This window comes from Urocampus carinirostris, chromosome 20 (assembly GCF_059441175.1).
Source record: "Urocampus carinirostris isolate Australia breed hairy pipefish chromosome 20, RoL_Ucar_1.0, whole genome shotgun sequence".
Classification (NCBI taxonomy): Eukaryota; Metazoa; Chordata; class Actinopteri; order Syngnathiformes; family Syngnathidae; genus Urocampus; species Urocampus carinirostris.
Genome location: NC_142368.1, coordinates 24810099 through 24954277, shown reverse-complemented (window position 1 = coordinate 24954277; position 144179 = coordinate 24810099). Strand labels below are relative to the sequence as shown.

At 39.9% G+C, this 144179-nt stretch overlaps 4 protein-coding genes, 1 long non-coding RNA gene and 3 pseudogenes across 13 annotated transcripts; 3 read left to right on the top strand and 5 right to left on the bottom strand.

The window, feature by feature from the left end:
• Nucleotides 1-48930: 48930 nt before the first annotated feature.
• Nucleotides 48931-52755, bottom strand: LOC148346701 (uncharacterized; annotated as a pseudogene).
• Nucleotides 52722-55226, top strand: fam110c (family with sequence similarity 110 member C). Its single transcript, XM_088325013.1, has one exon. It carries the CDS (start codon nt 52853-52855, stop codon nt 53753-53755), a length of 903 nt encoding a protein of 300 aa, XP_088181139.1. The 5' UTR covers nt 52722-52852; the 3' UTR covers nt 53756-55226.
• A 1625-nt stretch (nt 55227-56851) lies between these two features.
• fbxo25 (F-box protein 25) lies at nt 56852-105325 on the top strand. 6 transcript variants are annotated; one of them, XM_088324558.1, is made up of 11 exons: nt 56926-56965; nt 57333-57456; nt 76687-76790; nt 80871-80920; nt 80997-81089; nt 81158-81251; nt 82777-82961; nt 86046-86228; nt 102273-102419; nt 102613-102639; nt 104854-105325. In XM_088324558.1, exons 2-11 carry the CDS (start codon nt 57338-57340, stop codon nt 104941-104943), a joined length of 1092 nt encoding a protein of 363 aa, XP_088180684.1. In that variant the 5' UTR covers nt 56926-56965; nt 57333-57337; the 3' UTR covers nt 104944-105325. The 6 variants fall into 6 exon arrangements, with proteins under 6 accessions (XP_088180681.1, XP_088180684.1, XP_088180683.1 ...); XM_088324555.1 differs by lacking the exon at nt 102613-102639 and having other exon boundaries at nt 56852-56965; XM_088324557.1 differs by lacking the exons at nt 56926-56965; nt 57333-57456 and adding an exon at nt 59056-59148 and having other exon boundaries at nt 86046-86232.
• On the top strand, nt 86834-86985 carry LOC148346699 (U2 spliceosomal RNA; annotated as a pseudogene).
• On the bottom strand, nt 90464-91121 carry LOC148346698 (trafficking protein particle complex subunit 1 pseudogene; annotated as a pseudogene).
• LOC148346697 (retrovirus-related Pol polyprotein from transposon 17.6) lies at nt 94246-98071 on the bottom strand. The gene is made up of 4 exons (XM_088325638.1): nt 97931-98071; nt 96067-97156; nt 95521-95946; nt 94246-94250 (listed from the first exon to the last, which is right to left on the bottom strand). The coding sequence occupies exons 1-4, from the start codon at nt 98069-98071 to the stop codon at nt 94246-94248; spliced, it is 1662 nt and encodes a 553-aa protein (XP_088181764.1).
• A 186-nt stretch (nt 105326-105511) lies between the features above and the next one.
• Nucleotides 105512-130959, bottom strand: LOC148346695 (uncharacterized). Of its 4 annotated transcripts, none has more exons than XM_088324559.1 (5): nt 130578-130959; nt 119827-119880; nt 118087-118143; nt 108548-108663; nt 105512-106955 (listed from the first exon to the last, which is right to left on the bottom strand). In XM_088324559.1, exons 1-5 carry the CDS (start codon nt 130662-130664, stop codon nt 106568-106570), a joined length of 702 nt encoding a protein of 233 aa, XP_088180685.1. In that variant the 5' UTR covers nt 130665-130959; the 3' UTR covers nt 105512-106567. The 4 variants fall into 4 exon arrangements, with proteins under 4 accessions (XP_088180685.1, XP_088180688.1, XP_088180686.1 ...); XM_088324562.1 differs by lacking the exon at nt 118087-118143 and adding an exon at nt 112522-112614 and having other exon boundaries at nt 130578-130670; XM_088324560.1 differs by lacking the exon at nt 118087-118143 and having other exon boundaries at nt 130578-130939.
• A 5168-nt stretch (nt 130960-136127) lies between these two features.
• Nucleotides 136128-139736, bottom strand: LOC148346694 (uncharacterized). Its single transcript, XR_015848231.1, has 3 exons — nt 139722-139736; nt 138292-138680; nt 136128-138220 (listed from the first exon to the last, which is right to left on the bottom strand). It is a non-coding gene; the product is annotated as an uncharacterized LOC148346694 (long non-coding RNA).
• Nucleotides 139737-144179: the final 4443 nt, after the last annotated feature.

Genomic DNA, 144179 nt, shown 5'->3' with positions numbered 1-144179 from the left:
AAGAACTAAAATAAGCATTCCACAAGGCGGCTAGTCCTGATAGCAGGTATTGGGCTGATACCAGCCTCTGTTTAAAGGTACAGACTTGCGATGACTAACAACATTGTTGTCTTGTGGCCGTTATAAGAACAGGAACTTAAATGAGCATTCTACATAGGGAAAGTCCTAATACTAAGTATTTGGTCAATACCAGCAATTGTTTAAATGTAGTTGCGAAAGTGGGGAAAAATAATTGTGTCTGTTGTCTCGTGACCATTATAAGAGTAGAAACTTAGATAAAAATTATTTGGAGGCAAATGAACTATACCAAGTACTGTGCAGATACAAGCCCTTGTGTATAGGTGCAGTACTTGCAACGGAGACAAATAATTATATTTCATATGGTCTCGTGGTTGTTATTAAGAACAGAAACTAAAATAAGTATTCCGCAAAGGGTAGTCCCAGAACCAAGTATTGGACTGATACAAGCCCCTGCTTAAAGGTACTATAGAAATTATATTATTTTCTAAAGTCTCTTGCCCATTTTAAGAACAGGAACTAACCGAGAAAAACTGAAAAGCACGATTTATTTGAAGTAAAACTCAAGGATTTCAAAGTATTAAAACTAATGTTGACATTGGTAGCATCCAACAGTTGAATATTGGTCTGGGAAAATTTTCATTATTAACTAATTCCATCATGCTTTTGACCAATGGCCATGCCTTTGAGATTACACAAGATTATCACGCTCATTCCGGAAGTGGTGAGTCATCATTACACGGTGATGAAAGGGTGAATCATGCTCGGACGATGATGAGCCATCAGCAGGACGCATTAAGCATCCTCGCCAACGGACCACGTTTTGAATCAACATCTGCTGATAGAAAATATGTCAGCTCATTGCCAGACCTGAAAAATGCTTTGCAAAATAAGATCTTAACTTGAGCGCATCAGGATCTCCTTTCTCATGCACAGAATTTTCTTAGGGGCGCTAGTCGCTGGTTTTCTCCCTCACAGGCTCATACGTTGAAAAACATTTTTAATGGGCATATTTCAAAAAACAACACAGTGGAAAGCATTGAGATGATTTACCCCAAAAAAAAGCCCGCGAACGAGGAGACTTTTAGTCTGCATGCTTACGCACAAGAGTAGAGTTCAGGGATTGATTTTAGTGTTCGCCATTAATTTAATGATTTGATCTCATTTGCTTGGGTCAGACGGAGGACATTGTTGATCTTGACAATAAGATTGCCAATCACTTCCATTCCAAACGCCAACTTGACTCAAAACGTGAACGTCAGTGCAAAGAAACATATTAAGCCCCATTAAGGGATTATTTTGCTTTCACTTGTAAAAATTTTTTTTTTTTTTCCTCTGGGTATATCGCTGGTAAAATGGGAAAAAAAATAGTCCTTAAAATCAAAAAAACGATCTGAAGATTTTATTATTTTAATTTTAAAAAATAAATAAATAAATTATATATATATATATATATATATATATATTTTTTTTTTTTTTTTTTTTATAGCTTGCCACTCCTTGCACATTGCTCTCTGCACTATTGTAATCACAGCGTTATTGTTACAGTGTTAATGTTACTGTGTACCTGACTTGTTAACCTGACTGCCCATTTTGCGCATCTGGTTAGCTACTCTTCTTGCACTATCGGCACTATGGTAAAATACTATACGTAGCCAAAATACAATACAACATTATTTATATCTGTACATTCAAGGAAACTGTGGGGGTCAGATGCATCGACATTTCGTTCTGTATACACGTGTACTAGAATGACAATAAAGTAGATCTGAATCTGAATATATATATATATATATATATATATATATATAAAATCAAACAACATTTTTAAAAAAGTATACCTAATACTGTATGATCTAGTGCAGGGGTGGCGAACAAGTTTGACACAAATAGCCGGAATTTTTAACTGTGAGAGTCAAAGAGCCACTCGACGCACTGGCCTGCCATGACAGACAGACACAAACACACACAATTAAAAACATATTATTTCCCATAACACACTCCTCTCTTAACAATACAACAATGAAAGTGTCCACCCTCAATACACACAAATAAAAAACTAAACATGAAACAAGGCAAAGAGCCGCAGTATGTAGAAAATATCATGAGGCAAAGAGCCGCATTCTTATTGGCAAAGAGCCGCATGCGGCTCTCGAGCCACTTGTTCACCACCCCTGATCTAGTGTTTCCATACCACAGTGATTGGCACATTCGTCCTTGGGGCACTGGGGTCCTTCCTTCCTTTTGCGTAGGAGTCGGATTTGGGCACAACACCGGCTCGGGAGCTTTTATACCCGTGGTCCACACGAGAAAATGACGCAGAAATGACGCGATGAGGAAGCGGAACAGTCGCCGGCGTCTGTTTTGCGGGCATACCACCGATGAACAGCGGGTTGGCCAATTTTGCGCATTTTCCATCGCGAGCAACCACGGGCAAAAAACCCCACAAAATTTTACCCGTGATACAGACGCAAACGGCTGTGTGACCGGGCCCTAACCGACCCCTGCACTAGTATGTTAATGGGACGCAAAGTCAACCAAAAATTGTGCACAGAAGTGAACTCTGAACTTTCACACTGCTTTGGGCATAGGGCCTTTCCGTCCGAGCACATGAGTTCACCACGCTGGGCTCGCGCTACTACCGTAACCATGCCAAGAAGCTCTTCAGAACCTCTGATGTCATTCCCCCGAGGAGACATTAATATCAGCATGCTCACAAGACTGCATGAGAGAGAGAGAAAAAAAAATCAAGTTTGAGTGAGGGCATTATAAGCCAGAGTCCCTTGGGAGAATCCTGGCTACATGTTTCAATACGTTGGAAAGTATGCTGACTGTCCAAAAGTAATGCACAGTATGGAGATCGGGAAAGAGACTGGACATGACGTGCAGCATCTCTAACAGGCTGTTTGATTTGGTAGAAGAAAACAAGCAGGTAGCACACACCCAAAAAAAATGCAGGGTTCAAAATCACCATTCCACCCTAAAGACTAGCTGTGAACCAATCAGGACAAAAAAATATATACTATTTAAAAGTATCAAATGAAAGGATCGTGCAGTTTAAGGCAGAGATATTCATATAAATTCCCCTTAAAAATATATACAATTTGCATTTAAACCTATGTCACATGTAGTCAACCCCCTAAAATTGTTCTAAAATAACCACATAGTAAAATAAGTTCTTACCTAAAATATAAAAAAAATTGTGGACCTTAACAACAATAATTACTTGATGATAAAGATAAAGATCCTTATACTGGTAAACCATTTCCTGTACCTCCAAGCAGTGTTCCAAAGGCAGACTGTCATTTTGAGCTCTTCTGTCATTGACATTTTCATATCCACATTCATGACGAGTTAGTTTGTTTCAGGTTTCTTGTTTTGTTGGTTGCTTTGTGCCCACTTGTTGGTTTGGTACTTTAGTCTTAGTTCTGGAAAATATACTATCCTTGTTTTGTGAACCCGTGTTGGCAGTTTCTGCCTCCCCCACATGTGTCTCTTTCGCCAAAATCTTTACAGAAAGACCCGACCGCATGTAATGTTCAAAATGTCCTTTGAAAAGGTTCTAGATAATTGGGTGCAGGTGTATGATAATTGGCTACACCTGTGTCCAGTTGAAACCCCGGTTTGGGTCCTCAGGTTATAGGAGTCAGACCCGAACACAGACACTCACACAATACTGTCGTATTTGGCAATATTTTCCTACGACTAGATCCTTGTTGTCACTGTTTTCTACTTTTTCTTCCCCTTTTTAAACTTTAAATTTTAGTAGATACTCAAAAAAGGAGAAAAGTCATCAAAGGATTTTGAACTTGCAAAGAGGCCTGGGAGAGGGGTCTTCAGATAAGAGAATTCTATCCTTTCCTCAAGCCCTCCTCTGAGCCTCCATTGTTCTATTAAATCTACAAGTTTGCGAAAAACAGGTCAGCTCTAAGGGGCATGAAAATCAAGGAACATGCATGTCAGGTTAATTGGCGGTGCAAATTGTCCCTAGGTGTGAATGAGTGAGCGAATTGTCTGTCCCTGTGTGCCCTGCCACCGGCTGGCAACCAGTTCGGGGTGTCCCCTGCCCACTGCCCGAAGACAGCTGGGATGGGCTCCAGCACCCCGCGACCCTACAGAGGCTAAGGGGCCGGTCACACAGACATTTGCGGCTGAATCACGGCCAGAAATTTCTGCCTTTGAGGCGGACGCTATTGGACGCATTGAGATCGCCATTCAGACGAGATACAGCGGTGCTTAACACAAGGTCGGAAATTCGCGCGCGGGTGGCAGCGCGACAAAGTTTTGCGCTGCTCAATTCTTCAGAGCGAGGGTACACAGCCTTTCACGAGCGTATTGAGGCTGAATCACGGCCAGAAATTTCTGGCCGTGAAGCAGATGCTGTTGGGCGCTGTTGGACGTTTTGAGACCGCCATATAGACGAGATAGAGCAGTGCTTTACTCGCGGTCGGAAATTTTCACGTGGTTGGCCGCGCTCAAAACTTTTGAGCTGCTCAAAAGTTTGAGCACGTGTTAAACCGCGTGCCGCACACGTGGTCAACACGAGGTAATGACGCGGAAATGACGCGGAACGACGTGCTCTGGCCGCGGCCAGGGCGTGGTTACACATGTTTACGACGGGAAATTTCAGCGGGTGATCGTGGGTGGAGCATGGTAATAGCATGTTCTGCGCCTGTATCGCGGTGTTATTACGTGAAATTAGCATTTTACGCGTGTGACGGTCAAACGCCTTTCTCCGCGTATAAACAGCGCGAATGCCGAGCACACGTCAGTTGTGCTCGAGACGTCAAGGGGGTGAACATGGATCCCCGTCAGCGTAGTGACCTCGTCTTAATCCATTTTTATTTCTTGACATTTCTTTTCAAGATAATAAAATAAAAATGATGCCATAGCTTGAAATCTTGATCTTCAGGGGACTGTGTCTTGTGCGGTTATGATTTCTACAGCCCGGTGCCGAGATTTGCATCCCCTCGCTACTACAACCACTTTTACCTCGTTTTATCTCACTTTTAGGGAATGTAATGGCGAACATATAACCAAAACCACTTCGTCTTGCATTTGTTGGAAATGTAATACAACTTAAACCATTCCGTCTTTGTTTTTGTTGTGAACGTAATCGAACGGTAAATCCTCCCCCCCTCGCGTGAACGCGCATTCTGCTGCGCTTCCAACGAAAGCGATCGTATTCTATATAAAACGCTTATTAAAACTATAAAGCGAGCTAATTATAACAATTGGGAGATCCTCTATATAACGCGTTTATTTAAACAATAAAGTGCGATCGTATTCTACAAAATGCGTTTGTTAACGCGGATGAAAAAGTCACCAACGTCAATGCACGCTTACAACAAAAGCGATCGCAGCAGAATGCGCGTTCACGCGAGGGGGTGGGGGTGTTGCGTAGGAGTCGGATTTGGGCACAACACCGGCTCGGGAGCATTTTTACCCGTGGTCCACACGAGAAAATGACGCAGAAATGACGCGATGAGGAAGCGGAATATTCGCCGGCGTCTGTTTTGCGGGCATACCACCGATGAACAGCGGGTTGGCCAATTTTGCGCATTTTCCATCCCGGGCAACCACGGGCAAAAAAAACCCGCAAAATTTTAGCCGTGATTCAGCCGCAAACGGCTGTGTGACCGGCCCCTAAGTGGTGCAGAAAATGGATGGATGTTTATCCTAGAGTGCAGGCGTGTCAAACTCATTTTAGCTGGTGGGCAGATGCGAGAAATAAAATCTCACAGGGCCAGACTAGTAGATTAAATAAATAGAAAGAAAGAAAAAGAGGGAAAATGAGAAAGAGAAAAGGAAGAGAGAGAGAAAGAAAGAGAGAAAGGTGAAAAAGTGAGAGTGAAAGTGCAAAATAGAGAGTGAAATGGAGAAAAGGGAGGGTAAGAGAATGAAAGAAAAATAAAGAAAGAGAGATAGAACAAAATATAAGGAAATAGTGATAAAAGAGAGAGAGAACAACAGAGACATAGAAAAAAGGCAGAATTGAAGTGAAGGAAAAGGGGGAAGGAATGAAAGAAATCGGGAAAGCACAATAAAGAGGGAAAGGGAGAAAAAAAGGAGATAAAAAGAGAAGAAAGAGACAACAAAGTAAAAGAGAAAGGAAAAAGAGTTAAAGACAGTGTGAAAGAGGGAGAGAAAAAGAAAGAAAAAGAGTGGGCTCGAGAAAGAAAAAGAGAGAGAAAGGGAGTCAGGAAAGTGAGAGAAATTGAGAAAAAAAGAAAGAGTGAAAGAAAGAAAGAAAGAAAGATAGTTAGAGAGAGAAAAAAATGGAAAAAAGGAGAGAAAAGGGAGATATAGAGCGAGAACAAAACAGAGAAAATAAGGAGAGAAAGACGGATAGAAATTGAAAGAAAGAATGAGCAATAAGAGAGAGAGAGAAAGTGAGAAAAAAAGGCAGGAGAGGGAGTGAAAAAGAGGGAAAAAGAAAAGAGAGAAAGAGAGAGAGAGAGAGAGAGAGATAAAGAGATAAAACTCCTGTTGCTTTGGTGACATCAAGTGGAGATGTCACCAAAATGCAGCTCATTTTTCTCTCATGCTTCTCTCGTTATTGTCTCGTGAGCTGAATGTTTGACACCTGTGCTACAATGCACATTGTAATCAATAACAACAAAATTGTATTCAATCTGCTCATACTCTTCCAGTACCTAATTTCCATCTCAAAGCCCACTCAAGCGTCTTGCTTGCTTTAGAGAGTAGCTGACAAGGCTAACGAGATATGCGCGGTCATTCCGAGGAAAAGCTGCTCTGGGAAGCGGCATTCCAGAGGAAACGGCAACCGCTGCCGTGAAAGACCGCTCGGCCACTCGCTCGGGTTACATCAGCTGAGCTCTCTGGAAGCACCGCAGCGCTTCCGATACCCCCCTTGCTTCATCAGCTAACTGCACCCTCAAGTTCATCTCTTGGCTAAAACCACCAATACCCACAAAAAGCATCTTTTTGCAACTGTCTTACAGTGCCTTGCAAAAGTATAGGCTCCCGAAGTACCTTTGGTCATATTTCAGGCTTCAAACCTATAGATAAAAAAAAAAAAATATGTTCCAAGAACAACTGTTAAAAGAAATCAAATTTGTTTAAGTCAATTCAAGTCATGTATATTTGTATAGCCCTTAATCACAATAAGTCTCAAAGGGATGCACAGACAATAGACTACTATTACACGACCACCTGATGTAAAACCTACACGGAAAAACTCAAATATTGTTATACAATAAAGTGCATTTGCACCTCTATTTTATTAGGGGGCAGTAGCGCTTTTATTTGATCTTGTGTTAACATATAAAAATTTAAAAGTAGCTGTTTGTCATGATTTGCGAATTGCCCTCACCTGCGCTCACTCGTTCAGCCCCAGCTGCCACTCATTCCCTAATTAGTCCTCCTCCTATTTAAATACGTCATTCTCGTTTACCCCTGGTCAGTACGTCTGCGAAACTCAGCGCATGCAAGGCAAGCACTTTTGACTCAGGGTCCTGTTTTGATCCCGACCTGTTTCTTGTATCGATCCCCGATTCAAGCTCCGTTCTCCTGTCCCGGCTACCCGTTTCCTGATTCTGTTTCCTGTATCGATCCCCGACCCAAGCTCTGTTCTTCTGTCCTGGCTACCTGTATCCTGATTCTGTTTCCTGTATCGATACCCGATTTTTGACTTCCCGCTCATCCCGGCTACCCGACTTGTTCCGATCTCTGATCATGCTCCGTCTCCCGTCCCGGCTGCCTGACTTGTTCTGCTTTCTGACCACGTTTCTCGCGATGGCTTCCCGCTCCTTATAGCCACAAGTCTTTTGGATATGTCTCTATAAGTTTTGTACATCTTCAAACAGAAATATTGGTCCATTGTTCCTTACAAAACAACTCAAGTACCCTAAGGTCTAATGGTGATCGTTTGTGCACAGTATATTTTTCAAATCTCTCCAGAATTACTTTATCGGATTGAAGTCTGGACTTTGGCTTGGCCAATTTAACGTATTTAACATTGTTAATTTTAAACTATTCCATTGTAGATTTAGTTTCATATTTAGGGTTGTTATCCTGTTGTAAAGTGAACCTGCGCCACATTCTCAGGTCTCTTGCTGACTCCAAAAGACTTTCTACCATAATCAACCTTGCATTTGTCACCATCAATCTTATAATAATAATAATAATAATAATACATTGTATTTCAAAGCGCCTTTAAGGACACCCAAGGTTGCTGTATTTGAGTAGGACACAAAAATAAACGAAAAGTAAAATGAGAGTAAAACAAGCAAGTAATAAGTAGCCAATAAAACACATTATAGTTAAAAGGGGTGGTGTGTGAGCCATATAGTCAAGAATAAGCAAGTCTGAAGAGGTGAGTTTTGAGTCCGGTTTTGAAGGTGGGAAGGTCGCAGAATTTTGGAGGTCAGGCGGCAATGAGTTCCAAAGCTGGGGGTCAGAGCGGCTGAAAGCTCTGCTCACCATGGAGCTGAGGCGGGCAGGGGGTATAGTGAGATGGAGAGAGGAAGATGATCTGAGGGTACGGGATGGCATGGCAATGTGAAGTAGGTCTTGCCTTGTTGTTCTTTTGTCTTCATATCTCTTTCCGTTCTCTCTGAGCCCATTAGATGCATTTAAATTGAGACTTGATGAGACACATGTTTTCTCTGTTTGTTATTATTAGTGATTATTAGGTCTACATTGGAGAATTCGGAAGTCACCAGGGAACTTTTGGAGTCAGTTGGCTGAGTTGATTAAACAGGGGGACAGCTATCTTTATGTTTTTTCGTTGTAAATATAAAATGTTGAAATAATTTGGTTTGACCTCGTGATTGTGTCTCACATGTTCTTGATCCTTGATTAAAAAAAAAAAAAAAAAAAACATTTTTTAGACCAAAATGTGGTAAAATGACGAAAAGAGGCAATACTTTCGCGAGGCAATGTATGTCCATTCTTGCTTACTTTGTATAGCAAGTTTTTACAAAGTATGTAATGAGTCTGGTAATACTCTACAAATGTGTCGCCTCACAGGGTTTATAGAAGTAAGCTGCAGCGTAGCGTTGTGTGACTGGTACAGAGGTCAACGGTTCAATTCCAAATTCCATCCTTCCTCAGTGGGGTTTTTGTTGTAGTTATTTCAACATATTTCGAAGCGTTAACACTAAGACAAAACAAACAAGTGTTATTTTAGGCCCTTGGGATTTCCTAGTTACACTTTAGTCTCTTTGACATTAAATGTGTGTCGCTTTAAAAAAGTTGGAGTTTGTGTTAATTTTATTTGCCAATTTTAAATGTTGTTTGAGTCGAATATGAGTCACAACCTTTTTGGTTTTATAGGATTTAAATCAACTTCAACCCATTCTTATTTTGTAGATTTAGTCAACTATAAGTCAAGGATCTTTATTCTTTGTTAGGTTTAATCATATTAATCTATATTTAGTCTAAAAATTCACCATTAGATAGATAGATAGATAGATAGATAGATACTTTATTCATCCCCTAAGGGAAATTCACATTTCCAGCAGCTTCCCTGAGCTGAGAACAGTACAATAATAAAGCCAAAAGAATACAATATACAAATACCCAGTGTGACGTGCAAATGCCCACTGTAGCGTGTTATATAGAGTAACTAAATAGTGCTACACAGAATACATATTGCAGTAAGATTCGGTAATATCCAATGTAGGTGGTGTGGTTTAATGTGGGCCTTTACTCTGCCGGACGGAGTTAAAGAGCCTCATGGCATGAGGAAGAAAAGATCTCTTCAGTCTGTCCGTAGTACAAGACAGTGACAGCAGTCTGTCGCTGAAACTGCTCTTCTGTCTGGAGATAATGCTGTGTAGTGGATGCGATGGATTGTCCATTATCGAAGATGTGTCTAATCCAACCATTATTTCTTCATCGATCTTGCGGGTCAACCGACGCCTGAAGCCCAACGCACCCGAACGGCGACATCTTGTGACGATCTCGACAAAGACTACAGCTAAGTTAAGTGATTCAGCAAAGCTAAAATTTGGTCTTCTGAATGTTAGATCGCTTGCTCCTAAAGCTTTACTTGTTGACAATATTATTTGCGACTATAAACTTAACTGTATCAGTCTCTGTGAAACTTGGTCACGCCCGGATGAGTTTTTACCGCTAAATAATGCTTCTCCTCAAGACTATGTGAGCAGCCATGTAGCACTTCCTTTGAAGAAGGGTGGCGGTGTCGCGCTCATTTCTGAAAAAACGCTCAAATTTACTCCTCGTACCTCTAATAATTACAAGGCGTTCGAGGCTCTTGTTATGCGGTCCTCTCTATCGTCAATTTATGTAGTAACTATTTATCGCGCACCAGGGCCATACACAGCTTTTTTGGACGAATTCGCTGAACTTGTGTCTGAACTAGTAACCTATGCAGACAAAATTATAATTATGGGGGACTTTAACATTCATATGAACTCCCCACTCAATTCACTCACTGTTGCGTTTCGGTCTCTAATTGATACATTTGGTTTTAACCAACTCGTTGATTTGCCAACTCATAAAGATGGAAACACGCTAGATTTGGTTCTGACTTGAGGAGTTTCAACCTCAAACATGACGGTGTTACCGTGTACTACAGTTATCTCGGATCATTATTTAGTTACATTCGAGGTGCTAGCTAAATGTAGTACTAAAAAAGCTGAAGGGTTTAGTGGACGCAATATAAGCACTGGCACATTTTCTGAGCTCTCCAATCTTCTTCCAGGAGCAGTTGCGTCCTTTCCTTCATACAAAGGCTCTATCGACTCACTCATGAATGAGTTTAATGCTACCCTGGCTAGTGTCCTGGATTCAGTAGCGCCCATACTGCTTAAATCACGACCTAAAAGACGCACACCTTGGTTTAATGATGAAACTAGATCGCTTAAACAAGAATGCAGGAAATCTTAAAGAAAATGGCGCGCTACCAAGGTTGAGGTTTTCCACCAAACCTGGTGTGACAGTCTGTTGAAGTATAAAACGGCCCTTGCCTCTGCAAAATCAGCCTACCTTTTGATGGTGATTGCGTCACAAAAGAACAATCCCAAAGTCCTTTTCGACACTGTAGAATCGCTTACAAGGCAACAGACTATCCCAGATAGTTCCACCCATTCAGCCCATGACTTAATGGTCTTCTTTACTAAGAAGATTCAATGCATACAGGAGGAAATTGCTAAAGACAGTATTGATACAACACATACTAAAGCGCTGAAATCTATAGATGCATGACATGGTGGCTGTCCAGGGAATTTGTCCCGTTTTAGTGAACTGTCACTCAATAATCTTAAACAGACGGTGAATACGGCCAAACCGACGACTTGCCAGTTCGACCCGCTTCCAGGTTCACTTATTAAAGGTCTTTTTGGCGTCCTTGCACCTTCAGTTCTAAATATTATAAACATATCACTTTCCTCAGGTGTAGTTCCAGCGGCTTTTAAGTCTGCCGTCATTAAACCCACAATGAAACGACCCAACCTTGATCCAGAAAGCTTATGTAATTATAGACCTGTGTCAAACCTACAGTTTCTTTCTAAAGTACTTGAAAAAGTAGTGGCACAGCAGCTGAATGATTTCATATCCGAGAACAATCTTTTTGAATCAATGCAATCAGGATTCAGGGCTAACCACTCTACTGAGACAGCTCTGATTAAGGTAACCAATGATCTCCTACGGGCAATGGACTCTGGCGCTTCATCACTTTTGCTGCTGCTGGACCTTAGTGCTGCTTTTGACACAGTGGACCATAATATCTTACTAGAACGGTTGGAAAAATGGATTGGTCTCTCGGGAAACGTCCTCTTATGGTTCAGATCCTACCTCTCAGATAGGACGCACTGTGTTAAATATGGCGAAATGACATCTGAGCCCTTTGGTGTTACCTATGGTGTTCCGCAGGGTTCAGTGCTTGGCCCCCTTCTCTTCAGCATTTACATGCTTCCATTAGGTGATATTATTCGCAAGTATAATATCAGTTTCCATTGCTACGCAGATGACACTCAACTATATCTCCCGATGGAGTAATCTGCCACACTAAACTGTGCAAATTTGGAGGCCTGCCTCACTGAGATAAAAGAGTGGATGTCACTCAATTTCTTGCCTCTTAACTCTGAAAAGACCGAAATGTTAGTAATTGGTCCATCTAAATGCCGCGACTTATTCTCTAAAACTGCTGTGAACGATGACAAATGTCACATCACACAGAGTGACTCACTTAAAAATGTAGGTATCACATTTGACCCCGATCTGTCCTTTTAGACACATGTGAAGAAAATTACTAGAACCGCTTTCTTCCGTCTTCGCAACATCGCTAAAATTCGTCCTACACTGTCTCTGTCGGATGCGGAGATTATAATTCACGCGTTTGTTACCTCCCGTCTCGATTACTGTAATGCACTACTCTCCAGTCTCCCGATGACCAGACTCAAGAGTCTTCAGCTGGTTCAAAATGCCGCAGCGAGGCTTTTACCTAGGACCAATGTTCTCTTATTATTATACAAAATCATACATGGACTTTCCCCCTCATATCTTTCAGATCTGATCTCCCCCTATGTTCCGGCCCGAAGCCTTCGCTCTGAAAGCGCCGGTCTTCTGGTGATCCCAAGAGCCAAGAAGTGTTCCGCTGATTCGAGAGCATTCTCCATCCGGGCACCGGGGTCGTGGAATGCTCTTCTCCCTGAGATCCGATCTGCAACCTCAGTGGAAACGTTTAAATCTAAGCTTAAAACTCACTTCTACTCTATAGCATATGAATAACCTAAACTGCTCATGTGTAATAACCTGTGAAGCCCTTTGAGACTCTTTGTGATTAAGGGCTATACAAATAAAAATGACTTGACTTGACTTGACTACATGGTTTGTCAGACAAATAGTATTGGACATGATATGAAATAATAACCAAATTTTCCTTGTTTGAAAGTAAAACATTTTTCAAAGAACTGTGTGTTCTATTTGACCACTAGATGACATTCTTTTGTGTCTTGCAACCAACACAGAGTGCTAAACAGCCCAGGGAACAAACCGCACCATTTTTCTCATTTATTTGCTCAGCCTTTTTGATCTTTTCAGTTACGCGTGGCAGCAAGATGCCTTACAATGATGTCAGGTCCTTATAGGTTTCACTTATGTTATGTCAAATAAAAAATTAAAATCAATTTCTCAATTCATGGGTTTTTAGAAATGCACGTTTATATGACAGTATATCCCGTATTTATGATAATTTTAAAATGAATATTGTTGTCTTAAAGGGTGAAGTATTTTTTTTTCCACTAGGAGGCCTTGAATAATACACACTGTTACTGTAATGAATCATTACAGAAATGGCTAATTTGGCTGGTGCATTTGAAGACATGAAGTAGAAAGGATTTTAACACAAAACCAACTATATTTTTTCATCTTTATTCAGAACATTTGAAGATTTTTTTGCATTGAACTACATTTTTGTCTTCATTAGTCAACAAAATTAGCTCTGATTCATCATGAGATTGGTTGTGGTTACGGTTTGTTAAAAGTGGATTTCATGTAGATTAGTACTGTATTGATATCTGATGACGTTCTGATATCAGCCCCTCAAACATGATCACATATTATTTACTTCACTTCCAGAGTCTTGCACAAAAGGAAACATGTTAAACTTAAAAAGTATGAAATTAAGTTCAATAGACCTGACACAATATTAGTTCTGATATCACTACAACATTTTTGGGATGGACCCATGTGAAGGGATGCAGGAACTGAGGCAGTGGTACTCAAAATATGGTATTTCTGAATAAAACCAGCAACAAAGTAACAAAGAAGTGGTCTCAAAACAACAAAATGTCCAAACCAAATCAAACCTTACAATATCCAAACCTCCAACAAAGACCGAAATGGAACTGCAATGAACAGAGTAAAAAACAAACCATGGGTCACGAAACAACAAAATGTCCAAATAAAACCAAAGCCGATATCATCAAATTCAGAAACAAAGACCAAACCAGAAATAGCGATACAAGGAACAAAGTAACAAACAAGGGGTCACTGTTAGAACCAGAACGGGAGGAGGACCCAGATGCATAGCGTTTACTCACAAGTTTATTGAGATATAGAGGAACACAAATGCCAGCGATCCGGTGCTCGCTGGACGAGGGAAGCAAGCCGCTCATGGGATCGGAGCGTGATCGTAATGCGGAAGAGGATCTCCCGGAGCGGGAGATCGTAGCGTGGTCAAACGGCCAAAACGCGTTGATAGCCGGAGCGGGAGATTAGAGCGTGGTTGGTGGTGAAAAACGTGTCGTTGGCCGGAGCGGGAGATCAGAGCGTGTTCGGTGGTCATAAACGGGTCGTAGCCGGAGTCAAATGGGGAATCAGGAACAGACGAGTGGTAAACGGGTGAAAACGGGACCGGCGGGAGCCAGAGTCAAAGTGCTTGCCTTGCGTATGCAGAGGTTCGCTGACGGACTGACAAGGAGTGACCGGCGCACTGGGTATAAATAGGAGTAGAATTAATCAGGCAACTAGCAACAGCTAGCACCAAATGAGCGGGTGCAGGTGAGTGCAATGAGTAATCATGACAGTCACAAAACTCTTATAGAGATAGATAGATAGATAGATAGGTACTTTATTCATCCCCGAAGGGAAATTCACATTTCCAGCAGCATCCCTGAGCTGAGAACAATGCAATAATAAAGCAAAAAGAATACAATATACAAATACCCAGTGTGACGTGCAAATGCCCACTGTAGCGTGTTATATAGAATATCTAAATAGCGCTACACAGAATACATATTGCAATAAAATTCGGTAATATGCAATGTAGGTGGTGTGGTTTAATGTGGGCTTTTACTCTGCCGAGTAGAGTTAAAGAGCCTCATGGCATGAGGAAGAAATTGTTCATATTGTCTAAACAAGATCAAACCTGAGAAAATCCAAACCAGAAACAAAAACTGAAACCGAAGATGAAAAATGCAAGGCACAAAGCAACAAACTAACTAAGTGGGTACTTAACTACTCATGTCCCCCAAAAAAACTAAACCAACTAAATCAGAGGTTGAAATTACAGTGGAAAAGAAAATGACGCGCTTACGTGTGCTGCCATGACAAAGGGTCAGGGTAATAAGGGACAGGTGTATAGTGATTGGATGCAACTGTGCCCAGTCCCATACCTTGTTGGTGCCTTCTTTTGGTAAGGAACATACCAGACCATAAGGCAGAGGTGGCTAACGCCAATTTTCAGCTTGTTAACAGGCTTTGTGAGAGCTTGATAACAATGCAGGTGATTGGAATCACCTGTATTGGAGCCTAAAAAAACCCAAAACATGCAGGACATGCGACTCTCCATGACCGGGTTAGCCACCCTGCCCTAACGCATATATTGGACAGGCAGTTCAGTTCCAAAATACACCTGCTTTTTTTCCAGCAACATCAGAATAAGACTATGTGATGAAAGCCAGTTCGTGTGTAAGAATTAGTATTTTGCATTGATCATGGATTACCTGCATTTGAGAGAAGCAGCATTAAAAATATGTTTCCTAATGTTACAGTTGATTCAACTGTACAAACCAGAGTACACAAAATGAAAAGTGTGTTTTGCTCGAAAGTTTGATCACATTTTGGCTGACCTGCATTGGCTTAGCCATAGTTTAAGATGTGACTTTAAGGTTCTGTTTGTATTATACAACATTTTTCATGGACTTACCCCCTTATACCTTTCAGATTTTATTCCCCCTATATTCTTGCTCAGAGCCTTTGGAAAATGCTGGTCTACTAGTGATTCTAGGAGCCACGAAGGAATCTGCAGGTTCGAGAGCGTTCTCAATTCAGGCCCCAGTGCTGTAGAATGCTCTGCCCTCTGATATTGGATTTGCAACCTTAGTGGAACTGTTTTAATCCAGGCTTAAAACACCCTTGTATACTATAGCTTATGAATAACGTATATATCATATTGATGATGTCTGTCTATTGTGTGTTGATGCCCTTGCAACATCCATTGCAGCCTGGTCATCCTGTAAGGGCAGTGACCTCATGTGCGCCTCCTTCTCAAGGTTTTTAATTTTCTCATGCTGAGGTTTTGAGGTTTTCCTTGCCCACTTGTAGATTGAAGATCAGGAGATGGTGTAATAATAGTTCGTAGTCTGTCCAGTCCTCAAAGACTTATTGCTCTTAAGAGTTATACAAGTACACATGAATTGACTTGACTTGACAATTCAAATAAAGGAAATACTACAAGCATCTACAAACATCTATTCAGATTCAGATTCAGATTCAGATTCAGATCTACTTTATTGTCATTCTAGTACACGTGTATACAGAACGAAATGTCGATGCATCTGACCCCCACAGTTTCCTTGAATGTACAGATATAAATAATGTTGTATTGTATTTTGGCTACGTATAGTATTTTACCATAGTGCCGATAGTGCAAGAAGAGTAGCTAACCAGATGTGCAAAATGGGCAGTCAGGTTAACAAGTCAGGTACACAGTAACAATAACGCTGTAATTACAAGAGTGCAGATATGTAGATATTGTATTAAAGTTGGATGGAAAAATATTGGTATTAGTCAATACTTTGGCTTACAATATTGTTATCTTATTGAAAGGCGTGTTGGCGAAAATGTATATGTTTTTTTTTTTAAACGATTAAATTAACAGTAAATCCAATCTCTAAAAAAAACGTAATCATAGGACACACGAGAAGCCACTCTTCAAATGACAGCAACACAGACTTACTTTTGACCGCTGACTCACAAAGTCCTGATTCCCGCCTGTCTCCAGGTCATTGCATTGCCTACTCCAGGGTCCGATTTCTCGTCACGTTGATAACATGAGCCGGGACTTCGCAAACTAAAACGCCTTCCAATAAAGAGTTCCTTAATCGTCACAATGCAAGCCTGATTTTTCCCAGCAGAGTGATGTCAGCATTTCCAAGCACGTCAACCCCTTCTCTTATATTTTCAAATCCAATCAAAATGTATTTCTGTAGTGTTTTCAGCCAATTAATTGCCATATGAAAATATTTAGTGTACAATAAGAAAATAAAATCCCCTCCTTTTTCCTCACCCAACAACCAAACACCATTTCTCATTCAACATTTTTTGTGTTGCTGTCATTTGAAGAGTGGCTTCTCGTGTGTCCTATGATTACGTTTTTTTTTAGAGATTGGATTTACTGTTAATTTAATCGTTTAAAAAAAAAAATACACCAAATACACGGACACAAAGAAAAATTAATACAAATAATAATATAAAACAAATACAATGATTGGCGATTGGCTGGCAACCAGTTTAGGGTGTCCTCTGCCCACTGCCCGATGATTGCTGGGATGGGCTCCAGCAACCCCGCGACCCTACTGAGGATAAGCAGTGCAGCTGATGAGATGAGATGAGATGAAATACAATGATGGCAGGGCACAGACTGTGAGGAAAGTGAAGGTCATTCACACTGGTACGGACGGCAGCAGATGGACTCAGGAAAAGATTTTCAGCCATTGAAAGACACCTTACCAGTGTGGGGACGCACTGGATAAGTGCTAGGTTTGATGAGTGGTAAAGTTAATAAACAGAAAAAACAGAGGTAAAATAAATTTGAACAAAATCAGGCAATTTAATAACCAATGGATAAGAACATAGACAACATTTTGTTAGGGTCTGGCGTGCTTCCATGACGCCTTAGTTTGTAATTGGGACAGGTGTGTCCAATGTCCCCACACCGGTCCCTAATTACCCAGTACTTCATAAGGATATTTTGGACAGCATTCAGTGTCGGGTAATTTTCATTTACCATCTTCGTGTTCCACCATCACCTTTTTCCTGCCCACCCTTGTTTTCTGAGGTTTGTTTTTTTGTTTTGTGTTTCAGCAGTTTTATCATGGTTTTTGACAATTTGTTTGGTACTTTGTGGGTGATTTTGTTATGAAACTCCCCCTGAATTTTAGAAAGTTGCCCTTTTCCGGCATCCTGCGCTTGGGTCTATCGAAAACCACAACACAAGTTACAGAAAAAGAACACTCTTATTTGGTTAAAAATGTTGAATGAGAAATCTTACTTTTGGTTGATATTGATTTACTAACCCTGTTTAATTTTTTATTTTAGTTGTTAACTTATTATAAGTCACAAAATATGCATTGATGCGCACTGATAGGGTTTTAGAATAAACATAAATTGTTTGATGTCAAAATTTGAAGACGTGCATTTCAATTCAATTGAATGACAAGAATGTTTATCAAACAAGCAAAAAACAACAAAACTATTCTGATGTTTTTCAATTTAAGGAATCCCAAATCCATGGGTCTTGCTGGTTTCTCAATGTTGAGTCCATGGTCAAGATCAAAGGAATAATCCAATTCCTACTGTGACTTTGATACAAAACTCTATGATAATTCAGATGAATCGTCTAAGAAATCAAGAAATGTTCCTGAGTGGGAATAAAACCTTTCCAAAACTCGTCTAGATCAGGTTTATTGTCTTTTGTGAATCACAATGCCATTTGTCGAGTCATCAAAGAAATGGAGGGATTTGGTTTTCCTATTCCAAGCAATGTTGTGCTAATGGTTACTATCATAATCACAAGTTCTGTCTGTGGACTACTCTGAGACACATGTACTGCCCTCAGTAAACGATGACAAAAAAATGGCTAACGGCACTCGCCATGATGTCTATTATGTCTTTTATTTATTTCTAGCTTGTTTTTTAACCCCTTAACCTTCCGACATCCTGCCCACCGTTGAAAGAAAAAGACGTGCCTTCACGAGGTCACCAGTCACTGAAATACATCATGCTACATATCATTGGAAAGCTAAAACTATTTGGAATTAAGAAATGATGACCATTTCAAAACATACTTCTCGCAAAAACAGCACGATCAGTCTGAAACGATACACCCGAAAAAGACATCTGACCTCTGCAATTACTCACGGTTTAGTTTTAGCAAGATTTTGTGTATTTCCAGTATCAGGTCATGGTGGTGTCAGCATTTTTCTGTAGCTATTGACTATTTGGTCCAGTGATGTGCAGTCAGGGGGGGAGGTGAGGCTGTGCCTCACCCATCATTATGGAAATCCAAAATAAAAAATACAATGAATGGTCCTATGTATTTAATGTTATTGTTCTTTCTTATTTTAGACCAGACCTGGGCACTCCGGTCCTGGAGGGCCATACGTCCTGCCAGATTTTGAAGTTTGCTCTTCTTTATCACTCAGGTGATACAAATTATAACCTCGTTAGCAAGCTAGCAAGTGCTCGTTAACGATACTGGTGATTGGAATCACCTGTATTGGATCAGAGAAACCTCAAAAATCATGCAGAACATACGGCCCTCCAGGACCGGAGTGCCCAGGTCTGTTTTAGACCAAGGTCAGGATGTCAGGATCTGGCATGCCGCTTCACCAGGAGGGTACAAACCTCGGGGTGTGAAACCGGGCTCGCCTGCTCCCAATCTCCCCACAACTGACGGTTAATACCCTGACCCTTTATGACTGTTTGGACAGCACATGGGGTTGAATCATTGCCATTTTCATGCCACTTCGTGTTTTTTAAATGGCAAGTGATGCTTAATATTTACATCTCTCTGTCCCAGGTTGCTGTGTGTATTGTGGGTAGACCTAAGACCTGCTCTGAAAGGCCCTGGTAAAACCCCCGTTTTGATTGTTCCATTATGTTGCCATAAAAGTAAATCGGTGAATTATTAAAAAAGACAATGATACTAAATATTTTTAGTTCAAACAAATATAAATCTTATTAAAGTGTTCATATTTTAAGACTTTCGCAAATAGGATTCAAGACATTCTAATGCCAATAAAAGCCTTATTTTTGGAATAAGGAATTGCATGCATTTTAAGAATTTTCAAGGATTCGTGGGAAGCCTGATATGATAAATAATACTTGAAATAGGCAAACACTTGTGCAATGAGGTTTATTTATTCATTTACTTTTCACCATTTTCCGTTTGTTGCAGATTTTGTTTCTTGCCTCGGTTTCGGAAACATTTCTCACCACTTACTTTATATGAAACCCCTTTACGTACGCTTTTCGAGACTTGTGCTTTGGAAATAATCCCATGAACTTTCTCTTGACCAAAGTAAGCTCTCGGTGGACAAAAAGCAATAAAGCATAAAAATATGCATAAAATAACAAATGGGAAAAGGGGAAAAAAAACCTTCCTGAAATCAAGAATTGGTAAGAATAACAAGAAAGGAATGGCAAGTGAGCGTGTGTGTTGGCCGGACGGTGGGAATTTGACAAAGAGCTTTCAGCGCTGCCGCTTTTTGGAAACTACGTTCCTCACTGGGGATGTTCAGATAACAGCTGACAAAGCGAGGACGTGATTTACATCCGGATTTGATGCACTATACACTCGGATGTATATGTATTTATTCGAGTGAAATCATGTAGCAGGAAAAGGGGTAGAGGGAATTGTGTGCTGCGGCACGTAAATAAATACAAAGTCTGTCACGAAGCAGCACCAATAAAAAAAATTATCGCCCTAATAAATGTAACCGGGGCTTTGGCGAGATGGAATTTATAACGGGGAAATCCTATTACTTTTTGAATGCAGTTCTGATACGAAAATTGACACACACAGAGGAAATTTGTAGAAAACAACATACCACCTGTAAATAAACCATGTTTTCATGCTGAATTATTTTCTTCCACCCCCTCGGAAGAAGTAATCCTCTCGCGCTGCCAAGATCAATTTTTTTTAATCGATCACATTTTATTGGTGGGACAAAACAAAGATCGCTTGATATTCATGGTATCACGTCACCTCCGTCCAAGCCAAATCAACACCGTTCGGCACATTTTTGCTGAAGAGAAACCCAAGCGTCTTGTCCCTCATTGGATTTTAATGTCTTTAGGTGAAAGCTAATCTATTTGGCTTCGTGCTGTTTGCTGCCGATATTTTTAACATAGCAAGCACAACGGTTTTTGCTCGTCTGCCTTCAGATCGCAGTGAAGTGCTATGGGAGGAGACTTGTTTGACACCTTACCTTGTCTTTCTTCGCCTGTCTCTGGATCCATGTTAAAAACATTTTTCATGTGGTCACTTGAGTGCCGGCTACACCCTGTGTCTTCACTTTATACTCTATGCTTATACTCTGTGATTAATGCGCTGCATGGAGGCTAAATGTACACAAAACACGCTGCTACTGAGAATGCCACTGCCCTCTGGTGAAATGGTGGTGCAATTGCACTTTACTTTGAGAAAGTTAAGGAAGTACTGAAGTTAGTCGGGGCCCGAAGCCTCGCGCTCCCCCAGGGGGGCCCGCCCCACTATTTGAGAACCACTGGTTTATGCTGCTCCAGGTGGTTATGTCTGCCATATCCCCACTCTGACACACAATCTTTTAAAGAAGCAATTTACTGTATATTGTTTAGCGCCTTGTAATGGTTGTATGCATTAAGAAAAGTAATATTTATTCAAATGTTAAGTATCACAGGGGCTGCTGCCTGTCAATGTCAAGGTGGTATTGTTGGCTTAACATTTTTCACAGAAACACATTCCACTCTCCCAGGCCAGAACGACATGGAAGATCAGCACCATTTTTACAGGCAGTATGTAGGTTAATCAATATGTGAAAACCGCCGAAAAAAGCAGATTAGGAATTTCTGGTAGGTAACTCTATATTAAAGGTAAGATCAGGCCTAAAAAATTCAGCCCGACCCAAACCGAGTCGCGGGTATATAGACCCAAACCGTCCAAACCCAACGGATTAACTTGATTTGATAACTGAGCCCGAAATAAACCTGAAGCTTTAATTCACCACAAAAGTAAACACCAAGCGTTCCTCGGTGCTGAACTGTGCGTTTCGGCTGAACTACTCAGCTTTGGGTTTACTTGGGGAGTGCTCCCTCAAATCAAGTGTACACTGCAAGTGCAGCGCAGAAATTCGGGCCAAGTTCGGATCAGGTTTGGGCCCAGTCCCATGATCTTGCCTCGATTCTATATGTGAAAATTTGAATAGAAATGGTGATGTTTAGTTACTTTGAGTATCCATAGATATATTCTTCTGTACATATTGGATATATTCTTCCTTGTGCTTTTAAGCACTCGTCGTTTTTCTCACTGCACAATACAGTGAGAACTATCCCTTCCAATCTTTAGAAAGCTATGTTATTGTGAATTCAAGCATAGTATAATTTAATATTTGATTTCATCAATGGGAGGAAACTAGTACTTAAGATGTACAGTCCACGTATTAAGGGGCAGGGCCAGAACACAAGATCCTCGTTTTCATTTATTTCTATTGGTAAAGAACTAGCACAAAATAATGATAAAATAATTTACCTTCAACTAGATTATATTTACTAAGGTCAACAACGATAAGAAAACTCACATCAAACCGATTAGAGTTACTATTTAGCAAGTGCAGTATTTACAGTATATAGGACCTTCACAATAACGACCACTTAGATTTACCAACACAGTCAATTTCCATTAAACAATCTGAAATTCACAGTGCAGTTCTGGTAGTTTTTTTACCCAATGGTTTGTTTATTTTTCTACCTAGAACTGTCAGAGCCAGAACAAATGGTAGAGCCAAAAGCATAACGTTTACTCAAAAGTTTATTGAGGAAACAAACGCCAGGTGCTCGCTGGACGAGGGAAGCAAGCCGCTCACGGGATCGGAGCGTTATCGGAATGCAGAAATGGATTTCCCGGGGCGGGAGATCGGAGCGTGGTCAAATGGGCAAAACGGGTCGATAGCCAGAGCCGGGGATCAGAGCGTGGTCGGTGGTCAAAAATCTGTCGTTAGTCAGAGCGGGAGATCAGAGCATGGTCAAAAAGACAAAACGGGTCGATAGCCGGAGACAAATGGGGAATCAGGAACAGACGAGTGGTATACGGATGAAAAGGGGACTGACGGGAGCCAGAGTCAAAGTGCTTGCCTTGCGTATACAGAGGTTCGCTGACGCACTGACAAGGAGCGACCGGAGTACTGGGAATAAATAGGAGGGGAATCAATCAGGCAACTAGGAGCAGCTGGCGCCAAACGAGCGGGCAGGTGAGTGCAATGAGTAATCATGACAAGAACATACAATAAAATGCATGTGAAATTACAAATCTAGTATTGATAGCCATTTTGAACACTGACACTTGAGTTAAGCACGTTAGCTGAGATTTTTACTCAATAAGAACAGAATGTTCCAGGCAATTTGAGGTACATAACAAGGCTGTTGGTTTCACAAATGTATGATCGAAATGGCTCACAATCACTTACCATAAATTCGGAACAATGAACCACCACTTTGTCACACAATTTTAACTCTGCTGCTTATACAGAGATGCGGCTTATGCATGTATTTTTTCTAACCCTACCATGGGTGCTCGAGCAGAAAGGGTAAGAATAAGATGGACAGGTAGTCTATGATGCACTTTATACACTGGAGATCGAAATTAGAGAACAATTTATAAAAATTGAATGATTTTGAAACAATACCATCTTGATTGTTTCAAAGTTAAATGACATTTTACTGTGTCTATATATATCACAATTCTACAACTTTTCTTCACAAAATGACTAAAGACATTTCACCCCCAAAAATATTTTACAGAAAACACACTGATCCAAATTAAAGAACACGCTGATCAAAATTAGAGAAAAAAAAATCATAGATCGCAAAATTCTGAAGGTTGCAGCAGTCAGCAATTAGTAAGAAGATGTGCTGCTGTGAATTACATCAGCATATCAAGGGCCTCAGGGTAGCACTAGTCTCTCACACTGCTTTGGTGTGGTTTTGGTCCATTCCTCTTCCAGCCTCCTCCACAGTTTGGTAAATGTGGTGGGTTTCTTGACCATAACTCTGTCACCAAGGATTTTCCAGAGTTTCGCTATTAGGTTGTGATCAGGACTCTGGCAGGCCATGCCCTTAATTCAATGTTCTTACCTTCAAGAAAATTATTTACCCGTTTTGCTGTGTGCTAGGAGCATTGTACAATATGAAGACTGCAGGCTGATTGGGCAATAAATGCACGTAAGGAACCATGTGCTGTTGAAGAAGGTTCTGACACACATTTGCAGTCAGTCGGGCATTTAGCTGTATGAAAGGCTACACTCCTGCTGCAGAAAACATGCCCCAAACCATGACACTTTCTCCTCCACTTTACACTAAATTTTTTACACACATTGGGTATAGTCTTTCTCCATTTGTCACCAAACATAACGCTTCCCATCAGACCCAAATAAATTAAATTTGCTTTCATCGCTTAAGTGCACTCTCAACCAGTTCTCTTCTGTCTTCACAACATGCTCCGTATCAAAGCTCAGTCTGGCTTTTTCTTGTTTTATTTTTATTTTTTGCTAATGAGAGGTTTAGTCACTGCAGAGTGGGCCTTCGGTCCAAAGAGACTGAACCCCTAACGTCGCTATTGGTGTGTGAGTGTGTGTGTGAATGAGTAAGTGTGAGGCACATTGTAGAGCGCTTCCGGAGGGCTTGAGTGAACCTTTATAAATACAGACCATTTACCATTTAAAAAGTTGTAAAAAGTAAGTTTCAGGGGCAACTAAAGCAAATGGCACGAACTGGAATTTATTCTTGAAGGCTGATTGAACCCACAGAGAGCAGATAAGGTGTTTCCACTGTGCACATGGGCACGCACATATGGTTTATCGTCAGTTGTGGCTTATGTATGTCCAGAATGTTTTTTGTATTGAGGAATATATTAGGTGCGGTTTAAAGTCAGGTGCAGGTATGGTAGGTGGTTGGCAGGTTATTACAAAAACTTTCTACTTCACACCAATTTTTAATCTAGAATAGGTCTGGCTGGTGGGTAGCACGGCGGCGCAGTGGTTAGCGCGTGTGCGGCACAGTTCTAAGGTCTTGGGAACCTCCTGTGTGGGTTCAAATCCAGCTACCGGACTTACTGTGCAGAGTTTGTATGTTCTTCCCGTGCTTGCGTGGGTTTCCCCCGGAGACTCTGGTTTCCTCCCACATTCCAAAGACATGCATTTCAGGTGGATTGGCCGGTCCAAATTGTCCCTAGGTGTAAATGAGCGAGCGAGTTGTCTGTCCCTGTGTGCCCTGCGATTGGCTGGCAACCAGTTGAGGGTGTACCCTGCCCACTGCCCGATGATTGCTGGGATGGGCTCCAGCACCCCCGCGACCCTACTGAGGATAAGCGGTGCAGCTAATGAGATGAGATGAGATGAGGTCTGGCTGGTTTTGATAAAACTCAAGCCCTCCTCCCATCTGCAAACACCTCTTGAAACATTGTAGAGACTGAATAACAACTGAAATGAGGGAAATCAATGACTGCAGTCAAATCTATGATTAATCATGAGGTTCATTAATTGCGACTGAATAACATATAAGTTTGCTAAGTAACTTTAGATTAAATACCCGCAACAGTTATGTTTCAATTAGTACGTCAAAAGTGAGTTGGCAAGACTTAAAGTTCACAAAACAGCAGTTCCTGTATTATACTTTTATTGTGAAAGGTGTTTCCATTCAAAGACAGATTTGTCCCAACTTGGTAACCGATGCATGAGAACTTTAATGTGGCACAAAATCAGCGGTGTGTAGTAACAAGTTACATTTACCATATTACAATTACCTAAGTAAGTTTGGGGACATTTTGGACTTCTGGAAGTATTCTTAAATGACTATACTTTTTACTTTTACTTGAGTAGATTTGTGCAGAATAAACTGTATACTTCACTATGTAGGGCCACGTTGAAGCCGTTACTTGAGTTTAGTAACTTAAATCCCCTCCAAGTAAGTACGCTCATTTCTGGGGGCACTGTATGCACCTTTGTTGTTTTTTCCAATCCTAGAAAAAAGACATCAAAAAGGGATTTCTTAATAGCATTTCTTTAATTTTATCAAAACAATTAAATATTCCTTAAATCATTAATAAACCTGAGGCGGTAGCCTTATATTATGAAGCTAATATAAGGCTTTAAATTTTTTGTGGATCTTGACTAATGTTTTTTTTTTTTTTGGTCGAATATTCCTCTTTCAACATTGTGGTTTGTCGACCCCTGGGCTAGCTTGTTGTTCTACCTGCAGAGCCTGTTAAACCGAAGTACCTAGATTTTGAATCTGCTAATTGTGCTTTTTTTTTTTTAAACTTGAATTTACCTTGATTTTTTGAATCTATTTTTAAACTTAATGTAATTTATTGTTAATTTATTTCCGAATTAACAATACTTTTAACGTGAGTCACATTTTTGACTTCTCTACCCACCTCTGCTCAAAATGTAATAGCTAATGCTAACAAGGAGTAGACACGCACACATACACTTCCTATTTTCCTGGTAAGAGCGCCGTGGCTATTAAAGTGAATCCTGGCCTCGAAAATGACCTTACAAATTATTAGAGTTTGGAATGCCGGGAAGCGGAATGGTTCTTGAATCGTTGATTTATTGGCTTCAATAATTTGCACACCTGAAAACACAGATGCAAAATAAAAGCCGCAAAAAAGTATCTCTTGCGGTTTGGGTTCTGCACTAACTAAAGTCAATTAAGAAAAAAATGATCACAGTATTCATTTACTTTCTGAAACACTCATGATCACTAGGGTTGGGCACAACGGACCAAATATCAATATTATCAATACTAACCAAGTACTTGGATTGGATCAATACTTTTTTTCCTGGGATCGATACTCCTCCACCAATGTCTTTTAAGCGCGATTCTCTGTGCAGATGCACTTACAACTTAGGCCAGATTACAAACACTTACGAATTTTTATCCTGACATTCTTTATATCTTCTTTTACTCTTTGAAGTCTTTATTACCTCGGTATCCTGGAGTACCATGTCAAATCTTATTGCAAATAATGTTCACTGCGTTTTATCAATGACAATAAAGACAATAAATCTTCTGACTTTTTTGACTCTTTTGATTTTTGTTCTGAAACAGTTGTAATAAAATATTTTCATATACATCTCATCTCATCTCATTAGCCGTACCGCTTATCCTCATTAGGGTCGCGGGGGGGCTGGAGCCCATCCCAGCCATCTCCGGGCAGTGGGCAGGGGACACCCTGAACTGGTTGCCAGCCAATCGCAGGGCACACAGGGACAGACAACTCATTCGCTCATTCACACCTAGGGACAATTTTGGACCGGCCAATTCACCTGAAATGCATGTTTTTGGAACGTGGGAGGAAACCGGAGTGCCCGGAGGAAACCCACGCAAGCACGGGGAGAACATACAAACTCCGCACAGGAAGTCTGGAGCTGGATTTGAACCCACGACAGGTTCCCATGACATGAACTGTGCCGCACAAGCGCTAACCACTGCGCCGCCGTGCTGCCCTATATACATTTTTTATATTGTTAGAGTTTGAGTTGTGCTGGTTTGCTAAAAAATTAAAATAGCATCTTAGTATGAAAATCTTTGTGCAGTGTTTATCGTAACTACGAACTTACTCGGGTGGGAGGGGTTCAATTATTTGATGATCATGGCATTTCCGAGTAAAACATATTGGTATTTACTGGGATCAGATTGATACCAATATTCCAAGTGTCAGCCTCTTGTAATGCTTAATAGGATTGTCTTCTGCCAAATTTTGTTGTTACACTGACAGTTTTGCTCATTTGAAGTATATATTTTTTCTTATTTCATTGAAAAAGTAATTAGAATTTGAATACACATTTTTTATGAGTGATATTTTTTCTTTCATTATCTCATTCAAACTATTTCTTAACTTGAAATGTGAAAAATAGCATTTCAAATGAGCAAAATTATTTAACTGTCACGACGCCAGGAACGGAGACAGGAGACAGGACCCAGTACCGTTTACTCAGTCTTATTGATAAGAGGGAGAGAAGGGCTTGCTGCCACGATCCGAGGATCGACGGACACGGGTAGCAGGTAGCGGGAACGTGGAAGTGGCACTTCCGTGTCGAGCGAGGTTGGTCGAAGATTGGCAGGAAATGCAAGTCATTAGCCGGCACGGGAGAGCAAGGGCGATGTCAATTTCGGAAACAATGTCGGCAACAGGTGTCAGGCAGTTAGCGGGGTAAAACAGGTCGGATATCGGGAAGGCAGAATGGGGCAGAGTCAGGTCCGGAAACAGGTTGGCAACGGGTATCAAGCAGAGAAAAACAGGGCAGGAACAGTGTCTGAACGTGAGAGCTTGCCGAGCTGGGACACGGATCTCTTAAAAGCCGGGGGTTTAAAAATAGTCCATTAGCCAATCAGCTCTCAGGGCTGTTGGCGCCAATTGAGCAGTCACAGGTGCTCTGAATCGGCAATCATGACATTTACATGTGCGATGTGAAATCAGAAAAATAGTGTCTAGAAATGAGCAAAATTGTGTGTGTGATTTTTGTAGCCTCATCATGAATACTGGAAATCAGCTGTGAATGCGAATAATATTAGTTGTTTGCCATAATGTGCTTGTTGTTAAGTTGGTGACGACGTTCGTAATATTTACCGATGCAAAATACGGACATTAGTTTCCAGTGTTATTTTATTTCTGTGGCTTTAACTGTGTGGCCTTATCTTAAATGAGCAACATTTTTAGTATGATAGCATCCTTTACATAATAGCAACGTTAGTATTTTGGCATGCCTTTAATTTACTCCCTACCCTCAAATTAAGAAAATAATTTATTCTGTTGTTGTTGATAAAACAGAAAACGGTCCATACAGTGCCTAGCGAAAGTATTGGCCTTCAAGAACTTTTTTTCATTTTACCACATTTCTGGCTTCAAACTTAAAGCTAAAAAAACTGAACATATTTTCTAAGAATCAACAACATGTGAGACACAATCTTTAAGTGGAAAAACATTTGACATTAAATTTACAACGTGAAAACTGAAAAGTAGGTGTTGCAAAAATATTTTCTCCATGCTCTCTTAGCTCAGCCAACTGACCTCAGAAATTCCCTCATGACTTCCGAATGACCCACTGTCGAATTAAAGGACTAGCAATGACAGAGTGCATCTGTGTGTCTTTAATTTTCAGTTAAAAAGCAACGGAAGAGACGGCATTATGAAGCATCATGACAGCATTATGAAGCCAAAAGAACACACCAAGCAGGTCTGGGATAAAATTGTGGAAAAGTTCAAAGGGCGAATTGGATACAAGAAGGTTTTGCGACATTTACACATTCCCTGGATCTTTTAAGAAAAGGCTATCCTTTAAAACTTTCAGGCCAAACAAGGAGAAAACTAACCAGAGAAGCACCAAGAGAAGCATGATCACATTGGTTTACTTTCAGGCATACACAGCAGAGACAGGAGACTCCATGCATAAGACAAAGTTGGACTTTGCAAAAACCTGCCCTTTAATGAAGAGTAGCAAGAAGAGAGCCCTTCCTTAAAGAATACCATAAAATGCCCGTTTGGCGTCTGCAAGAAGCCTCATGGGAGATACAAATATTGTGTTCTGGTCAGATGAGACCAAAATAGAACTTTTTGAGCTGAATGCAAATAGTTACATTTGGTGCAAGAGTAACACTGCACATCATCCTGAAAAAAACGTTCCCACTATCAACCATGGTGTTGGCAGCATCATGCTATGGGGTTACTTTTCTTCAGCAGGGACTGGTAAGATCGTTAGAGTTGATGGGAAAATGGATGTAGCCTAATGCAGGGCGATTCTGGCAGAAAATCTGTTGGAGTCTAAAAGAGACATGAGAACAGGGCGCGGGTTCACTTTTTAACAGGACAACAACCCTCAACATAAAGCTAAATCTACACTGGCATAGGTTAAAACTGAAAATATAAATGTGTTGGAATGGCCAAGCCCATGTCCAGACTTCGATCCTACAGAGCATTTGTGGAAAGTTCTTAAAAATGATGTGCACAAGTGATCACAACCAAACCTTAAAGAGCTTGAACTGTTTTGTAAGGAACAATTGATAAATATTTCTGTTTCAAGATGTGCAAAACAAATAGAGACATACCCCAAAATACTTGTGGCTGTGATCAAAAGTAGGTTGTGCAAAGTATTTACCCAAAGGGGACAACATTTGCAACGCCTACTTTTAATAATATTTCTTTGTTAGCACAACATAAAAATGTTGAATAAATGTGTGTCTTTTTCACGATTGTATCTCACATGCTGTTGATTCTTAAAAAATATGTTGATTTTTTTATCGATAAGTTGGAAACCTAAAATATGGCAATATGTCGAAAGGTTTTGGGGGGCCGATACTTTTGTGAGGCATTTTATAAGCAGATCATATGTCCAGCTCTGTGTCTTTAGTCAACATTATAAGGGCCTAAAAGCAATTTGTTTGTCTTAAATGTCTCAAATTAGTACACCATTCACTTCCAGGTGTTGTTTTAAAGACTTGAAAGGGCCCTGATAGCTCATAATAGCGGCTGCGTTGCGTTCAAAGACAAGCTCGTTAAACATCTCGTCTCCTTCCCATTTGTCCTCTCAGTGGTCTGCAGGCAGACACATCCTTCACAGTGCTTCCTGCCCCCGTCCCGATAAGGCATTCTTGGCTCGCCGAGAGCAAAATAAAAGTTGTTGGCGGCAGCCATTAAAAAAAAAATAGGGCTGTACCTCGGCAAGACATATTTCAGATCAGAGTTTGAGATGTATGATGTGAGAAAGGGAGCGGTGTGACGGTTCACGTCCAATCTAAACCATTATTCTGGCCAATAGTAGTTGTGTTCAATTCTCCAAGTAAGCTTTAATATTGATTTTATAAAAAACAGTAAACCCCCAAGTTACCTTACAATGTTTTTCTAATTACTATGTGGAATAAGATGTTTTTTGTCACAGCATTTCTCCACCATACTACGTACACAACATTTTTCTTATAAGTGTTAATGCATATGACTGTGCAAGTGAAGTTTCTCACATATTTCTAAGATGACTGTCTGCTATTGGTTTACAGTACATTAGATGCTGGCCTGCAATTGGTCACTGCTTCATGAAGATGTAGACATTCACTCCCCCCAAGACATGACAAATACAAATGTTTTTTTTTTGTACTGTATTTTAACAACTTGTTAGCTTAACCTAAGTTCCTCCTCGGAAGAAAGTTCTACATTCGGGCCCAGTGCAGTGGAAGTGTTTAAACCTAGGCTTAAAACACACTTATATTTAAAAGCGTATGAATGATTTTGGCCTTGAGAATCTGTCAACCGGACATTCAGTTATTCCCTATATTTCATGTTGATGATGTCTGTGTATTGTCTGTACAGCCCTTTGAAACATCTTGTGATTAAGGGCTGTACAAATCAACATGACATGACTTGTATTGCAGTGATGCTAAAGGGAGAAGCAAAAACACTATAACCATGGAAACAAAGCTTGAGATAATAAAGAAATATAAAGAAGGCACACGCATTTTTAGCCTCAAAAGTTATATGGCTGTAACCAATTGACAAGCAGGACAATTATTTAGAATAAGGATGCAAATAAAGCAAGTTTTCTAAAGGCATGACAATCCTCATAAGTGGACCTTTTATAATCAATTTTAATTTTAAACCCTGCCTCAGCATCCCCCACTAACTCCACTGTACCACTTCAAGTCACGTCACCCCAAAGTTTAATGCAATGTATTTTTTCTTTTAAATGCATATTTATTTATAATGCTACTTAATGATTGTATTATTATATTACATAGGAGTAATACTTCCAGTATACTAAGTTGTCATTTTAATGTTTTTGTCAGGGGTACCGGGGGTTTGGAACGCATTATTTGATTATCATAGATTTCAATCTCCTGCCATGAGGCAATTTCACCTCACGATCTCAACCTCAGAACGCATGCATGGCGTATCCTGGGGGTTGATAAGTTGATACTGTTTTTAATATAAAACACCTGCAAAGGAGATTGCATAGGTTGTCAGTTTATTATTTTGACTAGTATACCATACTGTTGTTTGTTATTATTATGCACTGTTTACTTAATTTTTACTATTTACCGGCCACTAATGTTGCAGTTCTTTAGTTTTCAGACTCTTTGGGTTGAATCTGCTTTTTTTTTTTACCTTGGAGATTCAATTTAAAAAAGAAAGTGCTCAGGGGAGGGGTTTTATAACACATTTTGGAATTTGGCATTGAAATGGGTTTTTGTACAGGTCTCGCATATTGTCTTTACAAGTTAATACTCACTTCTATTCTTTTCTTGTCCCCTCCAGCTGCCCGGTTGGTGGTGCAATGAAGGAGAAGGACGTATCGGGATGAGTCAGCGGACCAACAACTGGACTTTTCGACAATTTTACATATAACCTATGTTTTTATTGATGTCTACTATGTTTTGTGTATTGTTACATCGATTGCAGCCTGGTCATCCTGGAGAGGGTATTACAACTTGGCCCCTTTAAAAAGTTTCTTATTTTTCCCATGTTGAGGTTTTCAATTTTTCCTTGCCCGCATGTCGGGTCTCAGATCATGGGAATGGTGTAATTGTGGCCTGTGCAGTCCTATACAAATAAACATGACTTGACTTGAAAAATAAATGTGACATGTTCAGCATAAGATGGTGAAGAAATCCTGGCAAGCATACGTGGGCCTGTATGACTGATCTGAAGTGCCGGACAACACCGATAATGCATAAGTGGCAAAAGCAATAAAAAAGGGTTCCATGGCAGGTAATGGTTGCCTCCCAGACGCCTGCTTGACATTAGCCAGACACTCGTGGACTGCATTTGATGGATTAATGACAAGTCGGAGTGATGAGGAAACTCTGTTGGTGTCCTTAGATCAAGGGTCTCAAACTCAATTTACTTTGGGGTTGCTAGAACTAGGGCCCGGGCGAAGTTGGGACAATTTAAGTTTTTCACAAAAAAAGCGCTGGTAAAAACATTCCACTGTTCTCTAATATTGTTTTTTTTTTAATTTCCTGAATAAAATAAGATTGAATAATAAAAATAAAATCAATAAATTTATCAATCAACAGTAAATCAATCCATAATCCTCTTGGGCTGCACTTAAAGGGACAGTGGGTATAATTTAGCACTTTCTAGTGGTGAAAAAAAATGGTGCGGTTTAGTTACCTTGAGTCTCCGTTGTTCGCATTCTTTTTTGTACTTTTTAGCAATCCTTTTCGGTTGTACTACACATTACAGCAACACCTAACGGTCAAATAATACATACTTTCCCTTTAACTTTCATATTAAGGTGGGGGCTTCAAACTATCATCCAAGGTGCTGCAATTGGTCTGAGGCCTGCGACTTTGAGACCCCTGCCTTAGATGGATAAGATTTCTTGCTTTCACAAAATATACACCCTAAGATAATTTAAATATGTGGAATTAAATATTTTCTAAATGACAAGCACAACTGACAGCTTTTGTTGTATTCCTATTATCTAAAGAAAGCATGAGATTGCTCCACATGAGCTAACAAACTAGCTAGCCAAGTATTTGCATGAGGTGAGTATTACTCAATTGCTGACACCAACAAAGCAACTCAAGTGGCCCCAAAAACGGTAAAAGCTGTGTTAGACTATATGACCATAAATGATTATTACTTGAAATAGATGTTGGTTTTTGCACTTTTTAATTTTTATTCCAGCATTTATGATCAAATAATTTAGCATATGATTAAATGATTTCTATTATATAGATACAGTAGGTAGGTAGGTAGGTAGGTAAGTAGGTAGGTAGGTAGGTAGGTAGGTAGGAAGGTAGGTAGGTAGGTAGGTAGGTAGGTAGGTAGGTAGGTAGGTAGGTTCGTAGGTAGGTAGGTAGGTAGGTAGGTAGGTAGGTAGGTAGGTAGGTAGGTAGGTAGGTAGGTGAGGTAGGCAGGTAGGTAGGTAGGTAGGTAGGTAGGTAGGTAGGTAGGTAGGTAGGTAGGTAGGCAGGTCAGTCAATCGGTTGGTTTGCCACTTTAAAATTAGTCACATTTAATGCAGATGGTCAAAACATTTTCCTATGAGGGACACATACACAAAAATTTAAGGGCCACTATTTTGTTGTTGTTAATTTACCAACAAAACTAACAGAAATCTCAAACATTCGCAAATTCTAGTTTTAGGTTTTATGAAATTGAGGAATGAAAAAAAATGGTTTACTCCTATTTCTGGCAGTGGATATAAACTATAGTTAGCATGTCCAAAGTTCGGCCCGAGGGACAGTTGCCGCCCGTGGTCAAATTTTTACTGGGCTGCAGCCTCTGTCATAAAATCAATAACATGTGGCCCACCAGTAATTTGGACTGCAATATAAAAAAAATGTGGACATTAAAAAAAACTTTTCCATTTCATGAGATAATGGCAGTGGCCTTTTGTCCGCCTTGCCCTTGGCTTTCTGTGAATTTAAGCCCACCTTATTTCTGACATGTTGACTAGAAATTAAAAAAAAGGAAAGTTGACTGTGATGGCTGCCACTTTCGGGACAAGTGGAAAATTGAGTATTTTTTTTTCCAAAATCCAAGACAACTGTGTCTGCCTAATCAGCCAAGAGACTGTGGCTGTTTTGAAAGAATAGAATATCAAGAAGCACTGGCAGAAGAAAAATGCTGAGTAGAAAAGCTGGAAACGAACGCTATGAAAAGGTTAAGCAACTGTAAACTGTATTAATGGGGCAACAGCGCTTTTTCACAAGACCCTGTGAGTCACAGAGATGAAATTTATTGGACTCATACATGGACTTGCTCCCTCATATCTTTCAGATCCGATTTCCCCCTATGTTCCGGTCCGAAGCCCTCGTTCTGAGAGCGCCGGTCTTCTGGTGATCCCAAGAGCCAAGAAGTGTTCCGCTGGTTCGTGAGCATTCTCCATCCGGGCACCGGTGCTGTGGAATGCTCTTCCCCCTGAGATCCGATCTGCAACCTCAGTGGAAATGTTTAAATCTAAGCATAAAACACACTTCTACTCTATAGCATATGAATAACCTATACTTTTCGTGGACAATATCTCTGTATTATTTGTGATTGCAACATCCTTTGCTGTCTGGTAATCCTGAAAGGGGGATGCCACATGTGCGGTCCCTTCTCAAGGTTTCTTCATTTTTCTCATGTTGAGGCTTTTGAGTTTTTCCTTGCCCTCATGTTGGTTCCAGATCAGGGGATGGTGTAATAATGGTCTGAAAAAATAGTCTATGTAATAACCCGTGAAGCCCTTTGAGACTCTTTGTGATTAAGGGCTATACAAATAAAAATGACTTGACTTAACTGTTCAAAGTATGCCAGGCTGAGCAGTCGGCCCTCACACATTTTAAATTTACCAAATCTGGCCCTCTTTTTGAAAAGTTTGGACACCCTGTGTGTAGTGTTTGAAACCCATTTTGAAGGAGGAAACATAATTTGTATTACTGGCCACAAGCTGCTAATAATTGGCACCAGACGCTTCTCATTCCAATCCGAGCCATAACTGCATAACATGTTCCACTTTTTAATGAAAGTAAAACGACTCGGGAGCTGTTGATTCCCCAAGGAAGGTCAAAGGAGCTATCCACAGGGCCTCATAAAAAAAAACAAAAAAAACAATGCTGCTGGAAAACAGCTTTGGAGTTATTGCTGAGGCCAAAAATAATAATTGAGAATCAATTTGAGGGAAGAAAGCAAGGGACTGTCAGCAATGCCCGTCAGCCCAAGTCAAGTGTTGAAAAGGGAATGCACATAGAAACGATTTTTTGACAGGTATGCATTGAAGACTTAAGCCTGACCGAATATGGCACATTCGAGTGCTGCCCTCTGCCTCTGGGAAATCTTAATATCGACTTAACAGAAGCTCATGCTTCCATTTGGTTAGCAAAGCTTTTTATTGTGCATCTATTGTAATTTGTGTGACCCTGAGGAATTTATTTTAGCAACACTCTTTATTTTTGGTTTCTGGTGCTCAAATGCAGTTCATATTTGGGTGGAGGGGATTATCAATTATCAATTTTGACGGAAATTTGTTTGACATCCACCCGTAAAAATTTGAAATTCCCAATTTAACGAGAACCGTTTATTTTTGGACATGGTTTTTACAAATAAACTCATAAACCCTGATTCAATTCATTAGAAGATCAAAAAGGCAATGGCTGATAACATCGGTTTGAAAAAGGGAAAATAAAGGCACTGGAATTTGCTTTTTATAGGCAAAGCAAACTGTTTTTTTTTTTTATGAGCCCTACTTGAATGTTATTGTCAAACTGACAAGTACAAGATATCATCAATGTTTAATGGTAAAATGTAACCATAGTTTTGCTAAAGGCTAAATAGAGCAATGTTTTAACAGTCATCTCAAAATTTAGACATAACAGCTTTGTTCGCACATGGACCAAGTCACTCCATATTTTTTGTGTTTTAGAAGCTCATATAATTCACATGTTGTTTGTAGTTCTTCTGAAGGGGAGGTGGGGGTGGGGGGTGACACAAACTAATTGAGAAGCCCTGCAATAATTGATTTGTTGTTCTTATCATTTTTGAATGAATGAAACCTTTATTTCGAACATTAAAATAAAAACAGGACAAAAAGAATGAGTCAACAACAAAATAATGTTACATAACGTGTTCGAAAAGGGGTAGTCAGAAGCAGATGCTTATTTTCCCTACCCCTTTATCTTCCCTATTAAATACATTTTACAAATTGTCTTCTCTTGTGTCTGATATAACAAAATCTCATGGATATAATTATTACATAGGTCAGATATCAATAATCATAATAATTGCATAATCACATATTTTATACACTAATCTTCGTAATACCCATCCCTCAATGCCACTCGTTACCAAACATCACTGCGTCACCAATGATAATAACAACAATAAAAATAAAAATAAAATTTATAATAACAGTTATGATATAATAATAGCAACAATAACAACAAAGTTAACCATAGTTTTAAACGCAGTATTTCCAATCTCATTCATATCCCATTTTCTTCATCCCTGTATTTCGCCAGTAATGTTTTTTGTATTGAAATTTGTACACATGAATAGTTGGACGTTGTTTGATCTCATCTTGTAAATTATTCCAAAGTTTGACTCCACACACAGACACACACACACTTTTCCTGGTTGTTCTAACTTTTGGGATTTTGAATTTACTACAGCCCCTCAAGTTATAATTTCCCTCTTTCCGAATGAATAATTTTTGGATGTCTTCTGGCACTATGTTTTTGTTGACCTTAAATAACAGTTGTGAAGTGAAAAATTGTATTAAATCATCCAATTTTAATAATTTGGACTGCATGAATAAAATATTAGTATGATCCCGATATCCTACCCTGTGCATGGTTCTTATTGCACGTTTTTGAAGGATAAAAAGGGGCTGTGGTGAACTTTTGTAATTATTGCCCCAGACTTCTGCACAATATGTTAACTATGGCAGAAATAGAGAACAATATAATAAATACAATGCATTATAGTTTAAAAGGAATTTGGCTTTATTAATTTTTGAAATGCTTTTAGATACCTTAGTTTGTATGTGTCTGATCTGTGTTTTCCAACTTAATTTATTGTCTATTATGAGCCCGAAAAACTTAATTTCTGATACAATGTCTAATGCAGCACCATCCATTTTTACTTCTAAATCTTGATTTGCCTTGCAATTGCCAAAGAATATTACTTTGGTTTTATTTGAATTTAAAGATAATTTATTTATATCCATCCATACTTTTAGGTTAGTTAATTCATGATTACAGTAAGACCTCGGTTATCGCGATTACTGGGGACCAAAACCACCCGCGATCAGTGAAAATCCGCGAAGTAGCGGCGCACCTTCAAAAAAAAAAAAATCTCATCTCATCTCATTATCTGCACCGCTTATCCTTATTATGGTGACGCCGCGTCCGCCAAACTCGCTCCGTTGCGCGGCCCGGGAGTGACCTCCGCCGACCTGTCGCAGACGGGCAGGAAGCCTCTCTCTCTTGGCTGGGGAACAGGGGAGGTTGGTAGCCATACACGCACTGAAAGGGAGAGATTCCCGTAGAGGAGCTGACCAGGGAGTTGTGCGCATACTCCACCCAAAGTAAGTGCTTGGCCCAAGAGAGCGGTTCCCGAGACAACATGCAGCGCAGTGCCGTCTCCAAGTCCTGGTTGACTCGTTCCGATTGTCCATTGGACTGGGGATGGAACCCTGATGAGAGACTGACTGATGCCCCCAGCAGACGGCAGAATTCTCTCCAAAACCCTGATGAAAATTGAGGACCCCGGTCAGAGACAATGTCAGTAGGGATGCCATGGAGGCGAAACACGTTCTGTTGAACGGCCTGGGCGGTTTCTTTAGCGGAGGGGAGTTTGGGTAGAGCCACAAAGTGTGTCATTTTACTGAACCGGTCAACTATGGTCAGGACGGTATTCATACCTTCGGATTCAGGTAACCCGGTTGCAAAGTCCATAGCGATATGTGACCATGGTCGATGAGGGATCGGTAGCGGATGCAGTAGACCGGCTGGACGCTGGTGAGAAGACTTGTTCTGGGCGCAGATTTGACAAGCCAGGACGTAATATTTTATGTCTTTAGTCATGGAAGGCCACCAAAAACGTCATGACACAAAACCTTGAGTTCGCGCTGCCCCTGGGTGGCAAGACAGGTGGGAAACGTGCCCCCACTGTAGGACCTCCGAACCTAGGGGGTCTGGGACAAATAATCGGCCATCGGGACAGGAGCTGGGACCGGCTTGGTCTCGTTGTGCTTCAAGTACTCGCTTCTCTATGTCCCATGTGACGGTTGCAACCATGCGTGATGCTGGGAGAATGGTAGCCGGACCCTGGGGTTGGTCCTCAGGTTTCTGGAACTGTCTAGAGAGGGCGTCGGGTTTTACATTGCGGGAGCCGGGTCTGCAGGAGAGGGTGAAATTGAAGCGGGCAAAAAACAGAGACCAACGCGACTGTCGTGGGTTTAGTCGCTTGGCCGAACGGATATATTCTAAATTCTTGTGGTCAGTCCAGACAATAAACGGCACAGTCACCCCCTCCAGCCAGTGCTGCCACTCTTCTAGCGCTAACTTAATGGCCAGCAACTCACGATCCCCCACATCGTAGTTGCGCTCAGCCGGGGATAGCCGCCGGGAGAAGAAGGCGCACGGGTGCATCTTCTGGTCCTTTGGAGATCTCTGGGACAGGACCGCGCCAACACCCACATCCGACGCGTCCACTTCAACCACAAGTTGCCGTGCGGGGTCTGGTACCTAAAGGATAGGGGCCGTGGAAAAACAAGTTTTAAGTTTATTGAAGGCCTCATCCGCTGCGGGGGACCACCGGAATGTGTCCTTAGGGCTGGTAAGAGCTGTGAGGGGAGCCGCCACTGAACTGTAATTACGGATGAACCTTCTATAGAAATTGGCGAAACCAAGAAATTGCTGGAGCTTCTTACAATTCTCTGGAACGGGCCAGGAAGTGACAGATGATACTTTGGATGGATCCATCTCTAGCTTCCCCTCGGTTATTATTTAGCCCATGAATGACACAACCTTGGAGTGGAACTCACATTTCTCGGCTTTGACAAACAGGGAGTTCTCTAAGAGGCGACGGAGGACGAGCTGGACGTGTTTCTGATGTTCCTCTTGGGACTTGGAAAAGATTAGGATGTCATCCAGGTATACAAAAACAAAACGGTTCAGGACATCTCGTAACACGTCATTAATCAGAGCTTGGAGGACAGCGGGAGCGTTGGTTAACCCGAACGGCATTACCAGGTATTCGTAGTGGCCGGTGGGGGTGTTGAATGCCATCCTCCATTCGTCTTCCTCCCGGATTCGGACCAAATGGTAGGCGTTACGGAGATCAAGTTTTGTGAATATTGTAGCCTCTTGAAGTACCTCGAAGGCAGAAGCAAGTAATGGTAACGGGTAACGGTTCTTTACCGTGATTTTGTTGAGTCCCCGGTAATCGATGCAAGGTCGAAGGAATCCATCCTTCTTCCCAACGAAGAAGAAACCTGCTTCCGCTGGCGAAGAAGAAGGTCGAATGATGCCGGCTGCCAGGGCATCTGATATGTATTTGTCCATGGCCTCCCTCTCGGGAGCCGACTGGGAATACAGCCGACCCCGAGGGGGAGTAGACCCGGGCAGGAGATCAATTGCGCAGTCATAAGGCCGATGGAGTGGCAGGGAAGAGGCCTTAGCCTTGCTAAAAACCTCCCGTAAATGATGATAGCACTCCGGAAACTGGGACAGGTCGGGTGGAGGCTTCGGGGAAACTGAACTATCTGGTCGAGAGGCCGCTCGCAGGCAGGTTTGATGGCAGTCCATACCCCACTCCAAAATCGAGCCATAACGCCAATCAAAGTGTGGAGTATGTTGGACTAACCAGGGGTGGCAAGAACTATAGGTTGACTGGGGGAGTGCAGCAGGTGAAAACAAATCCTCTCTCTGTGATTACCGGAAAGTCTTAATTCGACGGGGAGCGTTATTTGGGCTAGCGGAAGACGCGATGGCCGTCGGACGTCAGCAGCGAAGCCGTGAAGGTAGCTTCGGAACACGTAGCCAATCGGAGTGCGGAAGTCTAGCAGGTCAAGTTTACCGGGTCTGGAGAGAAGATCGTAGCGTGGGACGGAAGCAGGTCGGATCGGAGGCAGGCAGAATCTGGTAAACAGATCAATAGGGAACAGGTAATCAGGAGAGTCATACAGGGTACAAACGTAATCCTCAGACGAAGAGGTCTGGGCGTAGCATGCTTAAGAAGGGAGAAAAGCCAATCAGAGGGCGTCCACGTGATTGCTCCAGGTGACTCGATTTAGCAATCACGACAGTTGGAGGAATCTGCCACACTAAATTGTGGAAATTTGGAGGCCTGCCTCACTGAGATCCGATCTGCAACCTCAGTGGAAATATCTAAATCTAAGCTTAAAACACACTTCTACTCTATAGCACAGGGGTCGGGAACCTATGGCTCGCGAGCCATATATGGCTCTTTCTACGAGTATCTGTGGCTCAGAGACAGATTTGATTGCATGCAAAATTTCTCCATCTTGTCCAAAACTTGATTTGTCTATCCTATCAAATTACACGCAAAGCCAAACCGTGTCTTGCTGATAACTGATTACTTCGCAGTATATATATGGCACGTTTTTCACTACAATTTACAGTCAAGGTGTCACACATAAAAATGGGGGAAAAAAAACTCGTTTTAGCTGTACAACGCTAAAGAATCCTTTATATAAAAGTTCACTATGTAATCTGTGTTCAGTGTTCAGATACCTTATGATGAATCCACAGAACTGTAAATACGCCAAAACACCGGAAGAGAACTTAGTCATTTGATTGGGTGAGTGGGAGGGATGGGTGGAGCTATGCAAAAAGTACAAGCACTCCTTCCCATCTCTCGCCAAAGGTAAGCACATAAGGCTCCCTATTCTCAGAATGTTGTGACGTTTTTACAAAATAAATGCTTGCATCTGGTTTTGAAACCAATATGTATGATAAAAAAGGGTCAAAAGGAGTTTAACCGATCTTGAGTCATTGCAAGAAAGAGACAAGTTTAAAGTGGTATGTTTGTTGATTTTGGGACAGGGGCTCTGGCATTATTCTCTTTTCATAATTTTTATCAAATCATCAAAAATAAATGTGCTGAAGACTAAGCTTTTGTCTGGGGCGCGGGTTTAGCAATTTAGTAAATTTGTCTCATAATATATGGTGTGGCTCTTTCCCAAAATAAAATTAATATTTTTTGCTTTTATGGCTCTTTGAGTCAAAAAGGTTCCCGACCCCTGCTATAGCATATGAATAACCTATACTTTTTGTGGACAATATCTCTGTATTATTTGTAATTGCAAAATCCTTTGCTGTCTGGTAATCCTGAAAGGGGGATACAACATGTGCGGTCCCTTCTCAAGGTTTCTTTATTTTCCTCATGTTGAGGTTTTTGAGTTTTTCCTTGCCCTCATGTTGGTTCCAGATCAGGGGATGGTGTAATAATTGTCTGAAATAATAGTCTGTGCAATAACCTGCGCAGCCCTTTGAGACTCTTTGTGATTAAGGGCTATACAAATAGAAATGACTTGACTTGACTGACTTGACTAGTGTCGTCTGCAAATATTACTAATTTTAATAGTTTTGAGACATTAAAAATATCATTATATATATATTAAATAACTTTGGACCCATGATAGAACCATGTGGTACTCCACAACAGAAGTATTCAGATGACAACTCTCCCATTTTCACATATTGCTTCCTTCCTGTCAAATAACTTTGAATCCATTGCAAAGCCAAGCTCCTGATACCATATCTTTCCAGTTTTTTAATAGTATATTATGATTAATGGTATCAAATGTTTTTTTAAGTCAATAAATACTCCAACTCTTTTTTTCTATGCTACGGGTGATTTCTTCTACTGCATCAATAATAGCCATTGTTGCTGATCTGTTTGCTCTAAAACCATATTGACTTTCATTAATCAAGTCAAGTCAAGTCAAGTCATCTTTATTTGTATAGCCCTAAATCACGAAGTGTCTCAAAGGGCTTCACAGATTATTACATTATATTACACAGACTATTTTTCAGCCGACGAGAAGAGTAGGTTATTCATATGCTATGGAGTAGAAGTGAGTTTTAAGTTTAGATTTAAACATTTCCACTGAGGTTGCAGATCGGATCTGAGGGGGAAGAGCATTCCACAGCACCGGTGCCCGGATGGAGAACGCTCTCGAACCAGCAGAACACTTCTTTGCTCTTGGGATCACCAGAAGACCGGCACTCTCAGATCGTAGGCTTCAGACCGGGACATAGGGGCAAATCAGATCTAAAAGATAAGAGGGAGCAAGTCCATGTATGATTTTGTACAATACTAAGAGAACCTTGAAGTCACATCTATGGCTAACTGGGATCCAATGCAGGTTAGCCAAAATCGGTGTTATGTGGTTGTACTTTTTTGTCCTAGTTAAAAGCCTCGCTGCGGCATTTTGTACCAGCTGAGGAGACTTGATTCTAGACTTCGGGAGACCAGAGAGTAGTGCATTACAGTAATCGAGACGGGAGGTAACAAATGCATGAATTATAATTTCCGCATCAGACTAAGACAGTATTGAACGGATTTTAGCAATGTTATGAAGATGGAAGAATGCGGTTCTAGTAATTTTCTTTACATGCATTTCAAAGGATAGATCAGCGTCAAACATGACACCTAAATTTTTAACTGAGTCACTCTGTGTGATGTGACATTTGTCAATGTTCACAGCAGTTTTTGAGAATAAGTCACGGCATTTAGATGGACCAATGACTAACGTTTCGGTCTTTTCAAGTTAAGACGCAAGAAATTGAGTGACATCCACTCTTTTATCTCAATGAGGCAGGCCTCCAAATTTCCACAGTTTAGTGTGGGAGATTCCTCCAACGGAAGATATAGTTGAGTGTCGTCTGCGTAGCAGTGGAAGCTGATATTGTACTTGCGAATAATATCACCTAATGGAAGCATGTAAATGCTGAAAAGAAGGGGGCCAAGCACTGAACCCTGCGGAACACCGCAGGTAACATTAAAGGGCTCAGATGTCATTTCACTATATTTAACACAGTGCGTCCTATCTGAGAGGTAGGATCTTAACCACAAGAGGACGGTTCCTGAGAGACCAATCCATTTTTCCAACCGTTCTAGTAGGAAATTGTGGTGCACTGTGTCAAAAGCAGCACTAAGATCCAGCAGCAGCATAAGTGATGAAGCGCCAGAATCCCTTGCCAGTAGGAGATCATTTGTTACCTTGATCAGAGCTGTCTCAGTAGAGTGGTTAGCCCTGAATCCTGATTGCATGGATTCAAAAAGGTTATTCTCGGATATGAAAACATTCAGCTGCTGTGCCACTACTTTTTCAAGTACTTTAGAGAGGAAAGGTAGGTTTGACACAGGTCTATAATTACTTAAGATTTCTGGATCAAGGTTGGGTCGTTTCAGTGTGGGTTTAATAACGGCGGACTTAAAAGCTGCTGGAACTACACTTGAGGAGAGTGATATGTTTATAATATTTAGAACTGAAGGTCCAAGGACGCCAAAAAGACTTTTAATAAGTGAACCTGGGAGCGGGTCAAACTGGCAAGTTGTCGGTTTGGCCGCATTCACCACCTGTTTGAGATCATCAAGTGACAGTTCACTAAAACCGGACAATTTCCCAGGACAGCCACCCTGTCGTGCATCTGTAGATTTCAGCCCTTTAATATGTGTGGTATTAATAATTTCTTTAGCAATTTCTTCCTGTATGCATTGAATCTTCTTAGTAAAGAAGACCATTAAGTCATGAGCAGAGTGCGTCGAACTATCTGCGATAGTCTGTTGCCTTGTAAGTGATGCTACAGTGTCAAAAAGGGCTTTGGGATTGTTCTTTTGAGACGCGATCACCTTCGAAAGGTAGGCCGATTTTGCAGAGGCAAGGGCCGCTTTATACTTTAACAAGCTGTCACACCAGGTTTGATGGAAAACCTCAAGCTTGGTAGCGCGCCATTTTCTTTCCAATTTCCTGCATTCTTGTTTAAGGGTTCTAGTTTCATCAGTAAACCAAGGCGTGCGTCTTTTAGGACGTGATTTTAGCTTTATGGGCGCTATTGAATCCAGGACACTAGTCAGGGTGGTATTGAACTCATTCATGAGTGAGTCAATCGAGCCATTGTATGAAGGAAAGGACGCAACTGCTCCAGGAAGGAGTTCAAAGAGCTCAGAAACTGTGCCAGTGCTTATATTGCGTCCGCTAAATCCTTCAGCTTTTTTAACACTACATTTAGCTAGCACCTCAAATGTAACTAAATAATGATCCGAGATAACGGTAGTACACGGTAACACCATAATGTTTGAGGTTAAAACTCCTCGAGTCAGAATCAAGTCTAGCGTGTTCCCATCTTTATGAGTTGGCAAATCAACCAGTTGATTAAAACCAAATGCATCAATTAGAGACCTAAACGCAATAGTAAGTGAACTGAGTGGGGAGTTATCTACAAATTGATAGAGTCAAGTCAAGTCAAGTCATTTTTATTTGTATAGCCCTAAATCACGAAGAGTCTCAAAGCGCTTCACAGATCATTACACTATATTACACAGACTATTTTTCAGAATATTATCATACATTCTCCAGCTCTGGAGCCGACGAAAAGAGTAGGTTATTCATATGCTATAGAGTAGAAGTGAGTTTTAAGCTTAGATTTAAACATTTCCACGGAGGTTGCAGATCGGATTTTAGGGGGAAGAGCATTCCACAGCACCAGTGCCCGGATGGAGAACGCTCTCGAACCAGCAGAACACTTCTTTGCTCTTGGGATCACCAGAAGACCGGCACTCTCAGAACGTAGGCTTCGGACCGGGACATAGGGGGAAATCAGATCTGAAAGATAAGAGGGAGCAAGTCCATGTATGATTTTTTATAATACTAAAAGAACCTTGAAATCACATCTATGGCTAACTGGGAGCCAATGCAGGTTAGCCAAAATCGGTGTGATGTGCTCGGACTTCTTTGTCCTAGTTAAAAGCCTCGCTGCGGCATTTTGTACCAGCTGAAGAGACTTGATTCTAGACTTCGGGAGACCAGAGAGTAGTGCATTACAGTAATCGAGACGGGAGGTAACAAACGCATGAATTATAATTTCCGCATCCGACTGAGACAGTGTAACCGCGGTGTACGTGTCCCACCAAAGATCCACATTCACGCTGGACTGGATGATGAGGTTTTTATTATTACAGTTTCTGCAAATGGATGAGTCACAACATTAGCTTTTCTGCTGGCTTTGATCTCATTGCAGTTCTCTCTGGTAAGACTGCCAACAAAGCATATCAAAGAGTTTTCTTTTCACTTTACATAAAATACATTTTAGAATATCACAATACATTTTTACATATTAACAAGATACTTTTAACAAAAGATCGTATGGTGGATTTTTAACGTTTACAATTAATTCAACATATTTTTTTCTTTAGTCTGAATTTTAACCAACATCATCCTTTTTTAATGTATATGAGAAAATAGAAATAAAAACAATAATGAGTATAAAAACAGGTACAATTTACCTGCAAATGGATGAGTCACAACATTAGCTTTTCTGCTGGCTTTGATCTCTTTGATCTCTACAAGGGGAATTAATAATTTAGTAAAACAGAAACAAAACGAAAATAAACCTAAACAGCTTGACAATATCAATCACATTATTTGGCATGTTGAGAGATTTTGTCACGAAGGAGACCGGACCAGAACGGAGGCAGGAAGGGAGAACTCATTTGCGGTGACAATCATAACTTTTATTTAACAAAATAAAAGTCGTCCAAAACTCCGGGACAAAACAGAACAAAAACATTTTTACACTCAGAATGGGCAGGTACAGGTTTCCTCCGACTCAAACTAAACAGGACAGGGCATAACAGAACGGAAAATGTGTAATGAGCCAACACCCGCAATACCCACAACCCAACCTTAAGTAGCACACACGCAATTAGCTGATCTGCTTCACCTGGTGCCCAGGGGGCGGGGCAGACCGGTCGCCACGGCAACCATGCTGGCCATGACAGCCCCCCCCTTTAAGGGACAGCTCCTGAGGTCCCAAAAAGAAAATTATTACCTCGCACCCCGGAATGGTTCGACGCTCTCGATTGGGGCAACCATGCTCCCTCCTCCGAACACGCAGGAACGGGGAGAGGCAGGCGCCATCGGCGTCGGACGATCGGACTCGGCGCTCGGCAGGAGGGGTCCGGCGGGCAAACTGGACAGGCGAAAACAGACAGGCAGAACCGGCGAAAACAGGACAGAATCAGAACCGGCAAACAGGACAGGTAAACAAGGGAGTCGGACAGGCAGAATCAGAACCGGCAAAATCAGAACAGGCAGAATCAGAACCGGCAAACAAGACAGAATCAGAACCGACAAACAGGACAGGTAAACAAGGGAGTCGGAGAGGCGGAATCAGGAGAGTCGGAATCAGGACAGGCAAAAACAGGAGAGTCGGAATCAGGAGAGTTGGAATCAGGACAGGCAAAATCAGGAGAGTCAGAATCAGGACAGGCAGAATCAGGGGAGTCGAACAGGCAGAATCAGGGGAGTAGAACAGGCAGGCTGGAGAGTCGAACAGGCAGGCTGGAGAGTAGAACATGCAGGCTGGAGAGTCGAACAGGCAGGCTGGAGAGTCGAACAGGCAGGCTGGAGAGTCGAACAGGCAAGCTGGAGAGTCGAACAGGCAGGCAGGAGAGTCGAACAGGCAGGCTGGAGAGTCAAACAGGCAGGCTGGAGAGTCGAACAGGCAGGCTGGAGAGTCAAACAGGCAGGCTGGAGAGTCGAACAGGCAGGCTGGAGAGTCGAACAGGCAGGCTGGAGAGTCGAACAGGCAGGCTGGAGAGTCGGACAGGCAGGCGTCAAATCCTCCCGGGGCAATACCCAAAACCCCCCCTCGCACCCCGGAATGGGTCGACGCTCTCGATTGGGGCAAGCACGCTCCCTCCTCCGAACAAGCAGGAACGAGGAGAGGCAGGCGCCATCGGCGTCAGACGGACCGGACTCGGCGCTCGGCAGGGGGGGGTCGAACAGGCAGGCACGGGAGTCGGATGGGATCGTCCGCTGAGTTCATTTCTTGGTTGGCTCATTCTGTCACGAGGGAGACCGGACCAGAACGGAGGCAGGAGGCAGGAAGGGAGAACTCATTTGCGGTGACAATCATAACTTTTATTTAACAAAATAAAAGTAGTCCAAAACTCTGGGACAAAACAGAACAAAAACATTCTTACACTCAGAATGGGCAGGTACAGGTTTCCTCCGACTCAAACTAAACAGGACAGGGCATAACAGAACGGAAAATGTGTAATGAGCCAACACCCGCAATACCCACAACCCAACCTTAAGCAGCACACACGCAATTAGCTGATCTGCTTCAGCTGGTGCCCAGGGGGGCGGGGCAGACCGGTCGCCACGGCGACCATGCTGGCCATGACAGATTTGTCAGCTGGGGTTATAATGTTTAAAATTAACTTCTTTTGTGGAGCACCAAAAGATGTGTCTTACCATTGCAGTTCTCTCTGGTAAGACTGCCAACAAACCCTGGAGGTAACAAACGCATGAATTGTATTTTTCGCATCCGACTGAGACAGTATAGAACGAATTTTAGCAATGTTACGAAGATGGAAGAAAGCGGTTCTAGTAACTTTCTTTACATGCGTTTCAAAGGATAGATCAGGGTCAAATATGACACCTAAATTTTTAACTGAGTCACTCTGTGTGATGTGACATTTGTCAATGTTCACAGCAGTTTTTGAGAATAAGTCACGGCATTTAGATGGACAAATGACTGACGTTTCGGTCTTTTCAGAGTTAAGACGCAAGAAATTGAGTGACATCCACTCTTTTATCTCAATGAGGCAGGCCTCCAAATTTCCAGTCTATTATTGTAAAGTTTTTCTAATATTTTAAAGAACTGAGGAAGTAGAGATACCGGTCTATAGTTTGTAAAAAATGCTTGTTTCAATTTTTGTATATTGGTATAATTTTTGCTATTTTTATTTGATTTGGAAATTTGCCTGTTAGAAATGATAGATTACATATGTAGGTCAATGGTTTCACAATGCTATTTATAATTTGCTTAACTAGTACCATATCGATGTCAAAACAATCCATAGATGTTTTGTTTTTACAGTTGATAACCACGTCTAAGATCTCTGATTCCGTTACCACAGATAAAAACATGGTTTTGGAGTTCATTTTTATCACTGACTCAAATTGCTTACCACTGCACTCTAGGATATTTGCAGCTAGCTCTGGTCCAACATTTACAAAATAAGTATTGAAATTCTCCACAACTTGATTTAAATTATAATTTTCACTGTTCTTATCAATAAAATAGTTTGGATATGTATTACTTACTTCTTTCCTTTTATTATATTATTTAATATATCCCAAATACCTTTAATATTACTTTTGTTATTATGTAATAAATTGGTATGGTATAATGTCTTGCTCGTTCTTATTATTCCTGTCAATTTATTTGTATACGTTTTATATCGGGATTCGGCTTCCTCAGTTCTTAGTTTAATACATTTTCCATATAAGGTTTTTTTTTTTCTTACAAGCATTATATAAACCCTTCGTTATCCATGGATGCTTTACAGATTTATTCTTAATATTAGTTTTTGTTATACTTGTTGGTCATTATTTCCCAAAACATGTCAAACGCACGATCCACATCATCTGTACCATATATAGCATTCTAGTTTTGATTAACTAAGTCCTCATAGAGTTATATAATAGTCTCTTCAGTTCACACTCGTTTGTAAACATATTCCATAGTTGATTCTTGTCTAGTAACCTTTTCATCATACATTGTAAATACTGTTAGGTGACCAGAAATTTCACAAACCACTAATCCGCTGACGTTTGTAAATTCAATATTATTTGTAAATATATTGTCAATGAGTGTTGCACTGTGTGAAGTAATCCTATTAGGCCTTAATATATTTGGGTACAAACTCATACTGTACATTATATTAATATGGTCATCAATTTTTTTATGTTTGTTTGGATTCATTAGATCTATGTGGAAATCTCCACAGATGAATAGTGTTTTGTTGCCGATTGCTGAATATGTTCTTCAGCCCAGTTTGTAAAGGTTTCAAGATTTGAGCCCGGTGATCCATATACACAACTTACTATAATATTTATCTGCTTTTCATTTATAATTTCTATTGTAAGACATTCAAGTAAATCATCGATGACAAATGACATGTCTTGTATTATCTTAAATCGTTTGTGCACATATATAGCTACTCCTCCTCCTATTTTGTTTGTTCTATATACATAGTTCAAATTATAATCATTTAAATTCAAATCATTCAAAATCAACTCCCTTTTCCTCATTGAACCACGTTTCTGAAACTGCAATCACACTAAATGGGTTCTCAAAGTGCTGTAAGCATTCTGTGATGTCTTCAAAATTTGTGTACATGCTTCTACTGTTGAAGTGAATTTTTGAAAATTTCCCTTCAGATTTAACAAAAGTATTCTACCATGACTAACTTAATAGCTCATTTGAATAATATTACCAGTACGTTTTTTGTTCACAATATGGCTGGTCATGTTGTTTACTTAGACTTTTGCAAGGCTTTTAATAAAGTGTCTCTTAACAAGCTTTTACAAAAACTGAAATGCTATGGTATTAGTGGAAAACTGCTTGAATGGATAACTGCATATTTGTCAAATCGTAAACAATGCGTAAAAATTGATGATGTTCTTTCAGCGTGGTCGGAAGTTTGTAGTGGGGTACCGCAGGGCTCAATACTAGGACCATTATTATTTCTGTTTTTTTGTAAACGACCTACCTGAGGCCATTCAAAGTAGTGACATCTCAATTTTTGCCGATGATGCTAAACTGTCGGCTTTCTTACCAAAAACCCAGTTTACAGGAACAATTGATTCACTCCAAAATGACATTAAATCAGTTTTTCTTTGGTCCGAAAAGTGGCAACTGCAACTGTCATCTCATAAATGCTTAGCACAGTCGTTTTTTCATGGTTCTGTTCCGCTGTATAACATTAATGATCATGATTTGCATGTTGTTACTGAACATAAGGATCTGGGTGTCACTCTTACTTCAAACCTAAAGTTTATCACGCATATCGCCAAAATTACCAACAAAGCCAATAACATAGCATCAAACATTTACAGACACTTTTACAACAAGAACCCAGCATTCTTAGTTCGAATGTTTTGCGTTTATGTTAGACCCGGGTTAGAATATAAGAGCGTTGTGTGGAACCCTTACTTACTCAAGGACATTAACCTACTGGAAGGAGTTCAACGACGGTATACGAAGCGGATACCTGGGATGCACAACTTGTAATACAAAGACTACAAAGACTGAACTTGGACTTTTTGGAGCTCCGTAGAATTCGATTTGATTTAATTTTTGTGTTCAAAGTACTGCATGGAATGATCGATGTGCCTTTTGATCAATTTTTTGAGTTCTGTCGTGTTGATGGTATACGTGGTCACAGATATAAGTTACGGGTGCCTAGACCTACCAGCAACTTGCATGGAAACTTTATTTCTTTCAGGATACCAAAAATTTGGAATTTTTTGCCTGACCGGGTTATTAGTGCAAATACGGTGCAAACCTCTAAGCAAAGGTTGGCAGAAACAGATCTGTCAAATTTCCTTAGGGGAGGGGGCTTAAGGTGACCATATTTGGCCATGCTCACTCTCAGCATTAGTTTTTTCTTTGTGTCATGTTTTGATTAATGTATCCAACAATACCTTCAATAAACATTTCATTTCATTTCATTTCTTATTACATTCATTTCCAGTATAATATTTGCAATTGTCCGAACTAGTTGATAGAAATTTGTGGTAAGGATCGATTTCATCTAATTTTAAATTATTGGAGTTAGTGTGATCAATAATGCTCAGTTCCGGCAGATCATGGCCTAATAATATATTATGATAGATGTTTTCATTGTGATCTGTAATGAAAATGGATGAGGAGCGAATGTTGAAGAGAATCTACAGAGCAGAAGTCAATGGAATGAGACCAAGAGGAAGGCCGCGATTGACGTGGATGGATGGTGTTATGAGTGCACTGCAGGAAAGAGGTCTAAATATAATGGACGATAGAGCTCTTGTTGGTGATAGAAAGGAGTGGAGAGGTGTTGTAAAAGGATAGTGGGATTATGGACGCGTTCTTATGGATGGGCTGGGCAACCGAATGATGCGGCAGGGGTAAACCAGTGAAAGCTGTTCGGCCCTGCTGTTGAACAAAATAATGTGTTGTGTCACCCTGACCTGATTGACATGGCCGCTTTCTGGTGTCCCATTTCATCTGGGGGACGAAAGCATGACCAACTTAGGTGCCGAGGTGCCTAACTTGTTTGGGTGTTTGGGCAATTGGGTTGGCCATGGTCCCAAAAAATTTGTGTGTTTTTTTGCTATTTTTTTCCCCTTTTATTTTCTTTGTTATTGTATGTGTTTGTCTTGCTGGCGGTCACCGCTCTTGATGGATATGACCAAGGTAGATAGATAAATAGATAGATCTGTAATAAAAGTGTCCATGTTGTCAGTCCAGGATGCCATTATATTATTTTAATCCATCATTGTCCAAGATTGTCCATTGCCATATGTATTTACCACTCTATCCAGGCCTTCAGGTTTAGTTTAGAAGTCTTAAAAAGGATCAAAAGCACACTTGTTCTTAAAGGGACAGAGTGTATTATTTTGCACCTCCTAGTGGTATCCACCACCTACCATGGTGGCCAATTTTGCCATTTTAATGATGTTTTCTAACCCAACAGAAAAAAATATTAAGAATAAATTCAGACAAATAGAAATGAATAATTAAGGCGGGGATGTCCATTTTTTTCAGAAAACAGGCCAGATCTGATAAACTGAAAATGTATGAGGGGCAACTATTCAGCCTGGCACTTTTGGCTTAATAAATTCACCCCCTGTGAAAGGATTGCACTGCCTGGCGATCGGCGTTGTATCCTCGTAGCTTACCTTTTTAGCATTTTCATGTGAATTGCGGGGTCTCCAAAAAGCGCTGCTGTGCCCTTAAAATACCTTCCACTTGCTTCACCTTTCCACTGCGTTAGTTTCCAGTTAGCTTTTTGTAGTCAGCATGTTTCGTCTGGCAGTGCCTCTTGATATCACATACATTGAAAACAGCCGCAGTCTCGTGGCAAATTAGGCAAACACAGTTGTTTTTAATTTTGGTGAAAAAATACTCAAATTTTCAATTGTCGTGAAAGTGGTGGTCCTCACAGTTGACTTTCCTTTTATTATGTACAGTCGAGGTGTCATGGTGTCATGGGCTAAAATTCTCACAGAAAGCCAAGGGCAAAATAGCCAAAGGGCTAATGCCATCATCTAGTGAAATTAAAATAAAAGTATGTGCACATTATTTAAAGCTCAACATTTTTCTTGAGAGAAGGAAAGTATCCACTTTCTCTTGTTTTCTTCGTGGTCCTATCAGGTGTACTTTGCACAGGCCCATGTTTAACTGGAAGCGCAGGATGGGTGGGGTCAGGCAGGAGGTTTGTGTGTCGCAACAGAACAGGGAACAATCAGGAAACATGCTCAGGCAAAGCATGGGATCGGACGGAATCCTGGAAACCTAAGAGAAGTTCACATTTCCTGACGTAAAGGGACAAAACTGCTTTGAAATATCAACGATGGAAACCCCCAGCGACACTTCCAAAATCCTGGAAAAAGGTCCGGACTATCTTCGAAAGCAAATGGAACTGGAGAGCGAGGTCAAAGGGCCTATGAGTGCAGTGGAGAGATTAGCTGCTAGCAAACCAAAGTATGTAAAAAGCCAGCAGGTAGTGATCTCCCCTCAAGAGCCGCAGATAAGCCTACCATCCACCCCCAGCTCCATGTCTTCCAACTGGAGCTCCACTCGTGCTGAGGTGTCCCCGCAGGTACGCCGTTCCAGCTCCAAGAAGCGACCCGACTCCATCCTTCTTTACCGGCAGAAATGTGAACTGCTCAGAGGGGCTGGGCATGACCGCAAACATTACATAACCAGGAAACTGCTTCGAAGCTCCACAAACAGGACGGTGGCCTTACCAGAGAAAGAAGGCGAGTCAGGCGGGGAAGAACCCAAGACAAGGACCCCAACACCAGAGAGGAGGCAGAATGGAGCCATGAAAAACCTGAATAGCGTTCCGAAGGATGCATCTGCTAATCTCCTGAGCGTTCCTTTCAGAAAGGGCAAAGGGGTGGCGCGATCACGCTCGGACATCAGTTCCAGGTACTCCAAGAACTTTGCCGACTTTGACGCCTTTTTTAAATACTGCGGCCTGGAGGGGGAGGTCATCGAGTCGCTGGGAAAGGAGAACTTCTCTGCTCGCTCGGACGAGACAATCATCAAGTTGCGCAGTGTCAGCGTCTCCACGTCAGACAGCGGATTCTCTCGGGACAGCGATGACAGCGACGGGTTGCAGGAAGACGTCCTACGCCAGAAAATCCGCCAAGGGACCTCTGTCATCGAACGCAACGCCAGGATTATCAAATGGCTATACAGCTGCAAGAACGCAAAGGAAAGCGGGAAGAAATTGAGAGACCTCGATTGAAATATTTTTAATATCGAGCATAAGGTTGGACCAGTGCTGAGTACAAAGAGGAATTTTCCCTAATTATAACAGGATAAAATCCCAAAACTCATCAACAGGTGGAACATTTTATGTTTGAAGAATCCTTTTTAAAAGATTCCAGGAGTTGGAAACTTTCTGTTCAGCACAAACCCCAGGATAGTAAACCTCATTGTATGTTTGATAGTTCTGTCTTTCTATGGTCCAAACATTTCTTAATTACTCTTTGCCACTGACTTGTTTGTACTTGTTTCAACTGGTTCGTATGACCACATCGTAAAGGGAATCCTCACAAGCGAAAAATTCATCTAGGTGCTGTATAACATTATCACACTAGCCTTTATGTTTGGCTGTATGAATTCCTGCGCCCACTTGACGCCTTTTCAAAATCGGTCTGACGTCCCAGACAAGTTGTCTCATGCCCCGTCCGCGAGATTTCAAATGAACATCCTCCGGGGTATTTTTTTTGAGGCGGCTTTTGTGTGTGTGTACAAACAAGTATTGTATTTTACTTAAAGAATAAATCTTGTGCAAAGCATTAAATGGTACAGTATGAATGCACACTCTCCGTTTTAAATGCGTTTCAGGTTCAAGTGATTTTTTTCTTCCGAGATGACTTTGAGATTCTTGGAAAAGCTTGTTTGATTTTTTTCCAGCTGCCCACATAAAATGCCCCCTTTGCGCAGATTTGACCTTCAGGTTGTTACTCTTGCATCAGTGTCAATCAAGTCGTTTTGTAATGAGTAGCATTTGCTCTTTTGTTCTCTCTCTCATTTGTCAGCATCAGTATTTTTAATCATATATTCATCACAGGTTCACGGGTTCACATATCCTTTAACCGCCTGGGTTGGCCGGGCAGCACTGAGGACGAAAGTCTTGACAGCTTTCTCCACTGCTGACGGATCCTGGCCAGTTTTTAGGTCGTAGAAAAATGGGCATCAGTCCATTCATTAATGTTATTATCCCAGTACCTATGCAGTCTTCCTCTCCTCCTGCCCCTTTGTATCATGATTTCTGATTCGGGGCACCTGCGAATGCCCCGTTGGCACCAACAGCCCTGAGCGCTGATTGGCTCATTGACTCTTTTTAAACCCGCGTCAGACCGTACCAAGCACCGTACCCTCCGACAATCTCCTGCTCTGATTTCTCCTGCCTGCTACCCGTTGCCGACCTGTTTCTGGACCCGTTTCTGCCCTGCTCTTCCGTCCGGGCCCTCGACCTGTTTTGCCCTGTTTCCTGCCTGATACTTGCTGCCGACCTTTTTTCTGGACTCGATTACCGCCCTTGCTCCCCTGTCACGGCTACCGACCAGCTTTCCAGCCAGCCACAACTATCCTCGCTCGACGCAAAAGTGGCACTTCCGCGTTCCTGCCATCAGCCACCCGTGTCCGACGATCATCAGATCATGGAAGCAAGCACTGCTCTCTATTTCAATAAAACTGAGTTTAACGAACGCTATTGGGTCCTGTCTCTGTTTCTGGCTTGTGACACTTTGGACTGTGTCCTGGAGAATGATCTTGGCCAGTCCTGATGATCTTGTGACGTGATCATACCTTTGGCAGGTTTTGTCCGTGCACAGTTGAGTACAGTTCTTTGTAAGGTCCATTTTGCCATCTGATGGTGTTGCGCAGTTTTGTTCGTCACATGGGCTATGTAGTTGATGCCTAGATGTTTCCTGTAACATCACGTCTCTATGGCCTGGATTTCCCTTTGCAGTTTTGAGGTTAAAGTCCCTCAAAACAACAATTGTTGCACAACTTGTATAGCCCCTTAATCACAAGGTGTCTGCTAGGGGTGCACAGATGTGTTTGGAAGGACAGATTGGGGTCAAATATGACACCTACATTTTTGACTGAGTCACTCTGGGTGATATTACGTTTTTCAATATTCAGAGCAGTTTTTGAGAACAAGTCACGGCATTTAAATGGACCAATAATTATCATTTCGGTTATTTCAGGGTTCAGGCGCAAGAAGTTAAGTGACATACATCGTTTTATCTCAGTGAGGAAGGCCTCCAAATTTCGACAGTTTAGTGGGGCAGAGTCCTCCGTCGGAAGATATAATTGAGTGTCATCTGCGTAGCAATTGAAACTGATATTATACTTGCGAATAATATCACCTAATGGAAGCATGTAAATCCTGAAAAGGAGGGAGGCAAGTACTGAACTCTGCAGAACACCACAGGAGTGGTAGGATCTGAACCATGAGAGGACGGTTCCTGAGAGACCAATCCGTTTTTTCAGACGGTCTAGTAAGATATTGTGGTCCACAGTGTCAAAGGCAGCACTAAGTTCCAGCAGCAGCAACATGTGACAAACAAAACAGTGCACAACAGCATCAGAGGGCACATTGACCCTACAAAGAACTGTTGTCAATTGTGCACTGAGGAAAACTGTATTGGTATGGTAACGTCACAAGATTATCAGGACTGGCCAAGATATTTCTCCAGGGCAGTCCAAAGGGGCAGGAGGAGTGGGACAACGGAAAAAAATGGGCCAAAAACATCAAGGAATGGACTGGTGCCAACTTTACCACGACCAAAACTCAGGCCAAGAACCGTCAGCAGTGGAGAAAGCTGTCCAGAGTTGTTTCCTCAGTTGTTAAGGGATCCATGAATGTGAACATTTTGTTTGGCTCATTATTTTGTTTTTAAAGAGCAGTTATCTTATGATGGATTACTTTTTTCAGGCCATTTATTGGTTGGCAGGGGAAATGTGTCACAGCGTAATTCGACATGCAAAATGCATCAATAATAACCGACGTGCTTTATGATAGTGGTGATAAAAAGTTGGCTACAAGGACCTGGCGATTGACCACATATTGATCTGATTTAGTAAATATTATGCTATCTTCATTGTTGTTTTAGATCTGCGTTAGATGTAATAATGACTCCCAATACAACAATACATGTGCAGGGTCTACGGTCACGTGTTGGAGAACCCCCCACGAAAAAAACCGAGAATTAAATGGCGGGGCTGAAAAGATTGACAGAAGTTTCCGGCGAATCAGCATCGGCATTCTGCGTAGCAACAGTGATAAATATCTGCCTGTCGTCCAATCAGACAAGACGTAGGCGGAGTCGACGCCTTCTAGCGCCGTTGTGTTTACTTCCGTCAATATTTCCATTCGATAAGCGAGAACTGAAACAAAAAAAAAAAACGACAAAGAAAAAGATTGTCATCTGTTTTGAAGGTTAGTGTAATTATTTATTTATCATAAAATGAGAGTTTTCATTTTCGGGTGGTCCTTTTTCGCGTATACGGGGTAAACTGACTGCTTGTGGCGAACTACAGTAGAAAATGGAAGTGCGGTTTTTGGGCGCAAACATTTTTTTTCTGTTGAACTTTTTTAAATTTGCTGCTGACAAATTGATTTTGTGCTCTATCAAACAACGACATACTCTTGGTTGACAGGTGCTTGTAAACGGCCCTGTGTTATGAGTTGATATTACGATGACGTCGCCCCGTTTTGTTTTTTCACGTCATGATGATGTTGTCATGTTAAAGGAAAATTATTGAAATTTTGATCTTCGTTGATATTTGTCTTCCTTGTCTTCCAGCTAGGATGCCTTTCTTGGGCAGGGACTGGAGGTCGCCAGGATGGAGCTGGACCAAGACGGAACACGGCTGGAAGAGGATCATCTTCTTTGGACATGACATTGACGATATCCGCAGAGGGATTGAGTAAGTTACACATCGATGTTACATATTTGTACAAACATTTTGTGTTCTAAAAATAAATCAATGATGGTTTTTATTTTTAACTGTGAAAATTGCAAAGAGTGCAAGATAAAAACTCGAAGACCATTTTTTATGCAAGAACTAGAAACTTGTGTGGCAAAAATCAAGTTCAATCATATAGGCACACCCCAAAAACCTTTAACTTGAGTAAGCACTTCCTGTCTCTGCAGTAATTGCATACATTAAATAACAAAAAAACAATCATGATTTGTGAAAAAATGACTAATATAACTGCAGATTACTGAGGAGTTGTTACATTATGTACTGTATTGAACAATATCATACTCACAACACTACTGATTTATTCGTTAGACCAGGGGTCGGCAACCTATGACACGCGTGCCAGCAGTGGCACGTGAGGGTTTAACCCGTTGCATGCAAGCGCACGGCAAAATAATGATTATTTTTTAAAAATGCGCATTTTTACCTGAAATTCAGACATTTTCAGTTGTGCACCGTGTTTACGGGAGCGCCCCTCCTTTTCTGTTTCGTGTGTGAGTGCGTGTCTGCGCCGCGCCTCGCAGAGTAGAGCTCCGTGTTTTAACCCAGCCAACGAAACACAGGCGCGCGATAAATGAACGAATTATGACGGCTCCTCTTGCGAAAACATCTTGTTCTTTACAGCCAGCGTGGACAGATGAGTGGGGCTTTGCGCAATAAAAACGACCGTGCTGTTTGTGCATTATCCCTCGAGTGCGTTGTACCTCGCACAGCAAGTGTCAAACGTTGTTACGAGACAAAACATGAGTATGATTTCAAGGATGAGTCTCTGACTAGGCGGAGACATTAAAACGCTGTGTGTCCAGGTACGGCCAACAAACACAGACCCTGAAGACCTTTGTCACTGCTAAAAACACCACCACTGAAGCAAGCTATCACATTGCTCACTGCATAGCAAAGCATAGAAAACCATTATTTTGAACAAGCGTGCGTGCGTTCTGCTTTGCTGGTATTTCAGGTTTTGATATTTTCTGCAACAAGAGATCATTGATGAATGGTATGGTAGCTGTCCGCACTTGTTTTTTGATTGTAGTTCATTGTTAATGAAGAATGGTTGATTCTGAATAATTCTTGTGGCAAAAAGTTGAAGTCATGGATGGCTACAGGCCTTTACACTTCTTATTCACATTCATTTTTTCGTTGATTGATGAACAAGAATAGTGGAAGATAAATTGGTCAGTTATATGATTAAAATGTATGTCCATGTTGTATATTTGGACTGGTGTAAAATTATAGGTCTTTTGGATATTAAAAAATTGTTGTGCAAGTCATTAATCTTGGTGTGGCACACTGATTTACAAGGAAATTTGAAAGTGGCACTCCACACCAAAAAGGTTGCTGACCCCTGCGTTAGACCATGGGTTGGGAACCTATGGTTACGAGACATACATGGCTCTTTTCATTCGTACATATGGCTCGAGAAAATACAGTAGGACCTCGCTACTTCGCGGCTTCAGAGCTTCGCGGTCTGTACTGGTTAAAAAATTATTTTTTTTTTAAATTTTTAATCTTCTTCGCAGATTTTCACTTTTTGCGGGGTTTTTCGGCGGAACGTCAGCGGACGCGGGATAAGGCGGCCGGCTGGATGGGACGGGACGCTCGTCCGACGACCCCAGTAGCGCGGTGCGACGACAGGTGGCCGTCCGCGCGCGACGGGCGAAAGGCGGCGGACGTGCGCGGGACCCCCGTAACTGGGGAATCCCCCTCGGCCGACGACTCTAGCACGGCGCGCCGTTCTCATTTCCCAGCGCGCGTTTTCGGTGCGGCTTTTTTTTTGAAGGGGCGTCGCTACTTCGCAGATTTTCACTTTTAGCGGGTGGTTTTGCTCCCCATTAACCGGGTCTAAAATAATAAGAATAAAAAAAAAAACTTTTTTTTTTTCTTTTTGAAGGTGTGCCGCTACTTCGCAGATTTTCACTTATCGCGGGTGGTTTTAGTCCCCATTACCACGATAACTGAGGTCTTACTGTATGCTACTTGGACAAATGGCCGCATAACATCCCCTGTTAAAATGTCAAGTTTAGTGCATGCATAGCCAAAGCTACTCATATAGTTCGGTCCAGTATATAAAGTTTTACTTACAGTATACAATCAAGGTGTCTCATCAACATATCCCGTTTTGGCTAAACATCGCTAAAAATCCTTTACTTGGAAGCTCTTTAAGTAATGTATGTTCACTTTTGAGACACTTTATGATTAAAAAACGCGATAATAGTCCTTCAACACACAATGCGGCACCCATTTACTCACAGTAAGACCGACTATGTAAAATACTGCGACAATATTAGCAATCTATGTTGGCGTCATCGTCTGCTATCAGTGACCGGTAGACTGTCCAGATTAGAGCCAAAATGTGCAAGATGAGATCGGTCTAACAATTTTTTATTTTGATTTATTTTTAAATTCTTTTTACCGGGGGTTAAAAAATGTTATACGGCGTACACAATTTAAAATAATAATTTAAAAAAAGGATAAAATACATTGACAAGTGTGAAATTGCAAAGAGTGCAAGTCAAAAACTCCATAATCATGCACTAAAAACTTGTTAAAGCAAAAATCAAGTTAAATCATGCAGGCACACCCCAAATGTTTTTAGCTTGAGTTGGCACTCCTTGTCTGTGCAGAACTTAAATCATGGAAAAACAAAACAATACACATCATGAACTGGTATCAAACGTGATGCAAAATAACTCTTTATTCCTGTTCATCATTTTATTTACATTATTTTGAAAGGTGTAATATTAGAATGAATCATTGCTGACTCTTCTCAAAGCTTAGAAAGCGTATATCAGTCCAGATTGTACAAGCACTATCGCGTGAATTTTAATGGGACTAGTTGCTGACGTCTGACCCGAGTCATTGTGTTGCTATTTTCTATTGATTGGCTAACGTGACGTAACATTCAGTATGAGAGCAAGCAAAGTTGTCACACTGAAGGGAGCTAGTCACGACATGGGACAATTAACAGCTGACATAGTGATTTGGCTCCTAGCCAGATTTTTTGATCTGACTCTCTTTGTGTCATGAGTGGGGTTTAATTTAATTCACACATTAGAAATACAGATAATACAAATCGAGATTGCAACAAAGTGAAGCTTGTGCCTTTTTTGCACCGGCAGTGTCGTTGCTGCTAAAGTCTAGAGGACCAATACTGCCATATGTATAAATAAATGTATCCATATGTAACCGCGGTGTACGTGTCCCACCAAAGATCCACATTCACGCTGGACTGGATGATGAGGTTTTTATTATTACAGTTTCTGCAAATGGATGAGTCACAACATTAGCTTTTTCTGCTGGGTCAGATCTCTTTGATCTCTTTGTAGTACTCTGGTAAAACTGACAACAAAGCATATCAAAGAGCTTTCTTTTCACTTTACAGAAAATACATTTTAGAATATCACAATACATGTATAAATCTTTGCATTTTAACAAGATACTTTTAACAAGAGATCGTATAGTGGATTTTTAATGTTTACAATGAATTCAACATGTTTTTCTCTACTCTGAATTTGAACCAACATCATCCTTTTTTTTAATGTATATGAAAAATAGGAATAAAAACAATAATGAGTATAAAAATGGGTACAATTTACCTGCAAATGGATGAGTCACAACATTAGCTTTTTCTGCTGGGTCAGATCTCTTTGATCTCTACAAGGGGAATTAATATTTAGTAAAACAGAAACAAAACGAAAATAAACCTAAACAGCTTGACAATATCAATCACATTACTATGCATGTTGAGAGATTTGTCAGCTGGGGTTATAAAGTTTAAAATTAACTTATTTTGTGGAGCACCAAAAGATATGTCTTACCTTTGTAGTACTCTGGTAAAACTGACAACAAACCCCACCTCCTGGTCACATGTTAGAAGCCAAAACCAAACCCCACCCCATACCAGCAGATGGCACTGTTGGACTCAGCATTGCAGGACATTTACCAAAAACTATACACATATTTTAGCAGGAATTTCAATAAAATAAAAGTTATTATCACACCCGTTACATACACCCCCCTGAAATTCTGCTAAAAATGGGAGTGCTACACTAAACATAAAAAAAAATCACATGCCAAAAAGGCAAATACTGATGAAAAAGAGGACCCGAAAACTGGTACAGTATTACAAGGAACAAACTGAAGTGCATGTCAGTTCTAAAACTCTCCCAAAAAGGAGTGTGAAAAGAAAGGAGGCGATCAAACTCCTAACTAAGCACAGACTCAAAGATGCCTGTTACATCTCTGAAATATCAAACATTGTTCCTGTAATTGTAAGTGCTCACATAGGCACAATTCTTGTTTCTTACTCAAGCTTTGTTACTCAAACTGAAAGTGCATCTCTACTGAACTTAAACTAGGAACTAGCAGATATTGCGGACAGAGGATTGTCACCTACCAACTGGTCATTCATCTGACAAATTAGACGACTAGGAGGCCTGATGGACTGGCGGACCCTAAGACCATAACGGTCAGGTTGAGCACAATTAACCTGAGCTTGAAGGTCTGGGACGGTCAAGTCTAAACAGTCAGTATCAGGGGAGTCTGCATCCGGATGGTCAGTGTTCAATGGGGTCTCGTCTGGGAGACCCATACCCAAAGAGATCATGTTTTCAGAGCACTGTGATGGGCTTTCCGTATTGTCACTTGAAGTATGGTCAACATCTTGTTCGGGGATGTGCTGACTTCCTCGACTGGATGTATCAACACTGCAAGAGTCGGACTGGGCATCAGATCTGCTGTGTAGTGAGTTATCCTCTACCTCTGGATGAACTTGCTCTTCACCTGCCTGTATCACCCAGTTTACTGTACGGGCATCACTGTCTTCAACCGCGTCAGGTAAATCAGAGCATACATCACTTCCATGCATAGCAGCGTCACACCCTGAGTGTTCAGATTCGCTGGCCAGATCATCCTCACAGGGCAAGAAGCTAACAGAGAGCAGCAAATTCCTGTGAACTACCTTCTCTTTGCCCGTCAGACAATCCTTGACTCTATAGACATTGAGATCAGGCTTGACTGATATGACTTCATACGGGGTTGACTCCCACTTATCTGCAACTTTGCGTTTCCCCGGGACACCTCTGTTGGCGATCAACACCCGGTCTCCCACGACGAGGGGTGATCCTTTGGCCCTACGGTTGTACAGCTTGGCATGGCGAGTCTGTTCTCTGAGAATATTCCTCTGTACAATCTGAGCAGCTTCATGTAGATCTTTCTTCAGATGGCTTACAAAGTCAGAGTAGCTGACAACAGCATCATTTGTATTAGCATGTTGAAACATGACATCGACAGGGAGACGAGGGATCCTACCAAACACTAGGTAAAACGGTGCAAACCCTGTTGTCTCATGCTCTGTGCAGTTATAGCAGAATGTGAGCTGCTGCAGCATTTGTGGCCACTTTGCTTTGGGCTGTGGGGGAAGGCTTCTGATCATATCTCCCAATGTTCGGTTGAATCGTTCTGCGATACCATTTCCCATGGGGTGGTACGGAGTCGTATGGGATTTCTGCACCCCTGCCATCTCTAGAAGCTCTTTGATCAGTTTGCTCTCAAAATTAGCTCCCTGATCAGAGTGGATACGCCGTGGGAAACCATAGACAAGGAAGAAATTCTGCCACAGACGGCGAGCAACTTGTTTGGCAGTTTGATTTCTGCAAGGGAAGGCGTGCGCCATCTTGGAGAAATGATCAGTTACGACCAGGACATCTACAGACTTGTTCTCTTGCTCAGCAGTCCAAAAGTCTATACAGACCAACTCCATAGGCTCAGAGGTGACTATGTTCTTGAGTGGTGCACGGTTGTGTGGTTCCGGTGTTTTCCCTACTACACAGCGCTGACAGGATTTAACATAATTCACAACATCACGTTCCATGCCATTCCAGAAGAATCGTTGCCTCACCAGAGACAAAGTACGGTTCTGGCCTTGGTGACCTGCTGAGTCATGTAAACCTTGAAGGACTTTCTGTTTCAATGAATCAGGCACCACAAACTGGAAGATTTTCTTGGCCATGTGAGGATCTTTCCTTATTTTGTAGAGCATGCCATTCTGTATGGTGAGTCTGCTCTAATGCTTCAGTAGTTTCATCACACTAGGCGACTCGACAGCTCTCTCACGCCTGGTAGGTCTCTTGTGTCTATGCACAAAGTACATGGTTCTGCTTATTGTGTTGTCCTGTTCTTGTAAACCAACAAGCTGACTCTGTGGGAGTGCCGTTGACTGATCTCCCTTCTGCAGAAGATTGAAGTTAGCATCTGTTCCCATCACTTGACCCACGCCACCAGTGGACTGAGCACTGAAGACAGCAGCAACTTCTTCTGATGTCACAGAACCATTGGAGCCTGATGGAATTGCCCTTTTTACTGACTCGTCTGATGTCCCAGCACTCTCGTCTACAACAGCGTGACAATTGTTGGATACTCTGAACACCTCTTGCACAGTACTGTTGTTCACCCCGTTGACTTGGTCCAAGAGCGAAGTATAGGGCTCGGTAACAAGGCGATGACTCACACATGACCGTACAAATGGCTCACGGCTCAGAGCGTCGGCTACGATGTTCTTTGGGCCGGGAATGTACTTCAGGTCAAAATTGTATGCAGCTAGCTTCGCTACCCACCGCTGTTCACACGCATCAAGTCTTGGTTTGGTCAAAATGTATGTCAGTGGGTTATTGTCGGTCCACGTGGTAAAGTGTCTTCCTTTCAACCAATGGCTGAATTTATCACATACCGCCCATTTCAAGGCAAGAAATTCGAGCCTGTGTGCAGGGTAGTTGAGCTGGGAGCGAGAGAGCGTCTTACTTGCAAAGGCGACTGGTCTGGCTACTTTTCCACCAGGTGGTAGCTGTGACAGGACTGCTCCAATCCCATCAAAGGATGCGTCGACAGCCAGTATAAACGGCGCATCAAAATCTGGGTGGGCCAGAGTGACACCTGTCACGAGGTCGTGCTTCAGTGTTTCAAAGGCGTTCTGGCATGCATCGGACCAATCTGCCGGCGTCAGCTTCACTTGACCTTTCTTGTGGGCTCTCTTGCGCTTATGCTTGTCACCAGATTCAGATGTGAGCCTGAACAGAGGTTTTGCCTTCGCAGAACACGCTTCGATGAAGCTTTGGAAATACATCACCATGCCTAGAAAAGATCTGATTTTACTAGGGCATGGCGTCTTGCCATCTGACTCCATTAGATCAGCGACTTGTACGTCATTTATTGCTCTCACCTTCTCTGGGTCAGTCCGAATTCCATCCTCACTGATGACATGCCCAAGAAATTTCACAGTCCGTCTGAGGAAAAAACACTTTTTGGGTGCTAGCTTGAGGTTGTGTTCCTTGAGGCGAGTAAACACCATCTGCAGGCGTTGGAGTGCAACTTCCTCCGTGGGGGCAAACACCATCAGATCGTCGAGGTAACATAATAGGCTCATGAAATTCTGATCACCGAATATCGACATCATCATCCTCATAAATGTTGCTGGGCTGTTGCAAAGTCCCTGAGGGAGCCGGTTGTACTCGTGAAGCCCGAAGGGTGATGAGAATGCTGTGTACTTTTTGTCATCAGGGTGCAAGGGGACATTGTAGTAGCCTGACGTCAGGTCCATTGTGGAGAAAAAGGCATTTCCCCCAAGTGCGGCCAAAGCATCAGCTTGATGCGGTAGTGGGTAGGCATCCTTTATTGTTCTTGCATTAAGCCTTCTGAAATCAGTGCATACCCTTAGTTCTCCATTCCGCTTCCACATGAGAACAAGCGCAGATGCATAGTCGCTAGTCGACTTCTGAATAATTCCTTTCTCTTCCATCTCGTTCAGAGTCGTCCTCAATTTTTCATACTGACTTGGTGGTATACGTCTGTAGGGTAGACGGAACGGCTTATCATCAACAAGATACCGGCCTTTGATTGGGTTGGCTCAACGACCACTGTGCTGCCCGCAGACGTCCCGGCCAACTCAGGTAACTTGCCCCAAATAACGTACTCGGTCCGTGGATTCAGCGTCACGCAACTCTTGATTTTTACTGTCCCTACCTTGTCAGGAATGCAATCACCTCTCCATCTCTCTGTGTTGGAAAGCATTGACAGGAATTGACTGTGGTGATCGGACAGACCGTTGTCAGGAGTGGAAACTAATCTCCAATAGCCATCTGTACTTTTCAATTGAGTCAAAATATATTTGATGGCATTGCTGCCAAGGATCATCTGTTCTGTCTGGCCTGGCACCACCATTACTGGTATTATCATTTGGCACCCGTAAACTGTGACGTGAATGTCGTACATGTCTCTGGGAGAAACTTGGTGTCCACCTCAGCCTACAATGACATAATTATCGGCCGTGTAACTCATCATATCAGGGAATTGCTGCAGGAGGGACTTAGCCGTGTCCTCACTTACTGTACAAGCCATCGACCCGCTGTCCAATAGCGCTCTGAAAGTGGGGCCTTCTTGCACAAGTACAGGTGTGTAAAACAGTTCGTCAGTCTCCGCTATTCTCTGAAACCCCTGAAAGATCAGCTTCTTCGATGGAGGTATCTTGTTGCTATACAACTCATAAATTGATTTATTATCTTGCATGTCAGGCATCACATTAGTGGTGGGAGGTATACTCAGTTGATCTGCACTGTTCTCCCCTAAGCGCAGATCAGTTAGTTTCCCTGAGGCAGTGGGACAACTTTCGTCACTGGACAATCACGTCGAGAATGCCCTGGGGCATGGCAGTGAAAGCAAAGGTTTTTGTCTCGGCAATGAGAGAGAGCACTGTGTTCGACTTCTTTGCAAATGATACATGGCTTGTCAGTGAAACCATTAATTCTGTCTCCAGGTCGCCTGGTTGGAGCTCGCCTTCTCCCTTGAAACTGGTTTGAGGTAACACGTATCAGAACCTTCTCCAACATACTAATAACGTCCGTTAGAGAGACATACTGTGGGCTCGAAGTCTGAGGTGGCTCGTGCATGAGGGTTGGATCATGGTTCACCTCAGCTTTGTGTACGGCAATTTCCGCTCTATTCGCAGGTTGTTGTAGGGAATCTGCTTTGTAGCTCTTCTCAGCATGGTATTCATTCAGCACCTCTAGTACCTCACATGCTGACCACTTTTCGATGGTTTTTGATCTGTAAGTGAGTGCCAGTTCCTTGCATGGGCAGTTCCTAATAAAAATGCGAGTGACCTCTATTTCAGGGTTGTCAAATGTTTTGCCCTGCTCACTCAAGCACTCAGAGGCACCCGTTACACATAGATAATTTCACACAAGTATATGCCAGATAAATGAATGAAGACATAACCAAATCACTTAACACCTAAATATATGACATTAATGCATTTGATTCGTATGTTTTGTGTTTTAGTCATTTATTTTTGTCATTTATTCATTTTGGTATTTATTTTGTAATTTATTAATTACAAGATTTTTCTTTTTTTTCATGTATTAGTCATGTTTTATGTCTTATTTTTTGTTGTGTATTTTTCTGGATTTTGTTAACAACAAAATGGTGTTCAAATGAGGGGGCAGGTCAAACTGGCTGAGCTTTTCACCTCTAGGTAATTTATTCATCTCTGATACACTAATAGGCAAGTGGGCTGCCTTACTATTTGAATAACATTTTGTTGTGACACATGAGAAAATACAAAACAAATAAATAAATGGCAAAATACAAGAAAAATTACATGATAAAAACACGACTGAAAAATCATGACAAAATACACGACAAAACATACAACAAAATACATGACAAAAATACAGAAATAAATAAACTACAAAATAGTGGACACATTGCATAAACAAATGCATAAAATCCATGTATTTCACATATTCAGGTGTTACAGTGAACCATCGTTTATCACGTGGGTTATGTTCCAAAAAGAACCTTTAATAGGCAAAATATGAGTTTTTTTTACTATTAGTATAAAATGAAGTAATTATTCTTCATCAAAACTAACGAACAAACCATTTTTACAGGCTCAAGAATCCATTTAACAAATAAAAGTACTGTACAGTATATCAGTTTACCAATACTTACTCTCTGTTTAGCCATCAGAATGCAGAACACAATGCAAAATCTGTGAAGCAGTGATACTGTGAAAAGTGAACTGCGTTATAGCGAGGGATTACTGTACATTATTTTGTTTGCAATTTCATACATTTACAGTATGTGGCCTTTATTTGTAGATAATTTTTTGCTTGTACATTTTATTTTTACATAAGGCAGGATCGTTCCTCCGTATTAATGACGTTGACTCCCATCCAGTAACAATGCTGTTGATTATTAAAATGTACTGTATTTTCCGCACTATAAGGCGCACCGGGTTATAGGGCGCACCCCCCAAAAATAGTTTTTGGTCCTATATTTTCCATACACAAGGCGCACCGGATTATAAGGTGCTACAATGGGAACGTCGACAAAACAGTCAGATAGTTCAGTCAAACTTATTATCCCCTTAACATTCCGAAAGCTTGCAAAGAAGCAAATAAGTGTCTCAGACATGTACGGAAACAGTGTCTGTACGATGTCACCAATCACTCAAATGCATCGTTCCAAATATCATTCGGAAGGTTAAAGTCTTGGGATTCAAGAAATGCCAAACATTTCTTAGTTTCCATTTTATTTTTTTGCTGGCAACTGTGTGGACACTAAAGTAAGAATTTTATTGTGCAGGGAAACAGGGTTCTTTAGTGTGCATATGACAATAAACACTTTGAATTTAATTTAGTTTAAAAATAGACTCATCACAGAAACATCAAGATCGTTCTAAAACAAGATACCGGGAAAATATAAAGCCGCATAGCTCACCTAAGTTCTCTTGCAGCCATCACGTTCAATGATGATACGTAACCATGGTCTTCTTACAACCGTGAGTGTAGTAAATCCAGGAGAGTAAAATACTTACAAATACAGAATAGTAAAAAAATGTTTTCTCTATGCCGTAGTGCAACCCAACGTGTGATTCACATTCATCTTTTTCGGCCTATTGCAGGCTTTGTTTTGCCCCTTTAGCCTATGCGAGCCTGTAAATGATAAAAAGGATCCGCCCCCCTTACCTCCGAATAACTTTAGCCAATAGTGACTGATTCAAATGATGATTGACACATTGGTTAGGAAATGAAACGCCGGTATATAAATCCCAGCATACACCGCGGACGACTTCGCCTTCGGGGGAAAATCTAGTCGGCGGCTGCTTGCCTTAGTTGCAAGACTTTGCGACTTCATATGATCCATATATAAGGCTCACTGTATTATAAGGCGCATGGTCAGCTTTTGAAAAAAATAAAGACTTTTAGGTGCGCCTTATAGTGCGGAAAATACAGTATCAATTCTCCTTTCCACATATTTTCTTCCGTTTTCACGCTGTAGCAGTTTTTGCAAACACGTGTCATCATGATGTCACCAGTCACTGAAATATGTCATGTCACATATCATTGGGAAGCTTAAATACTTTTGATTCAAGATATGATGACCATTTTTATCTCTACTTATCACAGAAACATCACGATCAGTCTGAAACAATATACCAGAAAACTATAAAACCGGTATAACCTACCCAAAAAGTGCTGTAGTATTCCACTGACTTAATCAATTCTTCTCTAACATGGTCTTGTTGCATTCACGAAAGTCTAGTGAATCACACCGATTACAATATTTAATCAAAAACACGCGATTATGCCGACATGAAAAAAAAAATGAGCCTAAATGCATTCCTGCATCGTTTGATGGTCTTTGTTGTAATCCATTTGTTTTGCCCCATAAATCCCTTAAAAGTAAACAGATTTCATAAAATGATTTCCAATATGGCTGTTAGGCTCTGACCTTTCGATTGACACCACACTTGACCGATTGCAAATGTTTTTTTCTTTTAGATTACGCAATGTTATTCGTACTCGCAGTGATTATTTCAGTTTTGGACAAAACTTCAGGGTGCTACCTTTCACAAGAGTCCAAAGCATCCATATTCTCCAAACTGTTCAAGAACAGCATTTAATTTACCTTGGCTATGTCTTGGATTTTAGGCGAATTTGACAGGATTGTTAATGCAGGGGTGTCCAAACCTTTCAAAAAGTGAGCCAGATTTATTAAGATGAAAATATGTGAGGGCTGACTACTCAGCCTGGCTTTCTTTGAAACATTAACTCTAACACCTAAAACATGCATGAGAAGCTAATAGGGCGGTATGTGAATTTCCCTTCGGGGATGAACAAAGTATCTATCTATCTATCTATCTATCTATCTATCTATCTATCTATCTATCTATCTATCTATCTATCTATCTATCTATCTATCTATCTATCTATCTATCTATCTATCTATCTATCTATCTATCTATCTATCTATCTATCTATCTATCTATCTATCTATCTAAATTGTCCATAGGTGTGAATATGACAATAAATTGCAGTGTCTCTATGTGGCCCTGTGGTGAACTGCTGACTCACCCAGGGCGTAACCCACCTTCACCCAAAGAATGCTAGGATACGCTCCACCAGGCCACCTGACCCTAAGCTCAGGAATACGCTGGTAAAGAAAATGAATGAATTTATAGTTTTTTTGTTTTTGTTTTAACAAAATCACAAACAATTATAAAAAGAACAAAAAGTATGTCTGGTAAAACAATATTTATTTCACTCATTTTTATTTAACTGAGGAATAAACAAACATATTTTTAGCATTTTCATTTTACTTGCGGGATTTTGTAGAAAAAGTACTGATCTGCTTCTAAAAAAGCTTCCAGTAGCGTCACCTTTTCACAGCGTTAGTTTTTTGTAGTCCGCATGTTTCCTCTGGCAGTGCCTCTTGATATTAAATTATTTAAAAATAACCACTGTCAAATTAGGCAGAAACAGTTGTTTGGGATTTCGGTGAGAAAATACTCAAATTTTCACTTGTCCTAGAAGCGGCGGCCCTCACAATCAACTATCTTTTTTTAATTTACATCAGAAATTGTAGAGGGCTAAAATTCTTACAGAAAGCCAAAAGCAAGGTGGCCAAAGGACTACTGCCATCATCTGATGAAATCGTGATTATTATTTTTTTTTTTTGACAAATGTGTTTTATACTGTGGTCAACATTATTTGCTGGCCACATATTATTCATTTTATGACAGAGGCAGTATAAATTTGATCACAGGTCTTTAAGGAAAAAAAATAAAATAAAAAAATAACGGCACATCAGTGCTTTTTCAAAAGATCCTGCAAGTCAAATGAAAATGTTTCAAAGGCAAGCTACAATGTTGCAACACTGATCGCCAAGCACTACAAACAGTTCACGCAGGGTGAATTTTTTTTTTAAGACTGTTCAAAGAACGCTAGTCTGAATAGTCAGCCCTCACATATTTTCAGCTTACTAAACCATGGCCCACGATCTGAAAATTTAGACACCCCTGCATTAAGGCGTGGGCCTCAAAGTATCATCCCGTGGGTTGAAAATAACCCCCCCCCCCCCCCCCCCCGCCCCCACCCCCGCCCCAGCAGCAATTTCGAGAACCCTTGATCTAAAGGGTATTGGTGACTTTTGTTTTGATGACTTCCACGCCATGTTTTGCACAAGAGTCTTAGGGCGAGACCTCAAAGTCTGCAAGCCACACTTTGTTTTTTTTAAGACTTGGCAAAGGGTCCACCTCCGTTGAACGTTGATGGATTTCAATAGCCTCCAAATTTCTAAACCAAAGGTTTAAACTCTTTTTTTCTACTATTTCCACGCCCACGTCTCCAGTCCAAATTCTGGGCTGTCCATTCAGGTGAGAAAACTGACCCTGTGCAGTGTGATGATTGCACTTGATGCCATTAGGTCGAGTCTCCACTTTATGAATGATTTTTGGGGTTAGGCTTCACTAATAGTACATTCCACAGAGGTCGGGTTAGGACCTCGGATGGCGGCGGACCGACGATTGAGAAAGGGATCAAGCCTGGGTTGTTTGGAGTTCAGCCAAGCAGAATTCCCAATTCCCAGTACAACAATTTTCCTCATTTTGGCAGCACCGAATGTATCTTTATGTTTCTTTATGAGGATGAAAATTTTGTTTGGATTCTACACGAGTTCATAGCAAATTACTGAATTCGCATTTTTTTGTGAAAACGACAAAAAGGTAAAAACTAATTATGAAATGTCCATTTTTACTCCTCTAGATCAGGGTTTTTCAACCTTTTTTTGAGCCAGGGCACGTTTTTTTACATTGGAAAGATATTGTGGCACACCACTAACTAAAAATGTTATAAAATGACACTGCACAGTATGTTTAATTACAATATAATTTACCCCCAGTTTTTACAGCACAGACACTTGACAATGACCTAATATTTGCAGAAAATGATTTTTAAATGTTTTATAAGATTTTAAATTTTAAAAAATGACATTGGATAATTTCTCACGGCACACCTGACGATCTCTCACGGTACACTAGTGTGTCGCGGCACTGTGGTTGAAAATCACTGCTCTAGATGGTGTTCTTGGTTATAATACAAAGGCTAGTTCAGGGGTCCGAAACCTATGACACGCGTGCCAGCAGTGGCACGCGAGGGGTTAACCATTGGCACGCGAGCGCACGGAAAAATAATAATGATTATATATTTTAAAAATGCGCATTTTTAACATTAGACATTTTCAGTTGTTTGCCATGTAATTTAGAGGATTTACGTTGTGTCAGTGTGTGTTTTCTCGGCGCCTCGCAGAGGAGAGATCCGTTTTTTAACCCAGCCAACGAAACACACGCGTGCGATAAATGAACCAATCATGACGGCTCCTTGAGCGAAAACATCGCGTCCTTTCCAGCCAGCGTGGACAGATGACTGGGGCTTTGTGCAAAAAATGACCGTGCTGTTTTGTGCATTATGCCCCGAGACCGTTGTACTTTGCGCATCAAGTATTAAACTTCATTACTGGATGAACATGAATTCAAGGCAGAGACATTAAAACGCGCTGTGTCCAGGTGCGGCAAACAAACACAGACCCTGGAAAACCTTTGTCACTGCTAAAAATAAAAGTTATCACATTGCTCACAGCACAGCAAAGCACAGAAAACCATTTACTGATGGAGAATATTTTAAAGAAGTGTGTGTGTGTGTGCGTGTGCGCGCGTGTGTGTGCGTGTGCGCGCGTGTGTGCGCGTGTGCGCGCGTGTGTGCGCGTGCCTTCTGCTTTGATGCTGTTATTTCAAGTTTTGATATTTTCCGCAACAAGATATTATTGATGAATGGTATGGTAGCTATATACATAGCACTTGTTTTTTTGATTGTAGTTAATTGTTAATGAAGAATGGTTGATTCTGGTTCTTGTAGCAAAAAGTTGAGGTCGTGGATGGCTACAGGCCTTTCCACTTGTTATTCACATTAATTTTTACGTAGACTGATGAAAAAGAACAGTGGAAAATAAATTGGTTAGTTATACCAGTGTTTTTCAACCAGTCTACCGGGGCACACTAGTGTGCTGTGAGACCTTGTCTACTGTGCCGCTGGAATTTGCCCAATTTTATCTTTCCAAAAAATCAGGGCATTATTCAGTATTTTTGCAATCTTCAGACGAGGAACTGTAACAGTCATCCATATCAGTAGGTGGCAGTAGATTTTTATATACTTTTTATGTACTAATTATCTGCTCTTGAGGTAGCACTGTACATTTCACATTTTAATTTGTTTAATAAAGCAGTTTAAGATTGCACTTTAAAAAACATAAAGCACATCATGCTTTTTTATCTTAAGTATTATTTTCTGTACTAAATATCTGCTTGTGAGGGAGTACAGTGAAATATTTGACATAACTTCATTTTCAAACATTTTCGACGGACGGTGTTGAAATACACGATTAAAATGTATATCCATGTTGTATATTTGGACTGGTGTAAAATTACAGCTCTGTTAGATATTAAAAAAAATGTTGTGCGAGTCATTAATCTTGGTGTGGCACACTAATTTACCAGGAAATTTGAAAGTGGCATTCCACACCAAAAAGGTTGCTGACCACTGGGCTAGTTCAAAACAATTTTAAATGAATATTTAAACAAAAAGCGCCATCTAGAGGAATCGATCAATATTATAAGGGTTTTATGAAGTATTCCTGTACAGTACTTTTACTTTTAGAGGGTTTTTGTAGTATTTCTATTATAGGATGTTTGTAGTATTTCCAAAGTAGTATTTTTATAGTATTACTGTAGATACACTTTTGTAGTATTTTTGTGGTGTTTTTGTAGTATTTTGTGTATTATTCTGTAATATTTTAGCAGTACTTCTGTAGTACTATTTCTGTCATTGTATTTTTGTCGTACGTCTGTAAAAGAATTTGTCTATTATTACCTATATTTCATGTTGTTGATGTCTGTACAGCCCTTTGAGACTTCTTGTGATTAAGGACTATACAAATAAACATGAATTGACTTGACCTCAAAAAACATACCAGAGAAGTGTGTGTGTGTGTGTCTAATATATATATATATATATATATATATATATATATATATTAATGTGTATATGTATATGTGTGTGTGTGTATATGTATATGTGTGTGTGTGTATATGTATATATGTGTGTATATGTATATGTGTGTGTAGATAGATAGATAGATAGATAGATACTTTATTCATCCCCGAAGGGAAATTCACATTTCCAGCAGCATCCTTGAGCTGAGAAAAATACAATAATAAAGCAAAAAGAATACAATATACAAATACCCAGTGTGACGTGCAAATGCAGTAAGATTCGGTAATATGCAATGTAGGTGGTGTGGTTTACTGTGGGCTTTTACTCTGCCGGGTAAAGTTAAAGAGCCTCATGGCATGAGGAAGAAAAGATTTCTTCAGTCTGTCCGTAGTACAAGACAGTGACAGCAGTCTGTCGCTGAAACTGCTCTTCTGTCTGGAGATAATGCTGTGTAGTGGATGCGATGGATTGTCCATGATTGACCGCAGCTTTTTCAGTGCCCGTCTCTCAGCTACTGTTGTTAGGCTGTTTCCTGTACTCCTCCTCCTGCCCATTTCTGATACATCCCACGATCGCAGTGTCTTTGGCAAACTTTTGCACATGGCAGGACTCAGAGTTGTACTTAAAGTCCGATGTATATAGAGTGAATAGGAACGGTGTGTGTATATGTGTGTAATGATGTGTATGTGTGTATATATGTGTGTGTGTGTGTATATATATGTGTGTGTGTGTATATATATGTATATGTGTGTGTGTATATATATATATATATATATATATATATATATATATATATAATGTGTGTATATATATATATGTATAAGTGTGTGTGTATATATATGTATAAGTGTGTGTGTATATATATATATGTATATATATATATATATATGTGTGTGTGTATAAATATATATATATATATATGTGTGTATATATGTATATATATATATATATATATATGTGTGCATATATATATATATATATATATATATGTAAAATATAACTTAATGTACCTTTAAAAGAATAGTGTGTAATATTTAGGCTGCATTCTGGTAAAAAATTTGTTGATTTAAAAAAAAAAAAGAAATAACAATACATGAACAAAAAATACATGAAAAATCATACAAACATGCATTTACTCTTCCTAAGATGAGCCTAACCTAAACAGAGCTGACATGAGTGTGTGGCATCTTGCTGCTACAGGTACCCTAAAACTTCAAAAAGGGTGGACAAAAAAAAACAAAACAATTAAAATGGTATTGTACATGTGTCGAGCAGGCGCCATCAAGACAGACGACAGCTGCATTGTCCTCAAGGTAGCGTTATTTAAATTTTGGGTTGATATTTTAAAGTACAGTGCCTGTTTGTTTGTTTGTTTGTACATGATTCAATTGTTTGTTTGTTTGTACATGATTCAAATTTAATCTTTTCTTCCGGCGCCGTCACAAATGGCAGCCACTCCAGCAGCTCCCGTGATTGTTCTCGATTGTTCTCAGCTCAGGGATGCTGCTGGAAATGTGAATTTCCCTTCGGGGATGAACAAAGTATCTATCTATCTATCTATCTATCTATGTTTTGGTTACTTTGAGTTTGTGTAGTCTGTATATTTTCTTGTTCTATTTAGCACTCGTTTTTGATTTTACTAAATAGTTACACCTAGTTGTCAAGTAATTTATAGTGTCCCCTTAAAAACGTCATCTAGACCATTTGGTCCTGGTTGGCAGTTGAAAAGTTTTTTGTTTTTTTTAAGGTGGGCTGAATGCCAGAACACTTAAACTTTTTTGTTTTCTTTTCAAGTCAAGTCATGTTTATTTGTACAGCTCTTTATCACAATCAGTCTCAGAGGGCTGCACAGACTGACATTAACTATCCTCTGATCTGAAACCTAAATGAGGGCAACGATGAATAACCCCAAATACCTGTTCGACACTGTAGCAGCTCTCACGAGGCTAGGTAAATACGAAAAAAAACAATATTTAGATCAATCAATTCAGACAATCTCCAAAAGGTTTGTTGAAATATTATTTTTTTTCTATTTATTTTTAACAGAAGGATAATATATGAATAAGATTAATATTTTGTGCAAATATCCCTCCAAGGATCATCAATATTCCAATGAATCGTTTTTAAAAAGTATATTTTTCAAACAATATTGGAAAAAAAAAGTTGAAGTGGTTCATTTTGTTATTCTTAGATTTTCTTTTCTCCAAGTCGCAGGTATAAACTTTATTTTTTATTCTGTGCATATTTTCTTATATGCTTCGAAATACATGCAACAGACCATTTAAAAAATATTTGTATGTCAAAAAAACCTCACAATCTACCCGCAACCCCATTATTACTGAATAATTAGTTTTTTTGTTTTTCCTAAATAGTTGCATTGTCAAGAAAACAAGTGTATTAAATGGTTAAGTAATTATCATGTGCAATAATATCAATATTTTTATAGGTTCACTGAATAGATCATTTTATCAAGTATTTACCGTAGGACAAAGGTGTCCATTTTTTTTAAGTATTACTTGCTCAAGTAAATGATGCTTTTCTTTTCCTTGTGACCTATCTGCCCCATGAAAACAGTGCACGCTCTGAAAGACGCCAATAAGCTCCAAGTTGTTTTGATTTTATCACACTGCTCAATAAATTATAAAGAAAAAAAAACCCAACCTTCATTGTCACTATTTTGTGCACTGTTTCGATTCATAGAAAAGGATCATTGTTTTGGTGTTTGAGCTCTTGGAAACCAAAATAGATTAAGGCTGCTGACCTATAAAATGCACATTATGTTATCCAACAGATATACCTGCAAGGACAAAGAGAATCTGTTTGTGGAAGATATTCGCCAACTTTCCAGCATGAAAAGGAGAAAGGACTTGTACAACCACAACACCAAATCTCAGTGTGAGTTTTTGCGAGGATCACATTGGATTCATTTTATATACCGTGCCTAGCGAATGTAAGAGTAACACTGCACATCACACTGAAAACACCATCCCTACTGTTAAACATGGTGGTGGCAGCATCATGCTCTGGGGTTGCTTTTTTCAGCTATCTAGAAGATTGTTAGAGTTGATAGAAGGTGTCAAATACAGGGTGATTCTGCCAAACACTCTTTTTGAGTCTGCAAAAGACTTGATAATGTGGCAAAGGTTCACCTTCAACAGGACATGGACCCTCAACATAAAGCAAAGTCTACAATGGAATGGTTTAAAACTAACAATAAAAGGTATTAAAATGGCCAAGCCAAATTCCAGACCTCAATCCTATAGAGCATTTGTGGAAAGATCTGAAAAATCCTGTGCACAAATAATCACCATCAAACCTTGTGGAACTTGAGGTGTTTTGTAAGGAAGAATGGGCAAATATTGCCGTTTCAAGCTCTGCAAAACATAAGACATACCCAAAAACACTTTTGGCTGTTTATCTTCACACGTTTAATACAATTCCTTGATTTACTGGATAATTGTTTGATATTTTAGTTCATTTTCCTGGCCAAATCAGTATTTAAATACTAATCGAATTTTTCTACAATATTATTTCAAAGGTTGACCTGTTTTACAGTAGTTGATAAGGTCGTCTTGACTTGTTTCTGGAAGTTTGGGTTGCACTGCCCCCCATGGTTGGGCCAGGCACACCACAAAGAGCTGTGAAGACACAATCTGTTAAAGCAGGGGACTCATCTCATCTCATCAGCTGCACCGCCTATCCTCAGTAGGGTCACGGGGGTGCTGGAGCCCATCCCAGCAATCATCGGGCAGTGGGCAGGGGACACCCTGAACTGGTTGCCAGCCAATCGCAGGGCACACAGGGACAGACAACTCGCTCGCTCATTCACACCTAGGGACAATTTGGACCGGCCAATCCACCTGAAATGCATGTCTTTGGAATGTGGGAGGAAACCGGAGTGCCCGGAGGAAACCCACGCAAGCGCGGGGAGAACATACAAACTCCGCACAGTAAGTCCGGTAGCTGGATTTGAACCCACACAGGAGGTTCCCAAGACCTTAGAACTGTGCCACACACTGCGCTGCCGTGCTGCCCTAAAGGCCCGGTCACACAGCCTTTCACGGGCGTATCGAGGCTGAATCACGGCCAGAAATTTCTGCCCGTGAAGCAGACGATGTTGGACGCTTTGAGATCGCGATACAGACGAGATACAGCAGTGCTTTACACGCGGTAAGAAATTCACACGCGGTTGGCCGCGCTAAAAAGTTTTGCGCTGCTCAAAACTTTAGACCACGGGTAACCGCGGGCGGCACACGTGGTACACATGAGGTAAAGACGCGGTACGAACGTGCTACGGCCGCGGCCAAGACGTGGTTACACGCGGGCAGGACGCGAAATTTTAGCGGGTAATCGCGGGTGGAGCACGTTTGTTCTGCGCCTGTATGGCGATGTTATCACGTGCATTAGCGTGTGTACCGCGTGTAAGCACAGTCAAACGCGATGCAGCCGCGGTTACCCGCGATAAGGACGCGGAACAGTCGCCGGCGTCTGTTTCGCGGGCATACCACGGGTAAACAGCGGGTTTAGCCAATTTTGCACATTTTCCACCGCGTCTGCTTCACGGGCAGAAATTTCTGGCCGTGATTCAGCCTCGATACGCCCGTGAAAGGCTGTGTGACTGGGCCTTAAAGCAGGGGTGTCAAACTCAATTATACAGAGGGCCAGAACTCAAACCACATCTTTGGTCGCGGGCTAAACAGGATAAATATTTATTGAATACACTTCACTTAAAAAAAAAAAAAAAGTATATATATATATATATATATATATGTATATATATATATCTCATCTCATCTCATTAGCCGTACCGCTTATCCTCAGTAGGGTCGCGGGGGGCTGGAGCCCATCCCAGCAATCATCGGGCAGTGGGCAGGGGACACCCTGAACTGGTTGCCAGCCAATCGCAGGGCACACAGGGACAGACAACGCATTCGCTCATTCACACCTAGGGACAATTTGGACCGGCCAATTCACCTGAAATGCATGTCTTTGGAATGTGGGAGGAAACCGGAGTGCCCGGAGGAAACCCACGCAAGCACGGGGAGAACATACAAACTCCGCACAGAAAGTCTGGAGCTGGATTTGAACCCACGACAGGTTCCCATGACATGAACTGTGCCGCACAAGCGCTAACCACTGCGCCGCCGTGCTGCCTATATATATATATATATATATATGAATTTAAAACAGTCAGGAATATTATTCCACAATAAACAAACTTAAACATTAAATGAATTAAAAATCGTTGCTCTCCATAAAACTATCTCCTGTCAAAACTATAAAAATGAAAATGTGAAAAACTGGAAAATATTAATAGAATTTGTGCTTTTCATTTTGAGAATTTGCTTTAGTGAACAACATCTTCATATTCTTCTTTAACTCTTCAACTTTCTGTATCTTTTCTCTGGATTCAAGGTTTTTCAGCTTACTCTAAAGTATGGTGCCGTTTTACATCAAATTCCTTAATTACGGCCACAAAATCTCTACAAATAAGACACACGGATTTACCGGCAATGTCAGTTTACATAATTTTCTCGGCCATTGTGGTTTTTTTTAGTATCCGAGTATAGTTTGAAAGTTATCGGGGTTTCATAGACCCCGGCCATTATAGTAGATGTATATAAAAGGATTTCACGGATATAATTGTACGCCTGGCCGGATGTGGCCCGCGGGCCGTGAGTTTGACACCTGTGTGTTAAAGGGACAGTCTGTATTATTTAGCAAATTATGTTTGTTAAAAAAAGAAACTTCATTCATTTTAAAAAATTTTGATTTGAATAATAATAATAAGTAAAAATACAATAACTATTATAGAACTGTGCATTTTTTCAACTACCCAGTCAGAGGTGACTGTTCCCCTTGCGCCCTTCTCCTACGCTTCTCCTTGTCTCATTGTTAGTCAGGGGCTTCAAAGTTGCAACAAAGGGGATCCATTTTACAAGAGGCAAAGTCATATGGTGTTAGGTAATACAAACCAGTTTGCGGTGCACATTTATTATTATTATTTTTATTTTGGGGGGAAGCTCTCATGCTTCCACCCATGTGTCATGGTAAAAACAGCTTTTTTAATTGAAGAGGATCTCTTTAGCAAAAATAACTGAAATGCCAAACGTTACACACAAAAACCTGGAACCTATCTTCACAAGCTGTGAATGTTTGAGCACTTAAGCGCTAAACCGTTCATTTTGGCGCTGGACTTGCAGTGCACACTTGATCGTAACCCCAATATCTGCCATTCTTTCTCTTTAATCAAATCGAAAGTAGAGAAAAAAAAGTTTATTCAGTATGAACTTTACAATGCAATATTATTATCATTGATATAAACATATTTGGCATTTGGATTATATGTAAAGCAACTTACATATTCACTTTTTCCATATTTTGCTTAAAATATTCCCATTCCTACATAAATATTTTATATAGCTGATGTTATAGTTTACTAGTTATTTTGTTATTATTGTGCCCTGTACAGCCCTTTTGAGCCTTTTTGTGATGAATAAACAAATAAATATGACTTGATTTGAGGGACTCGGCCCCAAGTAAACCCCAAGCTGCATAGTTCAGCCGATCAACAAACAAACACAATAAAATGACATGTCGTCCCTCTCGAACACAAATGGGACAGCGCCAATTGACTTAACAGGAAGAACTCAAGCGAGGCATAATGGCATCGACTGTGTAATTGACCTTTTGTTTTTTTTCGGCGCTGAAGTACGCACGGATGGAGTATAGCTTCAGGTGGCGGCAAATTAAAGCTTCATGGGTTTTTTTTTCGGGCCTGTTTATCAATTCAAGTATATCCATCCGGTTTGGGCGGGTTCGGGTTTACATGCCCGCAACTCGGGCCAGATCGGGCTGAATTTTTTTTGGGCCCGATCTTACCTCTACCCTGTACACTGTATATCACAATCCTTTTTTTGCAGCTGTAGTATATATATATCATGAATATTTCTGCATTATTTTTTGCTTCTGTAGTTGTTTTCAGGGATAAATGGATTTATGTGCAGAAAGGCAGCACAAAAGAGGTGAGTGCCATCCCTAGCTGCTAAATTGGAGCGCTAGGTGGGTGTGTTTGGCTAACCATGTTGGGCTCACACACAGCGTCATGGCTATTGCACATTGGGAGAAGCGCTCAACCGCTTAGACTTTTCTAGTGCCATCCACGATTTGAGGAGGTTTAACTACGTGGCCAAAGTGAGCGAGCGAACACAAATTCTGTTTTTTGTGCCTGTTGATCGATCTTCATTGTGGATTTTCCTTAGCTTTTTCAGTTGATAGCCCGATCGCAACTGACGTCCTTGAGCGGAGCCGCCCAGAAGAACTATTTCAACATTCTGGAAAAGATTGTACGGAAAGGTAAGTTGCTATGTACTCTGCTCAATAAGGCAGACCAGATTATAAGGCGCGTTCCCAAAAATAGTGTTTTGTGATATATTTTTGATATATAAGGCAAATATTAAACCGTAGGGCGCATGGAATCAAAACTAAATTAAGAGCCAGGGTTGCATAAAAAATAAATACATTTGAATTGAAATAATTTATTTTATAGTACATAAATTAACATTCGAAAATCTATTTTTACCACTAGGATTACTAAAATCATTCATAAATGGTTACTGTGCTCTTCTCACTCCAAAGTATTTCCTTTTTCGCCAGCTAGACAGGTAGTGACTGACGTCCCAAATAACCAGAATTATTTTTTTTAGTTGATGTTTATTCGGTAAATGGCTTAAGGTCGCTGTAAAACTAAAAACAAAGGACAAAAAAGTCCCATTAGCTTGCTAACTAAACAGATACATTCAAAGCTAACATATGCCAACAACAATTCAAACAAAAGTATGTGATTTTACACAAAACATTATCAGGAAACAAAAATCTTTATTCAAGTAATTACATTATGTTTCATACTTACGTATAATTATTGTGCAAAGCAACAATAAAAGATGATTTGCAATGAGCGTTGGCATCTGAGCTGCTGTCCAAGCCCTGCGCTTTCCTTTTAGCAACAAACAACATGTCAACCACAAGAGGCCACTCAAAAAGCACTATACAGATGCTGCCCTAATTACGAACAAGATCAGTTCCGGACAATCGTTCGTAAGTTGTTTCAGTGCTATGTTTTGTATGGAATGTATGTTTAAGGCTTGTATAAGTAACCTATATTGTTTTTTACTAAAAATAAACATTGATTGATAAATAAATATAAATTTAACCTACTTTTGGAAGATAAGCTGTTAGAGTGGCCAAAAAAAAAGCGATCCAACCATTTTCTCAACCGCATCAAGCTTTCTTATTCCACTTTCATTTCAAAAGAAATGGATCGCCTCTTCTTTATACTTTACACCAACCAAATCAAATGGATGCACAAGATATTAAACAATAAAAAAGTTCTTAGCGCGCTGGAGATACAGTATAGAATGTTTACACACGAACTAGGAAGAGGAAGCTGGATTTCTTGTCCGGGGTAGATGCTGGGTGACCTCTCACAGCGCTACACGGCGGAAAGAAGCACTACAGTAATGTCCTGTACTTGGAAAAATGTGTACACAATACAAATTCTAACTTACAGCAATGTTCGGATATTTTTTGACATCCTGAAAAAAATGTATGCATGGTCGTAAGTAGGGCAGCGTCTGTATATGATTCTCATGAGCAGAACTATTACCGAATGCAGTATCATTTAATAGTAACTATGCATTTCCCATTTTATCCACCATATTTTCTGGTTTATTAAACGCTCCGTATTATTAGGCGCGCCTTAGAATTATTGGCCAAACTGACATTTTTAGGTGTGCCCTATTGTCTGTAAAATATGATACTTTGCGCAGTGTTGTGCACTATTTTTGAATCCTCTCAGCAAAAAAGTGTTTTTCTCCTACAGTGGTGGAGGACCATTATAATCCTCGGCTGGTTAAGGAGCTCCTGCAGGATCTCAGCGCCACACTGCACAGTTTGACTCTGCATGTGGGCCGATGCGTGTTAGTGGGAAACGTCAGCGTCTGGCTGTGCCGGCTGGACAATATTCTCAAGTGGCAGCAGCAGCTTAATGACCTGCACATCCCCAAGGTATGCGGCCCTTTCCTCTTTTATAAAATCTTAACGCTGAAAAATTAAGACCTGCTTGTTGTCTGTTGAGAAAATCAATGAGTCATTGAAGGCCACGCTCCTTATAAATGGGTATTCAATACAGTAATCCCTCGGTTAACGCGGTTAATGGGGACCAAAACCACCCGCGAAAAGTGAAAATCCGCGAAGTAGCGACGCTCCTTCAAAAATGTTTAAAAAAAAAATAAATATATATATATATATATATATATATATATATATATATATATATATATATATATATATATATTTATTTATATATTTATTTATTTATTTTTTAAATTATTTTCTTTTATTATTATTATTATTTTTTAGACCTGCAAAGCTCTGAACCCGCGAACGTGGAACCACGAAGTAGCGACGCCCCTTCATAAATGCTTTAAAAAAAAATATATATATATATATATATATATATATATATATATATATATATATAAAACATTTTTTTTTAAATTTATTTTCTTTAATTATTATAATTTTTTTAGACCCGCGAACGTGGAACCGCGAAGTAGCAAGGTCCCACTATATAGTATTGAATTCATATTTTATTTATCAACGTATTTGGTAATTTTATTGCTGCTAAATGTTATTTCACTCCTTTTCATTGCACTATTATTACTATGCATTTACAACTTTGGTCAGTCTTTTAGAACAAAATTGTAAACATTTTTGCCAATTAATCCTGATATTTATTTAATCTTATTCATCTCTTTTAAGGCTTTATTAAGTGTTTGTTCTGAAGTGCTTCGTCAAATCACGTTGGTAATAATGACAATAAAGAATATTCTATTCTATTTTTTTCATAAATGCCACAAGAGGGAAGCTCACTTGGACAGATTTTTGTGAACAATCGTGACTTATGGCTTTTCAATTTTACTGTAAAAATTATTTAAAAAATAATTGAAAAAGTGTGCATATCTAAATTTAGAATCAAGGATTGCACAAGCAATTAAAAAATTTTTAAGACGAATAAAGAATGAAGATCTTTACTCAAAATTACGTTATTTACTTTTACATTTGTTTTTTGTTTATTAGTTTTTCTTGTTCTTATTTTATTATTTGTTTATGTTACTTTTTTATTTTCACTTTTTTTAAATAAAAACATACATCGTATTATTTTGCAGGGTTATTAATATATTTGTGGTGACAGAACATTTTCAAAAATAAAATGTTTTTTTTTTCTTAAAGATTTTCTCTTCTTTTTTATTAATAATTTGACTTGTTATTAAAACCCACAAGTAAAGAAACAAACATTTCAGAGAACTCAGAGCAAATTGTTTTTATGAAAAATAAAAAGTCTTCTTTTTTTAAAGCTGTATAATGAGGATCACTGTCATTTTTACTAAGAATTACAGATTATTTTCCCCTTAGATTAAAATAAAGCGTCTGTATTATTGATACTTTCATTTTGAAATAAAATGCTGAATTGTTTGAACATATCATAAGATCGCATCAAAGCTCTTAGCTTCCCAAGTTACTTTAGAAAAGCACCACTTGTCTTTGCTTATCTGAACATTTAAGTTCTTATTAATAAACATATTGACTTACCATATTTATTTGTGTATTATGTGCATTTGCGCATAACGTGCACACCAAATTTTTAATCAAAAATTGGTATAAAATTATGTGAAACGTTAGCTCAAACTCTGCAGTTGGATGCAACAAGAATCAAACCTGGAAATCAAACCAAAGTCACGTCCATTAGAGCCTCACACCCTAATGGCTGGACCATCAGTGGTAAAGAAGACATGAAAAGGCATGCGATTTTATCTCATCATCACACTATTTTTATTCACGGTACCATTGATGAATGTGAATTTTGTTGTGCATTTCACATGTTATAATGACAATAAACAATCTATTCTATTCTAAGCATTGTAAGTAACAAACATTGTTGAATATGTCGAGCCATTATTAAAATATCTTAATGAGAATGTAAACTATGAACACAATACCAACATAAAATTCATAATGTGATTATTTAATGTCCTTCAAAGTGCTTTTTATCATCAGAATCGTTTCCCTCGTCGTGCCTTATTTGCGTTTAATTTTATCTGTCAAGACATATTTTTGTTTCCTCCATTCTTTCACATCTGGCCTTTGGTACTGTGAGTAAAAATAGTCAGATAATTAGGTAAAATCTAATGCATTTCCCCATTTCTTCTGTCATTAGTTCTCAACTGATCTGACTTCCAAAAGACAAACTGCGACCCAAATCAAAAAAAAAAAAATCCTCTTTAAATTTATCCAATGAAAGTATTGTGCAGTTTGAAGCTGAGATAATAGAATAAATTATCATTTTTTAAAAAAAAACAAAATGACCAGCAAAACCAAAGCAACTGCAAGTACTTTGAATAATCTCATATTACCCTTCATCACATATAATATATATATAATAATAGTATATATAATACATATAAGCGAGCCCCTAAAACTGCTTCAAAATAGCCACATACTAGAATAAATTCCAAATATTAATAAAGCATTTGCCTAAACATTGATAATAATTTAGTTATGTTGTAAATAAAGAATAAAATACAAGTAAAATGCTTTTTTTTCATTTTCAAACAATTTAACTGTCACTTTCAGCAGCACTTCAATGGCAGACACTTGTACCCCATTTTCGTATTTTGCAATCGTTTCCCTCACAATAGGTTGAAGAGGTCAAGCAGGGCGTTATCGCCATTTACTGTTAAGGAGTGGAATTGACCCTCCCATTTTTTCTTCTCCTTAGCACTATTTTGCCAAGGCAAAGGTCTGCGAACCACTGAAACCGGCTCCGCGACCCACTTTTGGGTCCTGATGCACCAGTTGAAAAACACAGTTTCTATGTCGCTAGTGGCCAGTGGTTAATATTCGGCGCTCTCACCGTCGTGACCCGGATTTGATTTCCGTTGCATCCAATGTTTTGCGATTGTGTTCAGCGATATCTTTTGACAAATCAATCATTGCACAAATACGGTCAAACCTTGTTTATAAAGCGTTATACACGAATGAATACCGTGAGCTTATTTCCATCTGTTTATGTCCTTGTTTTGTGCGCAGCAAATGTGCTCGGGCATGTTGTTCAGCGACCTGCCGCTCTACATGCAGAACAAAATCCTCTACAACCTCTCGGATGCTTATGACATCATCAACCTGGGTCAGGCCACGCCAACGCTCCATATCCTCAGCGAAAACCGGACACTTTGGAAGCGACTGTGCCATTTCCATTTCTCAGACAAGCAGGTAGGTGAGATCAGCTGCATCCAAACTGGGTGTCATACAATTGTCTTTAGCTCTTAATTACAATATTGATTACCGTAAATTCTGGACTATAAGCCGCTACTTTTTTCCCAAATTTTTAACCCTGCGGCTTATTCAGAGATGCAGCCAATTTATGTAATTTTTTAACGGCCGCCAGCTGCACTCGAGTAGGAGATGTAAGATTTAGACCGGTGGAAAATATACGCCGAGGAAGATCACAACTTATAAGCGTAAACATACCCTCATGGTGCAAATTGCACAAAATAAGGCTCATGACGCAGTTTCCATGTTAAATGCAAATGGGTACATTGCTGGAGTGTATAGAAGTAAGGGAGCGTGGAACAACGTCATCGCGATTGAGTTTCTTTCCGACGTTGAGTAAGACAACTTAGATGTCATTACCATGGAGAAAATGGCGGATGGTCTGCCGTGATCCTAAAGATTATGGCATTTATTAATTATTTATTATTATAATGGATATATATTTTTCCCACCCTTACCTTTGGAAATATACACTTTTTTTTCCTCGGATTACTATCAACGGGCACCCAGAATCTGCTGGTCTGCAACAAATTTTAAGTACCTATATAATTTTGCGTTCAATTTGGCAAATGTGATTTTTAGACTGTGTGCTTCAATGATGGACATTTTTGCAATTCGGTGATGGAATAAGAGCTTGCACTGTCCACTCCACGCATCGGCCCGGTATTGCAGTACCTCCGGGAACGGTGCATTCGCACTGATCGCTGCTTGGCCCTGTGGCTAGGACCTTGACTCAGCCTCTTGGCTGGGAGCAAATGTCTCGGCCTCTTGGCTTTGTAGTGTATTATGATTTGACCGATAATGGATAATTGATAAAGAATATAGAACAATAAACCTCTACAAAATCCCCCCCCCCATATAGTTTCAATCGCGGGACTTGGAGTTTGGCTTGGATTCATTTCGTGTTTATTTGATGTGGGTGCATGCGGCTTATATACAGGTGCGACTTGTGTATGGGCAAAATCGGTTTTCCCCTTAAAGTGTGATGGGTGCGGCTTATAATCAGGTGCGCTCTATAGTCCGTAATTTACGGTAAGTCTAGATCACAGGTGTCAAACAGGCGGCCCGCGGGCCAGATCAGGCCCGCTAAGGGATTGAATCCGGCCCGCGAGACAACTCTCAGAGAAGCGCAAGAGAAAAACAAGCTGCAGGTTGAAATGTGTCAACTTGATGTTGCCAAAGCCAGGTGCCTCGAACAAAGACACTGTACTTGAATTTATTTCTCTCTCTCTCTCTCTCTCTCTCTCTCTTTTTCACCCTGTTTCTCCCACTCTGTCTCTTTCACTCTCCGTGTCTCTCTTTTTTTCTTCCTTTGTTGCTCTTTGTCTCTTTCTCTCGCTGTGTCTTTTAACTTCTTTTGCTCTAACTTCTTTTTTTCTCTTTTCTCTTTCCCTCTTCCTACCCTTCGTGCTTTCTTTTCTCTTTTCTCTCCTTCTGTCTTTCTATTTCTCTTTGGATTTCTTTCTTCCTCTCCCTTTCTTTTCCCCCTCCTTCACGACTTTTTATCTTTTGTTTCTCACGCTCTCTCCCTCTCTCTCTTTTTCTTTCTTTGTCCCGCCCTCTCTCTTTTCCCTCCCTCTTTCTCTTATTTCTTTATCTCTCTTTTTCTTTCTCTTTAATCTACTCGTCCGGCCCCCGACAGAATGTTTGTTCTATCGTGTGGCCCCCGAGTTAAAACGAGTTTGACACCCTTGGTCTAGATAAACATGTCGCCCTTCTACCGTCAGGCTTTCCTTTCTTAGTCTCCTGGCTAAAATCATCATTGCAGCCTCTCCTTTTGTTGCATGTACAACGCTCGAATTAACTCGCTCCCCTTCCCTTCGTTCACCCACCTCCATTTCTCCTGTCTAATGTGCACTGTTGCTGGTACATCGATGATAAAAGTAAGACAAAATCAGATAGGCGTCGTGAATAAAAACATATACTGGACTGTCTCAGAAAATTAAAATATTGTGATAAAGTTCTTTATTTTCTGTAATGCAATTAAAAAAACAAATGTCATACATTCTGGATTCATTACACATCAACTGAACTATTTCAAGCCTTTTATTATTTAAATATTGCTGAATTTGGCTTACAGCTTAAGAAAACTCAAAAATCCTATCTCAAAATATTAGAATATCATGAAAAAGTATACAAGTAGGCTATTCAACTAATCACCTGAATCATCTAATTAACTCGAAACACCTTGCGAGGGTTTCCTGAGCCTTAAAAACACTCAGCTTGGTTCAGTAAACTAAATCACAAGTATGGGGAAGACTGCTGATCTGACTGCTGTCCAGAGGACCATCATTGATACCCTCCATCAGGAGGGTAAGACACAAAAAGAAATTTCTCAAAGAGCAGGCTGTTGACAGAGTGCAGTTTCAAAGCATATCCACAAAAAGTCTGTTGGAAGGGAAAAATGTGGCCGGAAACGCTGCACAACCAAGAGAGATGACCGCAGCCTTAACAAAATTGTGAAGAAGAGCCGCTTCCAGAATTTGGGGGAGCTTCAAAGACAGTGGGCTGAAGCTGGAGTCCAGGTATCAAAAGCCACAGTTCACAGACGTGTCCGGGAAATGGGCTACTTCTGAACTCAAGACAACGGAAGAAGCGTCTGACTTGGGCTATGGAGAAGAAGCACTGGACAGTTGCAGAGTGGTCCAAAGTCCTCTTTTCAGACGAAAGCAAGTTTTGCATTTCATTTGGAAGTCAAGGCGCCAGAGTCTGGAGAAAGGCTGGAGAGGAGCAAAATCCAAGTTGCTTGAAATCCAGTGTGAAGTTCCCACAGTCAGCAATGGTTTGGGGAGCCATGTCAGCTGCTGGTGTTGGTCCACTGTGTTTCATCAAGTCCAGAGTAAATGCAACTGTGTACCAAGAGATTTTAGAGCACTACATGCTTCCATCTGCTGAAAAGCTCTATGGAGATGAGGATTTCATTTTCCAGCATGATCTGGCACCTGCCCACAGTGCCAAAACCACCAGTAACTGGTGCACTGACCATGGCATCACTGTCCTTGATTGGTCTGCTAATTCCCCTGACCTGAACCCCATCGAGAATTTGTGGGGTATAGTTAAGAAGAAGATGAAAGACACCAGACCTACAAATGCAAATGAGCTGAAGGCCGCTATCGAAGCATCCTGGGCATCAATAACACCTCAGCAATGCCACAGGCTGATTGCCTCCATGCCACGCCGGATTGATGCAGTAATCCGTGCAAAAGGATTCCCAACCAAGTACTGAGTGCATCAATGGACATTTTCAAATGTTTGATTTAGTTTTGCTGTTATAAAATTATTTTTTTTACTTGGTCTGAGGAAGTATTCTTATATTTTGAGATAGGATTTTTGAGTTTTTTTCAGCTGTAAGCCAAATTCAGCAATATTAAAATAATAAAAGGCTTGAAATAGTTCAGTTGATGTGTAATGAATCCAGAATGTATGACATTTTTGTTTTTTTAATTGCATTACAGAAAATAAAGAACTTGGATTCAAACTGGATTCAAAAAAATGTACCGTAATTGTATTCGGCTACAGTTACAGAAAAAAGACGTAATCAAATTACAGGTACATTTAGTAAAAATAAGGATTATTTTAGGATTACAATTTTATTTATATATATAAGTATATTTATATATACATAATGCGCCGGATACACGAATTGTGCTTATCATCATTTCATTATGCTGTCACTGACACTGGAGAGATCGAGAGAGATGGGGGTCACACACGACGTGCGCGCACCACTACAACACTTTAAGAGACTCAAGGCACGGAGAGAATCTTTGCAGTTGCTGGCATGGCCTCCAATCAAAAGAATGCCTTTACTAGGTGGAAATTTCGTCATTATTTTGTTCATCGAGCTGAAAAGGGCAACAACACCGTGCAGTGCAAGTTATGCCTTCCAGCTGTGAAACTGCTGTCATCGTCCAAGGACTCCACTTCTTATTTGAAGAAACTTTTACAGGTAAGACCGCTATTATTAGCTTAAGTTAACTTGAGTTAGCTAGTGTACCTGCTGATACTGCTACAACTACTACCTCTGGAAAATATTCTCCAGCTATATTTTCAGTGCTTTGTCAAACAATAGCTCTGGTTTGCTGGTAATTCAAGTCTGTCCCATATTCCCACATGTCTATGTGTCCTTGAGCAAGACACTTAATTACCCAAATTGCTGCGTCAATGGTGAATGAATGTGCATGAATGGTGAGCTTGATGAGCAGGTTAGTACTCTACGTGGTAGTGTTAAATTTGTTAACAATAACTAAACGAAAAGATGTTGGGTTTTTTTATTATTACTGTCAAGCCACTTTATTGCTTGAATCAGACGTGTAGCTACTTGTATCGGGACAAAAAAAGAAACTAATCAGTTTGTGCGTGGGCTGTAATATGGAAGCGCTCTAACTAAAGCGTCCAATCGTGTGCTGAAGAGGTCGCTTTTCAACGGGTTGTCCAACACGCACGTAGGGTTCTTGACGATGTTCTCCACATAGAAATTGCTGTAGATCTGTTCCAGCGTGTCCCGGGCATTGCTCACGGACAAATCAGTGTTCATGACAAACTTTAGTCTACTGTGCGTCTCGTAGTAGTGGAGGCGTTAACGGCCAGTCTGAAAAGACTGAAAACCCTCCTTTAAGTCCAAATGAGACATTTTACTTACGAAGGAGCGTATGGAGAACAGCATGCCATACATCAGCTTGTACTCCTCATCCTTTGAGATGCCAGTTTGCTGCTTCCACTCATTCCCATTTCGGTCAAATATGTACAAGTTATGAACGGTCATCTCGATATGTTCGAGAGAGAGAGAGAGAGAGAGAAGCCAAGCAAAGCAAAGCAAAGCATCTTTTTTTGGTTTGAACAAATTTATTGACACTAATAACAGAAAACAAACATGACAATCTCAACAGCAATTAAGCACATTCACAATATTATATTTCAATATGACGTTTTTAACAGCAAACACAATGTGAGGTTTGAACAAGCAGCTGCGTGACTCACTCGTTTTCAGCGTTTCAGTGTTTATGAAGTGATTCTAAGTTAGCAAACGTTATTCTCTGTATCAAGACAACCGGATCATCATTTGCTGTATAGATAGTGACTTTCGTATTACGTAGCAAACGTAATAAGGATGGGAAACCCACAGTGGTGATGAGCTGTCAGACCCAAGGGGAATTTTCTGTCAGTTGACTATTGGTGTGAAGTAGTGCAATAACGGTGGCATAATGTTAATGTTTGTCCTTTTTGCTTTACCAGTAGTGGTTTACAAGCCTGAGGTAAAGTGCACAATAAGCCTAAGCCAAATGCATCAGTTCATTCAGGTGGTTAATCAAAGATTAAGTCAACATCATCTGATCTTATTGTATAGTTTAAAGCACTATTTATGCTTTTCTTTATTATAAATAAGTGTGACAAACTTGCATTGTCATTATCTATGCCTCAGTCCAGTCTTAAGTCTAGTGATGCCTTAAAATTGTTATGCATCAAAAAGATGAGAGAAAATGTTATGTGAAATAATTGCCGATTAGATGGAATTTTTTTTTTTTTTTTTTGGGGGGGGGGGCTAATTCATGTTCATCGTTCTATCTATCTCTCTATCTTTCTATTTTTTTTATTATATGTTGACAAAAAAGTAAATGATTAAAATAATTTCCCAGTTACCATGATCACTAAATTAATATACTGAGCATTAGGGGAATGACCAGTAGATAACTTTGGGATATGTCAGTAGTACCTCTTTTCCTTGGGAATTCTTTCACCTACTACCATTGTGACTAACAATACAAAGCTTTGTGATATTTGAGGTATTATTATTGCCAGTGTTATGAGTTACTGAATAGATTAAGCATTATATATATGTATATGCAATGTGCATATATATACGTATATAAAATGTATATTACAATTGTTTAATTTTTTTTATCTGTGTTGTTGCAGAGGAGGCATCCAAGACAGTTGCATCAGACTAAGGAGGACACCAGTCGATCTGAGATGAATGGACAGCCTAGTCAATCTGAAGATGGCCAAGAGGTCTGGCATCCTCCCTTCAAACAAGTAAAACTTGAACTTGGAAACAACACATCCCAGAGTGCTGTCAGTAGACTGATATTTGACTTTGTGATTGATGACGTTCAACCTTTCTCCTTGGTTGTGCAGCCTTCATTCAAAAAGCTCATAGAGGGAATCAGCTGTGGCAAAACAGTCATGTGCAGAAAGACACTAGTGCAGCGTATAGAGAGGGAATTTGCTGTCATGAAAGAATACTTGACTGCAACACTTAAGAAAGTGTCATATGTGTGCACAACAGCAGACTTGTGGACTGCACACAACAGAAGCTTTTTTTGGTATGACATGCCACTAGATTGAGGATACTCTTGAAAGGAGATCAGCAGCACTGGCCTGTGCACCAGTGAAGGGACGGCATACTTTTGATGTCCTTGCAGCAAAAATCAGTGAAATACATGCAGACTATAAGTGCAGCACAAAGTAAGGGCCCCAGTTACAGACAATGGTAGTAACTTTATAACGCTTTCTGAGAATTTGAAACAAGTGAGGGGGCAGCACCGGATGATTTGGATGATGGAATTAGGTTCTTGGATATGGACACAGCTCTGGAGGTGGAGATAGATGAGGAACTTCACTTCTTCCTCCCTCCTCATCAACAGTGTGCAGCACACACACTTAACATGATTGCCATCAATGAGGTGGATAAAGTAGCATCAAAAGGGCCGTCCCGGAAAGTGTATCGAAGTGCAATGGGAAAGTGTGCTTCTATCTGGAACAAAGCACATCGATCATCAGCAGCTGCAGAAGTCGTGCAGGATGTTGCCAGTATGAGAGTTACGGTTCCATGTGTCACAAGGTGGAGCTCTGAATATATGTCCATTGCCAAACTGACTGAACTTACAGAAGATCAGCTGGGAGACATATGCTCAAGACTCGGTGTGACCAGGCTGAACCCTCATGAGATGACTTTTCTCAGGGAATATGTAGCTGTCTTACAGCCACTTGCTCAATCCATTGATCTTCTACAGGGGGAGAAAAGGTGCTATCTGGGGTTCTTCATGCCAACAATCTTAAGCCTCAAATCTAAGCTCTCTGAGAAGGAGCCACAAGTGATGTACACAGCACACAATTACTGCAGTCATTGATGCAATTGATCATCGCTTTGGTGCCATGCTAAGCAGCCATGATGCAAAAATGGCTACAACTACCATGCCAAAATTCCGCATGTGTTGGCTTCCTGTTGAGAAGAAAGAGGATATGTGCAAAACAATGGTTCAGGAGGCAAGCTCTTTGGAAAATGGGAAATATGCGGCTGCAACAAACACCACCTCTGACACTGATGGATCAGATGAAGATTTTTTTGTGTTTGGGAAGAAAAACAGGACTGACAGGAGCACAGCAGAGGAAGAGGTTCGGAGGTTCCTTGATGATACCGTTAAGACCATGGACTCCCTGAATGCATTTCCTTTGGTTAAGTAGCTCTTCATGAAGTACAATACTACGCTGCCTTCCAGTGCTCCAGTTGAACGCCTTTTCAGTTATGGTGGAAATGTACTTACATCATCTCGTAGTAGAATGTCTGATGACCACATGGAGCAAGTCCTCCTCCTTCGTTTTAACTGAAAGTTTTGCCCAAAGCGCAGTTTTGATTGAATATAAGACTACAGTTGGGCTGCACATTTCCAGTCTCAGGATTTTACAAATGGTTCCTACCTCCTACACACTATTTCTGCAAATGTATAAGCAGCAAATGTTCTTTTTGCCTTGTGTTGTGTATGTAGTCGGGTTGCAGTCGGATTCAGAGACAGGCACGGACGGTACAGTCATAGAGTGTTTACTCAACTTCTTCTTCGGTAGTTCTCTAGCACAAGTACAAGGCTGCGCATAAGTATACAGTGACACCGCAGGAAGGGGAGTGTATTACACGACACCACATATTCCCTTTTTGTTAGCATAGGACACAACAGTAGCATTAATCTAAAATACGCAATAACTCTTCGGTAAGTATGAGCTTGTAGAAAACATACATTTCAATATTCATTACCAGATTAGAGGTAAATATTTATCAGAGGTAAGCAATAACGTAAGGAACTATACTGTCAATATCGGTAAGCAAAAGTGTGTAAACCTTGTAAACTTAAGCAGACTGTATGAAGATCACATCATAAACAAACATGACAATTTTTTTAACAATGAACATTCATCATGTCTTTTTTTTTTTTTTTTTTTTTTTTTTACATCATCACATCTTTTCTGTATTTTTTTTTTTTTTTTTAAGTCACATAATCTTGAAGCCATGCAGGAGCATGTCGTATTCTCGGTGCACTAGGAGAGGGATGTGTTGAGGGCACAGTTTCAGTTTCGGGTGGCTCAGCAACTTGGTCGCTTGGCAGGAGGCAAGCATCATTATCAGGAGGCTGTGGCGCTGAAACAGCAGCACAGGTGGAAGAATGGGCAAGGTGGAAAGCATTCCACACCTTTCCATCAGACAGCAGATAAGTGGCTGGACCCTTTTGAGCTACCACTGTCAGTGGCTTGGTGAACCTTGAGTGTCCTTTCGCAATGATTCCAGGTTTGCGGATGCGAACCGCAGAGCCAATCTGGAAGCTGGGTGATTTTGCACCGCGACGTATGTCGGTGTATCGTTTGGACTTCCGTTGTTTGTTTTGTATGTTTTGTAGCATGTTGCCTTTGTCAGCAGTGGGACGCATGGAGTGAAGACCTGTGATGTGAAGCTTTGTATTCAGTGGTCTACCATGCAACAGTTCAGCGGGGGATACTGAAGTCACAGCATGTGGTGTGGCTCTGTAAGTCTGTAAAAACTCAGTGAAGAAGGCTTTCAGTGGTTTACCTTCGATGTTGGCTGTTTGTAGACAGTCCTTGAAGACTCTGTTGAAACGCTCAATTTCACCGTTGGCTTGGGGGTAGTACACAGAGCTGCGACGGTGTGTGATGTTCCTGTCACTAAGGAATGCTTCAAACTCGGTCGACACGAACTGAGGGCCATTGTCAGTAACAATTTCCTGTGGATTACCTTCTCTGCTAAACACAATGGAAAGAAAAGTCATAACAGAGGCAGAAGTAACATTTGAGCAGAAGGCAATCTCAGGCCATCGGCTGTAATAGTCAATGAGGGTGATGGCGAAGCGGCAATCAGCAGGCGCAGAGTGAATAGGACCAACAATGTCCACAGCAACTTTTTCCCAGGCAGCAGTTGGGGTAGGCACAGGCTGTAATGGTGCAGTACGCGTGGTTGCGGTTTTGTCATGCTGCAAGCAGGTGCTGCATGATTTGATGGCGAGCTCAACGTGAGAATCCATTCCAGGCCACCAGTACAAGTCTCTCAGTCTTTGTTTTGTGCGAACTATCCCTTGGTGTGTAGCATGAGCAAGTTGGATCATTTTTCCCTGTAGCTGTTGTGGTATCACAACACGATGAGTGCCACGCACAATGACACTGTTCTGCAAGGCAAGCTCATTTTGCACACGGAAGTATGGCACGATGAGGGGGTCAAGGCCTTTTGCAGTACGAGGCCATCCCTTCTGCATGTACTGTCGCACCTTCTGTAGCACTGGACATTCCTCACATGCACTGGAGAGCTCATCAGCAGTGACTGCAGCAAAATCAGGAGACACAGCAGCCACCATCTCCAACTCCATCTCCTCGTGGTCGTCTGTGATGGGTAGAGGCAAACGTGACAAGCAATCTGCAGTAACATTCTCATGTCCCGGTTTGTATTCGATTGTGTAGTTAAAACACAGCAGTCGGGCAGACCAGCGAGCTACCCTCATACCTGCACGTCCAAGGCCTTTGGATGTGAGTAGAGTGGTCAAAGGGCTATGATCAGTCCGTAAAGTGAAGTGATGGCCCCAGAGGTAAGTACGCCACTTTTCAGTCGCCCAGACGCATGCCAAAGCCTCTTTTTCGACTGTTGAGTAATTTCGCTCGCATGCAGTCAGCGTCCTGGAAGCAAATGCAATGGTCTGCTCTATGTCACCTTTCATTTGTGTCAACGCAGCACCGATGCCATAGTCTGATGCATCTGTTGTCACGACAGTTGGCAGGGAAGGGTCGAACAAGGCGAGTGCAGAGCTAGTAGCGATGATCTCCTTCACTTTGGAAAAGTTTGCTTGCACCTCTTCAGACCAGTGAAATGTAGCAGACTGTCTGAGTAGAGCACGGAGGGGTTCCACAAGCATGGCGTAGTTGGGGATGAACTTTGAGTACCACGCAGTCAGGCCTAGGAAAGATCGCAGAGATTGAGCGTCGTGTGGAGGTGGAGCTTCAACCACAGCCCGTACATGGCCAGGATCTGGATGTATACCAGAGGCAGAGATGAGATGCCCAAGGAAGGACAACTCTGTTTTCCTGAAGTGGCATTTTGCAGCATTGAGCTTCAGCCCACTCTCCTGTAAACGTTTGAGGACATCGTTCAATCTGGCGTCATGTATTTCAGGCGTCTCCCCACTAACAATGATGTCGTCCAAATAGCACTGTACACCCTTTTGACCAGCCAGGATCTGAGACATCATGCGTTGAAAGGCACTGGGTGCTGATGCCAGGCCGAAAGGCACTCGTGTGAAACGAAACAGTCCATCTTGTGTTATAAACGCTGTAAGATCTCTGCTGCTTGGATGTAGCTGCACTTGGTGGTATGCATTTTGTAGGTCAATCGTGGAAAACATTGTAGCGCCATGGAGCTCAGTGAACACTTCCTCAATGTGTGGCAGCGGATGACTGTCGATCACCACAGCCTTGTTTGGTTCACGTAAGTCCACACACACACGAAGGCCACCTGTTTTCTTGCTCACGACCACCAGAGGCGACACCCAGGCAGACGCGTCGACTCTCTCGATGATGCCATCATTTTCCAGTTTTTCCAGCTCCTCCGACACCTTGTCACGCACGGCATATGGGAGTCTGCGTAGCTTTTGCTGGACTGGAGGGACGTCTGCACGCACTTTAACTTTGTGTATAAAACCTGTAGCAACGCCTAGAGCATTTGTAGTGTTGACAGTGTAACTCATCTCCGATGCGGCAGGTGTTGCAATCTGCCCATCTTGTATGTGGAGGCGAAGTGCAGTGAACAGGTCCATTCCCAGTAGTGGAGTACCGTCAGGAACTATGTAGAAGTCAGTATGTGCACTCTGGTTGCAGTATGTAGCAGTAAGTTGAAGACAGCCCAACACTGGAATTGGCTTCTTCATGTAGGTCACCAGACGCACAGCAGGCTTTGAGAGAGGCAAGTGCATGAATGACTGTCTGTAAATTCTCTCTGGCAGAATTGAAACTGCTGAACCAGTGTCCACAAGCAGGTCAGTAGTAATTGACTGTTCATCATTCGCATGGAGAGCAACTGTACACGTAAGGCGCTTTGGGACTGCAGCTGTAGGGGCTACATGACACACAGTAAGTTCTGGGACAGTAACTTCTCTTACTGATCGAGTAGGAATTGCGCTGCGGCACACTTTACTAAAATGTCCAATTTTTCCACATTGGTTGCATTTTGCATTTTTAGCAGGGCATTTGGGGTCATTTGCTAGATGAGAGTTGGATCCACAACGGTAGCAGGTTTTGTGTTGATTCCTTTTATCTCTCGAGCGCTGTGTATGTGTACTGCTCTGATTCCTTTTATCTCTTTGTTGCACAAACTTCACAGGAGTGTCGGACACGTGCACATGAGTAATAGCATTAGCTTCTGAAATAGCAGATTCGACTTGTGTAGCAATAGCGATCGCTTTGTCAAGCTTTAAGTCCGTTTCCAGCAGCAAGCGCTCTCTGATTCTCGAAGAGGACATCTTCTCAATGAATTGATCCCTGATCATATCATCAGCAAACGTGCCAAAGTCACAGTTAGCAATTAATTCCCTCAATGCGGCAATGAACTGAGCAGTGGTCTCGCCCGGTCTCTGAGCACGCTGACGGAACTTGGTACGCTGAGCAACGACATTAATCTTCGGTACAAAGAAAATTTCTAGCGCATCACAGGCGGATTTGTAAGAAGTGCCAGTGTCAGGAAGGGAAAGAAAAATTCTCTGCCCTTCTGTGCCTAAACAGTGCAGCAGTAGTGCGCGCTTTCGTTTGTCCGGCATTTCGTTAGCAGTCAATGCTAGCAGGTAATTTTCGAACATCTGAATCCACGTGGAGTACAACATCGTAGGCTCACCCGGGGTTTCAAGCAAAGCAGGGGGTTGTGAAATTCCGATCCAAGCCATCCTCGTCGCCAATATGTTGTGTATGTAGTCGGGTTGCAGTCGGATTCAGAGACAGGCACGGACGGTACAGTCATAGAGTGTTTACTCAACTTCTTCTTCGGTAGTTCTCTAGCACAAGTACAAGGCTGCGCATAAGTATACAGTGACACCGCAGGAAGGGGAGTGTATTACACGACACCACACCTTGCTTTATGTTCTTAAAGTGTAGTACCTTACATTCGTTTTGATTGTCCTTTTATTTCATTTTTGAAAATTCAGAAAGCACACCTGATTTGTTAAACATGGTGCGAATGACTTAAGTATGAGAATTTGGTGTTCACTACATAAGAAGTATACTTTATTTCTGTTTAGATTTGTGTTTTGTGGGTGCCCTTAATCTATATAGTAAACTTAAAAAGAACACTTAGTGTTTTATTAACAGAATATTTCCATTTGGAATTTTGCTTTAAACCCATACTTAGATTAATATTTCATCTACCTACGTGCTGTATTTACTTAATGGTGTGAGTGCTATATGAAAGACTAAAGTAATATTTTTGTGTTCACTGTACAAGGAGCAGACTTTATTTCTATTCTGTATATTGTGCTGTAAGCCTATGCTTTTAATTTAAACTCAAAAGCACCTGCCTGAATTTACATTATGGTGTTCAATATCTTTCACCTGCTTGGAATTTTTGTTGAAAATTTAGAAAGTGAATACTTTGTGTGTTTAAAACAATATTGGGCTCTTAATGTGCTCTTAATTCATAATGTGAACTAAAACAGAGCGTAGTTTGGCTGCAATGTGAAAGAGAAAGTTTTTTTTTTTGCTTAATAGACTATACTATGTGGTTAAGATTTGAGCATTTTCTTTGTAGGACTACAAGCAACTACCTGACCTTGGTTTCCTCTATTTCTTTTACAAGGTTACACTGTTGATTTGTCTTACACAAAATTTAGTAATTTTATTTATATTTAGTTTCTTTTGTCTTTTATTAGCATATTTGGTATTGGAGTAATCCAAAAGTAATTGAAAGTAATCAAGTTACATTACTGTAATATTATAGTACTTGGATTACGTTACTTACTACATTTTTCAACAGGTAACTAGTGACTATCTGTATAGATTTTTAAAGTAACCCTCCCAACCCTGTATATAATATATATACAAAGGCTCTTTGGACTCAGTTGGGCATTTTAAACACATACCGTAAATTCCGGACTATATAGCGCACCTGATTATAAGCCGCACCCACCACATTTGTACTTACACAAGCCGCACCTGTATATCAGCGGCATGCGCCCACATTGAAAAAATGCAACACAAACACAACATTAGCCCATACCCGACACAGTCCAAAAATCACAGCCGGCAAAATGTACGGAAAATGATACTGGTACTTAAAGTTTGAAAAAAGTGTATATTTCCAAAGGTGGGGGTGGGAAAAATATATATCCACTATTGTTGGCCGCGTCCACAAACACGTCTCACCTTTACTCCACTTCCCGTCAGCCGCCCCTTCTTTCTCATTTGCTTGTGCGAAACATCAGAATAAGTTTCTAAAATAAATACATTACAAATATATACAGTTGCAAATACATATTACACATGGTTACACATATTTACAAAGAAAGACGGTACACCGAGAGAGTTTTCAAAGCTTTAATAATAATATTATAACTTTCATCCCAAACCGTGCCTGTGAAGGTTAGCAAAACGCTACTAGCAACACGCTCGTGACACAGTAAACGGGCCTGTTAAAAAAAACATACCGTACATGCAGAAACCATGGTAAACCATCCTTATCTTCCTCCTTATAACCGACGTCTTCAAAGTCGTCTTCCTTCAGTATGGGAAAGAGACTTTGTCATACAGACGTCGTCCCACGCTCCCTTATTCAAAAACACGCTAACAACATGCTCGCAAAGTAAGGTTTACGTGCAGCGGCTGTTTTCTTCTTTATCGGACTGCCCGATTGCATTTGGCTTGAAAGTTGCGTCATGTGCCTTTCTTTTATGCAATTTGCATGATGAGGATATGTCTATGCTAATTTAATGTGTGCACAAGCTAAGAAGATGCAGTATTCCTCGGCGCATATATTCCACCGGTCTAAATCTTACCTTTTGTACTCGAGCGCGCGGCGGCCGTTAGAAAAATTACATAAATTGGCCGCATCACTGAATAAGCAGCAGGGTTGAAAGTTTGGGGAAAAAGTAGCGGCTTATAGTCCGGAATTTACGGTACTTAATAGAGAAAATATTTGATTTGAACTTTTTAAGGACTTCTCAAGCTACACACCCCACTTTTAATAGGACCTATACTGTATCATCTATACTCCTGTATTGAATTCATTGAAATATACAATATTTCTATTTTTTATGCAAAAATTGTTATCAAAGCAAAGGACTTGTAAAAAGGAAAATGTGTTAGTTACATATGTCAGTGAAACATTTATGCACAATATGTACAGTAAATATGTATGTAGAGGAGAGCAAAGTGGAATTAATGTTTGGTGAATGTGAGTGTGTTCTTGACTTTAGCCACCTCCTACTAGGGAATATGGCTTTGGTATATAGATAGGAAGTAGGTGGGTGGATAGGCCATTTTAGTTGGTATGGTTGGGTTAGTGGGTGGATCCTTGTACACTAATTGAATGAAAAAAGTCTGGCTGTTACACAATCATTTATCAAGAAATAAAGTGCAAGAAGTTTTGTTTAAAATATTGCAAAAAGGTTTAATAAAGATTTTGATGTTAATGTACATTGTGTTCCACTCACCCTAAAACTGAAACAGATTTATTTTGGCTCTGCCCATTGGTACAATATTTTTGGTCCAAAATCTATAATTTTATAGCTGTTTAGATTTAAAATTGGTTCAATCTATTTTGGAATATATTGTACTTGGAATATAATACTTGGAGATACACTATAGTGTATAAGTTGAAGCCAAAACAAACCTTTATTGTCTATATTTTTATCTTCATAGCCAAATTCTTTATTTGCAAAGGCAAATTCACTAGTAGAAAAATATTTTCTTGCCTTCCAATGTAAAGTAAAACAATTCATTGTATTCATACAGCTTTCCCAAAACCAGAAGGCCATCAGAACCAGTAACATTTGTGATCAGTTTTTAATGTAACTTATATCATTTCCCGTGGCATATTTATTTCCTTTTATTTTCTAACATTTTGATTGATTGTACTATTAACCAACTTGATGTGATTTTTTTGATGGAAATGTTAAAGCATTTCGTTCAATAAAGCATTTAAAGAAATGAAGAGAAGAGTAGCTGCAGTATTGTTTGTTGACCAAGCGAGAGCAGTATTGCTTCAATATGCAGGGTTGGGTAGGGTTACTTTAACTGGATTACTTTCAATTACTTTTGGATTACTCCAATACCAAATATGCTAATAAAAGACAAAAGAAACTAAATATGAATAAAATTATGACTCACAACACGTGGTAAGCTTTCTCTCCTGGCTCTGATCTCCGGCAAAACTAACAAAAAATGTGACAGAAACAAAATAAAAATAAATCCAAACAGCTTGCCAACATCATTTTTGCCGTTCCATGTATTCCGTTACTCCCCAAGCCTGCACAAAATGTATTAATTTTATTCATATTTAGTTTCTTTTGTCTTTTATTAACATATTTGGTATTGGAGTAATCCAAAAGTAATTGAAAGTAATCCAGTTAAAGTAACCCTACTCAACCCTGTCAATATGTGACTTTCAACTTGCTGCCTTCTGTACTACCTTTCTATTTTCTGCCCGTTTCAGTACAAATACATTTTGAATTCTTGTAGCACGTGACTCGAAATTTGGTCATGCCCAAGAACGACAGCGTGGACTGGAAGTTGATGTACTTCACTCTGCAGAAGCGCTATCCAATGAAGGAGCAGTATGGCGACACCTTGCACTTCTGCAAGCATTGTAGCATCCTCTTCTGGAAGGTAACATCAAAAACTGTACTTGTGGAAAAATGAAAGTGGTCCAGAATCTGAGTCATCAGCTTTGTTATTTTGCCAATGAAAAAGTGTTCCCGACGTACTTGCTTGATGTATACCAAGAATCTTGGCCAGTATGACTTTTAACCTCTGCTTTCTTTACCGCTTCCTCCTTGAATCACCTCCTTGACCCCTTAAGGATCACCACCTGGCCTTATTGTTTAAGGTACCCTCTCTCCCTTCCCGCCTTTTCCTCTTCTTCCCCTTCACTTTAGCATCTTCTTCTTTGTCCTATTGTCAAATGCACTCAGTAGAGCTCAGGTCAGCTCGGCACATCAGGGTTTTTCAGTGTGGGAACTAGAAGTGTTCACCTAACCATTGATTTGGAATTATCTTTATTGTCATTTTTTCAATTATTTTTTATTCTTTATTGACTTTAAAATGATTTTATTTAAGTTAAATATAATAGAAATAAGGCAAGTTGTATTTTCAACAATTACTCAGATTGTGGCTGAGGCAGAAATTAGATGTTTGTTCATTACTTATGACAGTGTGAGATAGGTTAGTTTTTTTTCAAAGGATTAGCTCTTTTTAATGTTGTAAAGTTAATTCATTAGAAAGTTGCTCAATTACTTCATTCAATCGACATGACACTTTTTCAAATTTTTTCTTTGATCCTTTTTCTTTATCTTAAGTCTTATGATCATTGTCATAGATATCTGCAACTCTGGATAGTTGATTTTTTTTCCAACAACCAACTAAATGTGATTTTTTTTTTGTTTTGTTTAAAATAATCTCCCGAATGCACTTTTTGACTTCGTTTAAGACAAAAAACGTTTTTCTTTCAACACCCTTTTCAACAACTCATGATACAAAACCATCTGAAAAAAATGTGTTTTCTTCAAACACAACCTACCCAAATTTTGTTGTAAAATAAACCTTAAAAATTGTGAAATTTTGTTCAAACCAGCCTCACAAATTTGGTTAGTTTGTTCTACAATCCCCCCAAAGTTTTATCATTTTCATGTACAAAATAAAATTATTTTCTATCGAACAAAACGAGTTATTAATTTAATCCACAGAAAAAAATTAGGTCATCTTTTTAATCTACCACTTCAAAAACTTGTTACTTTTTTAGTGCTACCAATATTAAGAACCTCACCTAGTTTGGTGCGCCATTTAATAGCTAATTACGAAACAAATAAAGAAAGAAATCAAGTAATATTATTTTTTTACAGACGCTGCCTTACTTTCGAATGAGATTGTTCGTAAGTTGAATTTGTTCTTAAGTTGCTTCAGTGCTATATTTTGTATGTTTAAGGTTTATATAAGTATGTTTAAGGCTTGTATAAGTAACCTGTATTGTTTTGAAACTGAAAAATAAACCTTTAATAAAATAATTTGTTCTTTAACGTTACGAGGCAGGCTGATGCATATTACTTAAAAACAAAGCTACACATTAGGTGTTGAAATTCTGTGGTCTGTAAAGCCCTGTGAGACTCCTTGTGATTAAGGGCTATGAAAATAAACTTGACATGACTATACAGATAAATAAATTTAAGTTTAACTTACTTTTGGAAGAGTTAGACAACTTCCTCCTACGTGCTAAAATGTGGACGGAAAAAAAGCTAACCAACCATTTCCTCATCCGCATCAAGCTTTCTTATTCCACTTACATTTCAAAATAAACGGCTCGCCTCTTCTTTACACTTTAAACCACACAAATCACGAAGTAGAAGCCGGATTTCTTCTTTGGGGGTGGATGCTGGGTGACCTCTCACAGCGCCACTCTTCTTTACACTTTACACCAACCAAATCGAATGGATGCACGACATGAAACAATAAAAACGTCAAAGTTCTTAGCGTGCTAGAGATACAGTGCAGTGTGTATACACACAAATCACGAAGTACAAGCCGGATTTCTTCTCCGGGGTGGATGCTGGGTGACCTCTCACAACGCCACGCGGCGGAAACGAGCACTACAGCACTGTCTTCTACCGGGAAAAAGGTGCACACAATAGAAAATCCAACTTACAGCAATGTCCTGATATTTTTCGACATCCCGAAAAAAATGTTCGTATCTACCATTTTACATAAGTCGAATGGTTGTAAGTAGGGGAGCGTCTGTATTGCCGATGTTGATTTTCCTTGTTTATTTATGGTGAATCAGTGCTATTTACTGGACACTTGCAGTAACAGCAGACTTGGCGTGCTGTGTCTTTTTGTCCAAAAAACACTTTCGACTTAAAAATGGCTCTCTTAAATGCTAATACGAAAACATCTTCAAAATCTGAAAATTGTCTTTATCCATTCTGAAATATATTTTTGATGTGTCTAGCTCAGCTTTTTAAAAACAACTCATGTTATACAACAATACTCTACAAAAATCAGGTTGTTTTTATGAAACAACCACCCCTAACCTTACCTAATGTTTTGTTAGGACTGCGGCCACCCGTGCACAGCAAACGACCCGGACAGTTGCCTTGTGCCCATCTCGCCGCAACATTTCATCGACCTCTTTCGCTTCTAAGTGTGCCAAACCCCACCGTTGTTTACCATCAATGCAAAGGGCTTCAAAAGAGTCGCATTCTGACATGCGTCTCTGTAGCGCACAACCGTCGTAATGGCGACAGGGGTAGGTCCCGTGTACGTAGTACGTTGATAAATTTACACATCTACAAACGGACGGTAAAAAACTGTATATAAACATGTACAAAGTGTACAGTACAGAGAATTTTCGCATGTGGCTAGTTATGAGAAGTGTATTTTTTTTTTTAAGTTTTTGTGACCTGTTAGGAGAATTCTGATTGATGAATGAATCACCTCTTATGCCCTAAAGTTGATCAATGTTTTGTGGCGTTGGTAATGTATTTTCTTTCCCGCATGTTGCCATGTAAATCCCTATTTACGGAGCAACGTTTTCCTGTGTTATTTATATACGTCGGGGACTTTTTGTATCCTTTCAACTTTTTGTAATACAGTACAGTATTTTGTTTCCTTGGGACTATTATGACTTGTCTATGGAACAGGAACTAACTGATTAAATATTCACCCAAAAAGTATGTGTCATTCTTATAAGATGAAGTAACAGAGGTGAGTAAGCCTGGTTTTGTTTATTATCACCGTGTTTGCATAATTTGCAACTGGTCAGTGTCAAATAGCTAAACACAATAAGAATAACAATCATTTTAAGGCTTTTGTGTTCATTCAAGGCAAAAATCAAAAGACAATCAAAATATGTGTTTTCACAATAATTTACAAGAAAAGTCTAAAGCGGGGTTCACCATCCATTTCAAAGCTGAGTTTTTGTCACTGAGTAGCCTGAAGGGCTACCAGTTTATTATGCAGATCTAAAACAATCAATCTTATTTCCTTGTTGTTATTATGTTATTTGTTATTCACGGTTCATGGATCCCTTAACTGCTAGGGTCCTCGAGCACAACTTCCTGTGGCGTCTCTTGGGCAAGTACAGCCAAGTGGCTCCCACCCCTCTCCAGTTTTTTGGTTATGGGTTTGCTCTCCCACATAAAACAGAAGGTACTGGTTTCCATGTTTACCAGTAGCAGAAGCAGCTTCATGATCTTCCTCAGATAGAGCACCTTTATCTGGTAGCCTTTTTTTCTGTGAAACGTGTCACCCCGCTCTATTAATGGATTGTAATTATTAGAAGTAGGGTTAATATGAGCACCAGGTTAGGGACCTCTGGTCTACATAGTAAATATAATTTCTATCATGGTTTTTAAAAATAATATGTTTACAGTAACAGAACTATGACATATATATAGTCTTCTATAGCAGTGAATTATTTTTACACGGTGTTCATGTTTTTATACTATGATCAGCCGTAAAACAACAAGGCACTTAACCTAATACATGATTGTTTGTCGACAATTGCAGTCGTGAATGTACAGCATTACAAACAGCATTTTCGTTGAGATTTTGTTCACAGCAACAACTTGGCGCTCTAAAGCTGCCACACTACTGCAGGTCCCCATCCAAACTTTCACTGTGAAGTTTAAAGAAAAGGATAGCATCTCGCATTGATTTTTTTTCCACAATTCTAACACACTATCTTGGCCAACAATGAGGCACTTTAAACATCCTTTGTTGGTTCTGTTGTCATGTTTCGCAGGCACAGAAATCTGAAGGAAGAACTATTTGAGTCCTTCCCAGGATCTGTCGGAGCCCAGCCCGCGGCTCATCCAACTGATTCCTGCTAGTTTGACTTTGGCGCGGGAGGTCCAAGTGAGGACACAAGCGGGGTCCTTAGAGTGCGGCAGGTTAGCGTAGCGGGATGAGTCCTCTGTATCTGGTTGCAGCGCGGGAGAGTCCACCGTCGGCCATAGTCCGTTTTGGTTTGCATCCTCATCGGGAACGCTCATGCCTTCCTTCCTGGATTGTAGCGTCTCGCAGCCGTTGTTCTTGTCGGGTTTTTTGGTAGGGGAAATTTGTCTCATCGTCATGGTGACGCTTTCCCAGAAGCAAGGAGCTTTGTCGGATTTTTCCTTTTTATCTTTATCGCATTTTACCTTCTTGTGACGTCTGCAAAGAAAAGAAACATTGTCAATACCACCAAACCCTGGTTCGCATTTGAAACCTCACTTTCAAACCCAAACTCTGATTTATTGTCTCAAAACCTTTTAAATCCTAACCCTGTCTTGAAAGACAAACTTCAAGCCTACTTTGAAACATTCACTTAGACTTGAAAAGTAACTAAAAACGTATACCTTTTGCTTGACATACTAACTTTTCTGGAGTAAGTATCAAATGTTTCGAATTGTTAAATCCTTTTTTGACTGCTAAATAAAATTGGACTAAAATGACCTAATTTTGAAATTTAACATAACTCTGGCATTAAACTCTAAATTAAACCCTCAAAAGCTGATCCTCCACCTTTTCTATAAATTCTTAAACTTTAACATGTGCTTTGAAAACGTCACCTATATTAAATGACAACTTTTAAACCATTACTTCACCGCAAACCTTGACTGGAAACAAGAAACTAAACTTTAATTCATACAAAACATGGTCTTGAAAACCAACATTAAGCACTAAGCCCGATTTAAACCCCTAAGAATGTCTGAAAACCCAAACCATAACTTCCCTACCTAAAAATCTACTTTGAAACTTTCACGTAACCTAAATACACAACCTTGAAACTTAAAGCCTTGATTAAAACCCTAACCTGTTTGAAAACCGAAACTTGAACCCTTATTTGAATCCCTTCCGACATAGCCTTGTCTTGAAACCCAAACTTTTACCCTAACCCTGACTTAAAACACTCAGGATTCCTCACAACATGAACCATAATTGTTTTCAAAGTAACCTTAAATCGAGTTTGAAACAGTCACCTAGACTAGAAAAAACAAACATAAAAGTATTACTTCACCTTAAATCCTAACCTAGTCTGGATACAGGAACTTGAAACCCTAGTTTGAATCAATTCAGACAACACCTTGTCTTGAAAGCCAACCTTACACCCTATCCCACTATAATACCCTAAGAATGTCTCAAAACCTAAACCATAACCACTTTGAAACTAACTTGAAAAAACTTTATAACATTTCCCTACATTTGGCAACCAACTTTAAAACTATTACCTTTGATTGAAATCATAACCTGTCTGGAAACAGGAAATTGAACCGCTAATTTAAAACCTTCCTTTTATACTGTATGTCCAAAAAGCCTAATTTAAACCCCAACTCTAACTGAAAACCTCTCAAAATTAGAAAGATTATCCATGGCAATCCTAAACAAGCCTTGATATCTAATATATAAACCTACTTTAAAACCTTCATTAAGACTTAAAATTCAACCTTAAAAGACTTTCTTTGTCTTGAAACCAAAATCTAAAACTATACTATGACACCCTAGTTGGATGTCAAGTCATTTTTATCTTTATATCCCTTAATCAGAGAGTCTCAAAGGGCTAAACAGACGACAGGTTATTGCAAACCACAGACTATTATGACACCATCCCCTTATCTAAAACCTACATGAGGGCAAATAATACACAGATATTAGCATTTTCAGCCTTACCTCTTCTGTAAATTGAACCCTTGCCATGTTTTGAGGCCTTCATTTAAACCTTAAGCCAGTGTTGAATGTCGTCAGATAAAAAATTGGAACCTTACACCTGGCCCTCTGCCACCGTCTCCCTCGTCAGCAAAAAGTGTTTATCGTCTTTGGATGAGAACATCTTCTTTTCCTTCCTTTCTTTCTTGGACATCACCTTTTTCACCTTGGCCTCCTGTCCCAAAAAGACATTCAGAAAGACGAACACAAAGTAGGCTTTAGAATTAGCGTAACATCATGGCTTATTATCTGTGTGAATACATTTTTTATGATACTTGCTCAAACTTTGTGGAATCACATGACCTTTCACGTAATAGAGGTCATAAACTGAACCCATGAAGTGCTTGTACTCCCTCAGTTTACTCCCAGATAGCAACAAGATTACGGAACCAAATCAAGGCGAGACAGACACCCTTCCTTGTCGCCGTCCTCCACACATATGTGCTCTTGTCAAAGCTGTTGTAAAACGCCTTTGATGGATGTCCCTCCTGCCAAACTGGTGGACACTCGTTTACAGTCGGTCTCAGTAATGTCGCGATTGGATACAGGGTTTTCAAGGGTGCTTTAAATTCTTGAAAATGCTTACATTTTAATGTTAAATGAAATGAAATGATCTGCATTTATATAGCGCTTTTCAAGTCAAGACTTCCCAAAGCACTTTACAGTGTGCTTCACATTTCCCAATAGCGGCCGTGCAACCATGTAAGGCGCTAACCTGCTTATTGGGGGCATTAGGGGTTCAGTGTCTTACCCAATGACACTTCGACATGTAACACAGAGGAGCCGGGAATTGAACCTGCTCTCTTGATCCCAAGATGAGCACTCTCCCTCCTGAGCTAATGCCGCCTGTTATGTTTTCAAGGTCAGGAAAATGCATACAATATAATATTGTGTTTTCAAGGTCAGGAAAATGCTTGAAATTTGGGAGAAGTGCTTGAAATTGTTGCCATTGCGATGTTTCTTGGCAGTTTGACTCTATACACCACGTGATAAATAAAGAATAATTAGAAAAGTGTGTGAAATTGACGCTGGCACGCGTACTCTGGTGGTTTGTCATTAAGGCGTTGTCATATAAAGCGTACCCGCCCCCTACTGGTCGCACCCAAGTGGACAGCTCTATTTAGAAAACCAGCCCTTTTTGCTCGGCTCATTGAGAAGAACGGGACCTTTTTAATGGTATATTATCCTCAACAATAAAACTTTATGGACCAAATTATTACTGTATTTTCCACACTATAAGGCGCACCTAAAAGTTAATTTTTTTCAAAAGCTGACCATGCGCCTTATAATACAGTGCGCCTTATATATGGCTCAATGGTGTGTCGCAAAGTCTTGCAACTAATGCAACAGCCGCTGACTAGATTTTCCCCCGAACGTGAAGTAGTCCGCGGTGTATGATGGGATTTATATACCGGCGTTTCATTGGCTAACCAATGTGTCAATCATCATTTGAATCGATCACTATTGGCTAAAGTTATTCGGAGGTAAAGGGGGCGGATCCTTTTTATCATTTACAGGCTCGGATAGGCTAAAGGGGCAAAACAAAACCCTGCAATTGGCTGAAAAAGATGTGTCAATCATCAGTTGAATCGATCACTATTGGCTAAAGTTATTCTGAGGTAAAGGGGGCGGATCCTTTTTATAATTTACGGGCTTGCATAGGCTGAAGGGACAAAACGAAGCCTGCAACTGGCCGAAAAAGATGAATGTGAATAGCAAGTTTGGTTGGTTGTCTACGGCATAGAGAAAGCATGTTTTACCATTCTGTATTTGTAAATATTTTATTCTCCTGGATTTACTACACTCACGGATATAAGAGGACCATGGTTGCACATTATTATTGAACACAACGACTTCGGTGAGCTACCCCGGCTATATATTTTCCCAGTATCTTGTTTCAGAGTGATTGCGATGTTTCTGTGATGGGTCTTTTTTTAAATTAAACTCAATTCCAAGTGTTTATTGTCATGTGCATAGTAAAGTTGCAAGCGAAAAAGAAAATAGAAACTAAGGAATGGTTGGCATTTCTTGAATCCCAAGACTTTAACCTTCCGAATGATATTTGGAACGATGCATTTGAGTGACATTGTACGGACACCGCATCCGCACGTGTCTACGACACGTATTTGCTTCTTTGCAAGCTTTCGGAATGTTAAGGGGGTAATAAGTTTGACTGAACTATCTGACTGTTTTGTCGACGTTCCCATTGTAGCGCCTTATAATCCGGTGCGCGCCTTATCTATGGAAGATATAGGACCAAAAACTTTTTTTGGGGTGCGCCCTATAGCCCGGTGAGCCCTATAGTGCGGAAAACACGGTAAGTAATTAGTAATTTCATGTGGGATTCCTGCAAAACACACGGAACATTAATTTTAAAATTCACAGATCCAATGTAACAACACACACTGAAAAACAACACAAAACCATGAAAATGCAACACAATAAAATAAATATTAAAATAAATTAGATAAATGCGATAAATAAATGAGAAAATGCAAAAAAAATAAATAGGAAAAACAAGCAAAACATCAGCAGTCGATTGAACGTTTGGATGCATACTACTTCAGAGCAATCAATATAATTAAAGGATCATTTTTTTGCTCTTTATACAGACAGTACCGTATTTTCCGCACTATAGATCGCACCCCCAAAAAATAGTTTTTGGTCCTATATCTTCCATAGATAAGGCGCACCGGATTATAAGGCGCTACAATGGGAACGTCGACAAAACAGTCAGATGATTCAGTCAAACTGATTACCCCCTTAACATTCCCAAAGCTTGCAAAGAAGCAAATACGTGTCGTAGACACGTGCGGATGCGGTGTCCGTACGATGTCACTCAAATGCATCGTTTCAAATATCATTCGGAAGGTTAAAGTCTTGGGATTCAAGAAATGCCAACCATTCCTTAGTTTCTATTTTCTTTTTCGCTCGCAACTTTACTGTGCATATGACAATAAACACTTGGAATTGAGTTTAATTCACTCAACTCATCACAGCAACATCAAGATCGTTCTAAAACAAGATACCGTGAAAATATAAAGCCGCATAACTCACCTAAGTTCTCACGTTCAATAATGATACGCAATCATGGTCTTCTTACAACCGTGAGTGTAGTAAATCCAGGAGAATAAAATGTTTACAAATACAGACTAATGAAACATGTTTCTTTATGACGTATTTTAGCAAGCTTGCTATTCAGTCATCTTTTTCGGCCAATTGCAGGGTTTGTTTTGGCCCTCTAGCCTATGCGAGGCTCCGAATAACTTCAGCCAATAGCGATCGATTTGACTGATGATTGACACATCTTTTTCGGCCAATTGCAGGGTTTGTTTCGGCCCTCTAGCCTATCCGAGGCTCCGAATAACTTTAGCCAATAGCGATCGATTCAAATGATGATTGACACATTGGTTAGCCAATGAAACGCCGGTATATAAATCCCAGCATACACCGCGGACTAATCCACGTTCGGGGGAAAATCGAGTCGTCGGCTGTTGCGTAAGTTGCGAGACCTTGCGATAATATATAGCCATATATAAGGCGCACTGTATTATAAGGTGCATGGACAGCTTTTGAAAAAAATTAAGACTTTTAGGTGCGCCTTATAGTGCGGAAAATACGGTACTTTCTTTCTTTTTTGTCTTCAGTTTTGAACTCAATTATTGCCAACAACTATGGAGTCATTTTTGTGTTCGTAAACAAGTGTGACGTAGCCAAACTGCGTGTGCATTGTTGAAGCAAAATGGTAGAATTTATGTCAGTTTATAGCAATCTATTAACACAAAAAGATCGTAGATCATAGATAAGAACAGCTCAAAATAGCACAAAGTATGTGCTAGCATCAAGATAGTGACATTTGCGCATGTGCCAATTCCAAACCGGAAGTGCAGGATTGATTACTGAACGGGCTCGACGAAATGGATTCCAGCGATAAAACTACAAAAATCAGGCTTGGGGAGCAACGGAATACATGGAACAGCAAAAATGATGTTGCCGGAGATCAAAGAGATCAAACCCAGGAGAGAAAGCTTACCACGTGTTTGGAAGGACCCATGCGACCTCACCACGACTTTGGTTCCTGCGCTGTTCCTACACCATTGGACTGTTTCAAGATTCCCTCGGTATACTTCAAAAACCAACAGCAGAAAGATTTTTTTTTTCATCAGTATGTCCTCGAGATGATCAAATTTACAGACTGCTTGGACATTATTCCCTCGCCAATTCGAGGTTTGACATCAGCGTCTAAGGTGCATCACGCGGATAACTGCGTCCATTGTGGAATTACAGCGTCACTTTACAAGCATCAGTACACTCAAATTAAACTGAGAACTGCCTACTGTTTCCTGGGCGCTGATTCGGAGCAGTAAATGAAAAGTGACAATTCAATCACCCTGGGTGGGATCGGGTGGGTAAGCCCAAGACATCATAAAGCTAATATACCTCGTTTGGCATTTAACTTTGAATAACAGACAATACAATTAATGTCACTCACCAGAAACAAGTACAGGGCCTGTTTCCCCTTTTGCTTCAAAAGTGTGCTCAATTGCTGCGTCTATTGTATGGACAAGGTGTGCTCGTATGTGGCTTGCCAGAAGCCTAGATTTACATTATATATTGATGGATATAAATGTGACATTTTTTCCGTGGGGCAGAAAATTAAATACACATGTGGCTTTTTTAGGGAGTAAGCCGGAGTAAGTAGGTATCATTTGTTTTTGTATTAGAAGTGTCATAGTGCCATGCGGTATTGAAATATCTCAGATGAGGAAAACTGTGCACGGGCTGTAAGTAAGTTCCTACTTTGTGGAAATTCATGTAATACTGGTGGTTATAGAACTAACTAACCACATAAATTGAGGGAATACTGTCATACTGATGCAATGATTGTCACAGGGTTATAATGTTTATTTACCTGAATTTAGATTGAATCTGGATTTTGTATTTTTTATGTTTTTGTTTTTATTTTGTCAGTTTTTATCATTTTAAAAGCTGTCTTGTTATTTTTTTGTTTTTCTAATTTTTAAATTTAAAAAATATCAATGTACTTTTTCTTTAATATTTTAATATATACGTCAGGTTTGTTGTTTTCATAAAAATAAAGGCAACATTAGACTATAATTTCCAAACAACTTTTTAAAATCCCTTTTTTTAAGGTTGTACAGCAAGATATAAAGTCTAAAATAAAACAAAAAAAAGGAAAGAAGGGAAAGAAATAATTAGTTTCAGCAATTCCATTTATGGTATTAATTTTTTATAAACATTAGAATTTTGATTTAATTTGCGTAAAAACATTTTTTCCCTTAGTTTACATTTTGTTTTCACCCAGAATTAAATGAATTATGCATCTTTTTTAAAGACTAAAAATGGATAAGATGCATTAAAAAACTCAAAATTCAAAATGTTTTCTTTTACATGACATTTAATATCTTAATAGATAAATTAAATACATGATAAAAAAAATCCCAATGCAGAAAAATGCACAATTAAAAACTATATTAAAAATGACATTAACATTGGGAACAAGGGGTTTGAGGTTCGATTCCGGGCTCCTCATTGTTGTGTGTCGAAGTGTCCTTGGGCGGGACACTGAGTCCCTGGTGCCCCCGATAGGCGGGTGGGGGCCTTGCATGGCTGACTCTATTGGTGTGTGAGTGTGAAGCGCATTGTAAAGCGCTTTGGGAGGTCTTCATTGACTTGAAAAGCGCTATATAAATGCAGACCATTTACCATTTACCATTATTTTAATGAACGTCAACAACAACAAAAAACATTCTGTTGATCGGTGCTGGATTTTACTTTGAAGGTACTGGAAAATATGAAAAATTGGAAGTGCTTGAAAAGTGCTTGAATTTGTCCATGAAAATGTGTACAAACCCTTTAGATAACTGACGACACATTCCTAACATGAAGGAAAATATCTGAATAAAATATTGACTCTCTTGTTAGTGATGCAATCACAAATTGTGACCAGGTAATGCAAAACACAAAGGTTAGCTTGCTAGCTTGAATTTGTCGGCAACAAGAAAGCCATTGTCTATTTTTGGCCTTGCTTTTGTTCCTTTGCGAACGTCTGCGGCCCCTACAAGAATGTCGCCTTTCCTTCCCTTCTCCAGCCCAAAAGTATGAACTGCTTGTCAAACGGGTCCGGTCTCAAAATTGTGTTTGACTATGTAATCAATGCATATGTGCTATCCAGATATGTGTTTTCACAGTTATCAGTCCCATTCATGGCCGTTCTAATCTTGAGCCAGGACAATGAAAGACCATGGATTAGAGAGCTAGCCAACAATAAGGGCAAAGGACAAACAGATTCTGTCCATTCTAGTTTTTTTTAATAGATTGAAACCAGGTTTTGGACTCCAGATTAAATAAGGGTTTGGAAGAAGAGTGAGGCTTCTGCAATATGGCTTTAGATTAGGTAATGGTGTCAAATATGTGGCCTGCGGGGCCAGATCAGGCCCGCAGAGACGCACAAGGGGAAAATGACTTGCTGCCAAAGTCAGGCACCACTCACAAAACATCTGGAGCTGTATTTCTGTGTCCCTCTCTTTCTTTCCCCCTTTCTCACACTCTCTCTTTTTCACTCTCTCATTCTCCTTCCTCCCTCTTTCTCTTCTCTAGCTCTTTTTCTTCTTTCTTTTCTTTCGTTCTTTCTGTCCTTCCCTCTTTTTTCTCCATGTGTATTTCTTTCTCTCTCTCTTTCTCCCTCTTTTTCTACCTCTTTTTCTTTTTTATCTCTTTCCCCATTTCTCCCTCTCTCTCTCTCTCTCTCATCTACTAGTCCAACCCCTGTAATAGTTTTTTTTCCGACCAGACATTTTCTGCAGAGGGAATATATATATATATATATATATATATATATATATATATATATATCTATCCATTATCTGCACCGCTTATCCTCAGTAGGGTCGTGGGGGTCCTGGAGCCCTTCCCAGCTATCTTCGGGCAGTGGGCAGGGGACACCCTGAACTGGTTGCCAGACAGTCGCAGGGCACACAGAGACAGACAACTCACTCGCTCATTCACACCTAGGGACAATTTTGACCAGCCAATTAACCTGAAATGAATGTTTTTGGAATGTGGGAGGAGACCGGAGTGCCCAGAGGAAACCCACTCGAGCACGGGGAGAACATGCAAACTCCACATTGGAGGTTCGATCTCATGACCTCAGAACTGCGCTAACCACTGCGCCGCCATGCTGCCCTATATAATATATATATATATATATATATATATATATTTATTTATTTTTTTTTTTTTTTTTTTTTTTTCTTCACAAATGGTATCCAAACGAGGTATCTATTAGGTAACTAACGTGAGTCAGCTGTAAATATTGGTCTTAAAAAACATCGATCATCCCTCATTATAATAAATTTAACTTGATACTCTACTCTACTCTACTAGAAGGGTCCAAACATTTTTGAAAGCGGACCAGATTTTGTAAGCTGAAAATGTAACTATACAGCATGGCATTCTTCAAACATTCTTTCATAAATTCACCCTCCGTGCAATCTTTGCAGTGCTTGGCGACCAGCGTCGCGACCTCGTAGCTAACCACTGTAGCATTTTTATTTGACTTGCATGGGCTCTTGAAAAAGTGCTGCTGTGTAGTTGAAACAGCTTCCAGTTGCTTCACCTTTTCACAGCGATAGTTTCCAGTTAGATTTTTTTTAGTCAGCATGTTTCCTCTGGATGTGTCTCCTGATATTATATTCTTTGAAAACAACCACAGTCTCTTGGCAAATTGGGTAAATGCAGTTATTTTCGGATTTCGGTGAAAAAAAATACAGTACTCCAATTTCCCCTTTCCTGGGAGCGGTAGCCCTTACAGTCAACTTTCGTTTTTTCATTAAGAGTCGCCAAGTCGGAAATGGGGTGGGCTAAAATTCTCACAGAAAGCCAAGGTCTATATTTAATCTAGTCTGCCATTCTTACTCCGAAATCATATCTGAAATAGAAAAAAAAAGTGTAAGTCATACATTTTATGTCACCCTTATTAAATTAAGGTTCTGTTTTAAAATACACATATTTAAACATGTTCAGTCTATTTGATGAGTAATTGAGTGACTGACAAAGTAATCAACACATAAAAGAATGATTTAAATAATTGTTTGTTGGTTTATAGCTTTAAAGTAGGTGGGCATGAATGACTTCAATTGTAGGGATAGTGTTTTGAGTGAAGATAACAAGATTTCATCATCAGTAAGTCAAGAAGGAGCCAGTTTAACAGTGATGTTGATCAAAATTGGTGCCCAAGCACTGCTCTTTTTTACGCCGCCACGTCCTCATTTCAGAAAAACAATCTGTGCCTGCGTGATACCGTGAATTTTTACTGCTTGTGCACTAAATTTAGCTTACATCCAAGCTAAATTTGAGGTTTTTTCACTAACATTCACCAATCCCAGATGTTGGCAACCTAAAACGTTGAAGGAGCCATATTGGACCAAAAACACTAAGAAACATGTTTAGAGCCGCAAAAACATAAAAGCTTTTTATAAACCTTATAAAGAAGGCAACACGTACTGGGGTCGCATTCCAAAAAACGACCCACGATAGCCAAAGCCAGTGAAGTAGGAACCTTTATTAATTTATTTAATTATGTCATTATTTATTGATTACTCAAGAACAAACACAATTTACAGACTCAAGTCTTTGTTTAGCAAATAAAAATACTGTATTTTATTTAAAAAAAAAAATCAGTTTACAAAAAAAAGAATTTAAAAAAATAACATTGCTGTTTATTGCACAGCTGTATGAATTAAGGACACGATCCACTTTACATGATACTTTGCCGCCTTCCTGCGGACGTTATGGAAAACTGCATTAACCTTACGGTTCTGTCCTACAGAAACCATATATTTTTCCATTATCAAATTTTTTAAAAAACAGCAAGTGGCTCCAAAGCAAGCTTAGCGGTTTGAAGAGTTCAACTTTGTTGGCAATGGAAAGCATTTTTTTCAGATTTCTGAACAAAATGCACAATGAAAATCGGCAAAGTAGCAAAACCACAATACGTAAACCGCAACAAGGAATTACTGTACTGTATATATCTGTATTCATTGGACAACGTCAAAATTGTTTGTGTCATGGTTGTCCTCCTACAGAAACCATATAATTTTCCATTATCAAACACCTTTGAAAGAGCGCCACGGAGCGCCAAAAAGCTGCATGCGGCTCTACAGCAGCTTGCCGTTAAACCAAGACCTATGCCAATAGCGCCAAGGTATGGACTACATTTTTGGGGAATTGGCATGACTGATTCTTGTGAGCTGTGACTAGATCTTGAGGGCCTTCTTGTAGCGGCATATAACCACTTCCGATAACCACAGAAAATACTTGCTAGCTAGGCTAGACTTTTTGGGTAATGCTAAACTAAATAGTGGGGTAAAAACTGGCTAAAGATTTATAATAGATGTATTTGTGTTCCAAAAAATGCACACAACATGCATGAATGTTTTGTGTGCTAGTAGGCTATTTACAGAGTTCATACAGATGTTTGAAAACCTTGAAAATGCTCAAATTTTAATGTTAAGTTTTCAAGGTCAGGAAACTGTTGAATTTTAGGGGAAGCGCTTAAAATGATTGAAATACTTGCCATTGCCATGTTTCTTGGCATTCTGGCCATATAGCCCGTGCAATACATGAAGGAAAACTGAAAGAAAAAAAAAAAGTGTGAAAATGACGCCAACACGCCTGCTCTGTTAACATTCTCATGTGAAGCATCACCACCCCATACTGGTCGCTTCCAAGAGGACAGCTCTATTTAGAAAACTAATTATTTTGGCTTGGCTCACTGAAAAGAGCCAGCTCTTTTGACTCCCAAACAGCTCCTCAGATTTTTTTTAAAATGATACATTGTCAACAATAATAAAAAATTATGCACTAAATTATTTAGTAATTAGTAATTTCACTTGTTTTGCAAGGGATATAAATTAAAATATTAACAGGACTTCAAAAAAATGTAAAATATAAAACAATTTTAGCTTTTTACACACTGAACAGATTTAAAGTCGAACAACAACACAAAATCCCTTAACATGCAATACAATAAAACATAAATTAAAAATATTAAATAAATGATAAAATGCAAAAAAAAACAAAAACTATTGACAGTTCTATTCAGACACAGATCCTCTAAAAAAATTAAGAATATATGTATCAAAATAAGTACAGACGCTGCCCGACCTGCAAACGAGGTTCTGGACGTTCAAGAGGTCGCAAGTTCGATTCCCGGCTCCCCCGTGTTATATGTCGAATCCCTAATGCCCCCAATAAGCAGGTAGGCGCCTTGCATGGCTGACTCCCTATTGGTGTGTGAGTGTGTGTGTGAATGGGTAAGTATTAAGCACATTGTAAAGCGCTTTGGGAGGTCTTCATTGACTTGAAAAGCGCTATAGAAATGCAGACCATTTACCATTTACGATCGTTTGTAAGTTGAATTTGTTCGTAAGCTGCATCACTGCTAGATTTTGTATGTTTATGGTTTATATAAATAAGTTTAAGGTTTGTATAGGTAACCTGTATTATTTTGTACTAATAAATCAACATTTAATGAAATAATGTGCTCTATAAAGTTAAATAAAGTGAGATTTACTTACTTTTTTACTTGCGCTTCAAGAGGTCCTCCTCTGTGGTAATAAGTGGCCGAAAAAAAGCGTTCTGACCATTTTCTCAAAAACATTCAGCTTTCTTATTCCACTTTACTTTCAAAAGAAATGGCTCGCCTCTTCTTTACGCTTTACACCAACCATATTGAACGGATGCACGAGATATTAAACAATAAAAAAGTTCTTAGCGCGCTAGAGATACAGTACACGTTGTTACGATTACACACGGACCAGGAAGCAGAAGCCGGATTCTTTCTTCGGTGCCGATGCTGGGTAACCTCCCACAGCACCACGCGGCGGAAAGAAGCACTACAGTACTGTCCTCTACTCGGAAAAAGGTGCACACAATACAAAATCGAAATTACAGGAATGTCCGGATATGTTTAGACATCTGAAAAAAAAGATCTGCCAGAATCCGTAAGTCGAATGTACGTAAGTCGGGAGGTGTCTGTATAACAAAAAGCAAAAGATCTGTCTCTAAGATTGAAAGATTAAATGTACTCTTCTTTGGAGCAATCAATATCATTAAAATAAATGTAAATGTGGCTCATTATTCTGTTTTTTATTCAGTACATACAGTATTTTCTTTTTTTTTGTCTTCGGTATTGAACTCCATTAATACCCTTGGAGGGTACTAAAAAGTTTGAAAAATTGGGTTTGAAAGTGCTTGAATTTGGCAATCAAAAAAAATTGTACGAACTCTGTACAGTATTTAGCGTATTGTTTACCTTGGATACGACTGCAACGGCTTCTTCTTCTTCCTTCCCAACTCTCTCTTTGTCCTGTAACGCACACGTGCCAGTTAAAGACAATAACGTCCCTCAATGCAAACATTCCCTAAAGACCTCTATGTATCGGTACATGCGTGTGCGTGTTTCCTGCAAAACGAAGGTTCTCTGCGCTCTCAAAATAGTGAACTGTTTCTTTAAGATCGCTTGGCACTGAAGTCACTCCGACTATTTCGGTTCCATTGTGATCCACTCTGCCCTTAGTGAATTATAGCCACTTATTTTGTAATGCTCCTTATTTGACTTCACAATCCACTTTGTTCACTTCCCATGTAGCACTTATCGCTTTAGGTGTTGCCTTCCGGGACTGTCTAAATAAAAAATGTAAAAAGTCTTGCATGTGTAGTTAGCTTAAAGCAGTGTTTCTCAACTGGTGGGTTGGCACCCAAAAGTGGGTGACAAACCTGTTTTCAGTGGGTCAGTGGCCTGTGACTTGGCAAAGTAATGCTATGAAGAAAAAAAAAAACAAAGGCTCAATTACACTCCTTAACGGTAGAAGGCGATAATGCCCTGCTCACTTCCTGTTCAGTCAATCAGTGTGCTTGAGAAGGACCATATCTCATTTTATTCAGATTTTGTTGGTTTTATTTCCTTTTTCTACCCATGATAATGGGTCCCAAGAAAGTTAGTGAAAAGGGGAAGGAAACGTGGAAAAGAGTGACAACTATGATCAAGAAAGGAAACAAAAGCAAAATATGAAAATGATGAGCGAGTGTCTGTCATTAATGTGCTGCTACAAAGTACAGTAAATCTTTTAAAATGATATATTTATAGCGTTTTGCCAGTGTATTGATCTTTTTTTAAACAACATAATTAAATAATTATTGATGTTTAAGTACATGCCTTATGATTATTTTACAATTATTTTAGTATGTGGCTATTTTAAAGCAGTTCTAGGGGTTGATTATATGTTATGTAGGCATATCTGCGAGTATATATTGTACTCGAAGCTGTTTTGGTTTTGCTGGTCATTTTTTTTAAAGGTAAATGATTTTTTTATATCTGCTTTAAACTGCCAAACCCTTTCATTGGATAAATTTGATAAGTAGACATTTTTCTTCTTTGGGTCGCAGTCTTCATAAGGTTAAGTCAGACCAGTTGAGAACCAGTGGCTTAAAGGGACAATGTGTAATACAACCCCTAGCAAAAGTATGGAATCGACAGTCTAGGCCCTAGACTCTAGGGCAAGCACTCACTCAGACATTTTCTTTTGTAGAAAAAACTCAGACCACAAACATGAAACAATCATGAGGTCATTCCAAAGTGCAACATATCGGCATTCAGAAACACTAAAGAAATTATGAAAAAAGAAACATTGCAATGGTCAGTAAATGTTACTTTTATAGAGCAAGTGCAGGGGAAATGAATATGGAATCACTCAATTCTGAAGAAACAAGTATGAATCATGAAAAACAGACAAATAAATAACAATCAAAAAATATCCCTAGTATTTAGCAGTGTCTGAAATAACGCATCTTTTACGTCGTTATTTTTTTCTATTTTTACTACTCAAACATTTTATTCAGATTTCGAACTCTTCGTTCGTTTTGGAAATTCGGAAGTTCGGTTCGTTTTGAAATTTCGGTTCGTTTGTCAATTTGCATACTCTGCACCCAATCAAAACCCTACATCGAATAACTTCGTGCTTCCGGACTTTCCCGGGCGTTATAAGGTCACGCATTTGCATATAATTTTCCAAATTACACGCACAGAGAACACAAGAAAAATGGATAAGTGGTTAGGAATTTTTGAGATTTGTCGATTTTATTAGCGCTCTTACTCGTGGTATTGCGGTAAGACGTTTTACATTGTGTGATGTCATTACGCACGCACCATTTTTCGTTTTGCTAATTGTTGATCGCCATGTTGTATTGAATGGAACTGTGTTGAGGAATAAATATGCTTAAAGGCTCAACTACAATGTCCTGCTTACCTTCTCACGCATGAGGAAACTGCTCACTCTGACATATGCTTACCAGGAATTAAGCCAAGACCTCAGCCCCAGAAGAAATATTCAAAAGAAGCTAACAAAATTGATGACGCTACAAAACGTAAACATAAATTAAAAGCATCGTGGAAAGAAGAGTTCACGTGGCTCGTAGCAGACGATGCAACGCAAACATTGCATGAAAGAAGATGAGTAAATACAGGTACATACTGATGGCAGATGGAAAACAGCGATGTCATATACATGCAATGAATGTTATAAGTAGGTTTATAATAAACTTAATTTAAAAGTGTTGTTCTGTTATATATTCTGATTATCAATCCTTAATACTTTGCAACAATGTTTTTTTTGCGATTAGTCGTCTTATTGTGTTTCAAGTTGTGAAAAATGGCGCAGGCAACTTTATGGGTGGGCAGGCAACTTTTCAGAGTTGTCTACCCTGGTGTCCGGTAACTTTTTGGCATGAGTTTCACACACTGTATTTAGTTATGAAAGCTTGCAGGAGGGCATATTTTATTCATAAAAAGGCATCTTTTGTCCAGTCATCGACATATCGAATACGTAAAGAAAAATTGTGTGATTTGGTCACTCGTAATCTCCGTAGTTTGTATTATTTTTTGTGCTTGGTACCACTCATTATCAGTTGCACTTCACAATACAGCAACATCTTGAGGACTATTACACACAGGTCCCTTTAATGCTGTTGGAGGCAAAGCTTTAAAGGAACACAGTCAATTGAATGGTAATTTGAAAGTATAATTTAAATAAGCCAATACATTATTATAAACGAGATAAAGATACAACATTTGACCTGTTACTATTTTATAAGAATATATTTGGGATTTGATTTAATTTTTATCTTGTGGTTTTATTATTACAATCATTTTCCATGATGAATAAACATACGATTCAACTCGATACAATAACCCATTTTTGGGTTGTTTTATTTTAGGCTGTTCTGTACAATACGCCACAATGTCTTAAGTTTTCTGTTATTAAATAAACATAGTTCTATGGGCAATGACGAAAACAAAATTCGACTTGTTTTATTTTTTTTATTTTGAATTTTTTTTAAAAAGGGGGAAAAATGAAAGAGTAATTGTCTTGTGATTTTACACAAAATGACAATTTTTTTGTAACATTTCTTGTATAATACACTTGCTCCCTCTTGCACTTTTTTGGTTATGATTTCTGCACGTTTTCTGACGCACTCTGTACCTAATCTCTAATTATTTTTGTATTTGCCATGTAAATTTGTGATAATGTTTTTGTTTTAAATAAAAAGTTTTTATTTTTTGTGTACAATGTATTGTGTCGTCCGACTGAAAACTAGTACAAAAAAAGCACTATTATTCGTCTTTTTTTTTTTTGGGACCAGCCTTTTGTGAGGTTTTTGCTTCTTGGAGTACCCCTAGAAGAGAAAATGGCAGACATATTTGTCAGCTCCCTTTAGGTGAGGCTCATGATATGTAAAATTAATGCAAATTTCTCGACCAACCAGTATTTTAAAAAATGCAAAATTATATGATAGTTCATGTATTTGGTTCATTATTTAAAACATTATTATTTTGTTTTTAATGAACACCAGCAGGCGATCCAATGAGATGGCATTTGTCGCCTCCTTCTTAACCACCAGGAGGCGATAAATAAGACACACTTTCTCTTTAAAGTGACCCATTATTGCCCTGAGTGTACACATGTCTGCGCACAACAACAACGATAACAATTTAATTTTGCTTGCTTTTATAAACCCGAGACATTCATCCTACTTTTAAAGGGATTTACTCCAATGTAAACGAAAGAGGATCTTTTTTCTTAACTGTACTGGAACTTCTTAGCAGAAGGATCAGGTGGAATTCACCAAAAAGGGCCTCTTGCGGCCTCTCGGATTGAAAGTCGACGCTGAGAAAACTGGGTTAGCCTGCAGGTATTCTCCGAGGGGGTGATAAAGAAATGTGGATCTTTTCAGGATGATAAATCCTGACTGGAGCCGACTTGAAGAATGACAACTGAAAGTATGATAAACCATTGGAAAGCTACCCAGAACTGGATGTTCCTCTAAACTTTCAGCTAAGCAAGGAGACAACTAATCAGAGAAGCAACAAATGCCATCTCATTGGATCGCCTGCAGGCATACACAGCTGAGGTGGGACAATCTGTGCATAAGACAACTAGTAATCATACTTTGCAAAAATCTACCCTATGCACATCACCCTGAAAACACCATCCCCACTGTCAAACATAGTGGCGGCAACATCATGCACTGGGGTTGCTTTTCTTTAGCAGACTGGAAAGCTCATTAGAATTGATGGGAAGATGGATGGAGCCAAATACAGAGCAATTCTAGCAGAAAATGTGTTTGAGACTGCCAGAGACCTGAGAATGGGGCACAAGTTAGCCTCTCAGCAGGATAGCAACCCAAACATAAAGGAAAATCTACAATGGAGCGATTTTAAATGAACCATATATACAGGGAGTGCAGAATTATTAGGCAAGTTGTATTTTTGTGGATTAATTTTATTATTGAAAACAACCATGTTCTTAATGAACCCAAAAGTCTCATTAATATCAAAGCTGAATATTTTGGAAGTTGGAGTGGGGCTTTTTTAGTTTTAGCTATTTTAGGAGGATATCTGTGTGTGCAGGTGACTATTACTGTGCATAATTATTAGGCAACTTAACAAAAAACAAATGTATACCCATTTCAATTATTTATTTTCATCAGGGAAACCAATATAACAGCTCAACATTCACAAATATACATTTCTGACATTCAAAAACAAAACAAAAACAAATCAGTGACCAATATAGCCACCTTTCTTTGCAAGGACACTCAAAAGCCTGCCATCCATGGATTCTGTCAGTGCTTTGATCTGTTCACGATCAACATTGCGTGCAGCAGCAACTACAGCCTCCCAGACACTGTTCAGAGAGGTGTACTGTTTTCCCTCCTTGTAAATCTCACATTTGATGAGGGACCACAGGTTCTCTATGGGGTTCAGATCAGGTGAACAAGGAGGCCATGTCATTAGTTTTTCTTCTTTTAGACCCTTTCTTGCCAGCCACGCTGTGGAGTACTTGGATGCGTGTGATGGAGCGTTGTCCTGCATGAAAATCATGTTTTTCTTGAGGGATGCGGACTTCTTCCTGTACCACTGCTTGAAGAAGGTGTCTTCCAGAAACTGGCAGTAGGACTGGGAGTTGAGCTTGAGTCCATCCTCAACCCGAAAAGGCCCCACAAGCTCATCTTTGATGATACCAGCCCATACCAGTACCCCACCTCCACCTTGCTGGCGTCTGAGGCGGACTGAGCTCTCTGCCCTTTACCGATCCAGCCACGGGCCCATCCATCTGGCCCATCAAGACTCACTCTCATTTCATCAGTCCATAAAACCTTAGAAAAATCCGTCTTGAGATTTTTCTTGGCCCAGTCTTGACGTTTCAGCTTGTGTGTCTTGTTCAGTGGTGGTCGTTTTTCAGCCTTTCTTACCTTGGCCATGTCTCTGAGTATTGCACACCTTGTGCTTTTGGGCACTCCAGTGATGTTGCAGCTCTGAAATATGGCAAAACTGGTGGCAAGTGGCATCTTGGCAGCTGTACGCTTGACTTTTCTCAGTTCACGGGCAGTTATTTCGCGCCTTGGTTTTTCTACAAGCTTCTTGCGACCCTGTTGACTATTTTGAATGTAACGCTTGATTGTTCGATGATCACGCTTCAGAAGCTTGGCAATTTTAAGAGTGCTGCATTCCTCTGCAAGATATCTCACTATTTTTGACTTTTCAGAGCCTGTCAAGTCCCTCTTCTGACCCATTTTGCCAAAGGAAAGGAAGTTGCCTAATAATTATGCACACCTGATATAGGGTGTTGATGTCATTAGACAACACCCCTTCTCATTACAGAGATGCACATCACCTGATATGCTTAATTGGTAGTAGGCTTTCGAGCCTATACAGCTTGGAGTAAGACAACATGCATAAAGAGGATGATGTGGTCAAAATACTCATTTGCCTAATAATTCTGCACTCCCTGTAAAGGTCTTAGAATGAGCAAGACAAACACCATATCTCAATCCTATAGAGCATTTGTGAAAATATCTGAAAAATGCTGTGCACAAACAATCACAATCAAACCCTAAAGCCCCATTGTGTAATATTTGACTACAAAATGGCATTAGCAGCAGGTTGCCCGACAAACATGATGGCGACCTTAGTTAGGGATTCCACTATGTAAAAGAAATACAAATTTCTCAACTTATCTTTTTCTAAATTAACACTGTAATGATAGTTCAGGTATTTTTGCCTAGAACTTAAATCAATGTTTTGTACTAGGAGACACTAAATATGACACACTGTCCCTTTAAGGAACTAGTGCTTCCTTTCAAGACTTGTGACTGTGATCTCAGCAAAGGGAGGTTGTACAAAGTATTAACTCATCTCATCTCATTAGCTGCACCGCTTATCCTCAGTAGGGTCGCGGGGGTGCGGGAGCCCATCCCAGCAATTATCGGGCAGTGGGCAGGGGACACCCTGAACTGGTCGCCAGCCAATCGCAGGGCACACAATTTGGACTGGCCAATCCACCTGAAATGCATGTCTTTGGAATGTGGGAGGAAACCGGAGTGCCCGGAGGAAACCCACGCAAGCACGGGGAGAACATACAAACTCCGCACAGGAAGTCCGGTAGCTGGATTTGAACCCACCCAAAAGGTTCCCAAGACCGTAGAACTGTGCCGCACACGCGCTAACCACTGCTCCGCCGTGCTGCCCAGTATCAACTCAATTGGGGCAAATATTTCTGCAATGACTACTTTCACTTTTTCATTTGTGTATTCAACAATATAAAAATGTTGAATACATTTTGTTTCTTTTCACGATTGTGTCTCTCATGTTTTTTTATTCTTGGTAAATATTAAGTTTAAAAACTGGAGGGGCATGGTTTTGTTTTTGGAGCAGTTGCAATAATGTTGATCAGGCGTGACCTCCACTGTCCCGGCCCCCTTCTTCTGACTCCCCCCTTGGGAAAAGCCGGGACGTGTTCTAAGGACTGAGCTGAGATTTATTTAGCTGGGTGAGTGTGGGAGGAATCAGCGCGTCAGACCAGATTCCCTAGAGGGAAAGACATTAGGGAGGTCTAGCTCGACAAACGTGATAGAGGACGGGGCTATAAAACCGTCGGACAGTCGAATGTTTAAAAACTACATGGAACCCGATTGCTGCGTCAGAGATATAAGATAAATAACCATTGTTATTATGCACTTCATTTTAAAACACACACACACAAAGTATGATATCATAAAATCATCTGGCAAAATTTCAAACTTTTCACATTTTTACTGGAGTTAGACATTTAGCCCGTGCTCAACTAAGTTGTAATATGGTTTGTTCTTCATGGACCAGGGGTCTCGAACCAACATCGTGCCCCGTAAGGACAGCTGAGGTGCCCGCAGATGAAAATACCTTACCAGTGCTAGGTCTTTGTGATTTCCGAGTAAAAAATATTTATTTAGTGGCTGACTGAGTGTATTTAACTCTACTTCCAATAATTAACCTGGTAACAACACAGTAAAAACATAGTAACAACGTAATACGTTGTTATTTTACAAATGCATATCAAACTGGGTTTCCCTTGCGCTAATAAGTAACAAAAAGTAACTCTCAGCTTGAAAAAGGTTGGAGACGCCTGGTACAAAACTATATCCTTAAGCTATATAGCTCGATTTTGATGATTAGTAGTTAGTCGTTGAGCGATATAGCTAAAAGATAAATATACTGTTGCTAATTTTTTAGTTTGGGTATTTGGGTAGGCCGTGGTCAAAACAATTTGGTGTTTTTTGCTACTTTTTCCTCTTTTCTTCTTTTTGTGTATGTGTTTGTCTTGCAGTCGGTCACCCCTCTCGAGGGATATAACCAGGGTAGCTGGATAGATAGATAGATAGATAGATAGATAGATAGATAGATAGATAGATAGATAGATAGATAGATAGATAGATAGATAGATAGATAGATAGATAGATAGATAGATAGATAGATAGATAGATAGATAGATAGATAGATAGATAGATAGACAGACTTTTTTGGTTAATAAAGAAACATTTGTCCTTAAAAGTGGAGTAAAGCTTTGTAATGTGTGGGAAATTAATGTTTGAAGACAAACACTTGCGTATATATCCTTTATCCTCCATGATGAACAAACTATATTAGAGGTTTTCAAAAGACAAGCAAATTGTCCATACAATTCAAGTAAAAAGTGGAAAGTTGTAGATTTTTTTTCCTTGTTTTCCCACTAGAATAAGAAAAATAATACTTCTAATAAGCACTTTTTTTGCCAAGAGTAAACAATTTTTCCTGTGAGAAAAATCCTCATGAAAATGAGAAAAATCCTCTGCTAAAGCAGATAATATATAATCTTGACACTAAGATTAGACAAATAATACTTAAAATGTGAAAACTGATATGCCAAATTACACAATGTTTCAAATTTCAAGCGGTATCTTTCTTATTTTACTATATTTTACCAATTATTTTAACCATATTTTATGTTTTTGTTCTAATAAACTAAAAATGCAATACGTATAACCCTTACTATTAGGCAAACTATCTATTAAATGGCAGAGTACAGTATTATTTTTGAATGTTTATTTTTAAAATACAAGATTGTCTACGGAGAGTTTTTTATTGTACCACAGAAAATGTTAAAAATAAGAAAATAATACATAAAGTCAGCAAAAATATCCACCAAAGCTGTAAAAATGGTTTTGTTTGCCTTCCCCATTGCTAGTAATACACTAGCTGACTTTAGTCCCCAAGACTCGCTCCTTCTTTAACATACTCAAATGTTTCATGGCGAGCCGGATTAAATAATCCAACGGGCCAGATCCGGCCCGCGGGCATTAGGTTTGACATCCTTGCAGCTGTGAAAATTTATGTGTTTGGAATGTATTTTGACGATTAGTTTCAATGTAAAGAACTTAGGAGGGGTGATCTACTGACCGTCAAAATTGAGATAAATCCGCAGAGAATAGCCAGATATTTATCAGTATCACAGCCTCTTTTGGGCCCCTTCCCCCTGTCACACCTTGACATGGATCAGCTGCTTGAGAACGATCGCTGACACGGCACGTTTTACACTTTTCATGTCACCTGATTCCTCTTTGCTCCTCTTTCTTTTTAACACCCATTGACACTAAATCATTTACCGCGGTAGTATTTTTTACCAAAATGTGTTTTTTCAACTGTGTTGCAATAATTCAATTACACGCAAAATGGAAAACAAGAAAGGATACAGAACAACGACAACCCTCACACAATTCACACTTTTCTGTTTTTGCATCCTGTTTATCAATAATCTGACATTTTTGTAGGTTTTTTTCGTACATAAAGAGATATCAATTATCGATTTTTTCCTGTAATATATATTTATTATTATTTATTTTTTTTGCTCTGTGACAGTATAACCATTGGAAATGAATGAGGACTGATCCATCCTTATGCATAAATAAATGTATAAATAGATAAATACCTACAAATGTAAGACATGGGATTAAATGAACACAAAAAAATAAATCACATAATACCTAAATATATGCCATATATGCAAACATTTTATTTATTTAGGCATTTTGTCATTTATTTATTTTGGTATTTATTTTGTCTTGCATTTTGTTGTGTGTTTTGTAGTGTATTTTCAGATAATTCGTCATGTACTTTGTCTTATATTTTGTTGCGTATATTGTAAATCATTATGTCATTTGTTTATTTCGGTACTTATCTTGTCATGTATTTTGATGTGTATTTTGTCATGTATTTCGCCGAATATTTTGTCGTGTATTTGATAGTGTATTTTGTGATTTATTTCTGAATTTATTTTGTTATGTATTTTTTCAGATACATTTTCTTGTACGGTTCTGTCTTGTATTTTGTCACAACAAAATTGTATTCGAATGAGGAGGCAACCAAGTTGCCTGAGCTTTTTACCTCTTGGTTGATCAGGTATGAACGAATAGGTGAAAAGCTAAGCCAGTTTGAATATTTTTTGTGACAAAAATGCATGACCAAATACATGACAAGATACACAACAAAATGCACGACAAAATAAATGAAAAAAATGAATACCGAAGTAGGCAAATTTTAAAATGCTTAACAATATGAATAAATTACATTTATGTCATATAATAAGGTATTACGTGATTTATTTATTTGTTAAATGTTTTATTGTAGGAATTTATTTATTTCTTCATTGATTTATTTCTACGTTTTTTTGGTTTGAACAATTTTATTGACACTATTAACAGCAAATAAACAATGTGAGGTTTGAACAATTTTTCTCGATAATTTTAAGCAGCAATTAAGCATATTCACAATTTCGTTATATCTGACAATATGACATTTTAACAATTTTTTCAACATTTTTAACAGCAATTAATGGTTTGAACAAATTCAATGACACTAATAACAGAAAACAATCTTGTCAATCTTAACAGCAATCAAGCACATTCACAATATTATATTTCAATATGACGTTTAACAGCAAACACATGTCAAGATTGATCCACTATGAAAATGGAGATCCAAAACTAAAGCTAAAACTTCCCTTCATCACCCTGGGGTTCCGTTCCTGAGCTTTGATTCAAAGCTCAAGTGACTAATCGGGAAGAACTTTGAATGTACAAATATAGACATAGCCGGGGAAACTCATTTTAGTGTCAACAATTAAGATTTGAAGAATATCAAACAAATTAAATTACCTTGTAGGTATGTCTGTAGTGCCAGGACATATCGTCTTCCTCAGACGCGTCCTCCACCAGAACTTGACTCTTGCTTCTGCGGAACATGACTCCACTTCTCAAAGGCGCACAAAAAAAATGTCACCGTGTCCCCTTGCTCGATCTCAGCGAGCTCCAATTCCTGCCGCCGGAGGAGCGTGTCATCCAGCTATTGTTCATTGACAAAGGTCCGGTGTTGTGCCGGCGATCTCTGCTCACTCGTCGTGTGTTTTAGTCGGTTGGTGCGTATTTACACGACCACTTGGCCTGGCTCCTCCCCTGTCCTGCCTCCCTTGAGACTGAATGTCTCCAGAAAATGCAAGACGGATGGAGGTCTGGAAATCTTTCTGTCTGACCTTGAATCAAGAAACACTATAAAAAGGGCTCAATAAGGAAAATGTTTGAATATTTGTTTGCGTAACTATCAGACTTTAGAGCAGGGGTTGCCAAACTACAGACCATACATATATATGTGTATATATATATATATATATATATATATATATATATATATATATATTGGCTGAATGGAGGAAGATATTTTCTGTCACCAAAAAAGTTGGACCTCTCCACCTGCTAAATCTGCTCTGGAGTCACATGCGCGTCTTTAGCCCTACCTAGTGGCTCCCTGGCGCTTCTTAAAACATGATTAATTTCTGTAGGACAGAACTAGAAGGTGAATTCAGTTTTTCTATAACGTCCGCATGATGACAGTTAAGTATCATGTAAAGTTACAGTGGATCAAGTCCTTAATTTATAAAATTGGGCAATAAGACAGCAAAATTATTATTATTTTTTAAAAGAGACATTTATAAAGTACAGTATTTCAATTTGTTGAACCAATACTTTAGCTTGTAAATTGGGTTTGTTTTTGAGCAGATCTGGGCAATTCGGTCCTCAAGGGCCTCATGTCCTGCCTGTTTTTGCGGTTTATCTGCCCCAACAGATGATTTCAAGCTCCTGCCAGCTTGCTTACAAGCTGGTGAGTGGTATTGCCTGAGTTGAAGATGAGAAACTTCCAAAACCATGCAGGACAATAAATGGATAAATAAATAAATAAATACAATTTCCGTGGGGTGTTCTGCCCCCAATTAAACTCCATAACTGACGGATTACTGTTAATGGTGATTAAAGAGCGTTGGGGTGAATGAGCGGTTAGCTCGTCAGCTACCAGCTTCCCCTGTTTGGAATTCGGATGTCCTCCCAGTGCCTGTGTTGGTTTCCTCGAGGCACTCCGGTTCTTTTCCCAACCTGGCAGGTTGATTGGTGAGTCCAAATTGTACCTAGGGGTTAATGAGCGAGTGAATTGTCTTTCTCTGTGTGCCTTGTGACTGGCTGGCAACCAGTTCAGGGTTTCTCCTGCCCACTGCCCGAAGTTAACTAAGATGGGCTCCAGTTGTCCCGCGACCGCAGTGACGACACGTTGTGCAGAAAATGGATGTTATAGAAAAAGAAAATAATTTTCCATAAGTTTGCCAGAAATTCGAAAGTGCGCCTTTCAATCTTGTGCACTTTATAGACCAGAAATACGATAATAATTACAATAAATGTTATTACTTACGCTAAGTATGTATAGATGAATCATGTTGATTTAGTTATGAAACCAGATTTTCTTAAAGGTGCGGCACATAACTTTTTTACTCGCTGATGCCATCTTTTGGCTTGTGTCATCATTGCAGCCTCTTTCAAGCTCCTTATGTTGCGCAAGCAAGTAGGTGCATTGATGCATTGGATGTGTTCGAATAAATTCTTATTTTTCATCGTTTGGGGGGTTCATGTTGGCGTTTGGACTGTATTTGCCAAAGTTTAGACAACTCCTGCAATAGCTGCTCAGAGACTTCACTTATTTGCTTTATTTAGAAGTGTTTCAAACTTAATTTGATTAATTGGTATATTTACAGACAAATAACAAATAAAACATAAGATGTTCAGTACATGTAGTAACAATAAAATTAAAAACAAAATATAAAACAATAATAAAAAATAAAAGATAAAATAAAAAGGATGACCAGGTTGCAATGCATGTAGCATTAACAAACAATACACAGATATTGTCAACATGAAATATAGGTCATTGAATGATTTTTTGGGGTGGAAATATTTCGTTGTTTCCATATGGTAAATTGTTGATGTGTTTTTTATTGTGTGTGCTGTGCCTAAATAGAGCCTCGAGCAATCAATAAATAAATAAATCAATAGGACAAAATGAAAATACGATCATAAACAACAAGCTAAGCATTACCTTTGACCCTGATCAATGCGTTTCAGAGTGAGTCTATTAGTTAAGATCACTCACCTGACTGAGACTTCAGTTCCTGTTCCGTGCAGCTTCCAGTAAATCGCTGTGGAATGCAAACAAAATGCAAGGGCCGGTTTCTGGCAGCGATTATTTGTCGATTCAGGCGGGCACAGGATATTTTGTGCCCATGGGATCACAATTGTTGACCACTGAACATTGAAAAAAATCCGTCTGAAACCATCATAATTAATCATGAAAAATAGGTAAAATGAAAAATAGAATTCAATTACACCTATTTTCAATAGGTTTGAAAATACTTTAAACTGTTGTATTCATTCCTGTTGAAGTTGAAAAGACCCACAATTTACAATATTTTCATTTTAATGTGGTCAACACTTTATTTTGAGAAGTATTTAACAACATTTATATTGTTTTATTTATGTTATTTATGTTCTACTTATGTTCCCTTAATAACTACGGTTGTAGGGCCACCATTTCCTGTAGTGTGTCCTGGGCAAGTACAGCCTGGTGGCGACCTGCCCTCTTCAGGACAACAAATGGTTCCACCTGGTCTCGATTCGGTGACCCATCGTGTGTTAGGCAAATGTGCTAACCACTGCACTAGAGAAACAATTGATTTTCTTATATGTTTGAAAACCAAAGATAATTTACAGTATTGCTGCAGTGTGTTGTCATGGGGGTAGGAACCTTTGTAAGGTATCTGTTTACTGGAGTGCCTTACGGCGTGAGCCACTTTCGCCCAAAAACATATCAGTGAATGGATTCAGGAAGAGTGCTTTGCAGAGCATCACTCCAACAACACAATCTTCTTATTTTACAAAAAGGCCTAGGCCACTTTAAATTAATATTGTTTTGTGGTGCAAGGGTAATCTGGGACCCGTAACACTAACACATATTGGGAAACACCTTCGTGGGTTGATGAGCAGAGGTGTACATGTATTCCTGATCATCTGCAAAAAATCGCCAGGATGCCCATGGCCTGCATCTCAATTTCACTTGGGCTCAATTGACTCAGTTATCTCAAATCTTCTTGTCGGCCGTCCTGTCCCGACTACCGCCTCCTCCCCAAACTCATGCATGTGAGACCCCGCTTGACAGGGTACCAGATCCGCAGGTGTGCTGCTGGGAATAACAATGACTTTCCAGTGTGGGCTTTTTTATATAAGATGCCATAAAATCCACAGTAGCACATCAACCTACTGTAACCAGCAGTCCCCGGGCCTCTAAACCATGGGAAAAGATTTGGACGCCTCCCCAAGCGGCTTACGTCCGAAACTGGGTCAGAATGCAGCGGTCGAGCACCTGACACAATGGCTTCCTTCCAACTTGCTGTCGGTTCAAATATTTTTATGTTGTTTTTTTTTTTTTTTTACACACTCGCGGTTCGGATTAGCTTTTTTGAGTCAGTTGAATTTTTTTTTTCCCGCAATTGAGTCATGTGGTCATGTTATCAGAAGGGCTAAAGTTTCTGGCACTAATAGTGGGCAAATTAATCCAAATAACAATATTATTGATATGGACATTTTTAAGAAGAGATAGGCCTGAAGTGAGATCTGACGGAATAGGTTGTGTGTTAAACGATGCACTTAGTTGTATCCCTATATTAGTATTAGTTCTCAGACTGGAAGAGTATGGCCGGGCCACATTTCACTATAAAACGAATGTGACAGTGGAGTAGTTGTTTTTTGTTGTCAAGGGGACAGGACCAAGAAAAGCTCCGGCTTTTTCCTGTCTCCCCTTTTATTTCTTCTGTTTGGTCAATTGTTAATCAAACCTTTTGATTTTAAACTTTTTGTAACCTTGTGTATGATAAGCAATAGAAAAAAAATGAAAATGTCAATCAATCAATCAATACTAAGCAAGTACTTGAATCGGATCAATACTATTTTCTAGGGGCCAATACTGTCTTCCTACAATGTTATTAGTGGGTCATAAAATCATATATACACTAAAACTTTAAACATTTGATCCAATTGTGTTTACACTTTATTTTCACAACTGGATTTATTTTCAAAGTGTTGTGTAATAGAGGGTATTTTAGTTGTCTTGTTGACATTTTTGTACTTTATTTGTATTTCTGTTACATTGCTATTCTTTTACATTCATTTTTCTCTCGCTTGCGGTCCGGATTAGATTTCCATGAGTCGTTTAAATGTGGTTTTTGCCCCCATAATCGAGTCATGTGTGACACATTTCTGACACTTAGAGTGGGCAAATTGACCCAAATAACAATATTACTGATACTCAGAGAGTACATGGATCGGATCGAAACTATTGTCTAGGGACCGATACTGTCTTCCCATAATGTTGTTTGTGGGTCATACATAAGCTATAACTTTCAAATTTGATCCAATTGTGTTACACTTTATTTGCACTATTGACTTTATATTCAAAATATTGTATAATAGGTGGCATTTTAGTTGTCTTGTTATTGTTAAACATTATTTGTATTTTCGTTACATTGCTACTCTTTTATATTCATTTTTTCTCGCTTGCAGTTCGGATTAGCATGTGATCAAGTCTGCTTTACATTTCTGACATTAAGGGTGGACTGATCTTACAAATAATGATATTATCGATACTGAGTGGGTACATGGACCGGATTGTCTTCCCTTAAAGTTATTAGTGGGTCGTAAGATTATACTTACATTATAACTTTCAGGTTTAATCCAATTGTGTTTTCACATTATTTGGACTACTGACTTTATTTTCAAAAATGTATTTTAGTTATCTTGTTGGTTATACAGTGTCTATCTATCTATCTGTATGTATATATATATATATATATATATATATATATATATATATATATATTGCTGTCTTTTGGGGGGGTCAACTCTCTCAACTTTTAAGTGAGTTGTTAGGTAGAAGTATTTAAATTTTATAGTGTTTAAGTTTTTTTTTACTGTAATGTTGCCACTATTTTGCACTTTTAGATTTTTTTTTGGTTCGACTCTCTTTACTTTTGTTCAGAAACAGCTGTTGTATTGGAAGCATTTTTTAATCCTTTTAAAGTTTGCATTGTAGTTATTTAATCCTTGTGTTTAAAAAAACAAAACAAAAAAACATATTTTTAATAAACTAACTCAGGGGAGGAGGAAGACTCAATCATTCATGATCATGAAAGTTCCAAGCAGAAGGTATTGGTATTGTATCGATATCAGCAGATACCACAATGTGTTTACTTGTAATCGAATCAATACAAAAATTCGCAGTATTGCCCCTATCCAACACTATTGTGGACACCTGCGCCGTAAAGGAGAAACCAAAAGTTTGCTTTGGAAATTCTATTTATTCTTCATAGCTTCTAATGACAACATTCATACAATTTGCTCAAATTCTAGATTTTAACTTCGAAGAATAAACAATTCAGCACTTTCTAGTCGGTTTCACCCTTGGCCCAAACTCCTGGCTGGTATTGCCTGCACATACATTTTTTTACATAGACTCAACAAGAGCTACTGGCATTTTCTTCCCTGTCTCTTATCGGCCTTGAAGGCGACTGATAAGTATGTTGACCTCAACTTTATCAACAACCACGACACAATACAAGCACACTGACGAATACAACGGGGAACTTTTCCTAAGCGTGATGACGTCACAAGTCAAAATATGCACAGAACAAACAGTCCTCCAAAGTTTACTTTGCAAACAAACTTTTCTGGAGCTTTAGTTTGAAAATACCTGAAATAACATTTGAACAAACCAATTTGCATTTGCATTACATTTTCAGAAAACATGGGGAGTTACTATTAAGATTTGTTTTAGTGAGACAGTGTCATAGAGTTTTTTTCAACCCCCTCCCCCAAATATATCATATCTTTGTTTTAGTTTTTGGTTTGGAGACAATTTTGCAAATTCTACATTGTGTTAAGAGGGGCATGCTTCAGCAGATACACTGTGATACCAATACCTTCACTTTTATATATTTTTAGGACCTTTTGCTTATATTCAAAGAAATTCTTAATATCATTATTCTATTTTTACACAAGCCATAGCATTCATTTGTTTCAAATTAAATTTGTTTTGTTTAAGCCTCATAATTTTTATTTTACCAAATCCACATAAAGAGTAAACTCCTAATCAACTAAAAATCAAAACAGTTTGACATTCCATTAATCTTTTCTTTTGATCGTCATTCTTATTTGATTTTCCTTTTTTGCTGCGTCACAGCAACGTTCTTCTCCATTTCAGGGTTGTGACCTCTGACATGCTGCAAGTAAGCTTCTCTTAAAAAAAGATGCTTGCTAATAGGATCTATCCAAACTGCTTCCTTGCTAAGCTCCTCAACACACGCGCGCACACACACACACAAACAGTTCAGGAAAAAGCAAACAAACAAAAAACAAAAGACACAGAACAACTTTTTAACATCACGCAAAACGGCTGAATTTTCGCCTAATCTCTGCGGCAAATCAAAGTGAAATGAGCGACGCTATGTGCAGGTTTGTACACACAAGTGCAAAATCCGCAGAAGGATTGAAGATTTTGGGGATATCGTTTTTTTCTCTTATTTACTTTTTTTAAATCAGAGGTGATTTTTGAGCCAAAGGGGTCTGAATAAAATGTGCCCCCATGTTACCAAGAAATGACAATGTGGAGGACATGTGTCCTTCAATTTTATTCAAAAACAAAAGTAGTAGAAAAAATACTGGTCCTTCCCTTGCTGTAGTGGCCAGCAACACTTTCTGTTTTAAGTATTTCAAACTTAAGCGGTGGCCCGTTATCACCAAAGCAAACTGATGTTTTGGACAGTACAGAAATATGATTTGCCTTGAGAATCACAGTGAATTGAAATCATTACAATAAATAATTTTGTATAAATTTTGCCTGCTGCCTAAATAAACACAATTTTGTACATTTTCTATGTTTTCAAATTGGCTGTTATACTTTAGGGGCAAGATGGTCTCCCACTAAATGCCAAAACGGTTTAGTACTTTGATTTGATTCTGGAGGAAGTAGGCATACACCAGATGGTGTTACAGTAAGGAAAACAAGGCAGAATTAACAAAGTGACAGAGCTTGATGTATGAACCTGAAGCCTTGGAGTTTTTGTTTTTTTTGTTTTGTTTTTTTTTTAGGACAGAGTGTCTTCTAGCTCTAATTTAACAAAATCAAAATGCTTGTTTTTTTTAAATTCGTAATATCACCGCCCATCATTTTCTAGCGCATCGGATACTGATAGCTCTGTTAGTGATAGTATTCATCCTGCTTATCTGAAGAGACGACTGGCGGGCTTGCAGTGTAACATCAGCTGACGGGAGCTGTAGCCCGACACTCCCACCCCCATCAGGCCCAGCATGAAGGCCAATCGGGGCATAACAGGACCCTTGCGACTCTGCAGGACCGTCTGAGCTGCCTGGGTCTGAAATACATGACAAGGACTACATCTTAATCAAATAAAAACCGGCTTGAAGACAGCAAAAGAATACACACCTGCAAGTATCGGATGTACCCAGGGGTCAGTCGAGGGATGCGGAAGAAAAACATTGTGGATTGTGGTGGTTCTATTTTCCTTTACATAGGCTACAGGCGAGGCCCCTGTTGGGACAATGCTTGGCAACACCGAGGGCTTGTGTCGCCCGTCCCCCAGCCCGGCTCCAGTTTTGCGTCCGAAAAAAAGACGCCTGGTTGCTTCCTCTCACATCGGCGCAGATGGGGTCTATTCCGGCGGAATGGCTGTATATATAGGAAGCGCGGGCGGCGTTGCATAAGCGGCTCACACGCCTGACCCTGATGGGGCGTCTGTGTGGCAACAGTGTCAGATGGGGATTAGAGCCCTGCCTCTGGAGATGTGCCGCACCTGAAAGCACCTGAAGGAGAGTCTCCAAAAAGAGACACAAAATTACACAATCAATGACGCGTTGACATTCATAAGCTGCTCTGATATAAACTAGTGGGTGCAAAAGAGTGACGTGCAGTAAGATTTGTGTATGGTAAGACACAGTCAAGTCAAGTCAAGTCATTTTTATTTGTATAGCCCTAAATCACGAAGAGTCTCAAAGGGCTTCACAGATTGTTACACTATATTACACAAACTATTTTCAACCGACAAGAGGAGAAACCAACCTATTTATTCTGAATTTCTTATGGAGATATTCTCCCCACCATATGAATTTGCCTCTAAGCTAAATATACCACTAAATAAAATACGTACTGAAATGAGGGTTTCAGCTTAGATGTGCATATTTGGTTGTGTATCACCAGTAGCTGATGATAGGCAGTGCATATGGAGGACAGTGTGACTTATACAGGAACAACAAATCAACAGGTAATCATTGAAACAAACATGGTAAAAGTGAGCTGAGTTTTGGTGTTTTTAAATTTAAAAATATTTTTACAATGCACTGTGCCTGAAAAAAAAGAAAACGTCTTGAAAAGTACGGTACTTAGAAATGGAGAAGATATTCGAGTGGTTCAATGCCCAGAGATGAAATGGATTTGGATTGTCTCGGCTAAGTGTTCATTCGAAAGCTCTAAAGGCTGCACAAGCCAAGAAATATGAAGGGTTCTCTGCAATGTACACCTTTTCTTCTATTTATTTTGTTATGTGGCTATTATAAAGCAGCTTTAGGGGGTCAGCTATTATGCAAGTATATACGGTAATTTGTACTTAGATAGTCACTTTCAGAGTAAAGCGCTACTTTTCGGTGTCAATAACCTGGGGGTAAAGCACTTATGTTATAAATGGAGCAACTAGTGACTGTATTTCAGTGACACACACAACGCTGCGCCTTTCCAATAAAAACATCAATAGATTGCTGATCCTCCAACGGTGATATCAATGACAATAAAGACAATTCAATTCAATTCTGCCAAAATAAGACCATACAACGAGAAAGAAAATAGGCAAGAGAATTACTTACTCACTCAGCATCTGGGATGTTCAGCACCATAATACGTTACATTATAATTGTATTCATTAAATTCATTTTATAATAAGAAAAATCCGCAATTTTGAAGGAGAAAATTACAAATTTGGGAAGTTAAACAAGAAAGAACTAAAATACTGAATAAGTATAACCATTTAATAGATTTTTGTGCAAAGACTCATTTTTCGGCTTTCGGTTGCGTTTTAATAATGTATTAGGGTTGCGGTGTTTTGGAGTGAGGGCTCAGGATTGACCGACTTGGATGCCAAGTAAGGATTAGTCCAATCCACGACACATGCAAGAGCACACTCATTCTAATCGTTTCGTGGGAAAGACAACGTGCGGTTCGAAATACAGGCAGACTTGTTCACGCTATTTTTATTCTTAGAAACAGTAAAATCTAAAGTTTTATACTCTAATGTGGCTGGGCAAATTGAATATTAAGTGTTTAATTATTTTTAATCCTCAAATAGATCATTAATTAAATAAATCAAGAGATAAATAAATACATTATATACATTTATATATATATACATTTAGATATATATATATATATGTGTATATATATATATACATATATATACATACATATATATATATATATATATATATATATATATATATATATATATGTGTATATATATATATACATATATATACATACATATATATATATATATATATATATATATATATATATATATACACAGTGAATAAAATGAATATTTCAACACCTTGCTTTTTTGCTATTTCTCCCACTTAGAAATCATGGAGGGGTCTGAAATTTTCATCGTAGGTGCATGTCCACTGTAAGAGAGATGAACTAAAAATAAAAATCCAGAAATCACAATGCATGATTGTTTTAATAATTTATTTGTGTGACACAGCTGCAAATAAGTGTTTTGAACACCTGTGTATCATCTAAAATTCTGACCCTTAAAGACCTGTTAGTCCGCCAATTAGAAGTCCACCTGCACTCCATGCATCACCCTAAATCAGATGCACCTGTTTGAGGTCATTAGCTACATAAAGACACCTGTCCACCCCATACAGTCAGTAAGACTAACTTGTAACATGGCAAAGACCAAAGACCTGTCCAAAGACACCAGAGACAAAAATGTACATTTCCACAAGGCTGGAAAGAGCTACGGAGCGATTGCAAAGCAGCTTGGTGAAAAAAGGTCCACTGTTGGAGCAATCGTTAGAAAATGGAAGGAGCTAAACATGACGGTCATACTCAATCAGAGCGGAGCCCCATGCAAGATATGACCTCATGAGGTCTCAGTGATTCTAAGAAAGGTGAAGAATTAAAAGAGCTGGGACCAATGTTCCCTCTAATTTGCCACGGGTCTGAGCGTTCACACAAAGTCGGTGAGCAACGCTTTAAACAACAGTGAGCAACCATAATCCCAAGTGTGGCAAGATAATCAATTATCAAACATGTCCAAAACTTGACATCAAGTTACATTTTGCTGAGTTTTCCCGGCAATGCAAAATTATTTTTCTCTTTTGAATGAATTGACTCATGTACTATTGCAAAGGTTGTACGGCCTACAAACGTCGTTTGTTCTTACAATTCTTTCACAAGATATCCATTTCTTTTTATTTCCTGATATATTTTGTCGCATAATATTAACATTTTTAGGGGCTTATTTAGTCGGTTGTAAAGAGTCACTTGATATAATTGGAAATTATTTGAATGCAACACAAACTTTTTATTCTTTTTTCGGTGGGTTTTTTTCTACTTTTTAAAAAAAAATCCTTTAAAAAAAATCTCATTGTGTTTATTTTTTTCCGAGCTGTTACTTTTTTCTTTTTGTTCTCTATTTACTTTTTTCTTACATTTCTTTCTTTTTTTTATGGCTTTTTTTCTAAATTTTTCCCACTTCTTTTTCATTTTGGTATTTTTTTTCTTTTTTGTTCTATTCCCCCCTTCCTTTAAGTCATTTTGTGCATAGTTTTACATAATACTTGGTCATGTTGGGATTAAAGAAGCAAAAACAACCTGAAGAGCCGTTTAGGACCCGAAAGAGCTTTTAATGAGCCGAACCGAAGAAGCCGGTTCTCGACATACTCTACTAACTTTACTCAACTTCGTTCGACTTCAAAATACCGCAATTAGGACACAACGTCAGGGGAACCCGTGTATTTTTACCTTCATGCACTGTAACTTTTAATTAAGTCGCTTCTTAATAAGTAATTTTGAGCCCTCATTTTTGTGCGCTGGCTAGATTTTCTTGTGCCCAGAGAATGTGCGAGCAGTGCGCAATTACGCACGCGCGCAGCTTAGAGGGGGCACTGGCTGGGACCACCATCTCCAAGGTTTCTGTAGCAAACGACGTCATGATTTTAAACAATGCATGGCACAAAAGGTTCCCCTGCTTAAACCAGCACATGTCAAGGCCCGTCTTAAGTTTGCATATGATCATTTGGATGACACAGAGAAGTCATTGGAGAATGTTCTGTGATCAGATGAGACCAAAATAAAACTTTTTGGTCATAATTCTATTAAGCGTGTTTAGAGAAAGAAGAACAAAGAGTATAATCCGAAAAACACCATCCCTACTGTGAAGTATGGGGTGTTAGTATTATGCTTTGGGGTGTTTTTCTGCACATGGGATAGGACAACTGCACTGCATTAAAGAGAGGATGACTAGGGCCGTGTTTTGTGAGATTTTGTGGACCAACCTCCTTCCCTCAGTCAGATCATTGAAGATGGGTCCTGGCTGGGTTTTCCAACACGACGACAAACTGAAGCACACAGCCAGGAAAAGCAAGGAGTGGCTCCGTAGGAAGCACTAAAAGATTCTAGTATTGCCCTGCCAGTCTCCAGACCTGAACCCAATCGAAAATCTTTGGAGCGAGCTCAAACTCTGTGTTTCTGAGCGACAGCGCAGAAACCTGACTGATCTAGAGAGGATCTGTGTGGAAGAATGGGCCAATATCCCTCCTGCAGTGTGTGCAAACCTGGTGAAAGACTACAGGAAATGTTTGCCCTCTGTAATGGCAAACAAAGTCCATCCATTCATCCATCCATTGTCTTCCTCTTATCCGAGGTCGGGTCGCGGGGGCAGCAGCCTTAAAAGGGGAGCCCAGACGTTCCTATCCCCAGCCACCTCCTCCAGCTCATCCAACGGGACCCCGAGGCATTCCCAAGCCAGCCGAGAGACATAGTCTCTCCAACGTGTCCTGGGTCTACCCCGGGGCCTCCTGCCGGTGGGACATGCCCGGAACACCTCCCGAGGGAGGCGTCCAGGAGGCATCCTTATCAGATGCCCGAGCCACCTCAACTGGCTCCTCTCAACGCGGAGGAGCAGTGGCTCTACACAGAGTACCTCACGGATGACTGAGCTTCTCATCTTATCTCTAAGGGAGAACCCAGCCACCCTGCGGAGGAAACTCATTTCGGCCACTTGTATCCGGGATCGTGTTCTTTCGGTCATGACCCAAAGTTCATGACCATAGGTGAGGGTAGGAACGTAGATCGACCGGTAGATCGAGAGCTTTGCCTTTCGGCTCAGCTCCCTCTTCACCACAACCGACCGGTACAGGGTCTGAATGACGGCAGACGCTGCACCGACCCGTCTGTCGATCTCCCGTTCCTCCTACCCTCACTCGTGAACAAGACCCCAAGATACTTGAACTCCTCCACTTGGGGCAAGACCTCCTCCCCGACCCGGAGGGAGCATACCACCCTTTTCTGACTGAGTACCATGGCCTCGGACTTGGAGGTGCTGATCCTCATCACTGCGAATCGCTCCAGCGAGAGCTGAGTATCATGACCTGAGGAAGCCAACAGCACCACGTCATCTGCAAAAAGCAGTGACGCAATGCTGAGGCCCCCAAACCGGACTCCATCCCCACCAAGGCTGCACCTAGAAATTCTGTCCATAAATTATGAACGGAATCGGTGACAAAGGGCAGCCCTGGCGGAGCCCAACCCTCACCGGGAACGAATCCGACTTACTGCCGGACTCTGGCACCGGGCATACAGGGACCGCACAGCTGTTGGAATAATGTACATAAGTTATTCAACTTTACTATAATTTATGTGTGTTTTCTTGTGAGATATTGTGCTTACAAAATAAGATATTCTCTCAGCAAAAGTCTTCCACTACACCCTGGCAAGAGAGAATAGATGGTGTGAATCAGATTTGACCTGAAGGTAAAGGATCTTTTCTTGCGTAATTAAACAGAGGTAATCATTCACATTTCAAATAACAAGTGTTTGCACGAAAACTGGTTTCGACTGGATATTTAACTTTCAAATGCATTCCTCTGTTTAGCAGTCCGAAACCACCTTGTAATAAGGAAATACCTTTCTCTGAATAAAAGGCAGGGTGGCGAGAGACTGGTTCGAAGTGAGCTGGAGGCACTGTGATAAAAAGCGGTCTCTCGTTCGCTTCCCTGCACATAACCATAAACAATTCTCTTTGTCCTTTTGTATACAGA

Bases quoted from the DNA above. Each gene is read 5' to 3' on its own strand.
- LOC148346695 (XM_088324559.1), bottom strand. From the start codon at position 130,664: ATGTTCCGCAGAAGCAAGAGTCAAGTTCTGGTGGAGGACGCGTCTGAG. The intron at 108,664-118,086 runs GCAAGTATTTCA...TTTTTGGGACAG, and splicing joins TGCCAAGAAACATGGCAATG to GAGGCCAAGGTGAAAAAGGT. The intron at 106,956-108,547 runs GTAAGGTTCCAA...TTTTCTTTGCAG, and splicing joins ACGGTGGCAGAGGGCCAGGT to ACGTCACAAGAAGGTAAAAT.
- fam110c (XM_088325013.1), top strand. From the start codon at position 52,853: ATGGAAACCCCCAGCGACACTTCCAAAATCCTGGAAAAAGGTCCGGAC.
- fbxo25 (XM_088324558.1), top strand. From the start codon at position 57,338: ATGCCTTTCTTGGGCAGGGACTGGAGGTCGCCAGGATGGAGCTGGACC. The intron at 81,090-81,157 runs GTGAGCGAGCGA...GATTTTCCTTAG, and splicing joins GGTTTAACTACGTGGCCAAA to CTTTTTCAGTTGATAGCCCG. The intron at 102,640-104,853 runs GTACCCTCTCTC...ATGTTTTGTTAG, and splicing joins ACCTGGCCTTATTGTTTAAG to GACTGCGGCCACCCGTGCAC.
- LOC148346697 (XM_088325638.1), bottom strand. From the start codon at position 98,071: ATGTCCTCTTCGAGAATCAGAGAGCGCTTGCTGCTGGAAACGGACTTA. The intron at 97,157-97,930 runs GTGAAGTTTGTG...GTGTCGGAGGAG, and splicing joins TGCACGTGTCCGACACTCCT to CTGGAAAAACTGGAAAATGA. The intron at 95,947-96,066 runs GTATGAGGGTAG...TACCCATCACAG, and splicing joins CAAAGGCCTTGGACGTGCAG to ACGACCACGAGGAGATGGAG.